This window comes from Mustela nigripes, chromosome 13 (assembly GCF_022355385.1).
Source record: "Mustela nigripes isolate SB6536 chromosome 13, MUSNIG.SB6536, whole genome shotgun sequence".
Taxonomy (NCBI): domain Eukaryota; kingdom Metazoa; phylum Chordata; class Mammalia; order Carnivora; family Mustelidae; genus Mustela; species Mustela nigripes.
In genome coordinates, this window is record NC_081569.1 from 43,590,171 (window position 1) to 43,734,349 (window position 144,179).

General features: G+C 47.1%; 2 protein-coding genes across 4 annotated transcripts in view; both read right to left on the minus strand.

Moving 5' to 3' along the window:
- Positions 1-2,214: 2,214 nt before the first annotated feature.
- Positions 2,215-119,900, minus strand: DAPK2 (death associated protein kinase 2). Of its 2 annotated transcripts, none has more exons than XM_059372225.1 (12): positions 119,828-119,900; positions 113,143-113,240; positions 53,415-53,636; positions 44,688-44,826; positions 28,114-28,243; positions 22,251-22,299; positions 21,434-21,460; positions 18,164-18,316; positions 17,032-17,077; positions 5,237-5,326; positions 5,058-5,141; positions 2,215-2,378 (listed from the first exon to the last, which is right to left on the minus strand). In XM_059372225.1, exons 1-12 carry the CDS (start codon positions 119,897-119,899, stop codon positions 2,298-2,300), a joined length of 1,191 nt encoding a protein of 396 aa, XP_059228208.1. In that variant the 5' UTR covers position 119,900; the 3' UTR covers positions 2,215-2,297. The 2 variants fall into 2 exon arrangements, with proteins under 2 accessions (XP_059228208.1, XP_059228209.1); XM_059372226.1 differs by lacking the exon at positions 119,828-119,900 and adding an exon at positions 119,332-119,434.
- Positions 119,901-140,468: 20,568 nt separating this feature from the next.
- CIAO2A (cytosolic iron-sulfur assembly component 2A) overlaps positions 140,469-144,179 on the minus strand; it is a 17,589-nt gene continuing 13,878 nt past the window's right edge. The window contains exons 4-5 of one of the 2 annotated variants that reach the window (XM_059372228.1): positions 142,936-142,981; positions 140,469-141,723 (exon numbers count right to left, since the gene is read on the minus strand). In XM_059372228.1, the coding sequence (XP_059228211.1) occupies positions 141,626-141,723; positions 142,936-142,981 (144 nt within the window). In that variant the 3' untranslated portion in view covers positions 140,469-141,625. The remainder of the gene's footprint in view (positions 141,724-142,935; positions 142,982-144,179) is intronic. The other variant, XM_059372229.1, reaches the window with a different exon arrangement.

The following is a 144,179-nucleotide window of genomic DNA, read 5'->3' on the forward strand; positions in this document are numbered from 1 at the left end:
TTCATCAGACATTTTCACAAATGTGCTGTGTGACACAGAACCAGTTACTTCCTCTCTCCAGGCTTTGGTTTCCTCTTCAGTTAAATGTAGCAGCTGGGCCACACAAACCCCAAAAGTTTAACTCTGTGCTCATGGTTGGAAACTCATGGCTAGGTTTGTCAACGCTGGTCACTGCTCTGCTTCCCAGCAAGAGGTCAGTCCCCTACCCTCTACCACACATTACTTCCTAGGACCTCCCACCAAGACCCTGTTCCGGAACATTCTCCACTGACAGATGTGCCCTGCCACAGCCCATCACAGGCCCTAGGGCCCTGGACCTGGTTCCCAGCCTCAGCTGTCCTCCAGAAGCTGCAGTGAGGCACAGAACTGGTTCCACCCGAGAATGGGGGACACCCAGGAACCACAGGCCAGCAGCAGAGCTTCCTCAACACACTGACAGCTCCATTCCCTTACTCCTGGAAGGTTCTCTGAAACTGGGCTGCCTTTCCATTCCCCTGGAGCCATTTTGCTCTGGATGCACGCACAGACTGAAGGCAGTGTGGCCCACTCCCTTGCAGAATGTGCTTCAAACCTGCTGCTGACTCAGCCTTTCTTCCGGACCTTTTCTTTTTGGCCCTTTTTCCTTTCGCCCTCTCTTCTTCCTGTCTCACTTTCCCCCTTCACTCACCTCCCAAAACTTCCCCTTTCTTCCCACCTCTTCCCACATACTTTCTCAGTCTCAATGCTTCACCCTGATCTCTGGCTTCTAAGGCCCTTCTCTCGGGCTTCTGGTCAGTGTCACCATTCTTTTGGCCTGGAAAGCAGGGCCCAGATTTCTACGACATTAAGGTTCCCTTACTTCCAGGATCCAGGTAACCCATCTCTTTCCCCTCTCCTTTCTCCCTGTGGGTCCTTCTTTGCCCTTCTCCATCCACATCTTTCAAAAAAAGTCCCCTGCCCTGGGCACCTGGGTGGCTCAGTTGGTTAAACGTCTGCCTTCAGCTCAGGTCATGATCTCAGGGTCCTGGAATCCAGCCCCATGTTGAGCTTCCTGCTCAATGGGGAGTCTGCTTCTCCCTCTCTCTCTGTTCCCCGCCCCCCAACTTGTGTTCTCTCTCTTATCTCAAATAAATAAATTATATCTTTAAAAAAAAAAAATTCCCCTTCCCCATCTTGGCTATAGTTGGCAGGTGTACTTAATTTCTAGGGCTGCCCTAACAAAGTAGTACAGATGGGTGGCTCAAACAACAGGAATTTATTTTCTCACAGCTCTTGAGGCCATTAGTCCGAGGTGTTGGCCTCTCTACTTACCTTGTAGATGGCTATCTTCTCTCTGTCTTCTCTCTATCTTCTTAGATGTCCTATCTCCTTGTCTTATAAGGAGACCAGCAAGTTGGATTGGGGGCCACCCCAATGACTTCATTTTAATTTAATTACCCTTTAAAGACCCTATCTCCATATATAGTCATATTCTGTGGTACTGGGGATTAGAAGACACAACGGAGCCCCTACCCACAGGGGCGATGGTAGTAGTGGTGGAGGGGGTACAGGCCTTATATGCTGTGTCTGTGATGATTGGGGGAAAGGGGTGGAAAATCTTTAGGGAAGGGTGTAGAAGGCAGGTGCCCTATGATCCAGAGGGAATGGTTCACTGTGGCCTTCTGAGGCACCGTCCCCTCAGCACCCCAACCCTGGGTGCTCCCCTAGAGTCAGGCACCTGAGCTAAAGGAAACCAGATGGGGATAGCCCTAAAAGAAGCCAAGCATCAGGCAAATCAGAAGTTTAATAAAAGTGAAAAAAATTATAATACAGTGGGCTGCTTTAGAAGGTCTAATATGTTGGTCAGCCCAACATACGGACTCCTTGTGGGTTCTGGGACGTCACGGGATTGGTCCCTCACACCCTAAGATTCACTCTTCTCACTTGTCTTGTTCCCACAGGGGAGGCCTCTGTCTTTCTGGTGTAATTTTTGACCAGGCTAGTTCTGAACTCCCTCATCCTGTGAGGAAACCTGCCGGAGTCTGACCTTTCCCCCCTGGTGATGATGTTCATTGACATTGTTTCCTCAAGTCCACACCTCATCCCAGGTTCTGAGGTTGGAAGACAGGTGAAAGCCTGTTTTATGGAGAATAAGAGCTTGGGGACGTTGGGGCCTCCTCCTTAGGAGACAGCCACTGCTCCCAGGGGCTCCTTGCTCCTCCCTAAAGTCTTCTGAATTCCGCAGGCCCATCTGTCTTGCAAAGTGTTCAGGGATACAGAATGCCTGGGCACTGGTAACGAGAGGGGACCCAGAGTCTGCGCAGAGAGAGCCGGGCCAGCTAGGAGGTACTGCTCCTCCTCCGGGAGTGGAGCGCTTTCCTCTTGGCGATGTCCTCCTCTGTGTCACTCTCACAATTCCTCTGGAAAAAGAAAAAAAAGAGGCCCAGGGCAAGGGGGTCATGAGAGGCTAGGGACAGGGTTGTGCTGGGCAGCCCGGCTGACACACCTGGGCCAGGGTCCTATAAACCAGGGAGGTGGATATTGAGGTGAAGGCTGTTGCTCTGTCTGGAGTCTTGAGGGGGATGGGGTGGGGGTGGGGAGGGACTTGAAATGGGGCCAGACCAATTGCCTGGAGGCCTCCTTCCCAGGAGGAAGGAAAGCAGGCAGCACGTCTAAGAGAAACCAGGCACCAGGAGAACCCAAATCATAACAACAATCAAGATAATATCTGGTGTTTGTTGTAGCTGCCACGTAACAGTTGACAGGTCTCCCAAACTCAGCCTGGAGAGAATGGGGGGCAGGGGTGAGCCACAGGGACCTCCCCAAGCTCTGATGGGCCGCTGCCCCACACCCACTCTGCTCTGACTGGCTCGGGCTGCTCTTCTGGCTTTTGTGCTCCATCTTTATGAAAGGGGAAAAAGAGTAAAGTGTATTCCATGGCTGAACCAGAGTCAAGGCAGCCATCCTAGAGATCACAGTGCCTTTTTTATTCAGGTCATATCAGTCTAATCAAAAAATTTTTGAAGATTTTATTTATTTATTGGTCAGAGAGAGAGCACACAAGCAGGGGGAGTAGCAGGTAGAGGAAGAAGCAGGCTCCCTGCTGAGCAAGAAGCCTGATGCAGGACCTGAGCCACACATGAGACCCCAGTCTAAACAAATTACTAAAATTTATTAAGAGAGGTACTAATCCAGAAAGACTTCAGTGTCTCATAAATACTCGGTTGTTAGATGTTCAATTTTAAGGGTGACTGAACAAAAGAACTTACCATTATCATCATTATTTAAAGGAAATTTCCTCTGAGAAAACTATGTAATAGATGTCTAGGACCCAAGCCTTCCTTTTCCACTTGTAGAATGAGGCATTGAGCTGATGGCACTGACTGTTTAAGTAAAAAAAGGCTATATTCAAAAATGTGTGCACAAGGACAAACATTAAGAAAGAAATTTACAGGGGTGCCTGGGTGGCTCAGTCGTTAAGCATCTGCCTTTGGCTAGGTTATGATCCCGAAGTCCTGGGATCGAGCCCTACATCTGGCTCCCTGATCCACGGGAAGCCTGCTTCTCCCTCTCCCACTCCCTCTGCTGTGTTCCCTCTCCTGCTGTATCTCTCTCTGTCAAACAAATAAATAAAATCTTTTTTAAAAATTAAGAAAGAAATTTACATTCTTTCAACGATTCTCTGGTCCTGTCTTCCCATGGCCTCCATCATATCAGAGCAACTCACTTGCCATGTGCCTTCCTGGAGCTTTCTCTCTCTCTCTCTCCTTCTCCTGGCCTAAGCCAGTTGGAAATCCAAGGTCAAGATTAACTTTAGCCAAGTACATCCTGGACCAAGCCTGGCTATAACAATAAAAATAACTCAAGCTCTGCTGAATAGCAATTTTTAAGCATGAGTCAGAGCCAAACAATGAAAAAGTAAGCTGAGGGAAAGTCTGCCTGTCATTAACAGGGGTTTTCAGAGGGAAAGTCCAGTCCCCTTGAACAACAGGTGAGGAGAGCCATCAGAGAAGGGACATGGCTTTGCCAAAGCCACACAGTTGCTTGGGGCCTCTTGTGCCACAAATCCTCAAATCAAGGGTAAGAACCAACAAGAGCTTCGGCTAACGAAAGTGGACCCCAGGACCTGGCGCAGAGGGAGGTCCCGGGATGCAGCCCGAGCACTGCATGTCCTGGGACTGTTTCAGGGCTGACGGCCCCATCCGTCTTAGGCAGCTGCCCTTCCTGTGCCATCCCAGACACTTCTGGGGTCTCCCCACTTTGATGAGCAACAAGGAGCATCCGTCCCGGGGACCTCTATGGCCGAAACACTAACTGCATTCAAAAGCACTTGGCACTGTATGTTAGACTACGGGGAGATTTTACACAATCACAACTGTGAATACACACTGAGCACTTCTAATGCCAGGCTCTAAGGATAGGTCCTCATTTAGACCTCATGACTACTCTACGAGGTAGGAACTGTTGTTAACCCCATTTTACACAGGATAGCATTTTGGCACAGAGAGGTTAAGTCATTTCCGCAAGGTCACACAGCTAATAAATGGCCAATATGAATTCTGAAAGTCTAGTTCCAGAGGCCATGCTTCTGATCAGAGTAAGTTCATTTTAAATGTACATGAATAGTTACAAGCTAGTCAAATATCATCTAAATATTGTTGTTGTTATTATTGATGGCAATCTAAAGCAAAACAGAAATGGACAAATTGAAAGACAAATATTAAGCTTCCATTCTACAACAGATCTTTGGATTGTGAGGAATATATTTTGGGTTGACTCTGGTAGTTGCGTTATTCAGAGCCCTCAAGGTCTCCAGCAGGCCACAAGTCCTCAGGGAAAGACTGGGGCAGTAAAGTCCCTTTGACGGTCCACTAGGCAAAGATTCAAGATCCTCCAGAAGCCCATGCTGCCCCCTTAGAGTGCTCCCCTCCCAGGATTGCCCCAGAAGTCCCCCTGAACATGCAGCCTCCGCCAATCGCACAGTGCAGAGGAGGACCGGACGAGCGGAACCGGTGGGAAATAGTTAGCACCCACCTGATCCCTTCCACCCCTGAGCTCCAGGCCACCCTGCCCAACAAGAGAACTCTGCATTTCCCTACCAGATCCTCATCTGGCTGCAGGTGCACCTTCTTCATCAGGGAGCGGGAGAGATGGTTGCACAAGGAGACGATGCTGAAGGAGAGCTGAGGGAGAGAGGAGGAGAGAGGGACTGCCAGTTGAGACTGTGCACAGAGACCCGCCGGGGTCCCCTGCTCCCCACCCCTTAACCCTGACACACCTTCCATCGCCTGCGGACATACTGCTTCTTGAAGTTCTCCAGGTTGACCACAGACTCCCTGCGGACCAGGGCTTGCTGGTTGTCCACCGGCTGGGAGACAAAGCAGAGTTTGGTGGCTGATGTTGGGCTTGGGTTGGCAGCCACCCCACTCTCCAAACCCCCAGTCACATAGCATCCTTAGCCTGACTCTGCCACCTCCCCCTAGGGCAGGGCATGCAGGGGGACATCGCATTGAGGCCAAAGGTTGCAGAGGTCTCAGCTGTTCCGGAGATGCCCCTGGGGCCCCTGAGCTATATTATAACACAGCCAACACACACTCTGGCTGGGCAGGAGCCGCGTCCCCCCAGAGCGGAAGAACGGGAGGCAGGGCCTTCAGGCATTGCTCACTTTGGGGAAGGGTCATCGGACAGCAGTCTAGGATGCCCACTGTGCACTGGGCTGCCACTGGGCTTAGTAAAATAGAGGGCAAATAGGACATCAGGACTCTGTTCACAAGTAAACTGAAGGAAACAGGGGCTTGGGTGGCAGGGGAGAGGAAATGGGATGTAGAGTTGCCTTTCACAGCTTGGCCGTTAAAGCTCAGCTTACATCCTGACTTCAACAACCCTGGCCTGGCTTTGCTAAGCCTCAGTTTTCTCATCTGTATTATGGAGATAGTAGCTTTATTAAGGTAGAGATGACATATTAAAAAAATTGGACATATTTAATGTGCACAATTTGATGAGTCCATTCCCCCTTGAATTCCTCCCTTCCTGTAAAACAAGGTTTTCCTAGATCAAAAGACAGCTTTCAGAGGTTCTATGAGCCTCCCAAAATGGTCTGCAAATTTTAGTGTGTAAACTTATACATGAATCTTGGGGGCAGCATTATTCATAATAGCCAAAAAGTAGACACAACTGAAATGTGCACCACCCGATGAGTGAACAAAATTCCATACAATGGAACATAATGCAGAAATATTATTCATAATATAGTTGACAACAATGCAGGGGTTAGGGCACTGAACCCTAAGACAGTCAAAAACCCACATATAACTTTTGACTCCCCCAAAACTTATCCACTAATAGCCTCTTGTTGACCAGAAACCTCCCTGATAACATAACAGTTGACTGACATGTTTTGTATGTTATATGTTTTATGTACTGTATTCTTAAAATAAAGCAAGCTTGAGAAAATTATAAGGATGAGAAAATACTTTACAGTGCTGTACTGTTTGGAAAAATAATGTGGACCCCTGCAGTTCAAACCTGGGTCCACTGTTCTGACAGATGCTACAATGTGGACGAATCTTGAAAATATTATGTTGAGGGAAGGAAGCAAGACACAAAAGGCCACACATATTGTATGATTCTATTTTCATAAAATGTTGTTGGTTTCCATCAGAATAGGCAAATTGATAGAGACAGAAATGAGATTGGTAGTGGCCAGGGTTGGAAAGAAGGGTTGCTGGAAGAGGATTCTGAGGGGGTATGAGGTTTCTTTTTGTTGTGACAAAATGTCCTGGAGTTGGATGGTGGTGATTTTTGCACAATCTTGTGAAGATACTAAAGACTACTGAATTGTATTGTTTTAAATGGGGAATTTTAGGGTATGTGAATTGTATCTCAATAAAAAATTTAATTTAATGGGTGTGTACAGGCAGGCAGTTCTTCCGAGGAGAGCGGATAGAATTCATCCATTCTCGGAGAACTCTGTGACCCCAAGGAAATGAACTGCTGGAGGTGATCCATAGGGGCCCATCCCCTGCGGATTTTTCTCTCTGCTCTGACAGCCTCCTCACAGCAATGCCTCATGTGGCTTCCCAGAGAATGCTGAGTGTCGCAGCTCGCGGGTTCCTGAGTGCTGGTCTTGTCTCTCATCCATAATGGAGCACTCCTCCATTCTTGATTTCTCATCATGGCCCTCCGCACTGGGGGAGCCGACGCATTAGGTCCCCACACAGCTGGGGACCTAAAATCCAGCAGGAGGCGCACTTTCCATGTCCACCCAATCCTGCCCTTGGAAAGCCCCCAGGTGTTTCAAAGCCCAGTTCAAACATGTCCATTCCCCAACACAGCTTCCGAAAAGCAATGCCTCCCTCCCCGCCATAACCGAAACACAGGTGGGCTCCCTCAGTATTTCTCCCCAACCTTGGCCAGCTCTGCAGTGGGGCCGTCTCCCTAGTGAAAAACAACTGGAGGGCACAGAAAGAATTTTCTTCATGGTTTTATCAGTGTCCTCTGCCCCACCTCCTCCCCACCCTGAGCATACACCGGTAGGTGCTCAACAGCTGTATCCTTAGTTTCCCCGAGTTGCTGAAGAGACACCTGACACCCGCTCACTGCTGCCAATGACAGGTGCAGGCGCCTGGATCAGCAGCCATGACACCATGGCTCCCCAGGGCTCTGCCTGGGAGTCAGCACAGCTCTGTGGGGGTCAGGGAGCAGGGAGGAAAGTGTGCATGCCCTTGACATTGGAGCGGGGATGAGAAAGCCAGGGGCTGTTCACTCTCCCGAATTAAAACACTCTTTGGGCCAAAGAGTGAGGAGGAATGAGGGGAGGGGCAGGAGGAAGATGGAGAGGGAAGAGATGAGAAGAGGATGAGGCCACGGAAGGGACCATGCGGCTGATCTCCCCTGGCTCTTTCCTTAATTGCCTCTCACCTCCTGTGCTGCACCGGCAAGCCCAGTCCTGGGTCTAGGTCTCACCTGAGGGCAGAGCCTGACTTTTCCCTGTATCAAAGCCTTCCAGTAGCTTCTTCCCTGCTCTCTTGATGGAAACCAACAAGCTCACCAAGATCCCCAAGGCCTGTACCATCTGGGTCCTTCTCCAACCTGATTTCCTCCCCTTCTCCTTTCTCTTGCTATGGCTCCTCCAGTCCACTTGCTGGCTCAGGAACCCAAAATCTCAGGGTCTTTGCCCTTGCTCCTTCATACATTCACTTTGTCACTTTGTTCAGTCTTTGCTCAAACGTCACTTCCTCAGGAAGCCTTCCTTGACTACTCTGTATCAAACAGCATCCCAACTGCCCCATACAATGCACTGTGCCCACACCCTACTTCTTCATAACAGGTCACACTACCTGACATTTTATTCTGTACTTATTTTTTTTTGTTGTTACTCTCTCTCTCTCTCCTGCACCTCCCAGCAACAAGTATCTCCTTTCCAGAGTGATTTCCTGCCTCCCCAACCCACAGAACATTTCCACCCCTAACTTCACTAATGTCTGCATTCATTTTTGAGCCTCAGGCCTGCCGGGAACCCTTGTACTTTACTTGGAGAGTCTGATGAGGGATCAGCAGATTCTGGGAGGGAAGGGACCTCTTCTTATCTACTTCCTGATCAGCACTCTTGTCAGAATAGAAATGCCCAAACCCCATGGCTGGAAGGTCAACATATAGTTGGGGGAATCCCTTTAATAGGCATCCTATCTTCCAACTGGTCCAGCAGTGCCAGCCATGGAGCAGAGGGGCCCAACTAAAATATGGGGTGGGGTGACCACTCCCAGGGGCCATTAATAGAAGGTGATGCAATTGCTTCTAGGGCCCAGTCTATGTGCTACACAAACAGCACGAACTCTGAGAAGAGGGCCAGCCAGGCATAAATCTGTCAGGCTGGCCTTTCCTGATCAAGGGGTTTCCTTGGTTGCTAAGAGGCTCATCACATGCTGACACTACCATCGAATCTTTGAAAGTCAGAGGCATAAATTCTGCAGTGAAATCTGTTCCCGGAAGGAATGTGGCACTTCTGATTCAGTGAGGGGTGTTGGGGGGATGGGGCTGTGTTTGGCTTCTCCTGGCCCTTCCCTCCCTGCGAACACACACTACACACTCAGGTCCTTTGGCTAGAGCATGGGCAATTCTGACCAGACTCCTAGGAGTATGTTTAGTGTCTCGGAAAAATGTCGGGAAAGGAAGCAAGAGGAGAGAACACTGTGGCTGAAGTCAGGTTTTATTTATGGAGACGCAAATGGCCTTGGAAAAGTCCAGCAGAGTCAGCACCAATGTCCACAGAGCAGAGAGATGATATAGCAACTATCCCCCAGGCACATAAAAGGAACTCTCTTTATAAGAAGAGACACTCCAGATTTTCTCTCAGTATAAGGCCTCCTCTAGAAACTGCAGACAGACTGCAACTTCTCAAACCTCCATCTGTGCCGTTTCTCCAGCTCCATCCTCCACAGAAAGTCAAGGACACCTGAGCACCCACTTCCCTTTCCAGCCTAGGTCTGTCTGTCTCCAACCCCACCAATCTCCCCGAATCCAGTCTCTCTATAGGTGGCACCTCCAACTCTCCCTTTTGGGTGCTAGAGCCCTACTGGTTCTCACCTCCCAGTCTTCCCAGGAAAGAAGAAGGTGAAGCTTCTGAGAGCCTGAGTGTCTGCCTCCTAATGCATGGATGGGGAGAGACTGTGTCTCCAAGGCCATCCTGTACTGAAGAAGCCAATGAAAAGCAGTAGGAATGCCCCCTTTCCTTGCCTGACCTGGTCTCACTTCTCTGAGTTAGGTCTCTGTACTTTTAATCCTCTTTCTAGGACCTTCAGTTTTCTGAGCAATTTTTGGTCCCCAGGAAACGCTTCCAAAGCTCTCCCCCCTGTACTCTTAGAGAAGACAGGAGACCTGAGAGATGTCACAGCCAAATGCTACACATGGACTGTGTTGAGATCCCAATTTGAACAAACCATGCACTGCAACAGGACAGCCTGGAGAAAAGTGGGGACATGGGAGTATAAAATATCTATTCGCACGATATCGAGGAATGATTCTTGCTTTTGTCAGGTGTGATAACGGTACAAGAGTAGCATTAAAAAGAAAGTGCTTAGAAATTCATGCTGAAGATGAGTGAAATAAATAAGTCTAAAGTTTGCTTTCAGATAGTGCAGAAACAGCAGAGTGCAGCAGAGAAACAGAGGGGAGATCCCTGGCCGTGACTAGCTCACTGCTGCAGCTGGGCAAGAGGTATCTGGAATTCACTGTGCCATTCTGGAGATTTGTGAAAATTTCCCATAACAAAAAGTTCAAAATGAAAACAGCCCCTCTGTTAAATCTCTGTAAATCTCCTCTTTTTTCTCCATTTTACAGGTCCAGGCTCCTGACCCCAATCTGAGCTCATGCCCATCCCCGCCCCCCCAATCCTACATGGCATCATCTCAGGCTATAGCTTGGGAAGGAGGTGTTGAGGGGGTGGGGTCCCTCCCTGAGAACACTTCTGTCCCCTGCTGCCCCTCTGACCCTTTCTCAGTCCAAATTCATCTCTACCATTTTCTGGAATACTGGGTACCTCTATTTATGACTCAGCATGGCCCTTCCCGTCTCCCAGCTCGGGGTGTGTGTGTGGGGGGGTGGTACCATGGTTCCCATCTGTCCCAGACTGAGTGCTTTATTCAGGGGTTGTCTTGTCCTTATCTGTCACCTCCTTCCAGAGCCAGAGCACAATCAGTTTTTGTCCCAATGAACTGGTTCCTTCTGTTCCTCAAATATGCCCACTGCTAGGTCTCCTCTACAGGGCAAAGAATCTTCTCCACGGGCCAAGAGTTTCGCAGACAAAGGAGAAAAGGCCACAGACATTTCCAGAGACAGACAGTGGGGTTGGAAGCAGGCACACAGCCTGCTATACTGTGTACCAGAAGCAGGCACACACGGGCCAGCTATACTGTGTACCAGAGTGAGGTGGGGGGCTACTGTCTTCATAATCACATGTAGGGGAGGCTGGGCAGTACGGGGAGAGGGCTCGTGGGGGAGACCAGCTTCTCCTGTCATTATCACTTCACTGCCACCTCCTGCTGCTGCAGTCTCACCGGTTGCCATGCTATCTCCACCTTTTCCAATGCAAAGCTGAGCTATCACATGCCATGCACATTGGCCTCAGCCCGGGGGCACAGGCTCCTGCCTTCCCCAGGTGCCGACTTTCCAGCTTCCTTGGGAGTCCGTAATCTGGAAGATGTCAGCCTCCACTCCCCAATAGCCCACGTGGCCTTTGCACAACCGCTCAATACCTGGTGAATGAAAACTCCTCCTTCACGGCTGATAATGGCCTAGCAGTGCTCCCCAGGCCCGCCTCCCTCTATGTACTAGTGAAACATTCCTTTCCCAACACCCCATCCAGCCACCGTCAGCCCTGTCCTGCCCTTGACTCCACTGTTAAAATGCCAGCTATGCCCAGGTGGCAGGGAACCCCGGGACTCCTCTGGCTGGGCGTTCCACCATACTCCTTGGCCTCTCCCCTTGGCATCAAGTTCTGATGCCAAAGGGCGATGGGAGTCAGACTGGCCAGGTGAGAGAGGAAGGTCACAGTCCCCTCTCATTTCCCTGAAAGACTTGGGGGCATTTCTCAGGTCATTTCGATTTGTGTTCACAAGCTCTTAGTCACAGAGAAGGGTCTGCTTATAAAACATCTAAATAATAAATAGCTACCAATGACCAGACATGAACCGAGAGAAGACAATTCCACGACTGTGAGGAAAACCACTTCTAGTTCTGACTCCAGCTCTGCGGATGACCAGCTGGCTGACTCCAGCCAGGTCTTGTCCTGTCAAATGCTGTGAAATGGGGATGTCTGGTGGTTGGCCGCTCAGTACCTCCCAGCACGAGCAGTGAGTGGCCGATGCCACGATTCTGGACTAACCACTTTTCCCTGCCTGTTCCCAGTCTTCTTCATTCAAATCAGCATCAACGCCTTACTCCTTCAGTGCATTTTATGTCGACCTTCACAAGGAAGTTTAACCTGAGTTACTCAACTAGGAACTTCCTTTCCTTAGCAAATCTGGTTGTATGAGGTCAAGTTCTATTGACACGGCCAAAGGGACCTTTTTATAGTTGCAGTGTCTTATCTTATGGCAAATGAGTGCATTACATCTCAAGACAGGGCAAATAAGTTCTTGGAGAGACTGGAGACAGGTCACTTGTACCCAGTCTCCCAGGCAAGGCACAGGAAACGGGGCTTTGCTATCTTCCACTGATTCCAAATAAACACTTTTGTGTCTCCGAAATCAGGATTTCTCTTCGAACCAATGGCATCATATCATTACTGTCGGTCCAAAGTGAAGGCAGCTGTTCCAGGAGATAACCACACCGCTTCTGCCAGACCTCAGGGGGCCCCCAACCTCAGACCATGTGACATCAGATTCTCTGCTTGAGGAACATTCAGATCACACTGATTGGGAAAATACAGAAAGTACACGTACGTGAGGACCACCCACCTGGGCTCCTCTTCTCTAGCATTAAGATGAAACACACAGGGGTGCCTGGGTGGCTCAGTGGGTTAAAGCCTCTGCCTTTGGCTCAGGTCATAATCTCAGGATCCTAGGATCAAGCCCAGCATCAGGCTCTCTGCTCAGCAGGGAGCCTGCTGACTCCTCTCTCTCTGCCTATCTCTCTGCCTACTTGCAATCTCTGTCTGTCAAATAAATAAATTTTTAAAAATCTTAAAAAAAAAAAAAAAAAGAATGAAACACGCATTTCCTTGCTTTTCCTTTTTGCATGATGGCTTTATTTCTGCTTGCCCTCTCAGGGAGGGTGTCCCGGCTTTGGTGGGGAGGTGAGGCGGTCTCCTATCACACCTGGCTTTTTTCTCTTATTTTTGGTATGTAAAATAACAATGCATTGTATATTTAACAAAAATATGGTTTCTTACATTTGATGGAAACTGTTTCTGTTACAAATATTATATGTGATATTTGAAATGATCTAGCATGATAATGGAAACAGAGGTAGGTTTGCATGTAGGTTCTCATGTCTCGCCCCAAACCACTTGCCCTCTGTGTCACTCATTGGCCATCCCCTCCCCCACCCAGCTCTGCAGGTGTTCACTAGCCTGGCATCCATCATGGCTCCCCAAGACTCTTGGGATGAAGGCAGAGCTCTTAAATTTGGCCAAGTACCACTGGTCATGCCTTCTCTCCAGCCACATCTACACCACCTACCCTTACCCTCTCCCTTCCAGCTTCCATGCCCTCTCCACCACCAAGCCCTGGCCCTGACAGCTCTGTTGTCAGGAACACTTCTTTCTCCCTGTTTTGCTCCCCAAACCTCGCCTCCAGCATCACTACCTCAGGGAGGCCTTCCCCGACTAGATCAAACCCCACTACTGGCTACACACATTTCTTTCATAGCATGTGTTCCACATGCACTCTTGCACTTGTAGAATGTTCTTGATTAATGTGGGAATCCTTTACCTGACTGTGAACTCCATGAAGGCAGGAGATGAGCCTGTTTTTACTCAACACTGTAACTCTAGTGCCAACCGAGTGCCTGGCAGTTGGCATGTGCTCAAACATTATTTGTCAATAGATGGTTGGGTGACCCTGGGCATCTCTGCTATGGAAGCAGAGAGTAAACTCCTGGAGTCAGGGGCGGTTCCCACTGATTGTGGCCTTGGGCAAGTCAATCTCTCTGTTTCCATATCTCCAAATTGGGAATAACACTTATCCTGCCTATCTGATAAGGGTGTTTTGTGAGTCTGTAAAGTCATTTTGAAATGATACCATCTGGTCCCTCACCCCCAAGCTTCTAGCCCAGTGCTGGGCCCACACTTCACCAACACTCTGTCCATATGAGCTGGCTGACTGGCTCCTCCAGGGAGATGACCTCACACAGTCCTCAGGGAGGGGTGCTCAAAGCCTGGGGTCAAGGGGGGACCCCTGAGCTTGTGCTTCCCAATCTTAAACTCTCATAGAGTTTCTCAGCCCTTTCAGGGCTCCAATGCCCTAAGTACATAAGAAAAGGGACCTTCTTGTCGATTCCTTTTGGTCTTCATTCCTAAAACAAGGTTGGGACCTTTGGCCAGAAGGGATAAAGGGAGGGGAAGGGGGAGATCCTGCCCCTTGCCTCCTGCTTGGCACACTGATCTGCAGACAGGGACAGGGCTGGATAGGAACAGCGAACAGCACCCTTCAGGACCCCTTCTTGCGACAATAATCTAAAGCTATGGGCCATTCTACTCTACCTGGCAGAATACATAAACTAGATGAAGTTGTTAACTTTACCTCTGGAGCTGAACATTACTGTGAAGGTGGACACTTAGAGCAAAGTCTCACTACTGCTTCCCATAGACTTCATCTGTATCAACCAGCTACGAAAGATCTTGAGGATGTCACTTTCCCTCTCTGTATCAATTTCCTCAACAGTTACGTGGAAACAGTAGTAACAACAATACTAATACCACCCACCTTCCTGTTCACAGAGTTCTTTTAAACATCAAAGACATAAGTGTTCCTAAGTGAAAAGTCAGTGCCAGTAAAAGGTAATATTTTCTCCATGCATTTTAAATCCCTCCTTACATAGCAGGAAAGCAGCACACTGGCTTATTGTTATTCCTAAATTAAGGCAAAGACTCCTCAAGGTCTGCAGTCCCTATGGCACAGAGGTGGGAAGTGAGATGCGAATGAATCCAAGATCACAAATCAATTCTCGAGCATCCCCCTAGGGCCAGCCACCCTCCCTCCCTCCGTTGTGGAGGGGTATTGACTCGCAATTGTTTCAACAGCCTGGCCTCTGCCAGCCACCCTCCCAGAAATCCAGGCTGGTGAGAGGAGGTGCAGAAGGAATAACTAGCTAGCACCTTCCTGGTTCTGGATCCTGTGAAGGGGGTGGAAGGCTCTGCTACAGACACACACCCCGTGGGCTAATTCTAGCTGACATCCTGGCAGGGTGCTCAGAAGCATGCTTCTGCAAATCCTTTGGGATGCATCACGGACTAGATTCTGGTACTCAGGGCTTCAAGCCGGCCAAGGCTTCCTTGCCGGCTGATCTGTCAAGCAGCTCCACTAGGGACTCCCTAGCATCCCTGTGGAACATGGAGCCCAGGCCATCTGTGTTCCTATCCTCCAGCTGGAAGCTGCCTGCCAGTTCCTGGATCCACTGTAGGTCTGCTGAGAGCTCCTGCCTTAAAGCTTCAAACTGTGTCTGCAGATGGTCCAATTTCCTGGCCATGCTTTCGAGGCCCGCTCCTGTGGCCTGGAGGTCTTCTCGAAGGAGCTTCTTCAAGGACTCCACTTTGCGGAACTCATACTTGAGCTGGGAGAGGTCGTGCCGGGCATTCTCGCTCTCCTCTCGGTACCAAGCTTCCTTCTCGTTGTATATGGAGACTAGGGCCTCCACGTCATCCTGGATGGTGTTGTGGGTCCCTGCCAGGGTACGGCAGCCCTGGTCGACCTGTGCCACATCCTCTACTACACGGGCGAAACGCTCGAAGTTGACGTATGTGTTATTAGGGGGCATGCTCGAGTGGCATTTAAGGGTGTACTCTCTCAGGCGCTTGGTCTTCAGCTGGGTGGGCTCTGTCTTCTGCTGTTCCTGGGCTCTGACTTCTCCTTTGGACTAGTGGGTATTTGGATAGAACAGCCAGAATTAAGTTGATGCCCGATCCAAAGGGCAGTTCAAGGTGCAGGCAGAAGACACACAAGCAGCCTTGTAGTCATTTGCTGCATGCATCAGGCCACAGGGAGGACCACAGTGCGATGAGCATCCCCACGGACGATGACAAAGATGCTTCCCACATGCTCACCTCAGGGCTGGAGGGCAAGGATCTATGGCCATTAGAGAAGGTCTCCACACGCATAGCATTGAGGGAGCTCACACAGACAAGCAGGCGATAGCCAGAACTCTGCAGGCATCTGCTCAAAGGCAGGAGCAGACAAGACCATGGCTGACTGAGGGAGGTTGAGGGACTGCTCTCCTTCAGGGCCGGCTGGCATGCTGGGCCTCAGCAACTTGGTACCCTAAGCCCGAGGAACTCCCTCACTCTGGGCTCAGGGCCCACTCCAAACCTAGAGGGCCCTTGGCCTTCCCCATCCTTTAATGGGCAGATGAACCTACTCCAAAGCATTCCAGCCCTCCCTGACCTCCATCTTCCACAGGCCCTATCCTTGCCTGTCTGCTCACTTAGATCATCCTAGCCTCTCCTTGAGATCCAGATGAATGGGACATCTGATGATGCCCAGGGAGTGCGCATCTCATCAGTCAGCAGAAGTAGGGCTGTAATCCTGGTCTCCTGATTTGCACCCCAACAAAGTGGGTTTTTTTTGTTTTGTTTGTTTGTTTGTTTGTTTGTTTTTATAAGTAATCTCTATACCCAATGTGGGGCTTCAAGGCTTGAACTCCCAAACCCAAGGTCAAGAGTCACATGCTCTATACCTGAGCCAGTCAGACACTCCTGGGCAAAGTGCTTTTAACTAGTATTTTACTGCAAGACCCTCCCCAGACTAGTGGCTGGAAGGCCAGTTACAACACAGGTTAGGTGGGGCGTCACCTTCGCGCCCCCACCTCCCCAGAGGGAACAGCCTTGCACTGAGGATGACTGCCTGTCCTCCACACTAGGCTGCCATCTTCGAGTCCTGTCCCCTAAGGTTTCAAGGCGCTGGAGAAAGCTGGCTGACTAGTCAGCGTGTCATCCTTTAGTCAGAGCCCCGAAAGTCAGAAAGAAAGAGGTTTGGTTACAGAATTGAGGTTTCTAATTGTCTTTGCTTTCTCTCTACAACTTGGGAGTCTTGATTTCTGCTTTGAGAATGACAGTGACATGTCCTCTGACAAAATACACTTTGTAAGACAGCCCCAAAGATAAAGTGTTTCAAGGGAGGTTTGTGAAGGCTTCATTTCATAAGTCACCCGAACCTGTGAAATATAAACTTAAACCTATGAACCTATTTGAGCAAACCCAGACCATTTGGCACCCCTGCCTGGCTTTCATCTATTTATGCCCAAGGGTGGGGGTTTCTAGCAAAGGTCTTCCTGTGGGCCCTCTGCATCTGGCCACCCCACCCAGCCCTGGCAATGGATTGTGGACCTCCTGCTCACTGGCACTCCACACCATGCCCTTACCGTGATCCACGGGTGTCGGAGAGCCTCTTGGATTGTGAGCCGTTTCCTGTAATGAGGATCAGAAAACAGTGATGATCCAGGGGGACAGAAGCTGAGAGCAATGGTCTCCATCTTCACTCTTTGTCAGACCTGCCCTGTGGCATTCTTTGACCACTGGATGGGGAACTGGCTGAACTCCCTGCATTCCAGACAAAGTGGTCCAGGCAGACCCCTCCGTAGAGTGACATTACATAAACCCTCATCTTTGGCTGCAAACCCAAAGGGCCTAACAACACACTCTATGAGACTTACAAGTGCTCTTATGAGCTGAGTTCTACACAGACTACTAAGCCTCTGTGCTATTCTATTTGCTTCCCAGATCCCTTCTCAGCCCTTCCCTGCTCTGGTAGGGATCTGACCTAGCATTGCCATTAGAAGGGGAAACCAGGACCCTACTCTTTTGAGGACCCCATTCTGGCTCTCTCTGAAGTCTGTGGGACCAAGAGGACATGGCCTTCTAGAATCTGTAGATCTCATTCCTGTCCCATCTAGTCCATGCTCTGGGCACCCAGCATCTTACCATTCCCTGCCTACCTCCTTCTTTGACTCTGTAGCCACAGGGCTCTCCCTAGGCCCTAAGAAGGGGTAGGATTCTCATGTCTCCTATTTCTCCACTTACTGACCCCTCTGAGTCTGCCTCCCCCCTCAACTCCCATCTGGATTGGTTTAGAAACTCTGCCACTTTCTTTTTCACAACGCAGAGTACTAACAACTACACGATCACGGCACCACTTTCTTTTTCAAATCCTAGTTCTAGGTGCCTTTGGAACAGACTGGAAAACATAATGTGCCCTAGAGAAATGCAGGCTTACTTCCAAACACGTGTGTGTATGTGCACGCGCGCGCGCGCACACACACACACACACACACACAGACTAATTTGTATTTTGGCAGGAAAGAAAGCAGAAAGACCTGAGCAAGCAAGATGAATGCCAAGTCTCAGCTAATCCACACTTCTTAGCACTTGTCCAGATTAGACAATGATGGTGAACATGGCAGCCCATGACAAAGTAGAGACAGACTGACATGTCTTCAGGAGAGGGGACAGGAGAAGGTCAGTACCTCAGAAACCCATGCCTTTCTCTTATCTTACCGGGTCTCTTTAACCAGAAGCTTCCGAATGAAGTCCTTGGCCAGCTCGCTGGTCTGGCTGAAGAATTCCTCGTCAAAGTCATAACTCACGGCTGTGATATTTGCTAGCGTTTCCTGCTTCGTGTCTCCCAGGAAAGGGGATGCTCCACTTAGGCTGAATACAGAGAGAGGGAATGTGTGACTGTAGGTGAGTAGAGGGAGTCAGGGCTGAGGGAGTCAGGGTACCCTGACTCGTACTATTGCATGGGGATGGGAAGCTGCTGGAGGCATCAGCTGCCCGCTCTGGGCAGCCAGTCAGCAGCTTTCTCGACTGAGTCCGGCTCAATCTGCTTCATGGAGCTCCCAGTAAGTACGTGATAGAAACTGTGTCCCAGGAACTTGGAAGAGGAGGGGAGAAAACATAGCGACAACTCTTCGTAATCTCAAACAGAATAAAACAGAATATAACAGAAGACCAGACGAAGGTCTGGGGGAGCACAGGACAGAGGGGACACCCAGTGCAGGCTCCACGGCAGAGCTAACATTAGTATCAGCTGTGTCTTGAAGAATGAAGAGGTTGTCAGCAGTCAGGGGAGATGAAGTCTTCTAGACTCAGGGGGCATCCTGAGCCAAGCCTGAGAGGTGTGGAAACAGATGGGCCATTAGGGCGGGAAGGGTATGTGAGGTTCCTCTGCAGGGTTTGTCAAGAATGTGTCATTTAGATAGTGACTCCCAAATCTACTGTTTCCTGACTCGTATTCCAGCTTATGGGATACCTCTCCCTAGATGTGTCATTGTCACTATGCCCTAACCTCCCTTTATGAGCTCCCTTGCCTTGTTGAATGATGTCACTCCACAGATGTCCCAAGCTAGAACACAGGGCTCACCTCTGACCCGTCCATCCCTTTCTTCACCACATCTAACCAGCCTCAAACTCTTGTTGGTTTTACCTACTAAATATCTCCTGAAGGCCATCCCCATCCCCACTGTCACTTTCTTGGCACAATGGCAGCAAGGTGCACTGGGAAAATTTTGCTATTCCAGACCTGGATTTGAATCTCAGCTCCTACTCAATAGCTGTGTGAACCTAGGTAAGTTACACAACCTCTCTATGCCGCAGTTTCCTTCTCCATAAAATGAAGAAATAAAAGCCTCCACCTCACACGATTGCTATAAAGAATAAATAATACGCTGGGGCACCTGGGTGGCTCAGTGGGTTAGGCTGCTGCCTTCAGCTTGGGTCATGATCTCGGGGTCCCGGGATCGAGCCCCGCATCGGGCTCTCTGCTGGGCAGGGAGCCTGCTTCCTCCTCTCTCTCTGCCTGCCTCTCTGCCTGCTTGTGATCTCTGTCAAATAAATAAATAAAATCTTAAAAAAAAACAAAAAGAATAAATAATATGCTGATAATGCTCCAGGCAGTCTTGCCCATACTAAGCACTCTGGAATCAGTGGCCATGATTTTTGTCTTTGAACACAAAAAACCTTCTATGACTCCCCATTTTCTACAGGATCACATCTAAACTCCTGAGAAGGACATCAGAAGTTAGTCCCTACCACCTCCTCAGTACACTTCACCACACTTACCAGGCACACTGTTTCCTTCCTCAGTAGACAGCCCTTCCCTCCCTTTCCACCTGGAGAATTAATCTCATTCTGTACAGCCCAGCTCAAATGAATTTCAGTCTCTCCCTCGCTAAATCTTCCATAGCCCCAGCAAACCAGTGCCTTTCCCAGCTATGTCTCACAGAGGCGTGTTCATACACCCAGCGTGACTTTGGTCCCCCGAGTACGACTTAGCTGGTGGTGTGTCTCCCGACACGGGGAGCTCCAGGCAAGCAGGGCAGACCTCCTTCATGGCAGCATCCTGACTGCCTGGCCCAGAGCCCACCATGGAGCAGGCACCCAAGAAACAAGAAACTGTGTGGGACTCAAATGAACTACAAGAAGGCTATGTGCCTGGTACACAAATTCCTCAATATTTCAATATGGAAATCACAGTTCTGAAAAAAAAAAAAATCAAGGTTTCAGAGCCATCACAGAATCTGGAAACATGGAGCAATGGATCCAGTTCTCCTCTGTGTCTAGTTCCTCTGGGACTTTTCAAAAATACTGATCCCCAGGGGCCCCTGGGTGGCTCAGTCCGTTAAGTGTCTGACTCTGGATTTCGGCTCAGGTCATGATCTCAGGGTCCTGGATGGAGCCTTGTGTGGGGCTCTGTGCTCAGCTGGGAGTCTGCTTGAGTCTCTCTCCTCCCCCTCTACCCTTTCCCCCACTTGTGCTCTCTCTGTCTCTCTCTAAAGAGAAATAAATAAACCTTAAAAAAAAAAACCTGATTAAAAAATACTGATGCCCAGACCCCATCCCTAGCAAGTCTGATGTAATAGCTCTGCAGGGGGTTGAGGGCAGTGGTAGGTATTACAAGGTCTAATGTGCAGCCAGGATCGCGACCCTCCACATTGTACAGAGCTCCCAGTCTGTGGACTGCTGGAAAAGTCAGAGAACTGGCAGACTGGGGTGCTGGGTGCTGACGCCCCCACATCACCTCTGGCAGCTGCTAGACTCTGACCCAGTGTGCCCTAAAAATTGCACGTCCCAGGTGCGTGGTCAGGGGCAAAGTGTGGGAAAGCCCCGCTGTAATGAAGACCTACTAATCAGCCAGAGCTGCCCAGGGAGTTTGCATGTGTCTGCTTCCTTAACCCGCACAGCACACCCGCGGGCAGGAAGTTTGAGATTCCTATTTTCCTGAGGAGGAAAACAGGCCCAGAGGTTAAGTATCTGCCCAAGGCCACACAGATCGAAAGTGGCAGGTTCCCTGCACGTGGGCTACACAGGAAATGACTGCTTGAGCAACTTCATACTTCGGGGCTGGGAATGAGGCTCTGGGGAGAAACGAGAGAGGCTATGAGAGCCGGGGAAGGCAGGGGAGACGGGGGAGAAAGACCCGGGGTCAGGGAAGGCATAGCTGCCGGAGGGCTGGACCAAGGCTTCTGGGTGAAAGCTGACTTTCTCACGGACATGCAGCCCGGGTGAGGCCGAGCGGGGGATGCCGGGCGGCAGTGGGGATAGGGACAAGGCTCAGCCAGCCTCCACGCTGGCTCCAAGCATCTGAACCGGAGCTGAGAGCACAGACCGCCAGGTGTGAGGTGGGGATCGAACACATCTGGCTCACAGTAAATGAGTAAATGGGGAAAATCAGTAAATTCAGTCTGCCTGTCTGCCTGCCCCTCTCTGAGTCCTCCCGGGTCCCCTTGATCCAAGTGAGGTCGGGGTCCCGGCATCAGGGATACTTACAGGATGTACGTGATGACGCCTATGCTCCTGCAAAACAAAGAACAGGCCAGTCAGAGCCACGCGGCTCTGACCCCAGCCCAGCAAGGGACTCCCCTGCACGGTCCCCAGGGGAAATGGTCACCTGCCCCTTCACAGCGGCCTAAAGATGCCATCTCAAGTCCATGGCCCTCTTGGTCCTACTCTTCAGCAGCAGCCTCGGATGTGTGTGGAGTCACTGAGCTCTGGACATTCAGGCTAAGGACCCAAGTTCAGACTCCTGCACTGGCAGGCTGTGACTGGGCCAAGTCCCTTATCATCTCTGAGCCTCTTTCTCCTCATAAAAGGAGTGTAATAATTACCTCACAAAACTGCTGGGAGGATTTTAGAAAACCAGGCAATGAAGGTACTCGGCCCCTATCAAGCACTGTTGAGTGAAATGAGTTCTGTCTGTGCAGAAAATTCTCTACAGTACCCCTGGGCCCCACACAGTGGTTAGAGCTTAAAAGGCTCTGGGCAGTTACTTGGTTGATTAACGGAATGAGCTATTGTTACTATTTCTTTATAATGACGGCGCCGGGCCTCAGGGCTGAGCCTGCACCTGCAGCCTCGCCTCTCCCCTTGTCCCTGCCTCGGCCATGTTCTAAGTGGTCTCAGGGCTGGGCCTGGCTGCCTCCAGCTGCCAGGGCCTTGGGTCCAGCCCACATGGAGCAGCCAGAGGCTCCGAATGTGGGGAGAAAGGGGTTTTCATGGTCGAGGGGGATGTCAGCCAGAGCTGGGGTCTGAGGCTTGCTGACCTTGAAAGGATCCCTAAGGCGCTGAGGTGGCCTGCACAACTTACCACATGTCAGCCTCCAGTCCCAGTGGCTCGTAGTTCACAATTTCTGGAGCTGAAAGAAGCCAGATTGAAGAATCAGCAGGAGAATGAAGATGAGAAGATAAGGCTAGAGAGAATTTTAGGATGTTTGGTGACAAATGTCTCCCTCCTGAATCCTCACTAAGGAAAAATCAGAGCAACAGATGGAGATAATTCTGGGTCTAAGAATCTTGAGAAATGAAGTTGCCTGTTATTCTGGTGGGAAGCTTTTACACAGAGGCCTTGATGGTGGGGGAGAGGAACACCCTGAAGAGGAAGCACAGGGTAGCATGAGGAAGATGCAGGAAGGGGAAATGGGGCCTAGCAACATGGCCTGCTTTAGAACTCTCTGGTGGAAACCAGGCAAGTCAGAACTGGAAGGTGATAATGAAGAAAAGAAGGCAGAAAGGGAACCCAAATCCCTGAGTCTGGTCTGAAAGAGGGGCACCGCCCTACTGAGGAGATTGAAGACATTCTGGGGCCGATGAGATGATGAGCCTGAGGTGCCCAAGGGGCATCCAGACAAAGATGTCCTGGAACAGGAGACGGAGACAGAGCCGTCAAATCTGAAGTCATTGTACAGGTGAAAACAGGAGATACGTGGATGATGTGGTGACCAGGAGTGGGTGTAGAGTCTAGGAAAGAAGATTCTACCCACCACAGAAAAGGGCCGAGTGCTGCGCGAAGGTCAAACACTCAAGCACTTGGAAAGTGAGTAGTGTCTAGAGAGTGACGGGATGGTAGATGTCGAGATAAGAGTGTAGATGACACCATAAAAAAAGCTTGGCCATGAAATGGAGGAGAAAGAGGTGAGTAGCTAGAGAAGAGAGAAGGGCTGAGCCTGTCTGATCATAATGGAAAAAAGGGAGAGAGCAGGAAAGGCTATGTTTGTTCATCTAGAATAATTGCAAACCCACAGCATCTATGGGGTGTGCCCACCTTCCCACCACTCTACTTCAAGACACAAGGAAACACTTTTCTGGCTCTGCTTATTTTTTAGCTTCTTAAAAATGATGTCTTACTGGATATGAGGTAGTCACCTGCCCCCCCCCAACCTAACATTATGCTTCTAGCATTCACTCAGGGCTTATCCGTGGTCTTTCTTTTTCACTGCTATGTAGTAGTCCACTGTGCGAACATATAGCATCTTCTCCTCAGTGATCATTTGGATGGTTTCCACTTCTTTTCTCATCAGAACAACATTGTTACGAACTTTTTGCACAAGTCTCCTCACAAACATGAAAGGCTTCCTCTCGGACAGTGATTCAAGGTGCGGTCTGAAGACAGTCACTGGTCCAGACACAGTGGTACAAAAATTGGGAGTAAGCATTTAGAAACCCACAGAGAAACTTGACATTGCCATGACATTCAAATTGTGATAATTTTTCTAGGGGTTTATTTTTCCAGTATCTTACTGAAAAAGCAGTCCCGGACAGATTGAAAACATTTTTTTTTTTCAGTCTTTCACCACAGAGAGTTTGAGAAATACAACTCAATTTCCAGGCTTGTCTGCTTGATATGCATATACACTCACTTACTCACTTCTGTCCTCTGTGTGCTTTTTTTTTTTTTAAAGATTTTATTTCTTTATTTGACAGAGAGAGAGATCACAAATAGGCAGAGAGACAGACAGAGAGATGAAGAGAAGCAGGCTCCCCGCTGAGCAGAGAGCCCCATGCGGGACTCGATCCCAGATCCCAGGCCCCTGGGATCATGACCTGAGCCGAAGGCAGAGGCCCAACCCACTGAGCCACCCAGGCGCCCCCCCTCTGTGTGCTTTTATTGGTCCATTTTCTTCTGTGCTTTTCTTCTTCTTTCTTTTTTTTTTCTTAGATAGTTTTTTAAATTAATTTTCCTATTGTTTCCCCCTCTACTTACATTTTTGTAATGGCCACCCTTGAAACTTTAGGATGGCTATCTAACAAATTCTAACATAAAGCAGTGTTTTGACCTTCTTCTAACAATACAAGAACCTTAAAACACTCATTTAAGCCCTCTGTCCTAACATCATTTTCTAACATTTTTAGTTCCTTTTTTAACCCCACAAACATCATCATCATTTTCATCATTATTTTAAACAGAAAATGTTTATATTTGTCCAATGTTTACTCATTTCTTTGCTCCTATTACTTCTTGCATTGAGACCTTCCCTCAAAAGGTCATTAATTCACAAACACATCTTTGGTAGTTCCATTAATACATGTTTGTTGGTGGTTAATTATTTCATGGTTTGTCTTTATTGTTCACTTTTTATTTTTTGTTTTTTGCTGTGTTTTGTCTGAATCATTTACCCTCTTTCTTGAAATATAACATTCCTGGGTATGCAGTTACGGGTCCTTTTTTTTTTTTTTTTTGAGTATGTAATTGACTCTATTAAGCAATTCATGAATCAATCAGCATCCCACCTAGCAAGTAAAGAGATGCTCCCCACTTACTGTTTTTTTTTTTAAATTTTCCTCAGTTCTTGGAAGATAATATTCTATTGGACATTGGTTTCCATTGTTGTTTTGAGAAGTATGCTGTCAGTCTAATTTTTTAAAATTTGTATAGATTGATTGATTGGTGATCTGTCTTTTCTCTCTGGCTGCTTTTAAGATCTCTTTGTCTTTGGTACCTTATAGTTTAACTGTAATGTCAACTATAGTATAACTATAATGGATTTAATTTTATTGTTTTCTGTTCGATATACATTGTTCTTTCTGTAACTGGGCGTGCATGATTTTATAACACTTCTGGAAATTCTCAGCCATTTTCTTCAAATGCTGCTCCTCTGTTGTCTTCATTCCCTCCTCTGGGATTCCAAACAGACCTGTTAGTTAAGCTTTCCATTTTTACCCTCTTACACTTGTGCTCTATTTCATATTTTCATGTCTTTTTCCTTCAGTGGTATTCTAGTTAATTATTTTTCAGCTCTGCCTTTCAATTCTTCAATTTTCTCTTCAGCAGTATAAAACCTTGTGTAACTCATTCACTGAATTTTAAATTTCTAGGAGTATATGTTAAATCTCTCAAATTTCTATCTGGTTCTTTCTAGAATTTGCCTGTTCATTTTTGACAGCCTCTTGTTGTTCATTCTTGTGTTTCTTTTATTTCTATATACATTCCATTTATTTTATAGTCAACCTATGATAATTTCTGTATCTTATGTCCTCAGATGTCTAAGTCTTGTTGGTCTCTCATTGAAATGCTGATACGCACACTTTGGGAGAGGTCCTCCTACTGAATTCCTTTGCTGCCCCCAGACCCAGCTCTAAGTTCATTTCACTGGCTTTGGAGGTGGGGTTAGTGGTGCTGAAGGAGTTACTACACTTAAACATTTCTCTTATTTGCAATGAGTCCAGAATTCCATTAAAAAGAATATTTTCCTCAAGAATCCAGTTTTGGGACGCCTGGGTGGCTCAGTTGGTTAAGCAGCTGCCTTCGGCTCAGGTCATGATCCTGGCGTCCTGGGATCGAGTCACACATCGGGCTCCTTGCTCCGCAGGGAGCCTGCTTCTCCCTCTGTCTCTGCCTGCCACTCTGCCTGTGCTCGCTCTTGCTCTCTCTCTCTCTCTCTCTCTCTCTGACAAATAAATAAATAAAATCTTAAAAAAAAAAAAAAGAATCCAGTTTTATAGCAGGAAGGCTTTTGGAAGACTGGATCCACTACACTCCTAGAAGCTGACAGTAGTTACTTTTCAACACTGTGTCTCAGGTTCAAATTTCAAAGGAATGATGGGAGTAGGACAAATTATTATAACCCTACTTCTCAGGAGTCCTGGGTAAAGAAAGTCATTCTAATTTGGACACGGACCTAGAAAAATCACCCTATGTATCTGTAAGGTACAAACAAAACCATTTCTGGGCTAGAGCTGGGTCATATGGGCTCATCTGAGTCAACTGTGGGCATCTCTTCCCAACTCTGAATTCAGTGACCAGTTAAAATTGGTAGCTTAAAATTGGCAAATGCTATGAATTAGGGTTGTGTTTTGTGTTCAGACCTAGTTGTTAGACATTTAACAGCATAGCAGTGGAAAAAACCCTCCACAGTTTGGCCTACTCGTCAATATCCCACTCACATGGCTAGTCTGATGGGAACTCCCTACTCCATCCAGAGTGGACAGTGAACCATACCCAATAAATGCACTAATTCTGGCCCTACCCCCTGCTATAAATGACTGAACCTGGGATATGCTCCTCCTCTACCCTGATTCTGTCCCCATCCCTCTTCAGATACTTCTCTCATCCATAACACCAGCCCTTTGTCTCTGTTTGACTCAAGGGCATGACTGATCCCACTGACTCTGCCAGAGTGGACATCTTATTTGAACAGGCTTCCAGAGAGATAACTCTTTATCATCATTCACTTTATAATTAATCATATGCTGTCTTGTGTCACTTCTTCCATTCTTGCCCTGAATTTCTAGCTGAACCATTTACTGTTGATTAACACTCGGTTTGAACTTAACTAAGTACATACACGCATTTTACCAAACACGTGAATAGTGGACAGCAACTGCTATCTTGGACAAAGTTCAAGAATAGATGTCTTGTGCCCCGGGTACAAGTTGGTTGTGTCACCAGCTCATTGTGTGACCTTGGATGTGTCATTCTGAGTGTGCCTCCTTGCCATCACTGTGTCCCCAGTACCTCACCAAACATCTGTCATAAAGTAGATGAAGAATAACCATTGGTCGACCACAACTGACATCCCATAGCCTTCCAATTCCACACTTGTTAAACTAGATGGATGACCCAAACAGAGCCTTCTAGCACTGTTACTTGGTGGTTTGATGTCTTATTTCAACATCTAAACTGCACGCCCCCTGGGGGCAAGATCTTTTTAGAAAGACAACCCAGTGTAACCAAAAGAGCACACAGGCTTTGATGTTAGATGTATCTACATTTGAATTTTAGCTTTTGTTGTTTTGCCGAGAACAAAACATTTGATAGAGAAAATAATTAAATCTGCTTTATGAGGTTGTTTGAAGATTAACTGAGATAATGTTTGTAGGACCCCCAGCATAGTGCCTGGCAGATAGCAATGTTCCCCTACCCTGGGGTCTTTGGGTCCTTGACAGCACCCTTCTAGAAGAGCCGTAGCACTGGCATGTGTGACCCGAAAATCCATCAGAAGGGATGATCTGACACATTCTGTTTTCCTTTTTGATTAGACTGTGGTCAGAAGTTTCCGCCTCCAGGTTTTGGGGAGACCATGCCCTCCCTCCATTTCCAAGAGCACTCCAACCCCCAAAGCAAAGAGAGACAGTGGTCCTCGATTCTCGTTCCTCTCCCCTCTTCAAGGCTGCCTCTCTAGGACCCCCAACCTGCACAGTCCCAGTCCCATGAGGGGGCCTCTGGGCCCTGAGCCAAGGCTGAGAGAACGAGAGGGAAGACACAGCTGCACGAATAAAGGCCAGGCACACAGGAGAGGTGAGTGGGTGGATCTGGCATTTGGCAGATGATTTCTCTTTTCCTTTTCAGGAAATCAAAAGCTGCTCCAGAGAAACTTGAGTTTATGGGAATGCCAGAGGGCAAGTTAATTTTAAATCTTCACAATAAATTCAATGAAAAGCGGGGGTTGGGGGTGGTGGGGCCAGCTCGCGGAGGGTTTGGCTCTGCAAAGGCCTGTAGCCTTTTCTGGCCTCCCCCTCCCACTGGGGGCTCAAAGCCGACACCCGGACCCTTACCCAGAAAACCAGCAGGACATTTCCTTCCCCACCCATTATATTTCTAAGGGGGAGAGTCTCCAAGGTACCCTCTCTCAGCCTAGAGACCACAGCCCTAGACACAGGGGGTTTGTTCCCAGACTTTCTCTATCTCTGGATCCCAGATGCTTAGGTGGGAGAGAAGCAGGCCTCAAACTCACCAACAAATTCTGGCGTCCCAAAAATGTTCTTAAATTCAACTCCATCTTCTATTTCATGAGCCAGGCCAAAGTCAATCAGCTTGATGTGTGGAATGGGAATATTCTTGTCTAACAACATAATGTTTTCTGGCTGGAGAACAAAAAAAGAAAAAAAAAAAAGTAAGGAAAGAAAGGAAGAAAAGACATTAATTAAAGCCCTGTTTTGTGTTTTCACTTTGGGGTTAGGGTGGGGTTTGGTGTTCTTTTTTAGGAAACTCAAACTCTTTCTTGGTTTTGTGTCTTGTCTTTTCCTATGAACTCAAAAACAGGCACAGTGCTGAGGGCAAGGCCTGGGTTGCGCCAAACCTGCTGTTCACAGCAGAAGTGGAGACCTTAACTTTGGTCCCATTTCTGTCTCTGAATGGCAGATCCCTTTAATGAAGTACCTCTGTTTCCCGATCTGTTAAATGGGGCCAGGTAGAAACTTGCAGTATTTCCTGTAAACAAAACCACTGCCCTGTGTGAGGATGGGAGGGGTGGGAGCTTCGCAGTCTAGCCTCGGTTTACACTTGGCTTATTAACCTCTGTCTTCCTGACCACCTCTTTTCCCCGGCTGGCCAGCTTCCTGTTGACAAACTCCCCTCCTCTGGACTAACTGTGTAGCTCACACTTCTCTATGTGTCTAACTAATTTTGGCCCTCGGCAGGACACAGGAAAAAAATGCACCTGATTTCCAGGGAAAATACCAGCTGCCTAGGCTATCCCCAGTGTCACAAACAGCTGTTAGATCGGATGCAACCTTGTGGGTACGTGTCAGTAGGGGGATGGTCCAGCCCTGGCCTCATGCGCTGCAGGCTCTCAGTGAGGACAGAACAGGAGCCTACCCTTCTCACTCCCACCCAGCTGCCCAGAGTTCACAGAGGGGGAGCAGGTCGCTCTGCTTCACCATGTCCCGTTCCACTCCCCACCATGATAGTCTTGGACTCCATTCCCATTGGAATGTCCTGAAAATAGACATCTGCACCAAAACATCAAATGTCACAGCCGCATATTCACATAATAGTCTCAAAGTGGAAACAAGACAAATGTCCATCAACTGGTGAATATGGTATATCCATGTATACTATTCCACCATAAAGAGGAATGAAGGCAAAGAAAAAATAAAAAGGAATGAAGTATTGATATTTCAGCAGGGATGAACCTTGCAAACATCCCACTGGGGCACCTGGGTGGCTCAGTCAGCTAAGGGTCTGCCTTCAGCTCAGGTCATGATCTCAGGGTGCTTGGATTGAGTCCCACATCTGGCTCCCTGCTGAACGTAGAGTCTGCTTCTCCCTCTCCCTTTGTCCCCCCCCCACCACCTTGTGCTATCTCTCTCTCTCTCAAAGAAAAAAATAAAATCTTTTAAAAAAGAAAAAGAAAACCTTAATGCCAAGTGACACAATCAGTCACAAAAGACCACGCATTGTAGGATTCCACTGTTACAAAATACCCTGACTAGGTAAATCCATAGAAACAGAAAGTGGATTAGTAGTTGCCTGGGACTGGGGGAAAGGGGAGCGACTGCTAATGGGTAACAGGACTTTATTTTTTTTGAGTGACAAAGATTTTCAAAAATTGATTTCGGTGTTAGTTGCACAATTTTGTAAACTGTACACTTTCCATGGGTGAGTGGTAAAGTATGTGACTTATCTCAATAAAGCAGTTTTAAATAAATAAAGGTAAATAAATAAATACAAGTTTAAGAAAATCAAGTGTCCCTGTTTCTTGAAGTCCTGAAGAATTTCCCACCTTGTACCTTTGTTCACATTATTTGAGCTACCTAGAAAGCCTTCTGCTTGATCTGCCCATCAAGATCCTAGTTGGGCTTCTAAGTCTAACTCAACTCAGCTAGTCTTTTTTTTTTTTTTTTTTTTAAGATTTTATTTATTTATTTGTCAGAGACAGAGGGAGAGAGAGCAAACCAGCACAGGCAGACAGAAAGGCAGGCAGAGGCAGAAGCAGTCTCCCTGTCGAGCAGGGAGCCCGATGTGGGACTCGACCCCAGGACCCTGGGATCATGACCTGAGCCGAAGGCAGCCGCTTAACCAACTGAGCCAGGTGTCCCTCAACTCAGCCAGTCTTAAAAGCTTTCCTCAAAGGGAGGAACTGTGTACTGCCTCCCACCCCCAACGAGACACACAGCCCAGAAATGAATTCTCCTCCCCAGTCCCCTTGGTACTTATTTTAACTTTTTGGTTATGACATTTGTCACACTCTCCTTTGCCCACAGTCCTTGCTGTCACTGTCCTAGCTCCTCTACTGGACCCTCAGCTGGAGGGAGGATTGGGACCTTTGCAGTGCAGAGCACAGAGACTGGCAGGCTGAGGGTGGTCCTAACTGTTAGCCGAACTGATTCTCAGTCTGGCTGGAAGACATTCCAGGTGCCCCATCCCAAACTTCCTGGCTCCTCAAAGTCTCTGAGACCTCATATCAGAGTGGCTGGAAACTTTCACTCGAGGAGGCTGGCTGAAGCCTCCCCTGACTTTGAAAATAAATAATACATTCCCTTTTGCTTTTTTTTAAAAGCTTGTTTATCCTTTTTCCCCTCTGGAGATTTCTCTGCACTTTATTTTGAAAATGTGTCAAAGTCCTTTCCCAAGGCAAAGCGTCTTTGGCCCTGCGGAAAGGAGAGTAGGGACAGGGGAGGTCAGGAAATAAGACCCGGAACAGATGGCCCCACTCCAGTACCCCCAATACAGCCCTCCAATGGCTGCCCATGGACTCCAAGTGTCCTGGAACCCCATTCAGGGAGCTGTGCCCTCTCCACTGTCCACCATCACCCCGGCAGGTGGGGGCGGGGAGCTTCTCCCCCTCCCATTCCACCATATTCTTTAGTCACATTATTGGCAACTTCCCCTTCTCTCCAAGCAATGGCCCTGAGGCTTGTCTCTGGGACTGAGGGTCAGGGCCCAAGGCTTCCTGATGAGCAGCGTGTTTGGGCCGCAGCCCATGCTACATGGGGACAGGAGCTGCAGCGGACAGATGCAGTCATGCCAGATCCCCAGAGATGACCCCCAGAATTATGGGGCAGCAGCAGCTGGGTGGGGAACATCACGGAAGAAGGAAGAACCATGTGAGGCTGAGTTCTCCCAGGCCCCACTGCTCTGAGAGGTGAGAAGCATCCTTCCCTTATGGCCTCTCACCTCTGCGACCCACAGTCCGGAGAAACAGCCTCTCCACCGGCTTGTGAAAACCTCAGGGCCAGGCCACGTTTTCTCACCCGAGTACTGCCTGGCCTCACAAGTTCTTGTCCACCCCGAGAACCTAACACACAGCAGGTGACTTCACCCTTACTTGGAACATTTTTCCTGCACAGTCCCAATCCCCAACCTGCTTTATTTCCTCTTCACATTTCAGTAAAAATAGTCTCTCCTCCAGAAGGCCGACACGTGGGCACACACATTCCACCCCCCCATCCCATAATACCCCGTGCCTCCCCAATTCCAGCGTCTCTTCCCCCATCTCAAGGTGACAGCTTACTTCTCTGTCTCCCCACACCAAGCTACAAGCTTCCTGAGAGTTTTGTTCCTCCCCTTGCTACAGAGCCTGGCATCCACCAGGTGCTCAGTAAATGTCCAGGGAGTGAGGACAGCTGTCATTTGGTTGCACTGTGCTAACCAAGCACATGACATACTTTACACCTCATCGAACCCTCCCCCCCATCTTACGCAGTGGATACCATCATTCCTCCGTTTCAGAAAGAGAAACCAAGACCGAAAGACTGACTTGTGAAGGCAAGGTTTAAACCTCTGCTGGACTGCAAAACTTCTGCTCCTATCAATAGAGGAAAGGATCTCCCTTCCCTGGAGCTCAAGTGTCCTGGGAATCTCTCCCAGGGAGAAGTGGGAATGCTGTTTGGGCCTCGCAACCTAGGGCAGCCTTGTACCCTGCTGGGTGGGCAGGCCCTGGACCCCCGTTCTGCCCTCCATCACTCACACCTTGGCCCATTTGGACCAAATGTACTTTTAGGTTCAGACCTGCCCTGACTGGGAGTAAACAGGAAAACGGCTCCTGTATCTGTAGCTCCTCTTGCTTTCGGAAGGGCTTCCTTCTCGCTATCCCAGCCCCCATGCACCCAACCCGATGCCACCCAGGAGGCAAGGCAGGGGCTGACATCGTCTGAACAATTTCCAAGGCTAGCAGCGTACATACAATGGCTCCACGTCATCTTTGCAACCGCTTGCAGGGGTAGGCACTGTCAACGTCCCCACTTCACAGATGACGAAACAGAGGCTCAGGGGGCTAAAGCACTGGCCCAAGGCCCAACACCTCATAATGGCAGAGTCTTGGGGTGGGTTTCCCAGGCTGTCCAGGCCCTGCTTGCCACCACATCACCCAGTTTGGTTAATTACCTTCAGTGGTCCCACTGACCAAGAGAGAAAGCGCAAATGCCCTGCCTGATATTTGAGGCAATGAGACTCTGCACTGAGGGTTCCATGCCACCTTCCCAGCCTCATCACCCCCCACTTCCTTGCACCTGCCCCCTCTCCCCTCCAGGTGGCTACTACTACACCCAAAGAGACAGCTCGGTTCCATCCTTTGCTCTGGCTTTTCCCCTTGCCTGGAATGCCTTTCCTACTCCTCTTCACACTTTCAGGGACTATGCCTCAACCCCGCCTCCTACTACTGCCTTACTTTTCAACGAAGCGGCCCTTGACCTTGGGCTCTAACCCCCTTGGCGCTGACAATGCTTATGAGCAAGTGGTCCTCAGTTGTAGGCTGTCTCTCGTCTTGGGACATCGCTGCTCTCCCAGGTGGTGGCCTCCCTGGGAAATTTCAGATCAGTGCTAAGTTTCTTGGCATCCCCTATGGTATCTTGTGTCCTGCACACGCCCCTGAAATATGCTAACAGGCACTGAAAGAAGTGGGAGTTAGCGGTCCTTCTCTTTCTGCCCTGTGGAAGTCCTCCACCACCCTTGGGGGGGTGCCCTAGGGCACTCCTCCCCACGGGCCGCTGTAGGGCTGGGTCAGGAGGGACCATGACTAAGGGAGGATCCCCAAGGGTAGCCTGAGGGCCAGCAAAGCAGCAGCTCCCCCAAGGGCTTTTTCTCAGCTTCTCTGCTTTCCCCTTTCCAAACAAGGTAGGGCACTAGAAAAGATCCCGGGCCTGCGTACTAGGAAATTCCGGGTTCACCTCCACCATACAAGGCCATGTGAACTGAAGCATGCCTCTTCCTCTCTCTGGGCCTCAGCACCCCCAGTTCTAAAATAGACACTGGATGAGTTCCAGAGCCCCTTCGAGCTCTAGCCTCTGTAGTTGGAAGGTGGCACAACATCCCGAGCTGGTTGGGCAAATTCCCACTCCTCTGGGCCCCAAGTAGGACATATGAAGGGCTCAGGTCTCCTGTCTCCAGGTCAGGAAGGAAGAACAGGCCACTGTGACCACAGACTGCTGGGTCCAAGCCAGGCTGCCCTCTGGAGTAGTATGATCCTATCCATCTGTCCTTCTCCAGCTTTATTTGCTTTGACCAAATACTACCCACACACTTGACATCACCTCCAAAGCATGGCTACAAGGAGGGATTCCTACAGGTGCCACCACTGCCCAGCACAGGGCTTGTGGAGTTGCTACCACGAGGCGAAACTGCCCTCACCTGTCAAAACAAACCCACCCAGCTCAGCCCACGAGGCAGGCAGCTGTGGGAGAGGCCAACATGCCCCACCGTGTCCCAGTGGATTTGATCAGAGGTGCCTGTTATGGTGCTAAACTGGAAGCTTGTCCTCCAGGCAGGACTCATGTGAGTGGGTGATTCCCCTCTCCCCCGTCCAGTACAGCGTGTCCAAGAGCCCCTGCAGGAGGAAGTCAACCTCAGGGGGCTATACAGTAAGGTGCAAAGGCTTGAGCTTAGAGTCAGGCAGGTCAAGGTTCAAATCTCAGCTCTGTCACTCACAGTGAAACCTGGTCAAAGTCAATGGACCTCTTGCAGCCTTGGTTTCCCATCTGTAAAATGGGGCAATACCTTCACGGCATAGGGCTGTTCTAAAGATCCAGAGAGATGGTCCATGGAAGGATCGATGCCCAGCAAGATTTCAAGTAATGGTGGCTATGTCCATTCGTTCCTCTCTGGGATGGAGCAAGGACAACAGTCATCCCCAGGAAACTTACTGAATCCCTGCTGAATCACCTGTGCACCACTGTAGAATATGCCCTCTCCCTGACCTGCCTCCTGTCCCATGCATCCTCACCCCCATGTCACCCATACACTGTTCACAGTGTTGAAGCTGAGATCATTAAGTCCTATCATGCTGCAGAGCAGCTCACAGAGGTCAAGAAACTGCCAAGGTCACTGAACGAGGAGGAGAGCCCAAGTCTGTTGACCTCCGCCCAGTGTCTTCTCCACGTGCCTGTCACTGGGCGAGGCTGCTTAGCTCAGCCAAGCGGGGTACCGGCCAGACACAGAAGCTGCTTATGAACCTTCATTGCAAATGTGGAGCATGGCCCCAGGAAGTGCTGGGCAACCTGAGCCAGGAAGGATGCCTGCTGCCAGACCTCTAGGGGCAGGTTTCCATGGAGATGCAGCAAACTCTTCCCCTGGCACCCTATAGATGAGCCCACAGGCAGCCCCTTCCCACAAGCCTCCAGTGTGGCACATGCACAAGGTCCCCTCCACCTGGCAGTCAAGGCTTTCCTACCTCTGGAAACTCACCCCTCCGCCACATCCTAACCAACCTCCTAATCACCCTTACACCACCCTACAGTTAGCTCTGCTGGAATGGCCTTCCTCACGAGCTTCTTCCCGTCCCCACTGCCAGCTCTGACACATTCATTCTGGAACAAGTTCCATGACCCCCTCCCCTCCAACACTTCCAACTAGTTGTTTCCCCCCAGCACCTGCCTGTTAACCTGACACACCTCTGGCGGCGAATCAACTGCACTATAATTCCTTGTGTGTCCTCTCCCCACTGTTCTGAAGCCCCAGGAGAAGGACAGGGGCCCTGCCTCTCATTTCTACCCCCTGCACCCAAGAGTGGCTGGCATCGCAATTCCTGGGTGCTCAGGAACTATTTCCTGCCCAAATGAACAACCAGCACAGTCACATATGCATCTCTTGGACCTTCTGCTTTTAGGGAATCAAAATAGATAATGGCTAAGAGCCTTGGAACCTGGGTTCCAATCCCAGTTTGGCCATTTACCAGTCTGACACTGGGAAAGTCACTTAGGTGGGCAGCTGCAGGTTGCTCACCCATTAATTAGTAATGATGATCCAACTACCTCACGAGGGTTACCAAGAGGATCAAACAGGACCTATAAAGTGACCCATAGCTGTTAGCATCCCCTCGACGAATATTTCCTTGGTCATGTCTCTTCTTCCCCAGAATGAGGGTCTTTATCATCTGCCTTCCTTCTCAGCCGAAATTCTGTCTCCCCCAGCAAGTTTCATCTAAATAGCCAGCCTAGTGCTCCTTCCTTCTCCCACCTTCACATGTGTGCAGCAACCTCACCCCACAGCCCCAGTCAAGGCCAAGAGCCTGTGTGTTCATCCCACCTTCCCGACCAGATCGCCCAATTGCAGAGAGCAGGCCTGTTTTGCATGCTCTGTGTTCCTAAAAGCACCCAGCCTAGGGTTTTGGTATAGCACAGCCTATAGCATTTAGTTTCCAAAGCATTCATACTCATTTGATTCTCACTGTCCAAGACAGGTACTATCATCAACCCCATTTTACAGATGAAGTAACTGAGGCTCACAGAGGTTAAGCGCTTGCTCAAGGTGCCTCAGTAATAAGTAGTACAGCTGAGGTTCAAGCTCTGGCAGACTCCAGATCCTGTGTGCTCTCTTGTCTCTTGTGTCACCTCCTTCCTCTAGTTGATGCAAGGGAGCCTGCTGGGGTCACCCCTGCCTGCTGCCCAAGTGGGCATGTCCACCTTGGCTCTGGTGCCTCAGCAGCTTCCTATCCCAGCTCCTTGTTATTTCCCAGAAAACCCACAGAAGTGGCTTCGGAAAGGACCCCAAATTCGATCGCATTTGGATTTGTATTTTTCTTTTTTTTAAGATTATTTATTTATTTATTTGACAGACAGGAGATCACAAGTAGGGAGAGAGGCAGGCAGAGAGAGAGGGAGGAGGAAGCAGGCTCTCCGCTGAGCAGAGAGCCCAATGTGGGGCTCGATCCCAGGACCCCAGGACCATGACCTGAGCCGAAGGCAGAGGCTTTAACCCACGGAGCCACCCAGGTGCCCCTCGCATTTGGATTTGTTAAACCACAGCTTCTGGCCACACACTCATGGCCTCCTTCTGACCTCCCATGCATCCTCACTCCCATGTCACCCCTACGCTGTTCACAGTGTTGAAGCTGCAAGGGCCCCCAGAGATCATTAAGTCCCAAGCTGCAGAGCAGCCTGTGAGCTGTGACCTGGTCAAGAAACTGCAAAGGCCACTGAGTGAGGAGCAGAGCCCAAACCTGTCTGGTAAAGCAAAACGGAAAACCTACTCTAGCTACCTACTCTTTCCCTAGGCTCTGTGACATGGAGAGAAATAAAAATTCACTTTTAAGGGCATTCCAGGACGACTGGCTTTGGGCCTTGGGCCAACTAGCAATGTTGGCCCTATGGTTTGTGCCAAACTAACATTTGGGGTGGGCTTTCCCCACACATCACCTTATTGGATCCTCACAGCCACCAAGCTGTGGATGCCTGGTGTCCTCATTTAACCAGTGAGGAAACTGGACCTCTCTGAGCCTTGGCCCCTGGTCTGCAAAACGGGAATATTACTGTGGTAAGGTTCTAGGAGCCCTCAAGTAACCTCTTCTTTCTATAAAATGGGCATGACAGCAGACCCTCCCTCACAGGTGGCTGCATGGATTAAATGGTAAACACATTCCCAGCACTCAGACAGGAGCCTTCATGTTTTCGAGGTGCCCAGTAACCACCAGCTCCCATTGTTGTTACTACACCACTGACAACAGTCAGCCTGCCTATAACACGATCCTGTTTACAAAGTGCTCTCATGTTGTGGGCAAAGGCTCAGAGAGCCAGGGAGCTGTTGGAGCTGGTGCCTATTGGCCCATGACAGCCCAGGAACTGTGTGAGCCAGCTGATAAAGAGAGCCACATTAACTATATTATTTTAATATTAAAATTAAATTTTATAAACTGATTTTTGAAATCAGTCAGATGAAAAACAATACTTAAAACTCATTGCTTCCTAATTTTAAAAATTGTGTTCTAGTATTCTCTGTGCTTTTGAGGTCATCTCTATCCCTTATCTCTGAACTGGGGAAATCCTAAATAAGGCTATGCTACTGCTCCCCTCTTCCAAACTCTGGTCAGTGGCACGTTGGTACCTTGAAATTGTGGGCCGGGCTTGGGGGGATATTGACACCATGGAAAGAGGCAGACACTACAGATCAGAACCTGATTTATTATCTTTTTGATTCTAGACTTAAGACGTGCTGGAGAAGATCACTTAATAATGTAGCTGAAACTTAAAAGGGTGCCGTGTATGTAGCTGTTGTTTTGTGAATAGCACAGAAACAGAGGACATATTTTTTTAGTATTTGGAAACTATTATCTAATCCAGCCAAGAAGTCATTCCAGTCATTGACAAATAAGCAAAGTTCTAACACATGTCTTCATTGTTTCATTTTTCACCCTACTTGTTAAACTTCGTAGACAAAAATATCAACCAACATTCTGGTCAGAATTACACTTGGGTGTCAACTGCATCCCTAGGTTGGCTCTTGATACAAAAGTTTGGCAGAACCCAAAGGAAATGTTGTATGAGAAAATTGGTTCTCTGGGATTTACCAAAGAAAGTATCATATATTTTTATTGTTTGTAGGTTGTGTTACAAACCTTTACATGATAAAATTCATGATATGTGTGTGTGTGTGTGTGTGTGTGTCCATACACTTGATTTCTGGAGATCTGGCTGTTACCAGAATACTACTGCACAGAACCTTAGGCTAGGAGATGCTCAACCCCCAATCTTCTCCTCTTTCTACTTCACCATGCGGCCCCCTGCTGTATCTCGTAAGAGTCACCTGGTTGGCTTAATGCTCCTGTTGCAAAGTATCTGTATTTCAACTCCTTCATTTTTGTTTTCTTTCTTTCTTTCTTTTTTTTTTTTTAAGATTTTATTTATTTATTTGACAGAGAGAGACACAGCGAGAGAGGGAACACAAGCAGGGGGAGTGAGAGAGGGAGAAGCAGGCCTCCTGCCAAGCAGGGAGCCTAATGCAGGGCTCTATCCCAGGACCCCAGGATCACGACCAGAGCCAAAGGCATCTAGATGCCTAAGGACTGAGCCACGCAGGCGCCCCTCATTTTTGTTTTCTTAAAGGTTTTCTTTCTTTCTTTCTTTCTTTTTTAAAAAGTAATCTCTTCCCCCAACGTAGGGCTTCAACTCACAAGCCTGATGTCAAGAGCTGCACGCTCCACCAACTGAGCCAGCCAGGTGCCCCTCAACTCTTTTAATTATGCCTCTCCGTACTTACTATTTGCCACATTTTGTACTTTCCCTCCACTATTTAGAAGTTCAGTTTCCTCAGCTCACTCCTTCCGGGGTTACCCTAAGGGGGCCTGGCAAGAGTGGAAAATACAGCCAGCATTTATTTCTAGGGCTCTAGGCTCAGTCTGATGCATGGGGTTGCACTGAAGGGGCCCAAGGGCTACACTCGGAGGCTGGGGCACAAGCTAAGATTGGCATCTGAGGAACAGGAAACAAGGTCTTCCCCTAAAAATGCACCGAGAAGGTAAGGCAATCAGGAAAGACTTGTATAAAAGTTTCTACAGTAAAGTAAAATACTTTAGAGCACATGTGGGCTCCTTGGGTTAAAATGTAAAGTAGAAAAAAAGCATAAGAGAAAATTATAAAAGTAGTATAGTTATAAGCATCCTAAAATGAACACATACGCACACCTGTTCAAAAAGCTGGAGAAAATAGACCAATTGTTAATGGTTGTTTTGGAGTAGAAAGTCTATGGGTAACTTCTTTGCAAGTTTCTGTGTCTTCTATGAGCTACTACTTTTTATGACAGCATAAAAGACCATCCTTCAGTTAAAAAATGCTAAGGGGTACCTTTGGGTCATCCCTTTCCCATGTTCTTGTCATTACTGGCCTACTCTCTCCCAGCTATCCTCTCTGCGCTGCCAGAATTATCTTTCAAAATCAGAAATAAAATCATGTGCATCCATTCATGAAAGGTCTTCTATTAATTTTCTTAAGTGTGATAATGGTGGTAGGTTGGTAGGAGCCTGACCTGAATCTTGGGAGATCCCTGTAGAAATACCGAGAGTGAAATGTCAGGATGGCTAGAATTTTCTTTCAAATTATACCAACGTTTTAAAGAATCACATATATTTTTTATTTTAATTTTTATTTAAAATGGTTTTAATTTTAAAAGTATACATGTACTATGTGTACATGTCTGTGTGTAGATACACATATATAAAAATACTTTTATATAAATATACATTTTTCTTTTTTAAAGAGAGAAGGAGGTAAAGCAAATGTGCCTACATGTCGAATCTAGGGGGAAGGTGTAATGGTGGCCATTATATTCTTCCAATTTTTCTGATATGTTTTCATAATAAAAAATTTTGAGGGAAAAAGCCTCCCATGGTCTGCTTTGACAGACCGTGGTCTGGCCTGCACCTTCACAATCTCACTGTACTTGATCCCGTCAGTTAAATCTCTGCCATGACTCGCCTTTGCTTCATGCTGCCAGGTTTTGGTATGGAAACAGCCTCCTTCTTATAAGTTCTACTTTCAAACACATGCACATTTTATAGCAACTAATAAAATATACATTTTTTAAAATATGAGGAATAACTTATTAGAAATAACGTAACCAGATGAGAAATTAACTGTGTGAAGGAGAAATGCATGGCATGGTACAGACCTTTGGATTGATAATATGTCAGAGGCATGGCCCAAGGAAGTAAGAAATTTATGCTGTTCAGAATCTGGGGAAAGAAAAGCTCGTGGCACCCAGATTGGCTTAGTGTTTCCTCATTGGCTGAGTTCAAGCCCCAGCTCTGTCACTTAATACCTGTGTGATCCTGGACAAGTTATTTAACCTCTCTGAATCTCAATTGCCTTGTGTGTAAAAAAAGGACAATACTTTGTACCTCCATGCATGGCCACAAGGATCAAATGAGAGAACAAATGTATAAGCATGCTATATTGTAGAAAGTGCCATAAACATTCAAAATATTATTAGTATCATTCCTATGAAAGCTTGACGAGCAGACCCCATCATGTCACGAATGTAAAAAATAGCTCAAAGGATAATCAGAGCATTGAGGAATTTGGATTTTGGGTACTTTGTTTACAAATTCAAAATTCACTTCTTAATGCTATTTATATAAACCAAAAGCCCCATGAGAGTTCTAGGTTCCTGGCTTGCATATAATTTCATTCAATCCTCATGGTGTGTGCTGAAAATACCAGTAAGACCTGAAGATGACCTTCCATTTTTGAATTCTCCAGCTGGTTTGGGGTGTAGGGGAGACACACCCATACTCAGAAGGGAAACTCCCAAATCTAAAATAAACACAAAACCACACAAACCTGCCCTCTATAAGACCTTCATTTGTGCTGGGATGGCATGCCAAGGTGAGGTTTCCGGGCAGTACTGAGGGTAAGCCACCATGCAGACGCCATGTCTGAAGGAACACCAGGTGCTAGGTGGTACTGAGGGGCAGTCAGCCCTAGGGTTCCTTCCATCCAGGCAAGCACAGGGCAACAGCATCTACCTTCACCACCTACAACCACCCACATCAATGGGCCTTTCTGGGGTATATTTACAACACACACTGGCATGGTATTCCCTCTGCTGAGTCAGAACACTTACCCCCTGGAAGTGAGATTTTGCTGGCGAGAGTCATGGTTAGCTTTCATTTCAGGTGGCCTCCCCACTGAGTCCCACCATGGCCACCTCCTAGTAGACAGTGGACCCTTGGAAAGCAGGTGCCCTATTGCACTGATGTTTGACACTCTATTCCTGGGCATATGACAGTCCCTCAATAAATGTTCACACCATGGGACTAAAACCTGCCTGTAGCCTCTTTTGCATTTTCCAGGTGACATGAAAGGGCCATGCACACATCTGGTCTTACCAAGGCATTCATCCCTTTCTTCATGTGCCAGCGATGGTGCTAGATATAAACAGCAGAAAGTGAGTGAGAGCAACAGATACTCCCAGCAGAAGGCTGTACAAAGGGCAACTGAATCAGAGAGGCAGGTTCATTCTAAGTTATGGTTTGGGAGGTAGCAGTGATGGGAAAGTCTTCCCAGAGGAAGTAGTGTTTCTGCTGGGCCTAGAAGGGCAAGCAGGAAGGAAGCCTATGGCCAGAGAAAAGGAGGAGCAGCAGCTTCCTGGATGGGAACAGCCTGAACAAAGGAGGAGAGAGGCCAGAATACAGATCTGTCATCTTGTTGCCTGGAGCTAGAGTTTTGGAGGGGGTGGGAGGGTGGGGAAGGTGGATGAGGTCAGAATCAGACCTGAATGTCATGCTGACAATGGGTTCCTTTATCCTACAGATGACAAGGACCGACCCATCACAAATTTCTGGGCAGCAGCCTGCCTTGATCTGTTTTCCCAAGACTGCTTATCATATGGTAATTGGTACATTTATTGTTCTCTGCCACAAGGCTGGGAGCATGTCAGTTTTGACATGGGGCCGGGGATGGAGCCTCACCTCTCCAGCCTCTCTAGCACTGTGACGGAACAAGAAGAGCTTATCGGCTAGCAGTCCCAGGAGAAGCCATTCGTATTCCAGAGAGCTGCTCCTCCTCCATCACCTGCCCCTTCAAGCTGGAAGGTGAGCATGGAGAACAGGTCACAGGTAGGGGCCTGGAGACAACAGGGTGGCTGTGTTCGTGGGACCACAAGACTAGCCTGACTCACTTGGTGAGGAGTACGAGAATACAAGTGTTGAGGAAAGCAGAGGCACCTCAAAGAGAATGAAAATCAGGAAGAAAAATATATCCATGAATAATGATTTTTAGATGGTGGGAAACAACATGGAACCACCCCACCCCCCACCCCAAGCTACCAGCTGGACTTTCTACATCATCCACTCTAGCTGGTGGAAAGTTCCAGCTGGGGGCACACATACCCACATTCTGGCTCCAGGGATGTCTACCCCATCATGAGGTAACACAGCTACTACTCATCACTTCCTGGAGTTGCTCAGCTGGGCCTGGGCCAAGGGACCACGGATGGGGGCGGAGGGGCCAGAAGGCTCAGCATTTGCACAGCTCTAAGGACAAGAGGCCAAGATAGGGGTTAGCAGCAGCCTCGCCCTGCGCACATTTGAGGCAACCCAGACTGTCTCCAGGTGGTGGAAAGCAGCCAGACTGAGCCCAGGAGCCAGACATGCCCCAGCAGCCATCAATCTCAACTCTCTGCTGGGCAGTTGAGAACTGCATTAGCAGGCCTGTTTTCCTAGTCTGATGGGCCCAAAATCCTGTAACAAGAGTTGTGTTTTCTTTTCCTCTCTGCTGGGAGGGGAAATAACAATGGCAGGTACTATTACAGAGTGCTACAGGGAGTCAGCTAATGCCGCTTCTCTTTAACCCCGGCAGCAACTGTGCCAGGTGGGGATTATTGCCTGTGTTGAAGCTGAACGACTAAGGCTCAGGGGTATCCCGGTATACAGCAGAGTGAAGACCAAACCCCTGGCCTGGCCGCCTCCAAGCCAACACTCCCCTCCCCACAGCAGCCACACAAGCAAGTTAAAGACTTCTTTTCTTCTTCTTCCTCTTCTCCTTCTTCTTCTTCTTTTATTTATTTATTTGACAGAGAGAGAGACAGTTAGCGAGGGAACATAAGCAGGGGGAGTGGGAGAGGGAGAAGCAGGCTTCCCGCTGAGCAGGAAGCCCCATGTGGGGGATCATGACCTGAGCCGAAGGCAGATGCTTAATGACTGAGCCACCCAGGAGCAAGTTATTAAACAGCATGAAGGGGCTACCGTCATGGTACCTATGGGATTACAATTCCTCCTACCTCTACCAGACCTGGTAGAGAAAAGACAAAGAGTGAGGCCAGGCTCCTGGAAGCAGTCAAGACACAGAAAACAACAAGTTAACTGTCCACAGTACTGTCAGGAGGGATACACAAGAGCAATTCAGGTAGACGGTTTCCCACTCAGAGTGTTACCACTCCGAAGGCCAAAGGCCGGCTCAGGCCACACCCTCACCAGATTAGGGTACTAGCCTCCCAGCTAGGCCCCAGCTAGCCTCCAGGTGTCCCCATTCTATCCAACCTTTCAGCCAGAGAGAGATCCTTCCGAAACACACATCCGCTCACCTCACCTCCATGTTCCCTCCCTACCCCACTCCCTACTCTGTAGCCCTCAGGGTCAAGTTCAACCTCTTTGGTTTAGCTCTCACACCCTTGTATGCCTTGTGCTCTCCTCCTGGCTTGTTCATTCTGTCATTCAGAACATCTACTCTTTGCTGGTACTTTCCTGAATACACTGTGCTCTTTCCAGACCATATACACTGCTAGCCTCTCTTCCTCAGAAGACCCTTCACCTTTGGTAACCCCTGCCAGTCCTTCTAAACTCAACTCAAATATCACCTCTTCCAGGAAGCCCTCTGGGATACCTCAGTCTGACTCAGATGCCCTCTCCTTTGAGCTCCCCAACTCCCCTATACTTCCTCCTATCGCAGCACTTAAGAGTTGTTAGGTTTCTTTCCTGTCTCCTGTACTAGGTTTCCTAGAAAAGAGGAACTGAGCCTAGACAGGGCCTTAGTTGGTTTGTATATCTGTAGAAATACCTAGGCACACGGCACAATGCTTGAAACACAATAGGACTTTCTGGATAGAAAACTGAACGGGGTTTTCCCCCCACACCCGCCCCTGGGTAAATAGGTCTCTCTGATCCCGGGTTAGAGGATCTTTATGCTTCAGGGGCCTGTAAAGGCTCATTAGTCCACTAAACTGAGCTCAGTTACTACGGGAACTGATCCTTCTACTTTGACCACATTCTTGCTTTCTGAGCTCCTATGTGGTTGCAGTGAACTTTCTCAACCCTGATTACCAGTTACCACAAATGATCAGTGCCCCTTGGAAGCAGCTTTGTGGCCACGTTAGGAGATGGGAACAGGGAGGGCAGCCAGCGGTCCCTAGGCTCCAAGACTGATGACCTCTGGGCCAGGGGCCCTGGAGGCTGTGCGGGGCCCAGACAGCCAGCAGACCCTGGCAGTGCTTGCCTGAATGCTAAGACTTCTGCCTCTTCCTGAGTTCGTTCTTGGTTACTGATGAGTCCAGCCTTGTGACATGTGCTTGGTTTCACGTTTCCTGTCAGTGGTCTACTATTTAAAAATGACACCCCACCTACTACTGTCTGAAAGAGATAAGGTACCTGTGGTCTGAAGAAGCAGCTTCTTGCAACCAGCCCCTCTGTGAAGAAAGCCTGATAATGCAAAATGAAACCGAGGGACGCCTCCTGAGGCATCATATTTTTCTTAGGAGCTCAGAGTTTTCCATGGCAAGATGAGGGAGGATGGCCAAAGGGGCGCTGATCCCTTCCTAGCAGTAATGTCAGAAGGGACAGGGCCCGTTCTTCCTACAATGATTCTTTTCCCACATCCCCTCACTGACCTTGAGATCAAAGTGAGCAATCTTCTTGGCATGAAGGTAGTTCACACCATCCAGGATTTGCTTGATGAAGCTGGTGGCCTCTTCCTCACTCAGCGACTCCTTCTGGGCCAGGAAGTCAAAGAGCTCTCCTCCCGACACTCTGCAAGATACCAGTGGTGGGGTGGGGGCCAGGCCGTGGGTGCAGCTCCTAACCAGGACCCCAACCATTTGGACATACAGCAGGATCCCCTCACCCATCTTTGGGGTTCTGTCCAACCAGCACCAGGAACCGACTTTGCTTCTATTTACTGCATTCTTCCCTTTGGATCATAAGGGCAGGAACTGCTCTTAGGGGGTCACCAGAAGGATCTCGGGTTACCCTTGGTATTACCTCTCCCCACCCCGTGACTGAGGGGACAGAGGATAGAAACAGTGCTGTGCAGTGACAAAGAGGAACATATGCTGGGCCAGAAACTGGAGGCTCAGGTTTTAGTCCAGCTCTGCCACTCACCTTGGGCAATTCCCTTTCCCCCTTCAGGCAGATCTTAGTTTCCTTACCTGCAGGATGAGCAGATTGAGAAAGATGGCTCCTGAGCCCTTTCTTTCATTTTACAAAAGATGGCCTCCTCAAAGCTCAAGGGAATCTAGACCCATTTAAAAACCTCACCCTCCCCTCTCTTGCACCTTATGGTAGATAGGGCAGGAATGGAGGCCCACAGAGCAAAAACAACCTCCCCTGTAAATACTAGTTTACAGGTTTTTTTTTTCTTCCCCACCCCCCACTCCTGCCTAGTTTACAGTTTTATCAGAATTAGGAATTTGGGGTTGCCAGATAAAATAGGGGATTCTTATTCACTAAATCTGATAGCCCTACTGGGTTTGTTTGTTCTCTGATGGATGCTAGGGTATCCAGCCAGGATGTGCTTCTCTGGGGCTGGGACAGAGCCAAGAGTCATCCCAGGGAAAGATATTAGGAAGAGATCTGGACCAAAGTGTCCAAGAACTCAGGATCACCTGAGGAACCTGCTTTAAATGCATATCCCAGGTCCTACCACAGACCCTAACAAATTAGATTCTCCAGCCCCTAAGCCTTGGAACCTATATTTTTACAATAAAAAAATAATACTAGTTAATTCATATTCATTGAATACTTACTCTGTGCATAATGTATACTTAAGGCATATTATCTCATTTAACCATCACAATACCTTACGAGCTAAGAGCTAGTATTGCCTACTTGAAAAAACAGAGGCTGTCTCTATGTTTGAAAAAACAGAGGCCCAAGGTCATGGAGCTAGTAAGTGGCATTCAGGATTCAAACCCAGGCAGGATGACTTTCAACCACTCTACATCATATCGAGTGTCCTCAGATGATTCTTAAATGGCCAGAATGGCTTCTGTCCCAATTTGGGGACTCACTTATACCCTACTGCCTAGTTCATCCTAAACAAAGAGCACCAAAATGTCCTTTTTCACTGTTCTTTAAAAATGTTCAGAAGCGGGACGCCTGGGTGGCTCAGTGGGTTAAGCCTCTGCCTTCGGCTCAGGTCATGATCCTGGGGTCCTGGGATAGAGCCCCGCATTGGGCTCTCTGCTCAGCAGGGAGTCTGCTTCCCTTCCTCTCTCTGCCTGCCTCTCGGCCTACTTGTGGTCTCTCTCTGTCAAATAAATAAATAAAAATCTTAAAAAAAAAAATGTTCAGAAGTACCCACGGAACCACTCTTCAATCTCAGTGTCATGAAAAACAGAACCCCTGGACATGATGGGGTACCAAGAACAAGCACACAGCAACACCCATGACGTTATCTCACACCCACCTCTGCTTCAGCCTCTCGCTCCGTGCTAGCTAACAGAACTTTCTGCCGTGATGGAAATGTGTTCTATGAACACTGTCCAATATAGCCACTAGTCACATGTGGCTACTGAGCATCGAGAGGAACTGAATTTTAAATTTTATTTCATTTGAAATCATTTTCATTCAAAAACTGAAGGGGTATAAAATAGTTTACTCCAAACACAACTTTATTGTTTTGATAGGATCATATTTCACGCTAACCATTACATGAGAATGAGCTAAATGTGCTGTAAGTGTAAAAAACACACTAAGTTTTGAAGATGGAATATGGAAAAAAGAATGTGAAATATCTCATTAACGATTTTGATATCGATTACATATTAAAATGATATATATATAGGAGTAAATAAAAATATGATAAAAATTAATTCACCTATTTCTTTTTACTTATTATTCAAGGTGGCTAATAGAAAATCTCAAATCACATATATGGTTCATATTCTATTTCTCTTGAACTGTGCCAATATGGAGGTTATCTCCTTTAGATCTAGCCATTAGGTTACAGGAAATGCAAGACATAGAGGAACGAGTTCACTAACAGCATGAGGAAGGAATAAGCCAAATCCAGGCTGTGAGACAATCAACAGGACAAATGACCAAGTTTTTCCAACAAATCAATAGCATCAAGGAAGAAGGGGAAAGAAAACTGGTACAGGAGAAATGAGACGGAAGAGACAAAAGAACCAGATTCAGTGTGCAGACCTCACTTGGATGCTAATTCAAATAAAACAACCATAAAAAGATATCTCTGGGTCAATCAGAGGAAACATCACTATGGACTGCAGCGTAGACAGCCTCGGTGGTCCCGAGGCCCAACTGGATAATTCTGTCATGGGATAGATACACGATGGCCACATTTTAAAAAACTGTCATCAATGAGAGATGCACACTAGAATGTTTATATGTAAAGTGACATTTTGTCTGAGAGTTGCTCTACAATATTCCAGCAAACAATCAGCTAGGGTAGGGGCAGGTGGGGGGAGTAGGAGTTTTAGATAAAACAAGACTGGCAAAACGTTGATCATTTGAAGCTGGGTGATGGGCATATGAGCATTCCTTACATTTTTCTCTCTACTTTTGTGTATTTGAAATCCACTATAATCAGAAGTTAGCAGTAAACTTCCACAGTGGGGGGTGGGGGCAGACTCTGGGATCTCCCTCAGCCGCCTTCCCACATTATGACCATCATCGCCTGGCAGTTCCTCCATAACAGATGAGGAAACCGAGGCCCACAGGAGGGAAGTGGCCATGCAAGGTCTCTCAGCAGGGGAGTGTGCGGTCAAGGCCATGTCCAGGCCCCCGCTGCTGTCCAACACTGTCTCCTCGGGCGAACATGTGACTGGGGAGGAGCTGCCCTAACCCTCTCAGCCATGCCTGTCAGGGACTGGGGGTAATGAGGATGTCTACATGCTCACCTCGTTCTGAAGAGCAAATGGGCTGGTGCTATAAGGAAGGCACTCAGCCCAGTGACCAGCATGTGTCAGCACTCCACCAGCAGGGCTTCCGCCATGAGGTATTGTTTGTCACATGTGGTTAGTGTGGGAGAAGGCGCTGGGGATGCAGTGAGGCTTGGGAAGGGCCTGGCCAGGGGAGTACGGGAAATGAGCAAAGGCCCAGAGACGGGCGGGAGTGGGGGGATGCGTATAGGGCATGTATGTGGCAGGAAATCCCTGGGCCTGGCCAGCCTTGGAGGTGAGGGGCAGGCCTGCTGGTGCACTGGTTCTGTGGCTGCCTAGCACATCACTCTCCACCTTAGTCTTCTCTCATCTGTCAAATGGGGTTAAAAATATCTCCTTCTGGCAGACAGATGAATGTCAGAAAGAAGACCCTGTTCCTGCTGGGGTGTGAGCTTCTCAAGGGCAGGAGTCATGATCAGGTCCTCATCTTTCTGGCTAGTGTCTGCCGCATAAGAGATGCTGAGTCAATATTTAGAGAAAGTGGGGGTGGTGGTAAAGGGGTGAAGAGAGCCTGAGAGAGGTGCCAGTGAGATGGCGCCTGAGAGCTTGTTGGCTGCTAGAGCCTCACTGTCCCTCTACTCCCTCAGCTGGGCACAGCCCGAGGTGGCTGCCTCAGTGTTGGGATGAGGCTGGTGCACTATTTCTCCATGTGTCTCGGGGGTGAGGCCATTCTCTGCCCTACCGCCTCCTGGGCAGGTGCTGGAAAGTGGAGCCTCCTGTTAGCTGCTGAAGGAGTAACCCTGAGTCCAGTCAAAGAACCAGGACGGTGGTCCCAATCCTTCCCTAACATAGATCCAACCTTCCCCTGAGGGTATGGCATGGGAGAATCCCTGGGCCTGGCTTTTCTTCTTGCAAAACAGGAATGAGGATGGGGTACCTGGGCAGCTCAGTGGGTTAAGCCTCTGCCTTCGGCTCAGGTCATGATCTTGGGGTCCTGGGATCGAGCCCTGCATTGGGCTCTCTGCTCAACAGGGAGGGAGCCTGCTTCCCCTTCTCTCTCTGCCTGCCTCTCTGCCTACTTGTGATTTCTCTCTCTCTCTCTCTGTCAAATGAATAAATAAAATATTTTTTAAAAAACAAATTTTTTAAAAAGAGTAAAAAAAAAAAACCCAGCCTATGGCCCCCGGGAGTGGGGAATCTTGCTGTAGGGTTGGACAAGTGCTATGAGACCCCTGATGAAGTCCTGGAAGTAAACACCACACACCATATCGTTGTCAGGTGTGCCGGTGGTGGAAGGGCATTTGACTCCAAGTCTACTCAAAGTTTGCCACCTGTGCTTCCCCTGAGCATTCTCTCCCTTGAAACTCACATCCCCCCAGAGGGGTAGATGGAACTTCTGTCCTGATTTTTCAAATGAGAAACAGAGGCCCGAAGAGAGTAAGACTTGCCCAACGTCACACAGTAAGTCACAGAACCAAAATTCAGAGCCGCATCTTCTCAGCCCCAGTCTACCATGTCTTTCTCACCACACTGTCTCCACATTATAAAGCCTGACTTAGTGCCATGAGGAAAGCTCAAAGCCTCCCCAAGTAGTGGGCAGTCCTCTGACATCCCTGTTCAGCCGCATTGGATCCCTCATATCACGCTATTGTTAGCTGTCTGTCTCTCTCCCCAGCTACGTTATGTTCACTTCCACAGCACCTTGTGTAACAAAGGCATTCAATAGAAGGTAGGTGGTTAAAAGAACAAAGGGGAAAAAGCATTAAAACTCTCAGCATGATATAGGATATTCCATATCATACAGAAGTGACACCGTGGCATCGGCAAGAGACCTGTCCGGAGCCCTGTGCCCATGTTCAAATCCACAGCGTCCCCTCTTGCTGGCCCTTGCTTTCCGTCCTTCCAGCCCCTGCTGGGTTCTGTGAGGCTGCTGCCTCAGGCATATCCTAGCCCTTCTTACCTTAAATAGAAAGCTCCCCAAGTGTGAAAGAATCTCGTGATAATGGGGATGTGTGTCCTGTCACCCAGAGCCACCGATGTGAAGGCCCAGGCTGGGTGAGGACTTTGGGAGACAGTCATCAGCCACTCCATTTGAAGGTGTGATCTGGGCAGGAGACCGGGTAACCCATGGTCTCCTTCGGATAAAGGAGGGAATAGCCACAGGAGTCCCCAGACTCTCCGCCGAGAGTCCTGGAAGCGTGGAAGACTGATGAGGTCACCACGGTAAATGTCCAAGTCTGGACACCCAGGCTGGGGACACTCACATCAGTGCCCTGGCAGCTCTCCTCAAGGTTTTATTCATTTTCCCCTTAACACAGCTTTTCCCAAGGGCTTCTCAGCCCCCAAACCTCTTTCCTGGAGCTTCCTGTCTCCTCCCAAAGGTCTCTCCTCTCACATCCCAAAGCTCTTTAGCTTAAAGATGAAAAGCAAAACCTAATAGTCTGAGCCTCTTGTCCTGTCCTCTCAGCATCCCCAGGATCAGTCCCTTCCGGGTCTGCTGATCTCCCTTCTTGCAGTTGTTCTGCCTGCTGGAAACACTTCCCTGACTGGTTTGTGAACGTGCGCTAAAACGATCTGCGTGGGCAGTGATTGAGGAAGGATGCTGCTAGAGCTGCTCAGGGCCAGGAAACAGCACTCAATCTGGGGCACTGGGAAGCACTGCCCACACGCTGGGGCGCTCTGCCGGGTCATTCTCTCCAATGCAACCGCCCGGGTCTTGCTTTCCATTCGCTGGGGATCCGGGAGGTACTAGAGCCATCGGGCTTGGATGGAGGGCCTGTCCAAACTCCTAGGGCTGACTTACATTTTCCAGAGCACACTCCACATATGACATGAGTTAATCTATTGAGATTTTGAAAATATTCTTTATGGTATACAGAAGTCAGCTTATATGGCAAAACCGAATCCTTCCCATCTTTGCCTTCAACAGTCCTGACTGGAGGCAGTTGCTGCTAAGGATGGATGGGGGAACAACTGCTAAAAGGGACTCAAATCGGGACTGGGCATGTCCTCTGAGAACCGGTCACTTTAATAGAAAGCAGAGTGTGCCAGGCACTGGACCGCAGTTGCCGAGAGGGGCAGTGGGATTGGGGTAGACCTATCCATAAAACCTGCCATTTCAACTGAACAGGCAGGCACTAATACTCATGTTCCAGCACTGGGCAAACCCACTGACCTATTAGGTTACCATGAGGACCGGGCTGCCAAAGGCTGCTGAACAGCCCAAGAGGGGTCACCAAGTCCAACCATCAAAAAGCCCACAAAAAGTCTTTCTCTGTCAGGAGATCCTCCCTCTCAGACCCCAGTGAGAGCAGTGAGACAGCTTGAAAGAAAAGAAGGAGACAGAGAAACTATAAGTACACAGAACGGAACAAGCATGGCAGCTTGCGCTGGTGACAACCAGTGGTATGGACAGTGACAGCTCACTAGAAGAGGGCACATAACTGTCACGGACCAGGAGCCTTGCTGGGAGAAACGGAGACATCTCAAGAGCATCCCAGACCCCAACTCCTAGGGTTTTACAAACAGAGAGAAGCAGGCGATTTCCCCTGCAATTAAAGAATAAAATTCTTTCATTTTATGAAAATGATCCCCTTCCTGGGGACTGATCCAAAAGGATTATTTCAAACAAACAAACAAACAAACAAAACGTGGGAAATTATGAGAAGAAAGCTGTTTCATGGCCATAAAATCTGTAATGGTTAAAAGCTGGGAAATAAAAACCAAATGTCTAACAATAAAGATACACGAGTATGTAATTCAATGAAACATGATACACTCAGTTAAAAGAAAAAACCCTTTTTGTGAAATTATGCTAACTGAGGGGGGAAAGCAGACCAAGAAATTGTACAAGTACAATGATTGTATACAAACAGATAAAGACTGAGAAGAATCACAGAAAAACATAAATAGCTATGTTTGGGTGGTAGGATTATGAATGTAATTTCTTTTCAGTTGCTGGAAAGTTTTTTAAAGCAGTGGCCTTGCTTTCCCAGCAGAGATGGGCTTCTCACTCTGCTGGGAACCGGTGTGCCAACTGCTCCCCCTGAGCCCCACAGGATGCCACACCTCGGGCTGTCCACATGGCTGACCACACCTGCAGGACACCCCGAGCCTTGCTGAGTCAGCAGAGGTATTTGCCAGCTAGTGTGACTTGTTGAGAAGACCACGGGAGAGACATGAAGGACGCTGGAGTGAGAAAGGAGTAGCACGAGTGATTTTATGCATTTAAACAGAGAGATGAATAATTTAAGCATCCAATGCAAGAGTATGCAAATGGCCATCTGCTATGTAAATCTATATCCTGGTAATACAAGGGTTTAGCTCTCAAACTAGAATTATTTCAAATGTCAGGTGATCCACCCAACCTGTAGGCAGGCGAAGGGTGGCTGCCACATTTATGGATGAGAGCTGAAGCTCAGAGGAGGGAGGTGACTGGCCCAAGGTCACAAAGTCAGGGATTACCAAAATAAATGCCACCACCCTTCTGTTAACCGGCAGATGCATAGATGCCTGTGAGGCTCAGAATATTCCCAACACGGGTCTTGCTGCTTGACTGGACACAGCCATTGTGCCACAGTCCAGCTCAAACTGTTGTCTGCCAGAGTCCCATCTCCACATTCCATGGCCACACCTCTGGAGGGACACCAGACTGTGACATCTCCCCCCACGAGGCTGGCTTAAGGCCATCCCACCTCACGCTCATCACTGTCCACACAAGCCTGTGGACTCAGGTCCTGGCCCCGCCTCTTTCTGGCTTTGGGACCAATAAGCAACCTGGCTTCTCAGTGTTCTTGTCTGTAAAATGGGAAGAATAAGAGCTTCTGTGTGCTAAGATTGTTAGGAAGATTAAGTAAGGTAACAGAAGTGCTCAGTACAGTGAAAACAAAGTAAGCCCTCCAGGTTAGTAGGACACTTCCCTCAAGAGTCTTTGTGAGGACTGAACAAGATGGCAAACATGAAGCACCTGACAAATAGTTGGCTTACCATGGGGGTGGGGCTTCTCAATAACAGCTATTATTAGGATAATGAAGGCATCAAACAGCACAAATGCAGAGATTTTTTTCTCAGGAAAGGGGTGGAGAAGGGCTCTCTGGAGCCTGGAGCATGACTGCTTCTCTCCTCCTCACAGAGAAGACCCCTCCCAGACTGCCTCTCCTTCCCTCCCACCACCTTCTTACACCCTATCCCCCACTGTCTCCCCCACCCCCACCGCCACGTCCTCCCCTGAGCTCTTCAGCCAGGAAATGACCCCAGCATCAGCCACTGCTTCCCTTTTATCCCCAGGGTCCAATGAAAGCCAGACCTAGACTCTAGCCCTGTCCCCACTACTCAGCAAACCCACCTACTTTGACCCAGATTGCAGGGGGCGGGGGCGGTAACCAAGGGAAACAACCCTCCGCTGATTTCATCTGCTTGCTACTGCCCTCTGGGACCTGTGGCTGCACCATCCAGCACCCTCCCCGCCCCCACCAGGGGTCCCGGGCACCCACTCACAGCTCCAGGATGAGCACCACGTCGGTGCGGTTCTCGAAGACGTCGTGCAGCGTGATGACGTTGGGATGCAGCACCTGCCGCAGGATGCTCACCTCCCGCTCGATTTCTTCCCGACTCACGCCCCTCCGGCTGGCCCGGCTCTGCCGCTTTTTTATGAACTTTGCCGCGTACTCCAGCCCTGTGCTTTTCTCTCGGCACTTCTTCACAATGGCAAACTGGCCGCTGTGGGGGACACAGACCGGCACAGTTGGGTTGTTACTATGTCCATCCAGGAAGTGACCTAGTTGCCAGCCCCCAGGCCACACTAATTCAGAGTCATGCTGCAAGGGTAGGACAAATCATGCTACCAGCCAGCATCCTCACCTGCCTGTTAACCGTGGCTGAGATGGGACAGGTCCTGGGCTTCCCTTTTGTTCATACAAATCCTTCACCTTTACTAGGAATGAATGTTAGTATTGTCATTCCCAGTGCACAGATGTGACCACTGAGGCCCTGGAAGGTTACTGATTTGATGAGGATGACACAGCCTCATCGTTCCTAAGTCTGTTAGAACCTGAGTCCAGTATCCACTAGATAAAACCACAGGGTCCAGAAGCTTGTATTATGTCATGTAAAGTTTAAAAAGGAAAAACATAAAGATCAGTTTGGCATGGTCAAAGTACTAATGGTAACAGTTACTTATTTCCATCCTTATCTGGATACAAGTACAAATCCATCGATTTATAACTGTGATATCTCCATATTCCCTATATTCTTATTCTACCTTTGTTCCGAACCTCCTCCCAACAAATAAAATCTCAATGACCTGACCAAAGCAGGTCTACAGTAAGAGAGCAGAGCCAAGATGAGGGTGATGCCCTTAAAGTAAGGGCAAGGCCAGAGGACATGGGTTGGTGGGATATTGGTGGAGGCCAGGTGGATGGAGGCAGTCTAACACTGTTAATAACAATAAGTGGGAGCTCGCCATGGTGAGAGGGCTAATGGGACCACAGAGTTGTAAAGTGTTAGAAAACTGATGTGTAGGAGAGGTCAAGAGACAAGTGTAAGGTCATCAAAGAGTCAATGGCCAAGCCAGGGGCCCAGCCCACTGTCCACAAAGCCACTAAGTAGTTATAGAAGTCAAGACCGTGCTTAGTGCCCCTCAAGTTTGAGCCTAGAAATGCTTCGCTCTGGCAACCAATACAGTTACCATGAAATGGTGTCCCTCCCAATGGCAGGTGGCCCTGAGCCAGCTTCTCTGAGTGCTCCAAGGACAGCCCACTCTACAGAGAAGGGCAGCAGCCTTCTGTTCTCCATCTCAGTTCAGATGGGCAAGGCAGGTGGGCAGCTCTAAGTCCCCGGAGACGACCCAGTGGTCGCCTCCTTCTGGGGTCCTCCCACTCTTCTTCCATCATTTTCCACAAGTGCCCCATGTTTTCTCACCCACAATACCCACTTCTTAAGATAGAACTCAGAAAGTGTTCAGGTTCAGTTTAATGGCTTAATAAGGGAGCACCATACTCCACAGGCAGAATGTACTCTCTTAGTGGCTCTGGGGTAAGAGTTATGCACAATGAAATTCTCCAGATATTTGCCTCAACCTCAGAAAATAGCTTCACATCTGAACCACTCCATTCCTAGAATAATTCTCAGGGAGAGAGCCTTCAAAATAAACCTAAGTGGAAAAAATAAAAAAGTCAAGTAGAGCAAGCAAGGAATAGATATGCCAACACTTAAATAGCATTCTATGGCAACCACCTTAGAGACGTCACCAGACGCATATTCCCGTAACTCTCCGTGCCCTCATCCTCCATTCACTCAGCACTGCCTGAGTGTCTGCTCTGTGCCAGGCCCTGTGCGACAGAATAAGGGGCAGGGACCAAAGGCACAGACAACAGGTACAGAGGAAGCTCTGGGGAAGGAGAGGGTCCTGGGAGCTGGTCTAGGCTGGGCAGGAATGGCTTTATGGAACCAAATTTATATTACACTGTCTACTAATTCTAAAGTTTCAGCTATTTATGCCCTGAATATTGGCTCCTAGCTGTCTACACACTAGGGGTTGATGCGGGTGGAGGGAAGCCAGGCCTCTCAAAGCCAGAGTGAACACAGTCAGTGAGATTTCTAACACAGCTGGTCCTCTGGAGCTACTTTGGGCCTCAGGGACACTGGGTCCCTCAGTCGGAGGCAGCAAACACCTGACAAAGCTTCCAGTCCCAGGCAACTGTAAGTCTCAATGTCAGGACAGCCATGTTCTTTTCTCTGACATCTCAGGGGCCTGGCGTCAGCAGCCCTCAGGGCAGACAGGGCTCACTCCTTCCCTCTGACTGATGGGGAAACCAAAGCTTAAGGATTTTAAGCATTTTGTTTAAGCTCATAGAACACAGATGTGGAGGCACAGAATCTTTGTAAAGCTGAGAGAAATATTTCTAAGTCACCTTGAGAAAGCTCCACCACTTTGACTTATGAGGGAAACAGAGGCATTTTTCTGTATGACATGACTTAAAAATTCCTCAGAGCCTCAAAAAAGCAAATGAGTGTTTGCTTTTCCTGGTTGAGTTTTCTCCTTGTTGAGAGCAACTATGGATGGCCATGAGAGGTGACTGGGGGGGTCAGTCCTAATATACAGGCCATTTCCTCCCACCAAAAGCAGGAATTTTGAGAGTGGGTGAATAATGAAGCCAAACACCAAAGAACACCACTCATCTCCCCTCTCTTCCTGGGGGAGGGGTCCTCCATTCAACCTGCCCTGGGGAGTCCAAGGGGAGCCCAAGGAGAGCTTAGGCCACTGATGACCTTCTTGGTGGACCATTACTGGGAAGAGGGGAGAATAGCTCCATGAGGGCCAGCACCTAGGCTGAGAGGTTTGGGCAGCAAAAGCAGCACTCCAGCACAGACAGGCCTGGACTCGGGAAACTTATGCTGTCCCCTGGGGCAAGTGGCTACCTGCTCTGAGCATCAGTTTCCTCATCTGCAAAATGGGAATCATGACTTCCTACTAGGGACTCGTGGTGACTGGAAACATCTGCAATGCTGGCCCACAGTCAGGTCTAATGGATGACAGCTATTCTAACTGTTACCAGTTTACCGCTCCTCTGAAGGTCAAGCTAGAGGCACCATGGAAGTCACTGATCTACATGGTGAGCAGTGTGTGGCCAGGGAGTCGGTGTCATTTTTAAAGTCCTCCTCATGATTCTAGTGCATAGCTAGATGCAGGGATATCTTTGTCCTAAGCAGTTAACCAATTCTCTTGCCCCTTCGAGGAGTGGTTCTCAACTGGCTGTACACGGGAATCACCCAGGGCACTCCAAAACTGGCTACCTGGGTCTCATCCCCAGAGATTCCCATCTCCTGGGTCTGGGTGGGCTACCGTCTGGGAACGGAGATATTTAAAAACCTCCCAGGTGACTGGTGCAGGCGGGGGCTGAGAAACCCACTTACCACAGTCTTCTGATTCTCTGCATTTTACGGAAGAAGAAACCGTACTGCTATTACTCATTTTATTCCTTGTCCTTTTCAGTATTCATTACCTTCTCCCTTGGTTCTTTGATCTGACATTCAAGGGAAGGAGGATGGGGAGTACGGGAGGGAGGGAGAGGAGTGCTGTCTCTCCCACTAGGGCCATTTCTGCCTGACAGGTCTGGTGTTGAACTGCTCCAAATCAAGACAGAAGATGACCCTAGGCTTTGGGGGTACCAGGAGTAGAAGTTTACATTCAGGCTCACCCTGGTCACTGTATCCACAGCAAATGCAAAAATCAGAGTAGAGGTGTAAAAAAAAAAAAAAAAAAAAAAAAATCAGAGCAGAGATGCCTCTCTGTTATGCCCTGTTGACTCATGGATGGGCCCTCATCTGTCCATTTGGATGTTCCAAAGCCAGGGGCTCAGGTCACACAGCACAGAAGTTGCCCAGCTAGGCTATGAGGGGAAAGGGTAGGCAGTGAGGGCCTCTCTAGGCCAGGTTAGGTTAGGACAGAGCCACCCGGGGTGCCATCCCGGGGTGCCATTACCCATATTAAATCAGAAATTCTGGGAATGCTGAAACATTGACACGCATGTGAAAAGCATGTATATTCCAATCCTCCTGCCTCCCCCTCCCCCACAACACTGCAGTCAATACCCAACCCATGGTCTCACCCTGCAAAGGGCCGGCAGTCTCCTGGTCCTGCCATCAGAGCCTCATGGGCTCAGGCAAGGCACTGCCTTCTTGGTTTGTGTTTCTCCACCTGCCCCCTGAGGTCTCACCTCAGAAAGCTTCAGTCAGAAAGCTCCAAAGAGCCCATGACAAACTGAACAGAAGTAAAGGCTTTCCCTTTATTCTCCACATGGGTTCTAGTCAGAGCCCTACCCCCGACCTGGGACAGTTCAACTCCCTGGGCTTCAGTTTCCTCCCTTGTCAAGCAGGGGTGAGAAACCTTGGCCTGGCCATGTCACAAGAGAAGTCATAAATGGTGCCTGAGAAAGGACTTTATCATCTAGCACTGTAGAAGGACAGGAGGCATGGGGCAGAGTGTGTGTTTGTGTGTGTGTGTGTGTGTGTGTGTGTGTGACTCTGAGCCTGGGGCTGGACTGAAGTCACGTAGCACGGTTTAGTGACGGACATGCAATCCACCAGACACAAACTAGCCTCCATAATTCTGCCAGCACACTCTCCTGTAATTAAGTCAGGAACACACCCCTCTTCCCAGCCAAAGGACTCAGCTCCTCACTCACTCATCACCCCAGGAAGATGGAGGAGCCTGCATAAAGAGCGAGACAGATAGGCCTCGTTCAGCAACTCAGCAGGGCCCAGGGTGGTACCCCACGAGGATGTCCTATTGTCTGCCCAGGAATTAGATGAAAAGGCATAAACCTAGAACAGTTTATGCTGAAAACCATGTTATCTCTCCAACACCAGCTTCTCAACTTCATGAAGAGCCTGGCTTGATCACCCCCAAATTCTTCACTCCCAAAGAAGAACATCCTGAATGTGACCCAGATCTCACACCATTTAGATTTTGTACAGCAATGTGGATACCACAACATTGATATCCAGCTTTTCTCTTTATAAGCTAATTTTATATTTATTCTCTCTCTTAATATTTGTAGGTCTCCTTCATAGTTCCATTTCACAGAAAAGGAAACAGAAGCTTGGGGAAGAAACTTGGTGTTTGGGCCAGGGAGCCAGCCCTGAAAGCTGGGCTAGGACACAAAACCACATCTACTGACTCTAGCTTCAGTAGTATACCAAGCAGTGGGGAGAGGGGCCCACTCCAGAAAGGAGGAGTATTTCATCACTGATATTATTTAGAATTGCACATGAACAGTGAAAATTAAAAAGCAGACTTTTTTTTTTTAATTTTATTGTTGGTGTTCATTTTCAAAAGAAAATACACCAATCATGACCTGCCTCCAAGAGACCAAATCCCCAGCCTACCCACCTCTATCTTCCATGGAAAGCAGCAGCCAACCAGACTTGCTCTGGCACGCTGCTAAACATGTTTTGTAAGGTCTAGGAACAGAGCGGACCTAACTCAGTTCCTTTCTCAGTCAATTGTAAAGTGTCCATGAGTTTAGTAATCTGACCCAAAGTCACCAGTGTATTAAGGTAGAGATGAGACAGGGCTCCCTAGAACGTAAATCCAGGGACTAGACGCCATGTGTGTGGAGTGGTAGTGAATGGGAAGTGTCCCAAGGCACAGGGATGTGGAGACCTGGTTCCTCCTCCTACTTCCCCCAAGGGTTCACTGTAGTTCCTCTTCCCACACTGCAGAACAATGAGCCACCATTCCTTTGGAATTACCCTGCAAGTTTTCAGGGTCAAAGAGCAGGTATAATGCTTAGATGCTTCCAGTCAAGACCTTCCCAAAGGCAGCCCAGCAGGTTGGGGAACAGGCCCTTGAGCTAACATATCTCCAAGGCATGGGCCATGGGGCATCTGGGGGGCTCAGTTGGCTAAGCATCTGACTCTTGATTTTGGCTCAGGTCATGATCTCAGGGTCCTGGCATCAAGCCCCACATCAGGCACTGCACTCAGCATGGAGTCTGCTTAAGGAATTTGCTTGAGGTTCTCTCTCTCCCTCTGCCCCTCCCCAGTATGTTCTCTCTCTCTCTCTCTCAAAATAAATAAATTAAAAAAACAACAACAAAAAAAGGCATGGGCCAGGAGCAGGTCAAATCTGTAGTCAGTAGGAACCAGATCAGCCTGATCCCAGAGGACACACACCCCATTCCCACAACAATAGCCTGCCTGGGGATGGTGTCATGGAGCCCACCACCTCCCCTGTCTGCCTGACCACCTTTGACTGTGGGGCCTCTGTGGCTGCCCCTGCCTCTTATCTCCCTCCCATTACCAACACATCTAACTCCTAGTCAGACCACTTCTAACTCCCATGAACAAGATCCTTCTCATTGCCTTGGCACTCACCCTATTCTTATCTCCTCTACCTAGCCCAGGATATAGAGTCCAAAGATCTGCATTCTACTTCTGCACATCCCTTGTGTGTAATATAGACATAAGAATGTCTCACCAGATTGTAACAAGAATGAAATGAGACTGTTTCTTTCCAGCCAATAGACTCTGGTCCCCACATTCCAACCCAGCCTATCCTTGAAACTGATTCAGCCCCAGTGAACTGGATCCTCAGATCCCAGCTTAAAAACAGATAATGCTGGGGAGGGCCATGGCAGATGGAAAGCAGGGTTCCTATGTAATGCCCGCATCCAGGAAGACAGAAGACACCTGGGACATAGTTACTCAAGGGCCAGGCAAGAAATTAGAGAGCCAGGAATCCAAAATAGGGCGAAGAAATATAAAGTTGCCAGAAATCAGAGCAGGAAGCAGGTCGGAATTCTGGGCCACAGAGATAAGGGTAAGGAGCAAAACTTTACCAAAGCCAGGTGGGCAGTGCATCAGGAACTAGGTGGACAAGCAAGGAGTACTAGGCACCCAGGAGCAGCCTCCAACCCAGTCTGAGGCGAGTGGAGACTCTGGAGTGGACAGAAACATCAGCACCAGAAATGCAAACACCAGAGCACCCAGAGCCCTTCAAATGGCCGTTTCTGCCAGCTGGCAAGACAAGCCTGCGGGCCGATGAACCCGTTTCTCCTCTCTGACCATGTTGCCAAAGTCTTCATAGTCTTCTGACATCGGTGCTTAATATTTATGTGAAGTGTGGAACCCTCTCTCCAATACATCTTGCCCAGAAGCCCAATATGTAAAAAAGATAAAAAGCAGTACTTCTTTTTGGGAGGAGGGACACTAGGAGCCCACAGACTCAGAGCCCACACCCTGATGCCTAACAGGCTTCGTAGAACCCCAAGAGCTCCAGGAAACACAACTGGAGAAGTACCCTGTACAACGTGAAAACATGCCCTTTGCTGGTCCCCAAACATTTCCAAACTGTAAGTGGGGAAAAAAAGAGAGTGAGCGAGAGATAAGCAGAAAACACTGAACGCTTCTCAAAATTATCTGGTCTTTCAAGAAGTCACTCCACCCAAGCCAAGCTCAGGGTCAACAGTAAGGAATACACAGAGGATAAGAATCAGGGACCAGGGGCGCCTGGGTGGCTCAGTGGGTTAAGCCGCTGCCTTCAGCTCGGGTAGTGATCTCAGGGTCCTGGGATCAAGTCCTGCATCAGGCTCTCTGCTCAGCAGGGAGCCTGCTTCCTCCTCTCTCTCTCTGCCTGCCTCTCTGCCTACTTGTAATCTTTCTCTGTCAAATAAATAAATAAAACCTTTAAAAAAAAAAAAAAAAAAGAATCAGTGATCAGATCAGGGAGCTGAGCCCTGACCTACCAGTGGCCTCCAGCCACAGAATCACAGGTGTCTGCTCATGCTGACCAATGGCAGCTGGGTTCACAGGTTAGCTCACTTGATTCCCTGCAGGCTAACTTCCTTCCTCTGGCCTGTTTTGTTTACTTTTTTTTTAAAATCCTGTCAGGGAAAAAAAACTCCTAAAGCATAAAAAGGAAGGAATTGTTGAGCACAGCCAAGTCAGGCTGAGGTACGATTTCTTTTCAGAATCTATTTTTAAGTATAACCACGTTTTGGTGGTGTTGTCAAATAAACCTGGCCCACAAGACCAAGACGTGAAGTAAGTGAGACCAGATTTAAGCTGGACTTGGCTATCCAGAGAACAGTTTTGACTGAAAATACAGCCCAGTGTCCTCTGTCATATCCCCTGGTGTAGAGCCTAGGCTCTGGATGCCGACATGATGTGGGTTACATAATGTAGTGTTAGGCTTGGAGCCTTCCACACACTCACCTCCTACCTCCCCAACCCCATTCCCCCCCACCATCCACCTGAGGGCCCATTCCTGTCTCCATCCCTTCTCTCATTCATTCCTCCATTCCTCACTTGTCAATCAGTGTCCTGAGTGCTCTAAGCGCTCTCCCCAGTCAACTGGGGAGATGAAACACACATTAAGGAAAAAAGAAACATAGCATGGGTGTGTGTAAGAGGAACATGTGTCATGGTCAAGTGAGTGGGCAAACAGAAGCTGCAGAGAACTACCACCTGACAGGGAGGGGGGTCAGGAAAAGCCTTGTGGAGCTGGCAGGATTTGAACCAGGCCTAGCAGAAAAAGCTGGATCCAGACAAGCAAAGGGGAAACAGTTCACCAAAGCTGGAAAAGCAGAGAGGGGGACACGAATGCTATATTCTGTGGCGGCCCCAAGTCACCACCTCTCTACCTCACTTCCTTGCTGGCGAGTGGCCACTTTGTCGAGAACATACATCAGAAGGCTATGCTTGCCCTTTCCTCTCCTCTGTGGGAGCGGAAGGAAGGCAAGAGTGAAAGGTCAGCAGGCAACGATGTTCACTTGGGCTGGGCCCCCTTCTCACCACCTGGTTCCTGACAATCAGATGTACATTTGGTTTGTGAAAGAACTTCCACAGAATGGGTCAGTTAGCTCGATCCTAGAAACGTCAGCCCATTGGCCTTCAGAGCCTGGCAAAGCCCAGACTGGACCATAAGAGATGAGAACTTAAGTGTGAGCTCACTGTGCAGAGCAAGAACAGCACTGCCAAGGAAGACAGAAAAATCCAAGATGGCTGAGGTTCTGCCATTCCTGTGGGAGTACAAATTCATCCTCAAGAAAGGGCAAAATAAGCCGTTTATCTTCTAGAATCCCCTCGAGTGCAGAGTTCTGTGCCTATCCTGTCTCCTGTGAATGTTCACCTCCCCGTGGCCCACATTGCTCTGGGATCCTTTCCATAACTCACAGAAAGGGTTCATCTGACCTCCTTCCAAAGTAACACATTCACATTTTAACAGCGTCCTTAACCAAGGGGGACTTTAGGACCATGGAGGGCAAGTGGAGAAATTCCTTGGAGATAAAAAGGTCTTTCCACTTTCCTAAAATTCACACCAAATAAGTGGCTCTACAGAGAACTGACTATGTGTGTCTGTGTATGTGTATGTGGGTGTGTGAACGAATCATGACCAGTTATTTCTTGCTGGTTCTCTTCTGTACCTCTGGATCCTAATTTTTTTTTTTTTTTTTTTTTTTTAGATTTTTAAAATTTATTTGAAAGAGAGAGAGAGAGAGAATGAGCAGGGAGGAGGGGCAGAGGGAGAGGGAAAAAAGCAGATTCCCTGCTGAGCAGGGAGCCCGAGGCGGGGCTCCATCCCAGGAACCTGAGATCATGACCTGAGCCAAAGGCAGACCCTTAACCAGCTGAGCTACGCAGGCGTCCCTGTCTCCCTGGATCTTAATGTCGTAGGAATTCTTGTTGGAACTTCTTCATTGATACACTCAGTTCCTTGCCATCCTCTGTTTCTCGGAATTTCGGTGAATTTTTTCTCCCAAAGTTTGTTTCCTTGCCATTACTTGACAATGGCCCAGATCACATCTCCCAAACACTCAGAGATGACTTGTGGGCAGAGCACAAGTTTGGGAGTCCTGGTTCTGTTACCAACTACCAAGTTCTCTTCTCTCTTGGGGCCTCAGTTTTCTTCTCTGAAAAATGAAGAGTTAGACCAGATGCCTCGTTCAGGTCCACAGGGATGGAGGTAGCTCCATCCCAGCTGGCTCTCTTAGGATTCTCTGATGCAGGTCAGTAAGTCACATGGATCTATCCTTTTGAGATATAGATGGTGACTTCTCAGTTTCCCACAACACAGGGCCCAGCCATGCACTGAGGCTACTGAGAATTATCAGTCCCGTGTTAACCAAATAAATTTCTAAAGAAAGAAGAGGATTAGGGTTTTGGGCAAGAAAACCAGATCTCAGGCACTCTTAGCAAGATGCCCCTACACCATCTTTATATCCAGCAAAATGCTGAACACACCAAAGGCCAAAGGTATGTCTATAGCAAATGATCTAGACCTTAGCCCTTCACGGCTAACCAGCCCCTAAGAACCTGGAGAGTAAGAACTCTCACAGACCCCACTCAGCACTCAGCAAACAGCAGGGAGGCAGCCAGGGCTTGCAGAAAGGAAAATTTTTTTCATTTAAAAAATTTTTCTATTTAAATTCCATTTAGTTAATATGTACCATATTATTAGTTTCAGGGACAGAACTTAGTGATTCATCAGTTGCATATAACACCCAGTGCTCATTACATCAAGTGCCCTCCTTAATGTCCATCACCCAGTTAGCCCAACCTGCACCCACCTTCCCTCCAGCAAGGGGGATTGTTTCCTATGGTTAAGAGTCTCTTATGGTTTCCCTCCCTCTCTGTTTTTGTCTAATTTTATTTTTCCTTCCCTTCCCCTATGTTCATCTGTTTTAGTTCTTAAATTTCACACAGAGTGAAATCATATGTATTTGTCTTTCTCTGACTTATTCCGCTTAGCATCATACCCTCCAGTTCTATCTACATCACTGCAAATGGTAAGGTATCATTAATTTTTGATGGCTGAGTAATAGTCCATCTTAGATATATACCACATCTTCCTTATCCATTTATCTGTCAATGTCATCTGGGTTTTTTCCGTATTTTGGCTATCATGGACATCGCTGCTATCAACTTTGGGGTGCATGTGCCCCTTTGAATCACTATGTTTGTATCCTGGATAAACACCTAGCAGTGCAATTACTGGGTCATGGGGTAGTTCTGTTTTGAACTTTCTGAGGAACCTCCATACTGTTTTCCAAGCTCCAAACGGGCTGCACCAGTTTGCGTTCCCACTAACAGTGTAAGAGCATTCCTCTCTCTCTTTGCATCCAAATGGCTAACAGACCCATGAAAAAAAGCTCAACATCACTTGGCATCAGGGAAACACAAACCAAAACCACAAGGGGATACCACCTCACACAATGACTAAAATTAACAACTCAGGAAACAACAGATGTCAGCGAGGATGCAGAGATTGGAGAAAGGAAGATTTAAATGGAGGCAGCAGGAAGTGTGGTGAAGTGATCACCCACAGCCAGCCCTCAATGTAGCAGAAGCATTACTGGCAGAGTCACTTAAAAAAGAACATGTTCCTGGTATTTTTTTTTTTTTTTAATTACAAAAGCAGCATGTTCATTATCTAAGAGAAAAGAAAGCAAACACAGAAAAGCACAAAGAGGAGGCTAAAAACTCCTTAATCACGCCTTCCTGAGACAATCATTGTTATTTGGTGTCTGCTCTCCGGATTTTTTTCAGTGCATCACATAGTATTTTCTATTGGTTTCTTAATTTTTTTTAACATAACGGGAATGATACCTTAAGTACTATTTTGGAACCTGCTTTTTTACATGCTTCACTTAACAATATATCCACTTCACATTTTCCTACATAATTAAAAACTTCTTGACTACCTGATTTTAAATGGCTACCTAATAACCCATTTTACGGATAAACTATGGTTTTAAAAGCAAATTCTTAATTTTGGACATCTATTTTACCTCCAACTGTTAATGTAATTAATAACACTGTTCTAAATGCCCTTACATATAAATCTTTGTATATGTCCCTGGTTTTCTTTCCTTAAGATAAATTCCAGGAAATAGAGTCCTTAGCCAAAGGTTATGTACATTTTTAAGGTTTTTCATGCTGACAAATTATTCTCCAAAAAGACTGTGCTACGAAGATTCCTAACAGCCATAAATATTGTCAACCCCTGCATTTCCCACTATATGCATCTCGCCAAATACCAGCTCATTACTTTTTTCAGCTTTACCATCTAGATACTCAAAAGATGAAATCGCATTTGTTGTTTTAACCTGAATGAAGTTAATTAACTTGTAAAAAGAAGGTAATTGACTTGTAACTGATTATTAGTGAGAATGAACATCTCTCCCATGTTTATGGGTGATCTGAACTGCATACTCACATATGTTTTGCTAATTTTTCTACTGGAGTGTTGGCCTTTCTCTTAGTGTTTACGAAAGCTCTTTATGTATTTGTGGTATTCATTTGTCACATACATTGCAAATATTTTCCCCAACTGATTGGATCGTCTACAGAGAAGTTTCAGGTCTTCCCAGCATCGGGTGGTGTTAACCAGTTTTTCCCCTTTACCTCTCCCTCCCCCTGTCACTTCAACCACCCAGATGCTGTGCTTTAGGGGCACCATGAAGGGAAGTGGCTTGAACCCTGGGGTGAAACTCTTCACTTGGTTGGTTACCTAGGGACCTGATTCAGGCTACACCTTCAGACTCACTGCGCAGGCCCAGAAGAACCACCACTATTTCTCATCCCCCACACGTCCTCCTTTCCTCAAAGTCACCTCACTTTTCCTCCTGGCGATGTCCCCTCCGTGTAGGGGAGGCTGTAGGAAGGCATGGCATCTCAGAGTGAGCAAGTCCTAATGCAGAGTGGGCCTGGTGCCCCCTAGAGGGGTCACAGCTGCGGAGTGGCTGGCACAACAGACCTTGAGGGACACAAAGCATCTCTCCTGCCCCCTAATTATCCATTATGTCATTTAGCATCCTTTGTCCCAGGATACACCTAATGGCTTTCTTTCAGAAATCAGCTCCATGAAGATGTGTGACTACCCTGAAAAACTGATATCCTTCTTCATTTCAGAAAATGAAAATAACATTACCTTATTTCCTTTTTGTTATCTTGGTGGGCAGTGATGACCACTGGGAGGGCCTAGATCTGGGGTGTATTTCCTTCCTCCTTCCTTCACACCAGTGCTTCTCAGACTTGGGCGTGTTTCAGAATTATCTGGGGAGCTAGTTTAAAATACAGATGCCCACTTGTGCTCTCACTCTGTCTATAAATAAATAAATATATATATATATAAATATAGAACTAGATAGATAGGTAAATAAATAAATAAAATCCTTTTTTTAAAAATGGGGAGCCTGGGTGGCTCAGTCAGTTCAGCGCCCAACTCTTGGTTTCGGCTCAGGTCATGACCTCATGGGTTGTGAGATCAAGTGCCCTGCCAGGCTCTGCACTCAGCATGAAGCCTACTTGGGATTCTCTCTCTCCCTCTGCCCCTCCCTCTGCTCTAAACAAACAAACAAATAAACAAATAAAGTCTTTCAAATGCAGATCCCCAGGCCTTACCACAGATTTGATAAATCATAATCTTTGGAGGGCATGTGGCTTTTGGATCTTCTACCTCCATTTTCCAATTCCATCTATGTGCCTCTTATCCTATGTTGTCTCAAACCCCAACACACATGAACAGGAAGAACTAACTGTAAGTGGTTCTGTGTCACCATCCCTCCAGCAAGAGAAAGACAGTGAGCTAGGGAGCACACCTGCAAAGACAGAACTCGGCCCGTTTCACAGCCTCCAAACTGTTAAAGGTCCAAGACAGAACCACCCAAATACTTAAGGTTCAACCCAACAGCCAAGATGATGGATCTCAGAGAAGGAGCCATTTCCCTCAGGAATAAAATGGTGACGCTTCCATCCCCCTTCTGTCCCCAGCTCTCAGGTGGCCCATCCTTTCTTCCCCACCCTCAAAGGGATTTGACTTTAGGTCCACACCCAGTCTCCCACAAGCCTGGAGGTAGGGTGGGGGTGGAGGAACAGGTCCAAGGCCTCTTGGAAACAGATTTCTCTCTCAACCCTCCTCCCTCCCCTCCCTGTCTCCTGAGCAGAAGCCAGAAAACTCTGCTGGGCAAGTGGCTCAGAGTTGCGGCTTTGCCACCTCCTGTCATCACCAACCCCAATTACCAGCTACCCGGCGCCCTCGAGGCTGCCACTCCTTCTCAATTCCTCTAACTCTTTTGGCTGCTCTAAGTCAGCCGGGCATGTTGCCTCTGAACCTAATTGTCAGAACACAGGAAGGGTACGGGTCACATCTAATGTGATTCATTTTTACCTCCGTCAAGCCAAACTGCAATCTAGAACAGTCCCCCAGCCCAAGGCCTCTTCCCTCTAAAAATCCACCTGCCAGGCCTCCCTCACCAGCTGTTTCAGTGCGCCCTTGTCCTTGCGCATGTGACCCATGCTGGAGTCACAGTGGGCCAGAGGTTAGCCAGCAGGGCTCTGAGGGAGCAGGGGGCTCAGATCCAGAAAGGACCCCCGGAGGACACCAGCCCGGTTCCGTTACTAGCTGGCTCTGAAGACTTGGGTGGTTTCTTAAGTTCTCTGTGCCTCTGTCTCTTCCTCAGTAAGATGTTATGACAGCCACCTCCCAGATAAGGATTACCCATATTGACAGATCTAAGGGCTCAGAACAGCTTGTGCTGTATGGTAAACATACAAACATTGAGGTCAGAACTATGACCTCAATTTTAGCTCTCTGGGCTTCAGTTTCCTCATCTGCAAAATGGAAAGAATACACTTAAGTTGCAAGACTGCTGAGAAATCTTAAGATTTCTTGTGCCAAGGAGCCTGGCATAACCTTTTTGCCCGGTGAACAGTTTCTGAGTGTGAAGGATGAATAAATCAGACAATGAATATCCTGATTCAAAGCAGATGTTTTCCCCCATGGTTGCAGGCTGCCCTTTCTTGCCCCCTTAGGATCTCATAAAATCACTTCTACTCTTAGGGAAATAGGCCAACAGAGCAGTCACCCGTCCCCACAAGGGCCCCACACGTGTCCCACATGGGCCACAGACTGGCCAGACGGGTACATTCTTGGCTTATCTTGAGAGCTGGCAGGTTCCAGCTTTCTCTTCAGAGTAAAGTGAGAAGCCAGGCCACGTCTAGACCCATCAGAACTCAGGAGAGCCAGGGGACAGATTGTCTCCCTTGGGTCTTCTGCCACTATACCATTTCCTGCAGGTCAGGGCTCTGAGGGGTATCCTGCTGGACGCTGGGTCTGGCTGGTGAGCTTTATTTACACAAAGAGGAGGGTCCCCGGATCACCAGAGCTCTCTACCTGGGTCCCTGGGTCCCTGGGTCTCTGTTGGGTGGCCCACCCCCAGAGAAGACCCTGGGGAATTGCCAGGGAGTACAGGCAAGAGGGCTGTGATTGTCATGACTGTGGCAACAGGTGCCCTCTATGTACCCAACGCAGCATTCAGCACAGTTCTTCCTGCCCTGGGCTAGTCTGATTGTCTCCTTTCCTAAATCCCACCTGCCATGCCTTACTCCCATTCTTCGGAAATATAAACTTCTAAGAGGCAGGGACAGCAGTGTCTTGCTCACTGTTGTGCTTCTGACATTTATCAATGCTCAGTGCATGTGAGTTGTGTAACTGAGTCTGGAGTGTAGGCACCAGGGACACCGAGAGGCAGCGGGAGCAAGAGGCAGGTCCTGACTCATGTAAGAACTACAACATATTCGAAGAAGGCACCCTCGCAAATCTCTTTTCTAAATATGCTGTGTGTCTCCTCTCCTGTACTCTCTGAGGATAGAGCTGTTTTGTCGAGCCCTTCTTTACCTCCAGGATGCCTAAGCTCACACAGGGTACACAGTAGGCGCCTCTTTGACACACACTAAACTCAGCTCAGAAGCATTTCATGTATACTCTGCTGACAACCCACCCAGTCCCTCTCTGTTCTGTAAGGAACTTTCTCATGATCCCAGCAGCAAGTAAGATGGAAAGTAATTTGGTCAATTCCCGTTCCCCTCCAGCCGAGGAATTATCTGACCAGGCTGGGACCAGGGTCCAGGTCAATCCACAGGCCAGGTGTCAGACCCCACCCTGGCCAGGGCACAGCTAGGGAGTGGGAGGGACCATCCTAGTCCCACAGCTGCCAACAGCTGCTTCTCACGAACTGCAGGGTCAAACCATGGGGGAGAGGAAGGGCCCATCTGACAGTTGAGGAAACACTCAGAGCTTGTCCAAGGTCACAGAGCAATTCACACAGGAGCAGCCTGAGACCCTGGGCCTCTCAACACCTGTTCGGTGACTTTTTAGGATGGCAAGGATTTCCAAACTTTTTCTGGTAGCAGAGCTCTTTTTCTTTTCATTCTTTCTTTCTTAAATTTGTAGCAAAGTAAGACCCATGACTGTGGCTAAATAAAAAAGAAATTGCACACAAGGCCTTAGAGTAGAATCACACACACACACACACACACACACACACACACACACACACACGAAAGCCCCATAAGATTCAGCGGGAAACCACACACCATACCCTCTACAGCAAACTTCCCTTACAACGCAGCCTCCTGCTTTTCGCTACAGAGGCAGAGAGAACTTCGCTCCTTGTACCTGCAACCAGGTATGCCTGAGTTTTGTCCCCATGGCTCCTCCCATACTCAGACTCCTGAGGTATCAATATCCATAGTGAAAGAGACCTCTACAAAGCCCTAGGCTTTCCTTTGGTTGCGGCTCTGGTGGGACAGAAGTAGGAGTCCACCTGCGTCACAGCTTGTAAAACCATAAGTAACTAATGGCTAGTTTGCTTAGCAGTCATGCAGGCCTAAATTAGTTGAATTAGATTACTTTCCTACCAACTGGCAGAATTCAGCCCTGCTGGGGAAGAAAAAGGAAATTTTGATGCAAACAAGAAGAAGGGGTGAACTGTGAGTGGGGAGAATTGGGGTACCCAAGAGAAAGCAGGATAAGATGGGCCCAGCAGTGGAGGTGTTTGGGGTGCCAGAGGTCAGCATGAGGGCACCCAGCTGGGACTAGAGGGTGACAAAATGTGTCATAGGGATGCAGAAAGAAGTGGGGGGAGTGTCCCTATTGCTTACTCCTCGGTCCTTCCCTTCTCCAAAACGCTTTAAGTTCACATTCTTCAACCACCTCCAGGACTGGCAAAGTTAAAAGCTCTGGTCTGCATTACATTATGATTCTGCTGTTGACCTTTGGATGCTGAAGGTGGGAACTGGCTCATTCTGCTCTCTCTAGATCACTGCCCAGCCATGAGGAAATGCAGCTCGTCACCTAGATAGGACAGTTACCCTCTGAGATGGTGCAATCTCCTTCCTTCCTCCTCCTTCCCCCAAGCATTCATAAGGCACATTTTCTTCCTCCAAAACGCAGAGCAAAGACACAGCCCAGGAAGATAACAGCCTGTTCCAGATGGGGATAGGAAGGAAAGAGGGGCAGACAGTTGTAATCACAGCTCTCAACACAACCTTCCTGGAAATCTCCCTCCCAGGGCCCTGGGCTGCACTTCCTCTCCTTTGCTCACCACTGAACCCTGTACCCCCAAGAACATTGCTCCTCATAGTGAGAACTTTGGACCAGCAGCATTAACTTCACCCGGAGGTGGTTAGAAAAGCAGAATTTCTGACCGTACGCCAGCACTACTGAATTAAAATCCGCATGTCAATATGACCTCCCATGTGAGTCACCCACATATTAAAGTTTGAGAAGCAGGACTTTAGAAAAGCTTACAGCAAGTCCCCAGTCTACTACTTAATGGAATCCTGGGTACCCCAAAATTCATTTCATCGAGAAGGTTCTGGACCAAGTTCTTGCTGGAAATCCAGACCTAGGAGACTGTTTCATACTTTGGTAAAGGCAGAATGGTGAGCAAACAAATTAATAAATATCCGTTGAATGACTTCTTTCTTGAATGATAATCATAAATGAGAAAGAGTAGCATTATGATTTACAAAATGGTTTTATGTGTCTTCTCTTATTTCATATTCACCAAATCCCTAAGAAGACCCTGGGGACAGGTATTTCTGACTCCGATTTACAGACGAGGAGCCACACCCGGGGGTCTTGAAGAGAATGACACCGATAGTCTCCAATGTCACACTTAGGAGCCAGATCTGGTGGAAAGATCACAGCTCAGCACAGACTAACCATACATAGTGTTTGGAGGAAAGGATGACCTGATTTTAAAAAATGTTTTAGTAACAAAGTTCATCAGAAATTCCTTTTTTATTTGGGCACTCTTGTTGAGAATATGAACCAGCTTTACCTTCCCTGGTAATGAATAAGATTCTGTGTATATATATATGTGTGTGCTTTGATCAAATATGTTTTTAAAGATTAACAGATCTTGAAAGGTCTTCAAGTTCTCCCACTGTCATGTCTTCAATAGCATCTATGACAGTAATCTGTATGTAACTGTCAGCAAATGTTTTGAATGAATGAATGGTAGATATATAGATGTGGCAAATTTGTCAGAACATATCTTTTCATTTGTCATTGGAGAAGGCTGTAAACTGACCTATAGGTGTGAGAAACTGGGGCCTTACCCCTAAAATATGTACTAGATTCCTGATACCATCTTGTTTTCTTTTAATCTGCCTATTTAAAAGGTCACACATATACACATGCTCATAATTGCACTTGGCAAAGGATTCTAGTTAAAAGAAGTTTCATAGAATGCGACCATAATGTGTCCGATTGTCTCATAAGGTTTGCAGTCTGTCACAGAAGGCAATTTCCAGGAAGGAGCTTCAGGACTATTTTCAGAATTGACAGCATCCTTGGAAGATTCTCCAGTTTATTTAAAAACAACAACAACAACTGATCGTTCATTATTTTGTAGTTATATCTTGCTCTATTTACAAAGACTTTTCACTCTTTTTAACACATAACAGCTATCATTTATTTCCTGCCATTTTTTTTTCAGGAAAAACTCATTTTTATGAAGATTTTATTTATCTATTTGACAGAGAGATCACAAATAGGCAGAAGGCAGGCAGAGAGAGATTGCGGGGGTGGGGGGAGCAGGCTCAGCAGAGAGCCTGATGTGGGGCTCAATCCCAGGACCCTGAGATCACGACCTGAGCTGAAGGCAGAGGCTTAACTCACTGAGCCACCCAGGCACCCCTCTTGGTATATTCTAAGCACCATTCTAGAATGTATTAACTCACTGGGTCCTCTTAGTGATCCCATCAGGGAGGTATCATAATTGTCTCACTTACAGATAAGGCAGCTCCTGGAGCTCAGAGAAGGGAAGCAATTTCCCAGTCACACAGCTAGGAAGGGGCAAAGCCAGAATTTAAACCCAAAAGAACTGGCTCCAGAGCCTTACTCCTGACCTTGATGACCTCATCTTGAGTTGGTGGGAAACTGGTAAAAAATGGAGTCAGCAGCCTGGGGAGAGATGATGAGACAGGAGGCCAGGATCTTGACCACTTTGAAAACCAAGCAGGACTGGTTTGATCCATCCTTGAACACCACCAGAGTGTGCTGGGAACTTCGCCATGACAGAGCTTTCAACCCAAGTTTTCACTTACTTGTTCCACAGAAACAAAAGTCACCAGTGGACCCCTGAACCCGAATTCTTCCTTCTACCTCAGTCACAGGTGACTATAGACTTTTAGGCCAGGCCAGCGGAAGCAGAGCACCCATCCGAGACCTGACAGCCACTTGTCTACAGCCGGGATGTGGGATCCCAGGAATCAGGTGGCCTGGGATCTGGTAGCCACTCCCTTGAGAGAGCTGTCATTCTCGGGATAAGTCATAAACTCTCTGAGCCTCTGCTTCCTCTTCTGTAAAATGAGGATAACCCCTGCCTACAGGAGGCCGCTGTGAGGCTCACACATGAAGATGGAAGCAAACACACTTTGTAAACTGCAAAAGGCCACGCAGACTCACAGACCAGCTCCCTGGGTCTCACGCACAGGCAGTAAGCCGCCACTGGTAAGAGTTCGGGCACCTCTGCCCCCACAGTGCATTTCTTTAAAGTAGTATTCCTTACAGTTCTGGAGCTTTTTAACAGAGAATCATCCAGCTAATGAAATGGAGCAGAGGATGTGTGTTGGGGTGTGTGTGTGTGTGTGTGTTGTGTGTGTGTGCGCGCGCGCGCGCATGCGCGCGCACATGCCTATTGCTGGAGGTGGTGAGGTGGTGGGGTAGGGTTATAGCCAAATCCCTTATTAACTCATCCAAAGCAGGAATTCGTAAGAGTGGGACCTAGGCTGGGAGGCCAAGGAGGGCAGGGATGAATGCAGGGAGGTGAGATGGGGAGGAACTGTCCTTGGGAGAGAAGACTGGGCCTTCCTGCTTTAGGGATACAGACAAACCCTGCTGGCTCTCCTTGGCTCCCCCCAGGTGACATACCCAGATTCTGTCACTCTTCAGTGACTGAGTGTTAAAGCTCAGAAGACCAATACCGCCAAAGAGTGTGAAATCAACCCAAATTCATGAAAATGTTTAGTGACTGTGCCCCACTATAGCCAGAGCCATTGCTGGCAGAGACCTAGATATACGTTGTAGACTGCAAGGTAAGGTCCTTACAGGACATCCAGCATGGAACTCCTGAGGGAGTTCCACAACCCGGGTTTAATCTATGTGATGGAGAGTAAATCAATCATCCTCTCTGGACCTTAGTTGCCTCGTTTCGGTTTTTGTTTTTTAAATTTATTTATTTAGTTAAAGAGAGTAAGAGAGTGAGCATGGTGGGGAGGAACAGAGGGAGAAAGAGAATCTCAAGCAGACTCCCCGTTGAGTGCAGAGCCCAATATGGGGCTTGATCCCACAACCCTGAGATCAAGACCTGAGCTGAAATCAAGGGCTGAATGCTTAATCGATAGAGCCACCCAGGCACCACTAGTTGTCTCATTTTAAATGAGATGACTGACATAGATCCAGTCTTCAAACTTCTCAACTAGTAAAGCCCAACATGTAAAACCAATGGAAACAGAAATTCTAGGTGTGGAGAAGCCACATGCTCAATCCCCCATTCCCTTTCCCCTGTGGTGGCCCTGGGCGGTGGGCAGGGAGAGCCATGGCTCTAAGGAGCACAGCTTGAAAATCTCTAGGTCAGATGGACTCTACGTTCCCATCTCTCTCTAGCCTATGGGACTCCGTGATTTATCCTGGGAGCTGGTGACAAATGTCAGGGTGAACTAGGAGCCAAAGTGATTCTTATGGTCAATTCTAGCAACCAGGCTACACAGGAAATTGGTCAAGCTTGGAGCTGGGGGATTCACAAAGTTAAACAGACACGGCTTGTGGTGGCCCATGGAGAATTCATCCCTTGGGTGAGCTAGCTTGCCACTCTGCCAGTTCCCTAATCTTTAAAATAAGGTTATCCATCTTCCTTACAGAAGAACCCCAAATAATATAGAGAGATACTCCCCTGCCCATGAGACAGAGCCAAATTCCCTTCCCCTTGAGTGTGGGCCAGACTCAGTGACTCACGAACAGAGCATGGAAAGGGAAAAACAGTGACCTTCCGGTGGAGAAACCTGGCTGACACCATCTTAACGGAGTCATCAAGATTAACAACACCAGTGATAAGTCATGCTGAGGCCAGGTACCCCCTACTAGCTCCTACTAGCAGGTGATAAGAAGGGCACTTCACCTTTGTGGCATTCTTCCCTCCCACCCCCAGTCCAGAATGTCATGAGGAAAACACCAGACAAACCGAAACTGAGAGAAATTCTGCAAATACCTGATCAGTACTCCTCTAGCTCCTCAAGATCATGAAAAACAAAGACAGAAATAGTCACAGACCAGAGTTTCTTTGTCCCCTCCTGTAAGTTAGTAGTTGGGTAGAGGTTTGCTTAGATTCAGGTTTGAATTTCCAGCAGAACTCCATAGGTGATTCTGTGTCTAAGGAGACATGACAGCTAATGCACAGTGAAATCATAGAGGAGACCTTGGAATGGAAAAAAGAACCTAACTGAAAGACTAGTGAAAGCCACAGGAAGTCTAGAGTGTACTTAATAATAACGTGCCAATGCTGGTTCCTTACTTTTGAAAAATATACCAGGGGTATGCAGGATGTCATTAAAATTAGATGGAATTGGGTGAGAGGTATCCAGGAACTCTCTGTGCTTATCTTTATAACTTTTTTGTAAATCCTAATCTGTAATCTAAAAAAATTTCAGAATAATAGGATCTACCTTATAGAGTTGTGATGATCCAATGAACAAAGGACATAGAACAGCATGTAATACACAGTAGAACCTCTACCGATATTAATTACTCTTATTATCACTACTACTTTGTGCCAACCCAGAAAATCGTCCTATTCTATTTCATGTTCTATTATACTGGAGTTCATTTGATTTACAAATATTTAGTAACACCTGTGACACCAAGACTTTGTGGCACATCTTCTGAATAAGGTTTCTGAATCAACTTGGGGGTTAAGCAGTCCCATAAAAGTTTTTTTCCAATCTCATTAAAACCAAATTTTTCTAATTTCCACAATTATCAGTTCATAGCCATCTCATTTCATGCCTACCTACCCTCCACTCTGCTGGAGTATCTCAAAGCAAATCCCAGATATAATTTTATGTCATCTGTAAATATTTCAGTATGTGTGTCTCTAAGGCAAAAGCTCTTTTTAAAGAAATATAGCCACAGTACCTATCACACTTTTTTTTAAAGATTTTATTTATTTATTTGACAAGCAGAGATCACAAGTAGGCAGAGAGGCAGGCAGAGAGAGGGAGGAGGAAGCAAGCCCCCTGCTGAGCAGAGAGCCCGATTCGGGCCTCGATCCCAGGACCCTGTGATGATGACCTGAGCTGAAGGCAGAGGCTTTAACCCACTAAGCCACCCAGGCACCCCCCCCATCACACTTTTTAAAATAACAATAATTCTTAAATATCATCAATATCTTGTTGATGCCAATATTTCCCCTATGGTGTCATAAGGATTTTTCAAAGTTTGTTTCATCAAATCAAAAATCCAAATAAGGTCCATACATTGCAACTGATTGAAAATGTCCTTAAATCTTTTAATCTATAGGTCTCCTTCTCTCCTCCCCATTCCCTACTTTACACACACACACTTCTCTCTTTCCATCTCTTTCTTTTTCTTAAAATACATTTGCTGAAAATACTAGGTCTTGTGCCTGGCAGAGTTTTCCAGTTCTGGATTTTGCTGACCATAGTGTTGCTGAACACGTTCCTCTGTCTCCTATATTTCCTACAAAGTAGAAGCTGGGTCTAGATGTTTGATTAGATTGAGGTTTGAGTTTCTGGCAAAACTGCATAGGTGCTTCCATCAGGAGGTATATACATGCATGGCTGTCTCTCTCTCTGTAACATCAGCAACTTTTGATGACCAACACTTAGAGCCATTCATTCAAAGTGGGGGAGGGAAGTCATTTTCTAAAAAATTATCATCACTGGGGCACGTGGATGGCTCAGTTGGTTGAGAGTCCAGCTCTTGATTTCAGCTCAGGTCATGCTCTCAGGGCTATGAGATCATGGCCTGCATCAGCCTCTGCACTGGGAATGAAGCCTGTTTAAGATTCATTCATTCTGTGTGGAATGAAGCCTGTTTAAGATTCATTCATTCTACATTGGGCTCTTTGCTCAGCAGGTAGCCTTCTTTCTCCCTCTGCCTGTCGCTCCCCCACTTGTGCGTACTCTATCTCTGACAAATAAATAAAATCTTTAAAGATTTTCTCTCTCTCCTTCTGACACTCTTGCCCTCTGGGGGAAAAAAAAAAAAATCATTCTCATGCCATGATTGGTCTCATGCTGATACCTTTGCTTGGATGAGACAGCTTTTTAGACCAGTACAATGTTCTGAGGGTTTGGAGCTCCTTAGTGCGGTATAGGCTTTCAAAGCTGTTACTGCCCCATTGGCATGGGGTCAAAGTCAGAGTCTCTACTGACTTCGTTTGGTGGGGTCTTCCCCTCAGCTTTGATCAAAACAATCACATGGTAGGCTCCAAGGTTCAGCACAGGCTCTGGGAGTGCGTACAGGCTCTTTTTCACAGGGTCTCATAAATGCACTGGGCATGGGCAGAAGTGCCTCCCGCACCAGCCAAGGCACAACCCAAGACATAACTCTGAAAGCCACACCCTCCCTTTCAGCAGCCACAAGTTTTTTGACCTCACATTCTTGGCTTCAGGGCCAAAATAATGATGACTTCTCTTTCCTTCCTTTGAAACATTAATTCCTTCTACTCCCATAACTCCTCGTAGATGAGGGTTTCAAGAGCTTTCAAAACACTTTCTTACCTAATCCTCCCACCACTTAAGTGTGTGAGGAAGGTGACGAGCAGAGAGCTCCACTCCCCAGGCAGAGAAGCCCAAAGAGTTTGGCTGGACTTTTTGCTGTCCTGCTCTGGCCTAAGGCCTGCGCTTCAGATCTTGTCTACACCAAGAAAAAGACATGTCTTCGGCGTAAGTCCAATACCCACCCCCAAGGGATCTTCCTACCTGTGGTACTGGAGGAGCTAAGAGGCTCTCAGCAAGACGGGTTCCAGTCAGCTCACAGCAAATTATCCAGCTAGATTTCCCCCAAAGAGCAGCAATTGCAAGCATTTGTCCTACTCTCAGGCTGTGTGTGTGATGCCATGTGTTTTGATCAGGGGTTTAGTAAACACAGTCACCACAGATATTGGAAACAAGAGCAGAAACATTATCCTCCCTTGACCTAAATCCCAGCTGCCAGTCCAGAAATACCACATGCAGCTCAGGAAAGCTATGCAGGTGCTGCAGAAAATGGAGAAAGGGATGCCCGAAACAGCCCAGGAGGCAGGAGGACAGCCACGTGCCCTCCCACGAAGGGAACGGGCTTGTACCGATCTGCCCAGAGTCCCTCATGCTTGAGGCCAACAGCAAACACTGGGAGACAGATGGCCAAGGCAGAGGCGGGAGGGGGGGAAAAAACAAGAAATTATCTTGCCCACAAAGGAAGGGAAGTGAACACAAGGACTGGATCCAGGAGTAGAACCAGACCCAGCCCACGTAAATCTCTGCAGTGTGGGCAAAACCAACCTGCCCAACATGGCTCTGCCTGCGCCCTCTCCTGGCATCCCAACAAGAGGGCTTCAGCACCAACTTACACTGGGAGATCCCAGCCCACCATGCGGGTCCACCTGGCTCCCCCCAGCCAGCCCTGACCCCTCTGTTACCATAGCAGCACCTGCCACCAAGGTCTGTACCAACCCGAATTAGACCCATAGAGCTTTTGCCAGTTTACTGAAAACAGACCAGGGTCAGAAAATCAGCTCTTAGCAGCAGAGGCCCCAGGCTTTCAGGGTGACTGATCAGGGAGCAGGAAGACACCAATACACTTCTCTCCTCATATCATGTCCTGGTTTATACAATACATGTCAGCCCTGACACTCCCTAGCTGAGGATGTGCCGTCCCTATGTCAGGACCCTCAAAGGAAGCCACAAACCCCCCAAAGCAGGACAGAGCCAACCAAGGAAATTGTCCGCAATCTCCCCGTGCTCAATAAAACTGGCAACCTCATGGAGCCATGGAAATAAAGGGAGCTTCTCACCATCACCCTTTACTTTACAGATGGGGCCACCAAGGCCCAGCAGAGGAAATGGCCTTGCCCAAGTCTCCTGTTCTCCCAGGCAGTGACAGATCCCGGACCAGACAGGTCTCCTGACCAGCATCCCAGGTCTCTCTCATCTCCAGCATGCCTCAGGTTTCAGACAGCCCAGACCTGGCGCCTGCATGGGGAAGGCCAGGCAGCTGGGAGAGGAGAAGGCCAAATCTAGATTACATCAATCTCGCAGGTTGCCAAGAAGGAAGTGGAGACTATTCTTCCTTCCCACCCACACGGAGCCCAGTGCAAACTAGTAGCCTGGCTCCAGGTAGCCACTGAAAAGGCAGGAGGCTCAAAAGCTGAAAACCAGGGGTGGGCCCATCCCTACTTCCTCATGCTCATCATCACACGACCCTTTCTCACATATCCCCCAGATGAAGGGAAGGCATAAGATCCCTTCAGCTTACCATGTGGCCAACCCAATGCCCCCAAGTTCTCCCTCAGCAGTCCTATCATGGCAACCTGTCTCCTGCGTATACCTGTCCAAGAGGTCCGCCTCCTCCTAGTTCCAGCCAGAGCTTTCTATCCCTCTTTAAGGGATAGAAAGTTGGCAGCCCCCTCCTCCAGGCAGCCTTCTCTGTCTCCTGAAGCCCTTCCCCTGATCTCCCAGCCCTGGATAAATTTGGTGCTAGGAAGGAAGGCAGAGTTATCATCCTAGAAACCGTGTGTTTACTTTGTCTGGGATTCCTCCTAACTCCCTGGTACAGTTCTCTGATGGGTCTATTAACAGTTACCTAATTTCAGTGGCTTGCTGTTAATGTTGAAAAGTGTCCAAGAGTAAGACCAAGAGGGCGCCTGGGTGGCTCAGTGGGTTAAGCCTCTGCCTTCGGCTCAAGTCATGATCTCGGGGTCCTGGGATGGAGTCCCACACTGGGCTCTCTACTTGGCAGGGAGCCTGCTTCTTTCTCTCTCTCTGCCTGCCTCTCTGCCTACTTGTGATTTCTCTGTCAAATAAATTTTAAAAATCTTTAAAAAAAAAAAAAAGGACCAAGAGTCCTACTTCCTGGCACATCCAAAAGCTTGGGACATGCAGGAGTGTTTGATAAATGCCATTTAGCACTGTATATCTGGTAGAACCTAAATGACCATCAGTTGGATAAATAAAATGTGTTATATTCATATAATGGAATATTATTTGGCAATTAAAAGGAATGAGGTTTTTGATGCATGCTAAACATGGATGAGTCTTTTTTTTTTAAGATTTTATTTATCTATTTGGGGCGCCTGGGTGGCTCAGTGGGTTAAAGCCTCTGCCTTCGGCTCAGGTCATGATCCCAGGGTCCTGGGATCGAGCCCCACATCGGGCTCTCTGCTCAGCAAGGAGCCTGCTTCCTCTCTCTCTCTCTGCCTGCCTCTCTGCCTACTCGTGATCTCTCTCTGTCAAATAAATAAATAAAACCTTAAAAAAAAAAAAAGATTTTATTTATCTATTTGACAGATTGAGACACAGCGAGAGAGGGAACATAAGCAGGGGAGCGGGAAAGGGAGAAGCAGGCTGCCCCCTGAGCAGGGAGCCGGATTCAGGGCTCGATCCCAGGAACCTGGGATCATGACCTAAGCCAAAGGCAGACGCTTAATAACTGAGCCACCCAGGTGCCCAACGTGTACCAGGTGCCAAGACAATGAGTCTTAAAAAACATTATGAGAAGTAAAAGAAGCCAGTCATAAAACACCACATATTGTATGGTTCCATTATATAAGATGATCAGAATAGGCAAATCCATAGAGACAAAATTAGATTCATGGTTGTCTAGGGCTAGCGGAATGGGGAGACTTGAGAGGAGTGATTCTTAATAGGAACAGGGTTTCTATTTCAGGGTGATAAAATGTTCTAAAATCGATAGTAGTGATGCTGTAACTCTAAATATACTAAAAGCCATTAACTTGTGTAACTTTAGCTGTTGAATTGTAGGTAGGTGAATTATATTACTTAAAGGGATTGAAAAAAACAGAGGAACCATAAAAATACTCACATTACTTTACGGGGTGATGTCAATTAAAGAAGTAGGTATTTATGAAACACTTCCACACACATCTGTCCTGAGTCCTATCTCAGCACCCTGTACAATCACTATTCTCACCATCTTACAGATCAGGAAGTTGAGGCTCAAGTTGTTGAGGTCCCATTGCTAACTAGCGACAGACCTGGAACCAAAAAATCAGATGATCTGAGTCCAGGTAAAATTTTCTCTAGGAGGGCACCTGGGTGGCTCAGTGGGTTAAGCCGCTGCCTTCAGCTCAGGTCATGATCTCGGGGTCCTGGGATCGAGTCCCGCATCAGGCTCTCTGCTCAGCAGGAGCCTGCTTCCTCCTCTCTCTCTCTCTGCCTGCCTCTCTGCCTACTCGTGATATCTCTCTGTCAAATAAATAAATAAAATCTTAAAAAAAAAAAAAATTTTCTCTAGGAATGCCAGGTATGAAGAGACTTTGAAAGAAAAAACACAGCTTCACACACCAGGAAAAGCTGAAAATAAACAAAACATCTTCCGGAGGCACCTTGGTGGCTCAGTCAGTTAAGTGTCTGCCTTCAGCTCAAGTCATGATCGCCAGAGTCCTGGGATTGAGCCCCACATCAGGCTTCCTGCTCAGTGGGGAGTTTGGTTCTCCCTCTCCCACTTCCCTTGCTTGTGTGTTCTCCCTCTCTGTCAAATAAATAAATAAATCTTTGGGGGAAAAAAAACCCTCCTCCGCTAAGGAACTGCAGTGGCCCCAAGTTGTCCCGGATGCAATGGAAGAGTACACACCAACATTAACATGATAAACAGGAGGCTGATGTGTTATAAAATAATGTCAAGTAAACATGTGTAAGTGGTATGTCAGTTTGGTTATCATTTTTTGTTTTGTTTGAAATACCCTTGTGTGGCCAAAACACAGTAGAGAACACGGATGCAAAAATGTGCTGGGGTGGGGCGCCTGGGTGGCTCAGTGGGTTGAGCCACTGCCTTCGGCTCAGGTCATGATCCCAGGGTCCTGGGATCGAGCCCCACATTGGGATCTCTGCTCAGCAGGGAGCCTGCTTCCTCCCCTCTCTCTGCCTGCCTCTCTGCCTGCTTGTCATCTCTCTCTGTCAAATAAATAAATATAAAATCTTTAAAAAAAAAAAAAATGTGCTGGGGTGATGAATAGTTCAGTGAAAACTTTCCTTTAAAAATTTCCTGTGTTGTTTTAACAGTAAAAAAGAGAGAGAGAGAGAGAGAGAAAATAAACACTTGAATGGACACCCCCAACCAGCATAGCAGAGCACGGTAATTATCCAAACAGGGGTGAACTCCCTGAGGGTCGGCACAGGCCACTGAACCGCAGGGTCACCAAGGGCCTTCCAGGCAACAGGGAGGAGAGGGCAGGACCCCTTTTTTAGTCTGCAAACATCAGCTCAAAAGGAACACAGGGAAGTCAGCCAGAATGTACTCTGTCACTAGAGCTCTTTCCTTCAGAATGTTCCTTGTGTCCTGAACAGGGGATGTTCTCCTGTCTTCATCTCCGGAGCATACCTCCTCATGGCATTCAGCACATTTTACTGGAATTTTCTCTTTATATATTCTTCTCCAACAAGAGACTGCAAGGTCCTCAGGCAGAGCCAGTCATCACTCATCCTTGTACCCTCAGGCACCTGATAGAGCGCTGGACACACAGTAGGTCTACAGTACACATTTTCTGAATGGAATTGTCTAGACTCTCTTCATACCCACCACCCTCCTGAGCTAGACTTTTACACACAAATATACTGAACACCACCTCCCGATCGGCATTCCTGCCTGCCGTCCTCCACCCACACATCCCCACATCCGCCTTCCAGAAATGCTGATATCATCCCATTCTTCCCTGCTCAAGACCTGTTTCCCCCTTCCCATCAAGCCTGGGTGCCTTGGCCAGGCCCCAGGGCCCTTTCATCACCTGGCCCCATGCTACCTGGCTTCCCAGCAGGCACAGCCCAACACACTCATTCCCACCTCCGGGCTTCCACTAGCCCTCTTTGTCTATCCTGAGATAACTTCTACCTCCTCAGCTCCCACCTCTGCTGAAATTCAAGTTCCAACTCCTCCTGAGGCCTTCCCTGACCATGCCAACCCCTGGGGATCTTCGCCTCTGAATGTGTCAGCTCCAAAGCTGAGTACACTTAATAATCTTTTTGTGCCCTTTTCTTTCCGTGTTTGTCTTTTTCCCACCCTCGAACTAGATTAATCTTCTTAAGGGCAGGGCAAGGTTACACTTCATCAGTATGACCCACCACACCCAGTGTAAGACAGACACATTCTAGAAGCTCAACCTTTACTGGTGGTTACATCTCAAAATCGGAAACACAGCCTCAGTTAGTAATGACAATAGTGTTTTTTCTTCCGGGTGGTACAGAGGCTTGTTCTAGGCAACCATGCAACGTGGGGCATGGGTAGGAGGAACTTCACAAGAGGGGTTTAGAAACTTCAATCTATGCCACCAAGAAACAAGGGGAGTCCTGTCTAGCCCCTGATGGCATCCAGACCAGGAGCTTCCTCATCACCTGGAAACTTGTGAGAAATGCAGATTCTCGGGCCCTAACCCAAACCGCCTGAATCAGGAACTCTGGGGGTCGGGTCCAGCCTCTGTGGTTTAACAAGCCCTCCAGGGGATTCCAACGTCCACTAACATTTGAGAACCACTGGTTCAAACACTTAAGAGGAATATCCTGATACATCAGAAAGAACAATTCCTTCCATCTCTAAAGACTGCCTATGGATGTAATTTTTAGCTCATGTCTTCCTGTTTACGATTACCCCTACTGCTCCTAAAATCAACAACTATAGTTGGCAAAATAGAGCATACGAGCAGTTGATAACTATTATTACTAGTCAGTACTACTACCAGCAGTAATAGTGACAGCAATATCACTATTACTAACTACCAATACCAGCAATAACACCACTTACTGACTGACCCTCTGTCAATTTTCCCAGCTAAACAGTAGTTTCCAGGAGTGAGAGGTTGAGCAGAGGATAAAAATCTATGAGGCATGGGGTATATGCATTTGTGACCCTTTCAGGATGACCATGTTCCCCATTTGTTTCTCAGTTTTAACCAGTGGTTACTCATCACTCCCTAACCCCAGAGGACAAATGAAGACCAAGGCGGAATTGGCTGCCTTCTCAATCATCTTGACTTGCAGTTTGAACTCTTTGAAAACAAAACAAAACAAAAAAAAAAGATTTCATTTATTTATTGGAGAGAGAGAGAACACAAGCAGGCAGAGTATCAGGCAGAGAGAGAAGCAGGCTTCCTGCTGAACAGGGAGCCCAATGCAGGGCTTGATCCCAGGACCCTGGGATCATGACCTGAGCTGAAGGCAGATGCTTAACTGACTGAGCCAACCAGGTGCCCCAGCAGTTTGCACTTTAATCGTTCTAAGTCCCTACAGAAGACTTTGGTCTCTAATTGGGATGCTTGCCCCCATATGTGAAATCACTGGGTCAGTTTGCTAACATCTCCAGTCGGACCCCATCCATGAGGACAAACTGTACAAGTTCTCATTCTTCAGCACCCGTCCATCCCAGGGCAGATTGCTGGGTGGGGTGGGCTTGTGCGCACAGCAGTGGCCCAGCTTCCTGTAATCTTGTTTATAAACTGTGGATGCTTGTCCTGACCTCGTCAAAAGAGGTTCAAGAGGAGGCCTGCAGTCTGGGGGGAGAATCTGCAGGGAACAGCATTGCCTTGCAGAGGTGGCTGGCTTACTCCGTGGTCTCCCGGTCTTGGGAACAGAGCGAGAACACAGACCTGGGGCTACTTGGCAGAAGGCACCTAATCTGGGCCCTTTGGTTCAGCCAGGGGTCAGGGCAAGGGAACAGATGAAGCCAAAAGCAAAGGGGTGGGGGGGTCCTCAGGAAAAATGGGGCAGGTTGGAGGGGAGGAAACACAGGAAGAGGGCTGGCTCTCGCTATAGCTTTGCACATCCAGCTGTGTGACTGTGGACAGCCAATCTCTCCCCATCTGTGAGCCTCCTTGTCCCTACCTATACAGCTGGAAAATGAAAACCATCTCAAAAATTCCTCCCCCAGATATCCAAGCTGATGCTACAGCCTTATTGATACTCTAAGCCAGCGCCGCAGATGATGGAATGTTCTGTAACTGCACTGTCCGAAGGGCTAGGCGCTAGCCACGTGGGCCTACCGAGTGCCTGAAATGCTGCCTGAGGAACTTAGTTGTAGTTTTATTTCATTTTAATTACTTTTCATTTGAATTTAAATCGTCACGTGTGGCTGGTGGCCCCTGCACCGCACAGCACAGCACAAACGGAATTCATGAACCACAAGTCCTTTAAAACTCTATCACCAGATTGTAAGTGACAAGAAAAAAGCTAACTTAAGCTGCCAGTTTTAAAATGCTGTAATTGATTTTTTTAAAAAAAAGAAAGTTTTTATTTTAAAGTCATCTCTATACCCAACATGGGCTTGAACTCACAACCCTGAGATCAAGAGTCACAGGCCCCATTGACTGGGCCAGCCAGGTGCTCCAAAGATGGTTTAACTTAAAGAGCAGAAAGTCTGAGTGCTCCCTTAAGAAGTCCCAGAAAGCAGAGCCCCTCTTCCTGGGTCCTCATCCCAGCCTTGTCCCCAGCCAGCTCTGTGGGGAGCTGGGAGTCCCATGATCAACCTTGGTTTCAGTCTTATCCCTCTGTGCCCCAGTTCCTTCTGTGAAATGCACACCAGTCCATCTGAGTCTCCTACACAAGCTGTGAGGACACACTGCAAAGCTGTACCCTAAGGAATCTTAAAAGTGCTAGCAAACACATTACAGTCACCACTCACTACCCATGAATGCTATCACGACCTTCCAGAAGCCTCACTAAATGGCCCTTCAGCCACTGGGAGGCTGGGGAGAGGATGATGATAATGTGGCCAGGGGCCGGGGGGAGGGGGTAGAGATGGGGGTGGGTGGAGAGAGAGTATCAGGCAGCCACTGATTTATCAAACATTCAACAAATTACAGGCACACCTCAGAGATAATGCAGATTCAATTCTAAGAGCACTGCAATAAAGCGAATCAAATCACTTTTTCAATTTCCCAGTGCACGTAAAAGTTATATTTACACCACACTGTAGTCTACTCACTGAACAACAGCATTATGTCTTAAAAAACAACATATATACCTTAATGAAAAATGCTTTATTGGGGTGCCTGGGTGGCTCAGCGGGTTAAGCCTCTGCCTTTGGCTCAGATCATGGTCTCAAGGTTCTGAGATCGAGCTCTGCATCGGGCTCTCTGCTTAGCAGGGAGCCTGCTTCCCCCCTTTCTCTGCGGGCCTCTCTGTCTACTTGTGATTGCTCTCTCTCTGTTAAATAAATAAATAAAATAGAGTCTTAAAAAAAAAGATTGTTAAAAAAAATGCTTTATTGCTAAAAAATGTTAACCATCACTTGACCTTGCAGTAAAAGTAGTAATCACTGACCACAGATCAGCATAACAGGTATAAGGATAATGAAACAGTTTGAAATATTGCAAGAATTACCAACATGTGACACAGAGACATGAAATGAGCAGATGGTGTTGGAAAAATGGTGCCAACAGACTTGGTTGAGGCAGGGTAGCTACAGACCTTCAATTTGTAAAAACAAAGCATCCTAAAGCCAAGCACGATAAAAGAAGGTATGCCTATATTCCATGTGGCTTATATGCACTCAGTAAACGGAGTAAGTCAATCGGCCAACAACTCTACTTTGAATTTATCTGACAGTTATCCGGTATGAGTGTGGCACAAGAATCTGTCCTGTTGACTGCGGAATCTCAGTGCCTGAAACCATACTTGGCAGTTAGAAGGTGAATAAATGAAATAGGCAGATATGCAGATGTCCAAGGATGCTCATTGTGGTAGCAACTCCAATGTCTACCAACAAGGGCACTGAAGTCATTACGGTCCATCCATAATAGGCAGTACAAGTAGCTGTGAAGAGGAACGTCTCTTTCTCTCTGTCACACACATACACACAAACACACAGAGATCTGGGAAAATGCACAAAACAAAAAAGCAAATTGCAGAACCACCTTCTGATCCCACCTATATGTACAGTCTCATGCCAACTACATTCTAAAAACTACAAAATGTGCAGACATATGCTTGTCTATGCATAGATAATTTCTGGAAGGATACATAGAAACTGAACAGTGGTCACCTCTGAGGAGGGGCTAGAGAGGTTCAGGAGGAGGGGGGCAGGAAATTTCCAACACATTGATTTTTCTTTTTTATGGATAGTTTTCTTTTTCAACTATAAAAGTTAAACATGCTCATGTTAGAAATCATATCTGCAATGTCACACAGCATATATATGTATATGTTGAGAAAAAAATGTTTACATCATAATGTAATTGGGGAAAATGGGATATAAATTGTGTCTTGGGTATGATTCTAACGTCAAATAGACAAAAAAGAACAACACACAGAAGCAAAACCATCACACAGCCGCTTACGGTCTAGACCTCGAAGGACAGAGGCTCCTGCCATCCCCACCCCTAGCCGATCCACAAGGTGGCAACGAAATCAGTAAGGAGCCTCTCCCTCCACAACCAGAGCACGGGAGGCAGTCACGGTAACATTACAAATGTCCTGCGAAGTGACGCAGATCCAGTTCCTGCACTCCGAGGGAATACGGAGGTGGAGCAAGGATTGAGTGGACATTCCCCATGAGCTGAGACTTTGTTCTTCGTTACTGAGATTTTAGGCTAGAAGCTTCAAGTTGGAAGACCTTAAGCAAATCTGTGTTATTGTAAAAGACCAGAAACTAGCTGCTTAAACTACACTAGGTGCCTTTGAGAGTTAGTGATTGGCAGGAAAATGAAGCCAGGCGCAAGGCTTCCAAGCAGCTGGGATGTCTCTGATTACCGCCAGCAGCCCTATGGAAGCAAATACCTTAGGAAAACAGAAGGGTTTGCTTCAGGAAGGGGCAAGAATTTAAAAGTAAGGAACCTAAGGGGTGGAAGGCCCAGAGATACTATCTAGCCCAATCCTACATTGCCAGAGAAGGAATGGAGGCCAGATAAGAATGCATTCCTTCTAAAATGACTGCAGACCCAGGAAAGTGCCCCAATTGCAGGCATCCTGGCAGTGACTGGGCAAGCAGTCTAGATTTGAGAAATTACCCTTTCTGGAAAAATACAATTGGCTGCATATCACATGGAAGCCACAGGAAACAAGGGCCCAGTCCCCCCACAAGTGTTCCAGGCTCACATGAATAAATCATGATGCCATCGCGAGCAGATAGAAATCTCCAGCTTCAGGACTAATTAGTCATTTTACAAAGTAAATCCCAGCCTCCTTAGGGTGTGGCTGGCAGCTTCCCCAGAAAGAAACACCTTCCAGGTAGGGTTCTGGGCTGGGCTCACAGTCCTCGTGGTGTTGCAGTGACATAAATCACATACATGTTTGGTTACCTCGTTTTCCTCTCACTGGGCTCTAGAATAGTCTTTCTTGGTCCTAGAGAACCAGATCCTAGGGAAGTGGGGTTCTCACAAAGACTCCTTGGAGAGAAAAGCATGCATGGCCCCTCCTGGAGTTTGTTTTTTCAGGGGTACTACCTGAGGAGGTGGAGGTGAAGGAATGGTGTCTCTACCAACCCCACCCAGGCACAGGGAGAACTTTCCCGTCAGTCCAGGGCCTGCCATTAACAGACGTGATCCCTCAGAGACCTGGGGACTGCTGGGCCATCACACAACGTTCAACCTGAAAGGAACCTTCCACAGTTGTTAACAGCCCAACACTCTGGTTTTCCAGAGGACAAAGGGAGGACTGAGGAAGTGAGTGTCTTGTGCACAGCCATCCGATAATTTAGGAACAAGTCACCCACTTCCTGGGCTTTTGTTTCTTCCTACAGCCCTCAGGCCTCTGAAGGAGAGAGACCTCAGGTCCCAGATGAAGCCTGGAGCCAACACCTTCCTATGCCGAATGAGCAGCCAATGGGCCACCAACAGCTATTCATCAAAGACACAGGCAAAGTATCACAGGGAGCTCACTCTACTTGAAATATAGACCTGATCCCTCAGAAAAGTTAGTGCCATTAAATAAAAACAAGACTTGCCACCATGGAGGAAGGAGAGAGAATGACCAGACAAGCAAGAGGCATGGAGGAAGGAGGAATTCTAAGAAGAGGCAGCCAGAAAGTATAAGGAGATCTGGGCAGAGGAGGAGAGCAGATGTTTGGGGGGTGATCAGTTGGGAGGAGGCAGCATGAGAGGGTATCATATGGTCAAGGGCGTTGCCAGCTGCCGTCGGGCAGGAAACAAACAGGCTGGCTGCCCCCTGGAGCCCTCTCATTCCAAGGATATCCCCTCTCCTGCCTACGCTGTACGCAACAAGGACAGCACGCTCCAGGTGGGAATTACTCTTCTGAAGTTCAAAAGCAGCTAACACCAGGGCTCTATACATTTTATACAAAATCTCCCCATTGCCACTCTATGGGGGGCCAAGGCCCACTCAACCATAAGGCCCAAACATAAGGCTTCTTGGGGAGGAGAGGCAAGTGCGTGGGCAAAAGGCCAAGCCTGCAGTGAGAGCACTGACCCCAAAGGTCTCAGACAACCCCAAGAGGAAAAAGGGGTGGCAGGCATAGTAGGCTTAACAGTGGACCCTAAAAAGATAGTCCACGTCCTAACCTCCAAAATATATGCATGTGACCTCATTTGGAAAAAAGATCCTTGAAGATGTAACTAATTGAAGGATCTTGAGATGAGATCACCCTGAATTACCAGTGTGGGCCCTAAATCCAGCGACAGGTGTCCTGATAAGAATGAGGCAGAAGGAGACCAGACAGAAGAGGAGGACATATGGAGACACCCAGGGGAAAAGGTCAGGTGAAGACAGAGGCAGAGTGACGTGGCTGCAAGCCAAGGAATGCTAAGGGTTACCAACAGCTGCTGGAAGCTAGGTGAGGGGCATGGAAACCTCTCTCAGAGCCTCCAGAAGGAACCAACCTTGCCAGCACCTTGATTTTGGACTTCTGGTCTCCACAACTGTAAGAAGATAAACATCTGTTGTTTTAAATCACCAGTTTCTGGTGACTTGTTATGGCAGCCCCAGAAAACTAATATAGCAGGGCAGAGGGTGGGGAAGCAGGCTGGGGAGTCTCAGGAGTTCTGCGAGATGAAGTCACTCATGTTTGTGACTTCTGAGTCACTGGCTCCTGAGGACTTCAGGCTGGCTGGATACAGGGCCGACAAACAGAAACCTGCCCAGCTCTCTCATCATGCACTGCTACCAGAGGGGTTCACTGCATTTTGTGGTCTCTCCAGAGCTGTGGTCCAGTCTACCCAATCCAAAATTTCCACACTGGATCCATGAGCCCCCCCAAAACTAACTGGCACCATCCTTGTCCAATGAGTTTCTCAGAGTCCATTATCATAGACAGGGAATATAATTTAGTGGAAAGTGTTCTGGCTTTGGAGTCAAACAGACCTGGGTTTGGGGTTTTTTAAAAAGCCTATTATTATTATTCTGTAATCTTTACACCCACCGTGAGACTCGAGGTCACAAGCCCAGGATCAAGAGTTGCATGCTGTTCTGAGTGGCCAGGCAGGTGCCCCAAACAGACCTGGGCTTTAATCCCAGGGTGACTTGGGATATGAGTGACTGACCTCTCTGAGCCTCAGTGTTCTCATCTGTAAAGTGGAGTAAGTACTCACTACCTCACAGGGCTACTATGACAACTAGAAATAGCCATGTAAGATGCCCAGCTCACGGTCTGGTAGGTAATAGGAGCGCAATAAATGGTAACAATAATCATCATTATTTACATGAATAATGAAGTTCTTCTGGAACATTGGCCTGAGCCCCCCTTGTTCCCATTGCTGTGGTGAATACAAAGAGAACCACAACCTGGGGCTCTCCTCAAGGGCTCCCACTCAGCAGAGCTGGTGAGCACCTACCGTGTTCCCTCTTCTTAGTCCTTCCTTCCCCAGTCACTGGCTATGACCCCAGTCCCTTATGTACCTCAAAGAGGCACCCAACACATACTTGTTTTGCTAATAACCAAAAAAAAAAAAAAAAAAAAGACATTGAGCGAATCACCCAACCTCTGAAAACGTTGTTTTTATCATCTGTAAAATGGGGCTTATAGCATCTAATTACTCTGCCGCCTCATAGGGCAAATGTAAAGACCAAACAGAGACAGCAGCCATAGAAGGCCACAGAAGCAAAGCTCCCTGCTGTGCCTGGAAGCCTACAGAGGTTGGTTCTGCTGGGCCTGCAACTGTCACAGCGAATCTGCATTTTGGGACAATGGCAGGGTCACATCTTAAACTGGGTGTAAACCTCCCCACGTTTTCTGATCTGGAGTCAGAAAACCTGGACTCTACTTCTGACCCTCCGAGCCTCAGTTTTCTGTAAAAGAGGGTTTCTTGCCCCTGCCGAGCTAGAAATGTAGCCACGAGAACCTAATGCGATTGTGTATGTGAATGTGTTTTATAAACTTTTAGGCGATATACAAACACAGGTGATTATCATTATCATGTCAGAAGCAGGCCCTCCACACTGCTGTGAGCCTCGGAGGAACACACACTCGTGGGCCACAGGGAGGAAAGCACAGTTTCTGCTTTCAACCACTCCGTTCAGTTTGGGCAACTTTGAAACTGTCTCCATCAGATTTCAAGGTTCTCTATGGCTTTACCAGGAAACCCAAAATATTCTAGCCACAACCCTGGAGAGCCACAAAATAAGCCATTTCTATAATAGGTGCTGCTGGGCTTCAAACAACTCGGCTGCTTAGGACTCAAAAAAAAAAAAAAAAAAAGTTTTGTTTTGTTTTTTTTTAAACACCACATACCACAATTCAGCCTCTCCCCGCAAAATACACATCTTTTCTCCTAAGAAAATAAAACAAGTAGAAACCAACTTTAACAGATGAAGTCCAACTCCGAGACATTCATTCTCGGAAGGCAGGCCTTCCTGGGTGAGGGGGGGGCAGACAGAGCTTTCTCCAGTTATAGTTTGTAGGCAGAGAGATTCCCAGGGGAAGTGGGTGAGGAAGTGGGGTTCCTGGCCAGTCCTAAGGGCTGTGGGGACTGGATCTATGAGCCCAAAGAGACCATCGCTGCCTCAGAGTCAGAAATTAGCTCTACTAACCCAATAAAGAGCTAAACAGCCATAAGACTCCTTTAGTGGTTATTTTCATTCACAGGGCTTAAAGAAGACCCAGAAACCAATTTCTCCTCACCCACAGGCCTTGATGCCACAACCCTGAGTTCCAGCTCCTTTCTCCTCAACAATTCCCCCTGCCTCCCATCTCACAGCAGTCCGCAGACAAAAGGCCCTCTTGACTGGCCAGAAGTAATCTCAAAGGAGGTCTACCTCCTCTTGGTTCTCATGGCCTTATCAGCCCCTTTGGGTCACCCCAGGGCTGAGGAGGGCAGACACACCCAGTCCTGGGGTCAGGGCTGACGCACCAGGATCCTGCCTGTAGCTACTAGTCCATGTTTACACTTGGGGCTGCCTCTCCCTTCCAAGACCCTCAGTCCTGGGTGAAGGCTGCCTGCCTCTTGTTTGTTAGCTCATGTACCCTGTGGAAGTTTCTGTTCTCTAGTTCAAAACCCTAAATCGCTTGATAGGCATGGTGGAAAGAGCACATGCGAGGCAGCCAGGCAGACGTGGGTTTGAATCCAGGCCCACCACTGACTGGCTCTGGAGCTTTGGAAAGGTGACTGTCCTGGGCCTGGTTTCCTCATCCCTAAAGGGTAGCTAGCTAATGTCTATCACACAGTTTTGCAAGGATTTGTACTCAGACATGGGAAGCTCCTGGAATATGATTGGTGCTGAATGACCAGTGGTTATTATAATAATGGCATTGTCATCGCCTCCCCACCCCACCAAACTCTAAGGCCTCGTCCCTCCAGACCTGGATCTTGCCACTTCCAGCTCCCACGTAATCATTTAGCAGTGTCCTGTGCTCGGACCTTCCAGTTCTGAGCCAAGCCAGGCCTCACCACTATGGTACACAGAGCTGGCAAACAGAAAGCACTCAGAGCAAGTAAGTGTTTGTTTACTTAGAAAAAAAAATCCTGAAATCTCAAATGACTGGAATTTTTCCCACCACATTCTGCTTTCATGCACACAAATCAATAAGGAAACAAACTTAGATCAGGGTTTATTCAGAAAAAGTAACTTCTCCCTGACAGACTTTTCTCTTGATGACACAATGTTCAGCAGGCAAAACACAAAGGTCTAAGGTCCTTGGGAGAGTCAGAAATTTTCTTCCGACTCATCACAGAAAGATAGTTTATTTCTAATACGTTGCCCTTTTATAATTATAAAAGCAATATGGAATCCTTGCAGGCGGTGTGGAAAATGGGAAAAGTATATGAAAAATCCAAACAAGGAACAATTTATAGAATTTATAGACAATCTATAGAATGTCGTGGGGGATGTTTTGATGTTTTTCTTTGCATTGTCTTCTCTATAGGCCTCAAGCATGTAAGTATCCATTTATTTAAAAGTGAACAGATGATAATCTCAGGAAACAAACTGAAGGTTGCTGGGGGGTAGAGGGGAAGGGAGAGGGTGGTTGGGTGATGGACATTGGGGAGGGTATGTGCTCTGGTGAGTGCTGCGAAAAGTGTAAGTCTGATGATTCACAGACCTGTACCCCTGAAGCAAATATAGATTATATGTTAATTTTTTTAAAAAGTGAACAGATGAATATGTAGTCTAGCCAGAGGCCTCAGGAAAGCAGCGGGAAACTGCCCATGAAGGCTTCCTCGTCCTGTTTTCCCTTCTCCCTACCCCTAAACAACTGATTTGTTAATGACACACCTCCACATTGCAAAACTACATTTCATCTTATCAGGACCTGGTGAACTCTGACCCTCTTGGGGGTGTTAAAGTAGTCATCTCCGCTTTCCATTTTCGTGTCACAGGGTCAATATTAACTAGCTGTGTTGCTAAAACAGGCCCTGGGCATGGCCTCGGTGCCAAACATCACTGTCTAATCTCAGCAGCAGCAGTCCCAGTGGTACCAGATGCCTTCCCGTGCCACGGGCCCTAGCGCCAAGTCAGCGACTCCTGCCCCGACTGAGCATGTGGCCTCCAGCCTGGCAAGGTTGTCTCATATAATCATAGTCCAAGAGGCTAGTGCCAGGTGACACACAGATGTTAGATATGGGGGGAGGGGTGCCTGGGTGGCATAGGGGTTCAATGTCCAACTCTTGGTTTTGGCTCAGATCGTGGTCTCGGGGACTTGGGATTGAGCCTTGCACTGGGCTCCCTGCTCAGCATGGACTCTGCTTGGGATTCTCTCTCCTCTTCCCTCTCCCCTCCTGCTGTGCATGCATGCGCGCTCTCTCTCTCTCAAATCAATAACTAAATCTTAAAAAAAATATTAGAGATGGGGAAATTGAGGTCATGAGGACTTGCCTAAACACAGGCAGCCTGGACCCATCCACTCCACACCAGCACTCTCTCTCACTGTCCTTTCGTCGACTGCCTCGACATGGAGAAACAGCAGAGACAGAGATGGCAGGTGTGCACAGACCCTCTTTTATCAGGCCTCTCCTTGCCAGGTAGAGGTGTTGCTCTGAGATGGTCCCTTTCACAGGGCTGGGGGAGGAGGGGTGTCTTCCCAAGAGTGGCCTGGTCTCTTACAGTGACGATTAAGGCTACACCACGGCATCATCAACTCTCCTGTCTCCTGCTGGGTCGCATGTTCCCGCCTCCTCTGGGAAGGATCTCCCTGTAGCTGTTGAAGAACACAGAATGTCCGGTAGCCCCAAGGGAGTCAGAGGCTTAAAAGGAAATACCTATAGGAAGGAAATGTGGGAGAATTATGGAATTATGTCAGGGGTAGATCCCTGACAGCACATCTCTGGAAGAAAGCCCCTATTCTTGAGAATACCTCCAGTACTGAAAGGAGTAAGTGTTTCTGTGCAGTAGTAGAGAGAGCAAAGGACCTGGAGTGGAAAGACTTGCATTCAGGTTCCTGTCGCACCACCAACATGCTCCATGGCCCAGACAGGAACACGGTCTTGCCCAGGGCACAACATCTTATTGGCCCAAGTGGGACTTGCATCAAGTTTTCTACTTCAAGTGCAGGGCTATTGGCTCGGATGCCACAAATGAGGCTTTCTGCTCCTCTTAACCTCAGCCCCAAGAATGCCCCAACCCCGTTCTGGAACTTCCACAGCAACAGGACTCCTCATCGTCTCCTCAGCTGAGATTGATACCTGCATAAGGGGAAGTGCCTACACTTTCCCTCCCTGGAATCAGATACCGGGCTTGGCCTCAGAGAAGCAGGCTGCACCACTTCCCTGAGAAGCAGGAATAGGACAGAGGCCACCAGGCTAACCCCAGTGCAGGAAGAAGCTGTGCTGTGGGGCCGTTCTGACCCACGACAGGGAGAACAAGCGAGCATTCTCTACAGCTGCTGTCAGACAGCTCTGCACGCTTGGCCTGCTCCCCTGCTCCGCCCCCTCCAGGCAAGAAAACAAAGAGGGTCGTGTGAGCAGGACTGTGAGGCAAATGATGCTGCATTTCTACCTTCTCTTGGGCTTGTAGACACAAACAAGCCCTTGGGGCTCAGCACGGATTATGGTTGTCCCAGCCCCCGTGTTTGTTGACTGTCTCCTGTGGACCCGCCCCTGCTACAGATCCTGGGAACACTAAGAAAGATACACCTTGGCCCTGGTCCTCAAAGGGTTCACAGTCTGGCTTGGGATACAGAATGAACTTCCAGATAGCCTTCTGCTTTAGAGCAATTATGTGCGAGGCACAGACTCTAAGGGCTATGGTTCCTCGAAGCTGGAGAGATGGATGAGGCTGGGGGAGGTACCATGAAAGGCTGCAGTAATAGGAGGCATTTTCACTGGATTTGAGGACTCAGGAGAACGAGGGGAAGAAAGGAAGGGAGATGAGAGAGAAGGTGATCCAGAAGGAAAAAAAAATCTCATTAAGAGGCTTGGATATGGGGACGCCTGGGAGTCTCAGTTGGTTAAGTGTCTGACCCTTGGTTTCAGCTCAGGTTGTGATCTCAGAGTCATGGGATCAAGCCCCAAATAGGGCTTCACACTCAGTGGGGAGTCTGCTTGAGATTCTCACTCTGTCCCTCCCCCGTTCTCTCTCTCTCTCCCTAAAATAAATAAAAATTTTTAATCTTTTAAAATTTTTTAAAAACTTGGGGGGAAAAGGCTTGGACACAAGAAACAACAAGTGTTAGCAAAGATGCAGAGAAAAAGAAACATTCATGCATTGTTGGTAGGAATGCAAACTCAGACAGTCACTCTTGAAAACAGTATAGAGGTTCCTCAAAAAGTTAAAAACAGAAATACCCTACACCCAGCCATCGCACTACTGGGTATGTAGCCCCAAAATACAAAAACACTAATTCAAAAGTATACAGGCACCCCGATGTTTACAGAAGCATTATCTACAATAGCCAAGATACAGAAGCAGCCCAAGTGTCCATCAATGGATGAATGAATAGATGTGGCATCTATATACAATGAAATACTACTCAGCCATAAAAAAGAATGAATTCTTGCCATTTGCAGGGACATGGATAGAGCCAGAGAGTATAAAGCTAAGTGAAGTAAGTCAGTCAGAGAAAAACAAATACCACATGATTTCACCCATATGTGGAATTTAAGAAACAAACAAACGAACAAACAAAAATGAGCAAAGGGGAAAAAGAGAGAAAGAGAGACAAATCAAGAAATGGGCTCTCAGGGCACCTGGGTGGCTGTTGTTAAGCGTCTGCCTTTCAGCTCAGGTCATGATCCCAGGGTCTGGGGATTGAGCTCTGTGCTGGGCTCCCTGCTCAGCGGAGAGCCTGTTTCCCCCTCTCCCACTCCCCCTGCTTGTGTTCCCTCTCTCTCACTGTCTCTCTCTCCATCAAATAAATAAATAAATAAATCTTTTAGAAGGAAGGAAGGAAGGAAAGAAGAAAGAAAGAGTTCTCAATTATAGAGAACACACTGATGGTTACCAGAGAAGAGGGGGTGGGGAGATGGGTGAAACGGGACGGGGATTAAGGAGGGCACTTGTGATGAGCACTGGGTGATATATAGAATTGCTGAATTACTATATTGTACACTGAAACCAATATCACACTGTGTGTTAACTAACTGGAATTAAAAGTTTCAAAAAATGTAAAAAATAAAAGGCTCGGACAGGGGAGCATAGCAGCTAGAGTACAGAAAATATGGGAAGTATTGAGACTTTATTTATTTATTTGAGAGAGAAAGAGCATGAGAAAGAGAGCACAAGTGGAGGGGAGGGAGAGGGAGAGAGAGAAGCAGGCTCCCACTGAGCAGGGAGCCCGATTTGGGGCTTGATCCCAGGACCCTGAGATCATGATCTGAGCAGAAGGCAGACACCTAACCGACTAAGCCACCCACGCACCCTACATCCTTCAGTTTAATCAACCAGGCACTTATTCCTGACTCTGTGTCTAACAGGTGATAGGGAAGACATAGCTTGGACATAGTCCTGAATCACTTTCCCTGCAAAGAGGACACGAAAGCAGCAGCGAAAAGCTAAGGCAAATAAGTCAGAGCCAATATACCTGCAGGCACAGAGTAATCACCCAAGTCCCAGTTAACATCTGGCTATGGGGCAATCTCACATCAACAACAGAAAAGGCCCAACACTGTCATCAGTAAATGAGCGCCTGCTGCCATTAACAGTTTAAGTTCTACTCTCAGTTAACGGCCGTGTTCCTCAAAGTCCTCCGCAAAGTTTTCCCAGACTTATTTTGGGAAGCTCTTGTTCAGAAAGAGCTTCCTAAAGCCAGCATTAGTGAGAATTACGACTTGAGCTAGAATACATACAGGTATGTGTCACTTCACCTAATAGACAGGATCCCTAGAGCGAACTTTGCCTGACTCCCATGCCTCCTTCTCCATCCAGGTCCCATGAACCTTTTTTCTAGCTTAAAACCAGCAAAAAGTCCAAACATCGGAGCATGAAATACTTAAAAAGCAATATATAACATAAGAAGTACATGTTGAATGTTTTTTTCGAAGATACAGAAAAGTATAAATAAAAAACTGTTGCGGGGCGCCTGGATGGCTCAGTGGGTTGGGCCTCTGCCTTCGGCTTGGGTCATGGTCTCAGGGTCCTGGGACTGAGCCCCACATTGGGCTCTCTGCTCAGCGGGGAGCCTGCTTCCCTCTCTCTCTGCCTAGTTGTGATCTCTTTCTGCTAAATAAATAAATAAAATCTTTAAAAAAAAAACAAAACAACTGTTGAATCATCCACAATCCTACCCTCCCCTCCTTCCCCGCCCTCGCCAGCCCTGTAACCAATACCATTACATCGGCTAGCTTAGATTTTTGTCCATCCTGTGTTTGCTATCCTGGACTTTCCCATGGCTTGCCAGCCAGAACCAGTCATCTAGCTTCCAAGGGACCCACCCCTTGCAAACATACCTTGCATGCTCCTGTCCCTTTGGGAAGCTCTTTACTTACTGATATCTGGAATGCCCACCCTCCCAATCAACCTATCTGAATTTCAACCACCCTTCAGTGCCCCACTTTTTTCCTACCTCCCAAAATCTTCATCGGCTATGCCAGGTCATGGAGGTAGCCATGTTCTAAACTGGAAAAAGGGAACTGCGGACCAGAGAAGAGGAGAAATGTGACCACGGTCATGGCGCAAAACCAGAAGGGAGACTACAGAGTGGAGCCAACTGAAATCAAACTCATCTGAACACTTATGCTGCATCTACCTCACGTGGATCACCGTGTGAGGCAGTAGGAAGTAAAACAGAGCGGCCTCCAGACCCTGTGATCAGAAAACTCACCGGACTGTGACCTGGTTTGGGACAGCTTTTCATCAAGGGGTAGCACAAAACTCAGTGAAAGCTGACTTGAGGGCAAATAATGACAAGGGTGGCCGCATGTGTTGTGTGACTGTAGCCACTTCCAACCCAGCCCACAGTCAGCAGTCAATGCGCAGGCAATTCTCTGGGTGGGCCTCTAAGAGGAAGCAGCTGGAGCAAGGCTCCATGCTCGGGTGAGAGTGGATAACACAGGGAAAGCCTGCTACTCGAGTTCTGTGAAGGAAAGGTAGTCACTGGAAGGATCCACGCAGGAATGGGAAGTGAGCCTAGAGGCCACAAAGGCATTAGCTCATGGAATCAGGCCTCCTCAGTGGCCACTCCATTCCCTCCTCACCCTCCGAGTCAAGTTTCAGAGAGAGGCCATTTAATTGGCTTTTAGCTAAGTTATCATGGCTCCTAGTAGGCAGAGCTGTTTAAGGCCCCCCCATAGGATACTAGCTAGCCAATGATGGGTAGCTTGGGGTCAATCGGGAGCTACCCCTGCACAAGGACCAGCCCAGTTCCACTCTACCGGGAAGGGGGCAGTGAGGGACATGGGGTAGGGGAGAGGGAAGAGAGTAGTTCTAGCAAGAAAGGAATGTTGAGTATGGTAGACACCACGCACAAGCAGGGGTGGGGAGGTCAGGGGGGAGGAGGTGGGGGTGCATGGCATCTCAGCAGGGGTCTAGTGTGAGCAAAGGCAAAGAGGTAAGATGAACATAGTCAGGAGAGGATAATATGGAGATTTGCTCCTTCAGGAGTCTCATGATCAAATGAGGTAACAGAGAAGCTGCCCTACCCAGTTCCTCCCCATAAGGCCTTCAAAACAACTGACTACCAGGCTTTTAGCAAAATGGATGAACATATTGTGACCATTTGCTGGACACTTCCCAAATGCCAGGCCATGCCCTTACATCTATGGCAGGAATGGGGAAAGTGGTTTTTTTTTTTTTTAAGATTTTATTTATTTATTTGACAGAGAGAGATCACAAGTAGGCAGAGAGAGAGAAGGAAGCAGGCTCCCTGCCAAGCAGAGAGCCCGAGGCAGGACTCAATCCCAGGACCCTGAGATCATGACCTGAGCTGAAGGCAGAGGCTTCACCCACTGAGCCACCCAGGCACCCGGAAAGTGGTATTTTGAAAGCTGCTCCAAGCTGTTACCATGGAGAGAGAAGACTTCATCATGGGGGCCAGGTGGGTACAGGTCAGAGATAGCTTTTGTATGGGAAAAACTTTAAAGGGCCTTTGATTTAGGATAAAAAAACAAAAACAAAAACAAAAACAAAACATGGTCCACTCAGGGACAGGTTGTCACAACAAGGAGCTAACCTGGCAGCATCTAAAGGAAAAACGGGTCTCCATTGGTTAGTAAGTATGAAGGACAGTAGCAGATTTGGGCCCCAGAGAGGAGTGCTAGAAGGCCCCAGCATCACGGCAGAGGTCAGGTATCAAAGGAGCAGAGGGGTCTGCTACCACCCTTTAAGCCATCTCTGTGGAGAAATTCCTCTCATTACCCCCAAGCCTTGTGTGAAACTCAGCATACTCTGCAACCAATCTTGGTGGTGGGGGAGGCCCTCAGAAATGGGCCCGAGTCCATGTGTGCGACAAGGTCACAGAGGGAGCCCAGCCTTGTCTCCAAGAAGGAAGGGGCCCCTGAGCCCAAGGCCCTGAGACATGGAGGAGGATGTGAGTCCTCCCTGGGGAGAGCCTGAAACACTAATGAGGAGGAGGACTTCCTGTTACCCAGGAATGGAATGCTCATTATTCTTATTTGGACATTAAAGAATGGGACTCCAGAAGGCCGGAAAACATGGAGAGACTCAGACTCTACCATGTGGTATTTCAACAATCCTGTGAGACAGGGACCATCTTAGGACGAGGAAACAGAGCCTACAAGAGTGCACCTGCCTGAGGTCTAAAAGCTCACAGTGGCAGAGTCAAAGTCAAACCTGGGCCTGGTGGCTCTCACACCCAGAAGGGTCCTTGCCAGGTTAGGGCTCGTCAGTCTCCTGCCCTGAGCCTGTCCTTCTGTCGACACCCCTCAGCTGCCCTTCTTCCCCTCTGCCCTGTCTTCTCAGCTGGGAGAGAAGTGGGGCTCTCCTCCAAAAGACTGGTAGGAATGCTTTGCCTTCTAGAACCGCACTGTAGCTAACCTTGCCTCTTTAGCTTGTGGGTCCTTCTCAGGGTGCCAAATTAGCCTCACCCCGAGAAAAGAAGGACATTTCATCATCACCCTCCAGGCTCTGTGGCCAGGCCACCAGGGGCCAGTAGCTCAGGATTCAAGATTAGGGTCCTCAGGGTTAGATGCTGGCCACCAAGGGCCAGGGATGAGCAGGGTGGCAGTGCCAGCCCTAGAGACACACCAGATGCAGGACAACTGGGCTCTCAGCAGCTCTCCTCTAATAGCCCACAAAGAGTAGGAAACAACTGTCTAGACCTCCCTCCCTGTCCTCTGGAGTGGGCCTGAGGGTCTCAGGCAGAAAGAAAATTCTGGGCAACTTGGTACCTCAAAGGGAGCACCAGACCAGGAGTCAGAGTCATGGGCTTAAATCCCAGCTCTGACACTTACCATGGCAAGTCAGCCAAGCTCACTAAACTCCAGCTTCCTCATCTGCAAAATGGGAGAAAGACCTATCACCCCATAGGCAGCAAGAGGATTAATCCAGGTAATGAACCCCTGTGTCTAGTGCAGGATCAGATTTAGAGGAGACACTCAATTCCTAATGCCCAGAGTGCCTTTCCCTTCTTCCCACTCCCACTTCTCACTCTCTGAGAAGGACAGGATTAACTTAGTCAGTGACTCTGAAACTTTCTCAGAGGTTCCTCACAAGCTCTGAGAGGGAGGGCAGGGAAGAGGGACAGGTAGACCTCTGCTTACCCCTTCTCCCTTCTTTTCCATAATGGCCCTTTCAGACTTTGATCGGTTTACAGCCTGTCCCCCACCCCATAATAATCCACTTTTTAAAAGTCTTGTTGTGGGGTACCTAGGTGGCTCAGTGGGTTAAGCCTCTGCCTTCAGCTCCGGTCATGATCTCAGGGTCCTGGGATCAAGCCCTGCATCGGGCTCTCTGCTCCGTGGAGAGCCTGCTTCCTCCTCTCTGTCTGCCTTCCTCTCTGCCTACTTGTGATCTCTCTCTGTCAAATAAATAAATAAAATGTTAAAAAAAAAAAAAAGTCTTGTTGCTTAAATAGTAAACTCTACTGAAATAAATCAGGAGTAGTCAATTTTTTCACAAAAAGCCAGATAGTAAATAGCTCCTGCACTGTGCACCAAGAAGCAAAATCAAGGTATGTGTATAATGAGGAAGAAAACAACATCTACACAAATTTTCAGTTGATGAAATTTAAAATATAATAAGGAGTTTTATTTTATTTTCATTTTGTGTGGTTTTGGTAGAACAGATCTTCCAAGGAGAAGAATGGAATATTTTGGGGGGAGGAACAATATTTTGTTTATCTGGGGTCCAAAGTCAATGTTTCCTCTCATCAAATCTGTTGGAACTCTTCATCTGTAAAACCTGTTCATAGTTCCAAGGCCACTCAAACAGGTGGCAGACCAGGTATAGCTTCAGGGCTCTAGTTTTCCGTCCCCTGGTCTAGACAATGTAGGAGCCCTTGCAGATTGGAGTTCTTAGGCTCTAAAGGCTGGTGAAGACTGCTTGGGAGTCTGGGGCAATCCCCCAGAGAGTCACTGAAGGCCACAGCCATCACCCCTATGGGAAAATCTAGAAGTTTCAGTGTCTCCCACGACCTCCCACCTGCACTGCCAGAGGCTGGGTTGGTTTACTGCAGCTAAGGGAATGAGTACCTCAGGACCAGATTCCTACCACTAGCCTTGCCTCTTCTCCTTCATGTGGGTTTCCTCAGCAAGAAGTACAGGGAAATAACACTCTCTTCTCCTCTGCCCTCAAAAGCAGTCCCCTCCCCAGGAAACTGCTCTGCCAGAGCTCTCAAAAAGCTTTCTTAGAGACCCCTTCCAGCCAGTTTCTATAAGTATGGACAAAGGCACGGAACCTTCTACTAGAGTTCTGTGGTCTGAAGACCAGTGTCACCTCTGCCTCTGAGGGGAGGGAGGCCACAGGGAAGAGCTCTCTACCTCTGGTCCTGGCAAGGCTGGGTCACATACCTTCCCCAAGCCTCACCGGCATCATTTATAAAATGGGAATGATTATATTTGCCTTACCTGCCTTGTGTTGCTCTCAAAACTTCAAATTATCCAATGACTGGAAATATAATGAAATATAAACACCATGAAGGAGAGCAAAGTCACATAAAGAAACCAAGTTTGGAACTGAGGGAGAAGCACAGAAGACCTGACCCCTTTAAATTAACCCCACTGTGAAAACACAAATGTTCCTTTACGAAACTCTCTAAGTACCAAAAGCACACAAAAACAATGAAAGCCTATCGACAAAGCCACATAGAAATAAGCACCTCCTGGTGACCTGGTAAACTGATTGAGTATCTAGTTTCAACCATTACACAAATCAGTCATAACCTTCGACCCGGTATTCCACCGCTGGGCATACGCCCAGCAGAAATAAGGCAGAGAGGAAAGTAAGCAAATGCGTCCACAGAAACATTTATTTTTAGTAGTGAGAAACAACAGGGGGAACTTAAGCACACTGGCAATGTCTCTACAGCAGAATGCTATGAAGTTAACAGATGTATATGGACTGTACTGTGTCTGTTTATTTTTTTAAGGCTAGCATTCTTCAAAAATGTCAGAGTCATGATGGCCCTAAGGTACCGTTCCAGATTCAAGGAGACTAGAGGGACACCTGGGTGGCTCAGTTGGTTAAGCAGCTGCCTTCGGCTCAGGTCATGATCCCAGCGTCCTGGGATTGAGTCCCACATTGGACTCCTTGCTCGGCAGGGAGCCTGCTTCTCTCTCTGCCTCTGTTGCCACTCTGCCTGCCTGTGCTCACTCTCTCTCTCTCTCTCTCTCTCTCTCTGACAAATAAATAAATAAAATCTTTTTTTTTTTTTTTTTAAAGATTTTATTTATTTATTTGACAGAGAGAAATCACAAGTAGATGGAGAGGCAGGCAGAGAGAGAGAGAGGGAAGCAGGCTCCCTGCTGAGCAGAGAGCCCGATGCGGGACTCGATCCCAGGACCCTGAGATCATGACCTGAGCCGAAGGCAGCTTAACCCACTGAGCCACCCAGGCGTCCCAAATAAATAAAATCTTTAAAAAAATAAAATAAAATAAAGGAGACTAGAGATATGGCAACAAAACACAGTGTATGGTCTGCACTGGATCTTGTTGTGCAGGGAGAAAATGGCCATAGAGAACACTAATGGAGGGGCGCCTGGGTAGCTCAATGCGTTAAGCGTCTGCCTTTGGCTGAAGTCATGATCCTGGAGTCCCGGGATCGAGTCCCGCATTGAGCTCCCTGCTCAGTGGTGAGTCTGCTTCTCCCTCTCCCTCCGTCCACCCCTCTGCTTGTGCTCTCTCTCAAATAAGTAAATAAAATCTTTAAAAACAAACAAAAAATAACACTAATGGAACCATTGACAAAACTGGAATGAGGTTGACAGTGTAGATAAAAATATTATATCAGAGTTAAGTGTCCCGAAGCTGAAAACTGTTCTGTAGATATGGAAAAAGAGCAGTCACGCCCTTAGGAGATCCATAATCAAGTCGTAGGGGATAAAGAGGCATCATGTCGGCAAAGTGCTTTCAAATGGTTCAGAAGCAATAACAGATGGTCAGATAGACAGAAAGGAAGGGGAGAGGAGGGAGAGGAGGGGGAGAGGGGGAGGGAAGGAGGGACGAAGGGACAAAATGTTAAAAATCAGTGCATCTGAATAAAGGATATGTGGGATTTCTGTTATTCTGATAACTTTTTAATTAAATTTGAAATTATTTTGAAGCAAAAAATGCTTAAGTTATATGGACTCGGGATACATGGAACGGTGTATATAAAACAGGGTTGAGTGGAAAACAGCACAACACAAATATCCATGCTGGTGGTGAAGTGGAAAAGAGAGTATACACGGTAGATATAGGTATATAATGGTTTCAGTGATACCCCCCACCAGCTCTTAGAGTTTTCCTAATGCAAACTGAGCTCAATGACACCTACCCCTCAGGGCTAGCGATTTGTCCCATGTGCCAGCTTCTGACAGAAGCGTGGGCAATGCAGCCACTTTGTTCGAGTGGCTCTGTGCTTTGTTTTCCTAACAATGGGTGATGAAAGCGCCTCCCTCCTTCTTCCATGGCCTCTGGCACCCAGGGCCCTCTGCTGTCGCCTGTCCTTCCCACAGCCCCACCCTTCAACCCCCACCATGTGTTCTTCTTGCCCAAGCCCAGGCCTGCTGCTCCCCAGTCCCTGGCAGAGCCCTAATCTTAGAGTGGTTACCTGCTGCCTCCTGGACTAGACTGTGAGGAGCTGTCCTGCGCAAGTGATAACCTCCTCCTCTGAACAACTGGCACATGTTTTTAGGGTCCCCCTATTAGCTTATGTCCTGTTCCATCTCATTTCATTTGAGGACAGCACCCCTGTGCCCCAACTGAGCCTAAGCTCTTCTGGGGCAAGGCCTGAGCCCCAAGTGTCCTGTATCCATCATGGTGCCCATCGCCAGTGGGTGCCAGGAGGGATCATTGGACTGTGATAATGACCTAGAGTATGTACATGAACGTACGCATCCACACACCCCACTCATCTTTCAGAAACACTGGCTTGGTCAGGGCATAGCTACGGCCCAAAGGCTACCTTGCCACTAACACCAAGCTGAGAGCTTCCTGGGCCTAAAGAAGACAAGCTTGGTGCTAGTGGCCAGGAATGAGGGACAGAGTACCCTGTAGAAGTTCTCTGAGCCTCAGTTTCTTCATCTGTGAAGTGGAAATGTGATCCAGCTCATACTGTTCTAGAACAATAGGAACTACCCGGCACAGACATTGATGTGAGCACAGAAGATTCTTACCACATGTCAGCCACGTTCACCTTCCCAGCAACAGGAAATATAAGCATGTATGTGATCAGAAAGGCACAAAAATCCCAGCCCAGGGCAGCAGATAGGGCTCTGACCAACAAAGTTCCTGGCTTTTATTTCTGTCTTTCTCTGAGTTTTGCTGTGTTGCACAAAATGTAATTTCCCAGTTGACTTCTCCTTCATACGGTAGATCTTAATTTCTTGAGGCAGGTACCTAACATTTTGGAGACCGAGTCTCTCCACCTATAAAATGGAGCAATAACTACTTCACAGGATATGACAAGGATTAAATATAATAATGTGTGTCCATGAAATGGGGGTAATTATTGCATTTTGTTTTCTGCTTGGTGTTTGCGAAATCCTGGACGTTTATGGATTTCAAGACCGGTGGTACTAGGACACGTGGCTGAGATTTTTCTGCCTCAGATTTAACTCAGGGGAGGTTCCAGACAGCGCTGCTGCTCAGTGAAAGGTATCTGGGGGAGGGGAGCACTTCTCAAGTGTAAAAGGCCTGCTCTGGACACTACAGAGGGGAGCCCAGTGGGGAGGAAACCTCGGTGGGGAGACGGCTACGGGAATCCTTTCAGGTAACACGAAGTATGATGACCTGAGCACTTAATAGGGATGTGGGTCCAGAATAAGAGGTAATTAAATACCCCTTATTAATTAAGGGGATATTAACTATTAATTAAGGGGATAGAGTAGGTTCGGGTGGGTCAGACAGCTTTTCTGGGGAGACAGCATTTGACCTAGACCTTGAAGGAAAGAGCAAGGAGACATCACAGAAGTTGTTGGACTCTCTGGCCTCCATCTCAGTGCTACAGTGATACTCGAAATAAGAACCTGGGTGGGAAGGAGAGAGGCGATGGGGCTTAAGGAGAGCGTTTGTCATGGTAAGACCTAGGGGTTGCATGGAGGTGTTGAATCACTCTATGGTATACAGGAAACTAGTATTACATTCCCTGTTAACTAACTGGAATTTAAATACAAATGTAAACAAACAGAAAACAAAATAAGAGAACCTGCCTTCAAAGAGCGGACAGCCTGGTACACACAAATGTGAGAGAGGCCTCACCTAGGCAGTCCCAGGGCCATGAATGCTACCCTGCTCTCCACGGCCTCCCCAGCCTGACCAGTAGCCCAGCACCGGAGGGAATGTTAACTCTGAACATATGTGCCTCAAGCAGACACAAAAGAGGAGGGGCTGTGTGGGCATGAGAAGTAGCCCTGGAAAAATAAGAAGGTAGAACTCAGAAATAAAAATAGTTGCTGAGTTGGGGCACCTGGGTGGCTCAGTGGGTTAAGCCGCTGCCTTCGGCTCAGGTCATGATCCCAGGGTCCTGGGATCGAGTCCCCCATCCGGCTCTCTGCTCAGCGGGGAGCCTGCTTCCTCCTCTCTCTCTCTCTGCCTGCCTCTCTGCCTACTTGTGATCTCTCTCTGTCAAATAAATAAATAAATAAATAAATAAATAAATAAATAGTTGCTGAGTTAAGGCTGCTAATCTCTCATTGGCTTAACTTGCCTTCTTCAGTTCTTTATGTTAAAAAAAAAACTTTCATCCAAAATAAGTCTCATAGATCTCTAAATAGTGCTATAAGAAGATAGTCAATGTATTTCATTAAGCGAAAAAACAAAGTAGTAGATTGCTATGGTCATGTGATCCCATCTGGGTCCCTGTATACACTTGCTTTACTTAGAAAAGTTCTGAAAGGGGACAGAAGAAAAATTATCATCAGAGTCCAGCTGTGGGCATGAGACAAGGCAGGAGGGTGGAGGGAGGTGACTTTTTACTTGAATTCTTTGCCATGCATTGCTTCTATAATTTAAAAAGGAAAATTTTAATTTAAAAAGAAATAATAAGAGCTCCTTTACTTCAGAGGTCACCTCAGAAACCTTTTCCCAAGGACTGAGACAGGTTAACCTAAACACCTGCTATTGTAGTTTCCTATAGTGCTTTGTGGCTAGACTGGGCCATAGAACCCAGCCTGGGTTTTACACATTCCTGCAGGTCTTGTTTCTCTCCCAAAAGAGGTTGCCCTGGCTAAGCTGAGTATGTGATCTTAACCACAGGGAACCCCATCAGGTAACTCGGGTCTGGCAGGCAGCCCTATCAATATGGATGTCACAGGGAATTCCTTAGTGCTGCTTAGGGAGGGCGAGGCTGGAGAACAGTGACTCCTTCCCTGGCCCAAGGCTCCTGTCCCCCTACGAAAGGGGATTCTGTATGTTACATGCCTCGCAGGGCACCTTGCACACATAAGCCTCCTGTAAGTAACAGGGCTTGTGGCTGGTGTCTTCGCCAGCAAAGAGGAGACGGGGTGAGGGGTACATGTGGGGTCATGGTGGGGTAGGCTCTTGGACAGAGCTGGAGCTGCAGAAAAAAGTTGAATGAACATATTGGTAAATATTTGTCTGTTTATTGAAGCCAGTACAGTGTAGTTGAAAAGCTTCTTTAAGCTCCACCTTCTATGTTGCTTAGTCTGTGACCTTGGACAAAATCACCCCCCACTTCATCAGCCTCACTTTCCTTGTCTATAAAATTGAGATTGGGACTAACTTCTTGTTGAGATCCAGTTCAGCATAATGTTTTACGATTTTATGTTAATATAACAGTCTAAGTAAAGGAAAGTAATATAAGCACAAGGAAAGAAGAAAGTGCTGATTATTATAGGACAGACATCAAATACGTTAAAATAGTTTCTATTCTTGGGCGTACTTTCCCAGAGGGAGGGCTTATCTACCAGTGCCCTTCCTCTGAGGAACACCACTCCTTCCCAAATGCTCACCTTCCTGACCCTGACACTGCTACCCTACCCTCAGGGTCAAACAGCAAAGACCACCCGGACATATATTCTCCCCACTCACCAGAAACATTTAAATGAGAGCCAAAATGAGTTTGTGCTTTGTGAGTTCTTAGGGTGTGTCAGAACTTAGGGTGTCAATTCTTAGGGTGTGTCAGAACTCTTCAGAAGAGTCAGACCACCTGTCCCCACCCCTGAGTGACCTTGGACAAGACACTTCCCCTCTCTGGTCCTAGCCTTAACTGAAAAGAAGGAGTTGGGTGGGTTTTTCTTTGTAAGTCCTGCTCTCCCTCCCCTATTCCCCTGCTCTACCTAGCCCCAGGTACCAAGGCTGGGAGAAGCCAGAATCTACAAGCCAGCATTACTCCAAGCATTCCCAGAAATAGAAGATGATCTCCAGCATCCCCAGCAGGCTGGTCCCAAAATGGGAGCACAGCCAAGTGTCTGTACTCGGCACCGTGAGCCAGAAATCAGGCAAGATGCAAGAGCTCAAATGGGGCCACAACCCAGGACCCTCCAGTGTACCCTCCAGGCACGCTGTCCTGATCCAAAGGCGGATTCTGCAGCTTTTCTCACAGATGTCCTCTTACTTGTAGGGTCAAGACATATAAGGCCTCCGAAGGAATAAAAAACTTGTGCTTTGGGCACCAGACCAGGACCAGGAGGAGAGTGAAAGATTCCTTGTTGGATAATGCATGGTTTTAATTAAGGTTTCACACGCCTACAGGAAGATGGACCTAAACATGTATGACTTGATATAATTCCATGAAAAGAATGCATCAGTGAAACAAGCACCCAGGTGAAGAAACAGAACGATACCCATCCCCCCCGGAAACCTTCCTCGTGCCCCCTTCCAGTCACTGGTTCTTCAAGAATAAGCACTATTTGGCTTTTAGCAACACTGATTGATTTTGCCTGTTTTTGAACTTTACACAAACGGACTTAACGCAGCGTGGACTCATTTGAGTCTGGCTTCCTTTGTTCAACATTGGGTTTGTGAGCATGGAAACCAGTGTCAGTCATGTTCACTTGTGCACAGTAAGGACTTGAATGAGGAGTTAAAATCAGTAAGACATCCATGGGTCTAGCCTAAGGTGCTCACCGAGAGCTGAGGAAGCCAGGTTTATGCTCTTCCCAAAATAAGAATGACTCAACCCCATTCTTCCTGCAGACTCCCTCCGAGGGGGCTGCAGAGGTGAGAGGCAGGGCCTCAGTGCCCCAAACGGACTTCAAAGGCCAGAAGCTCTTGTTCATTGAACACTTACCCCATGCCTGGCCCTGTGAGGGGCACCAGAGACTTAGCAGCTCACTTAACCCCACAATCATGGGCTACATACTGTTGTTATTCCTCTCTAATGAGTACAAGAACAGAGTCCCAGAGAGGTTGAGTAAGTTGTCCTAAGGTTGCACAGCTAGGAAGGGGACACAAATTCCCATCTGTGTTGACCCCTAAGGCCTAACATGGCCACCACTCTGTGCTGACAGGAGGCTCACTGGCTGGCTCTGGCCTCCACCCTTGTCTCCAACCCCACGTACTGCTGCTTGCCCACAGCTCATATTTCAGCAGGCTCTACCCCACCTTTGAACCTGTGTCCATGCTGTTGCCTTTGCTTACATGTTTACCTCTCAGCTTTTAAATGAACAGTCACTTCCTCTGAGCAGCAGTCCCTGACCAGTTGGTCTCAAACTTGTGCCCTATACTCTCACAGTCCCTCCCGCTCTCCCCTTGCACAGCTCTTAACACATGTTTTAAAAAAAGTTATCCCTTTGGGTCCCCTGTTCATGGGGTTATTGCCTTTCTTCACCAATGGATCACAAGCTTTAAAAGGACAGGGATGTGTCTGTCTGTTCACCACTGCCTTGGATAGTAGCCGGCACACAGTAGCTCCTCAATGGCAAGTTAAGTGAAGAAAAGGAGAGGAGGGGATAAAAATAGGACTGTCTCTTCTGAATCGGAGCACTCATCTGCAGACAGCTCTAGCTCCAGCCTACTTGTTGCTCCCAGCAAGACCTTCCCTCCTCCCTGAGCCCTGGTCTCCTCAGTTTTCAGATGAAGAACGTAGAAGAAAGGATCTCTAAAGGCCTTCTAGCTCATCTGGCCTCCTGACCACAAACCCTAGGAGGTCAAGCCATTCCAAAGGCCTGGGGGTTCTGCAGCCTCTTACCCATACCATGTCAGAGGCGGGGTTGGCAGGGTGGGGGGGATCCAAAGCTCCCAGGCTGTGAGGTACGGACCCACTCACCCTGTGTGGTACAGACCCACCCACCGGAGAACAAGAGGCCGCTTCCAGCTCTAACAGCCCTGATACACAAAGGTGCGGAGACACAGGACTAAGAAGGAATAATAGGTGAATTCCCTAAAAACCGGCCTCGACTTCCTTCTTCAGAGCCCCCCACCCCAAAAAGGTCCCTTCCAACTCTGCTCTTGGCATGTGCATGGCTGCACCCACTACCAGGCCGGAGCTCCAGGAGGGCAGAAACTCTCTATGTTTTGCTCATCTTTGTGCCCAGAGCACTTGGCACAGACCCCTCCATGTAGGATGTGGCTGAGGTGAGGCTACTGAATCAAACGCCATGGGCAGGACCTGCCAGGGTCTGCTGCTAGGCTTGCCATCTTCTCCCCCTGGGAAGGACCTGGGAGCACCATGTCAGGAGAAGCACGTGGCTTCCCATTCAGAGGTGGACTCCCACTGACCACCTCCCCACCTCTGGCCCTGTCTTCTTCCTATACCTTCTCCAGGCCCTGGATTGTCAGTGGCAGTCAGCTCAGACAGAAGGCTAAGGACTCGTGCCCCTCCTGGGTCTCTGCAGGCCTTCACTCCCCAACCCAGCCAGTCAGCCAGGACAAGTGCTCCCTGGGCTTGAAGTAATGTACCCTCTTCATGAAGTAAGCCTCCTCTGGCTTTGAAGCTCTTTCTGTTTTGTCTTTAAAAATAAAAGTAAGAGGGGCACCTGGGTGGCTCAGTGGGTTAAAGCCTCTGCCTTCGGCTCAGGTCATGATCTCAGGGTCCTGGGATTGAGCCCCGCATCGGGCTCTCCGCTCAGCGGGGAGCCTGCTTCCTCCTCTCTCTCTGCCTGCCTCTCTGCCTGCTTGTGATCTCTCTCTGTCAAATAAATAAATAAAATTAAAAAAAATAAAATAAAAGTAAGAGATGGAGCACCTGGGTGGCTCTGTCAGTTGAGAATACAACTCTGGATCTCAGCTCAGGTCATAATCTCGGGGTTTTGGGATCAAGCCTTGCATCAGGTGCCACACTCAGGTGTGGTCAGCCTGAAGATTCTCTCTCTTCCTCTCCCTCACCCCCCTCCCCCACACATTCTCTCTTTCTCTCTCTCAAATAAATAAATTTTTTAAAATAATAAAAATTTTAGGGGCACCTGGGTGGCTCAGTGAGTTAACCCTCTGCCTTCGGCTCAGGTCATGATCTCAGGGTCCTGGGATCGAGCCCCACATTAGGCTCTCTGCTCAGCAGGGAGCCTGTTTCCCCCTTTCTCTCTGCCTGCTCTCTGCCTACTTGTGATCCCTCTCTCTCTGTCAAATAAATAAATTAAAAATCTTTTTAAAAATAAATACATACACATTTTAAAATAAAATAAATAAATAAAAGTAAGAGAATATTGGGCCTGAATCCAAGAGTTCTATAAAGAGGGAAGGCCTCCTGTTCGCGTCATGGATATAGTGACGGCCTTCAACCCCCACATTTTTATTCTGCTAGGGATGTGAGGGGCTGAGGCTGGGTGTACTGGTGGGCTCACAGGAGTATGCAAGTGCTGTACTTATTGGAAAAGGCATAACAGGTGTGCAGGTACAAACTGGACTGGCCAGACCTTGGCCATGTCACTCTCCAGCTGGGCAACTTTGGGCAATTTGCTTAAACTCTCTGGACCAGCTTCCTTACATGAAAAATGAGAGTGAAATTCAGACTCTAGTGCTGGTGTTCTGTAATCACTGAAGAGCCATTTAAATATTAGCAGATTCTTGGGGCGCCTGGGTGGCTCAGTGGGTTAAGCCGCTGCCTTCAGCTCAGGTCATGATCTCAGGGTCCTGCGATCCAGCCCCAATCAGGCTCTCTGCTCAGTAGGGAGTCTGCTTCCCGCCTCCCCCCTTTGCCTGCCTCTCTGCCTACTTGTAATCTCTGTCAAATAAATGGATAAAATCTTTTAAAAAAAAAGAGAAGCAGAAGAAGAAGCAGCAGCAGCAGCAGAAGAAGAAGAAGAAGAAAGCCTCGGATCATCTTCATTTCTTTCCACACAGTAATTACTTTCAGAACTCAGAATTCATCCCTGGCTGCATTTGGGACTTAGCCAAGCTAAAAATGCAACCGATAACTCAGATCCTAGGAACCTTCCTGACGAGGCTTGAGTGGCCTCTTACTCAAGACAAATCCATTTTCAGGAGGATTACTTCACCTCCATTCAGGCACTGGGCTTATGAAACAAAATCCCAAGAGCCATGGAGAATCCCAAGTGGGACTCAGAGAAGAAAACCAACAGGCCAGGTGTGGGTCCAGAGTCTGGGGAGGGCTTCGTGAGCAAAGGAACAGATGAAACAAGAATCCTTAAGATTTGCCCTTACTGTCAGCCAGGCAATTCGGAAACCACAGGGCCCAAGAATTGTAGTCCCTTCCACTGGCAAGTCGTTATTTCCACAGAGACTGCTATTTGCAAAGCCACACCTGAAGATGAATTCCTCAGGATTGTTTTTAAAGCTTCCCAGGAATCGCATGACAAGCCCGTGCTTACCTGATCAAGCAAACACTGCCCCAGGAGAGGCGTCCCCTCCACCTCTCCCAGCCTCTTACCTGCCCAGCTCCTCTCCGATGTCATAAAAGTCCTCCACCTTCTGCTGTTTGAACGTCTCCATGTTTGGGCTCCTCATTGAGGCCTGGAGCATACAGCCCTGAAACCAGAGGAAACCCGAGGTCAGGACAGCCGGGAATATCGGCACAGGCCTAAGAGTCTGGGCCTAAAAGTAATCGGCTGCACAAGAGCTCATAATTTAAAGATAATCCACAGCCCTAGTTCCTCAAGGACTAGCCTGCCCAAGCCTATTCTCACCAGTGACTGACAATGTATGGTTCTTACTGATTTCTATCAATCTGAACCTGTTACGGAGACAGGAAAGGAGGCCTCCTCACTTATTTAGATCTGCTCCAAACAAGTTCAGAGAAACAGCCCCATGGCCAGCTTCAGTGATTTGTTCTCATGAAATTCAGGCTGGCTGAGAAAAAGAGGCAGCCACAAGGCAGGAGAGAGAGTGCTCATCTTTGAGTCAGAAGTTCTGGGTTCGAGTCCCAATTGCCTGAGTCATTTAAACTGCCACACTTAGCTTCCCCATCTGCTAAACAGGTTTATCCTGTTAAAAACCTGCAAATCATGAAATTACTTTGTAAACTCTAAAATGCAGTGGAAATGTAAGGGATTATCATGACCTCAGCTCCTGGAGGGGCTGCGCCACCCAGCTGTGAGTCTAAACTGATTTGTAAACTCTCACTCATCACTCCAAGGGAAAGAGGGACAGGAGTGGTGGAGCAAATTATAGGAGGCACCAGCAGTCAGGGGCTGGAGGTTCTGATTCCAATGCAGCCCACAACTAGCTCTGTGACCTCATCTCTTGTCAGAGAGCCTCAGAGTCCTCATCTATAAAATGGACCAACTACCTGCCCAGAGCCCCTCAGTAAGAGCCAGAGGACAATCCTGAGCCATGGAGAGCGTTCACCACCCCACCAGAAGAAGACTGTTTGCATCCTCCCCTGGGATCTCCCTGCCCCAAAAAGCTCACCCATTCCTGGGACAGCCCCATGCCACCCTGGACAGCACCCCAAGGGAAGGACCCAGGGCACAGTCTGAAAATGACAATGTTACAACCAGCTGCCTGTGGCTGTGTGTCTCAAGAGTCATTAGCACAGGCCTCTCCAAGCTCATTTTGGCTAGCATTGGCAACTTTTCTTCTGCCTGGCAATCAGATACCAACCACACCCAGGGCCCCATGAGCCCCAAAAGACTGTTTTCACCAGGCTGGGTGGAGGCAGCCTCACACAAGGGTGCGTCTCATCGATGCCAAGTGGCTGAAGCTGTTCCAGCTCCCAGATAATGTATACATTTCACACTCGTTCCTCCGGCGCTGCCCCCTGCACACCGTAGCTCTATTACCATGATGCTGCCTACCTCCCTCCTTCCCATGGGCTGCACATCCCTGAAGTCCCCCAGGCAGAGCCAGCCTGGCTCCAGAGCCTAACTCCCGGTCACTTGCCAAATTACTGCCTGTTGATGCCCATGGTCCATCAGGCAGCCTCCCTCCTGCTCGGTCTTCACCCAGTGCTAGCCTGAGCCCAGCAAACATGGGCTACAAAAAAGAGCAGGTTCCCAGGGCCCCAGTTCTAGACTACCCTGGGTATGTAGCTGTCTAACCCACACAGGCTGGCACCCTCTGGGCCTCAGTCCCCTCATCTGTAAACGTATATTTCACACAGCCGTGTGTGGATCCATTTGTGATTGGGGCATAAACTCATAAGCAAATAAGAAAGGTGATTATTACTGTTAATACATGACTCATCCTAGGCTAGTCTTAGTGTTTCTGCTTCCCACAGCAATGGAGAAAAGTGGAGAAAAGCATTTCAATTCCCTTCTAGAGAAAAGGTTTTGGGATCATCCTAGAAAGTCTGGCTTGACCAAAATCTGAAGCTATACCCTCTCACTAACACACACACCAAACCCCCATCCTGGAAAATTTCCCGAGACTAGCCCAGAGGGTGGCAAAGGACAGCTATCTACCACCTTCTTTGGGGTCAGGCAGGTCCTAAGGGGGGGGGGGGGTGGTGCTCATTTCACACACCTAGAGGGAAGCAGAAAATTCCAAAAAATTCTTCTGACAGATACCCTGAGACCAGTCCCTAGAACAGCAAAGACCCTCCCCAGAGTAGCTAAGATCCTCCATTAGGAAACAGGCCAGCTCCATTTGCTCTCGGGAGCTGAGCTGGATTCAAAGCAGCCCCCACTCCCAGCAAAATGATGAGCCCCTGCATTGAGCTCCAGGTGTAGCCAGGGGCTAGGGGACAAGGGAGCACCCTGAGGACAAACTAGGACCACCAGTTTGGTCCCAACTAAACTTTCCAGCCTTAGCCCCCTCCCCCCACATATCCTAGCCAAATGAGACCATATTCCAGCCAAATGAGACCTTTCCCATTCCCTCAAAACTTTCACCCCTGCCATGCATCAGCTCAAGCTGGGCCCTTTCCATGAAAGGCCCACCTGGAGAGCCCTCCCAGCAAAACCATTTCCTTCGCACAAGACCTGGCTCAAATGCCACCAACTCCGTGAGGCTCCATAACTCTATTTCTCATCAAAACAGATTAAATTCCCCCTCCCCCTTTAAATTCCCAGAGCGGTCTCTTCATACATTTTTAGGGTTAGAGCTTTCATATTTTGGCTCATAATTGTCTGTGTCTAACCCCAAAGGAGAAGGCACAGACCCTACAGGCACACAGGACTGAGCTGGAATCTCAGCTCTATCACTTCTGCACATACTGAGCACAGGACAATTTTTCGGAGCTTCAAAACACTGACATGGAAAATAAGTCTGGACAGTGCCTGTTGGTCACTGTTGGTGACTATGTGGAGCAGACAGAACTCTCAGACACTGCCAGGAGAAGCATATTCTGGGACAACCACTTTAGAAATCTGTTGGGCAGTTTCTATGGACATACCCAAGAGAAATGCATGTAGATGTTTTCCAGGATGGTCCATGGTAGAATGTTCACAGCAGCACTATTAGTAATAGCTACAAATTGGAAACAACCCAAGGGCCATCAGTAGAAGAATAGATAAGTAAATTGAGCTATACCCATACAACGGAATTATTCTATAACAATAATAAACTACCACTACATGTAACCAAATGGATAAAATTCACAAGCTGAAAGAATCCAGACACAAAAGACCACATACTTAAGACCACAACAGACCACTTAGACAAAACTCATCTATGGTGCTAAAAGTCAGAATAGTGGTTTATCCCTGGGTGAGGGGTTATGTCTGGGAAACGGGAGTTTCCGGGTGCTGGCAATGAATACTGTTTCTTGCTCTGGGTCGTGGTTACATGGATATGTGAAATGTGCACTTATTTTGTATGCAATCAAAATTTTACATAATAAAAAATGAGACTAAGATCTACATTATGACAAATGAGATAAACCTGTAAAATGACCTGCATAGTGTTTGGATGGTTCCAACAAATATGAATTCCTTCCTTCCTGCCTCCTGTCTTGGAGCCCCATGAGGGCAGTGGTTGTCACATTCTCACCTATGTCCCTCTGTCACTGCTGGTATATAATAGGCACTCCCTAAATATTTGTTGATTTAAATGTAGGGCCCAGCCTCCCTTCTCTGCTCAGCCGCTTCATCAGGTAAAAACAACTAATAACAACTTAAAGCATTTTCCTAATTATCTCTCCCCAAGAGGAATTTGCATTTTATCAATTTATCAATTCTATCAATTTAGGGACATAAAACTAAAGGGGAGAAATTCCAAGGTGAAATTATAGTCACCAGTTAGGACCCAGAGAAGGCCCCAGGGCACAGGTACCTTTCTGGCCCTGAGAAGATGAAACAACATGGCTGAGGGGAGGGACACAGCTACAGCTTTTGGTCAGAAGCACAGGATGTCTGCTCCAGACATTCCAAGGGTGAAACCCACCTTCATGCCCACATTTCTCTTAATGGAATCACTAGGACTCATAATCCTGCCCTCAACCCTCATAATAGGCAACCCTTCTGAAGTTTAACACAGATTTCCTAGAACCTCACAAAAGGGAACCTCAAAGGTTATCCAGGGGCTTTTTAGACACCAGCATGAGGAAGGACAGACAGAGCATCTCCCCCTTTATCCATACAATAAGTTGGGGCTCTGGGTAAGAATTCACTGGTGGCAGGAGGAGCTTGACAAACCACTGCTATCTGGTCTATTATCCACTTGTTGTTGGTTTTTTAAAAAATTTTTTTAAGATTTTATTTATTTATTTGACAGACAGAGATCACAAGTAGGCAGAGAGTCAGAGCAGAGAGAGAGGGAAGAAAGCAGGCTCCCCACTGAAGAGAAAGCCCAATGCGGGGCTCGATCCCAGGACTCCAGGATCATGACCTGAGCCAAAGGCAGAGACTTTAACCCACTGAGCCACCCAGTCACCCCTATAATCCACTAGTTTGACAAAAGAAGGAAATTGAGGTCCAGACAGGGGATCCCACAGCTAGCCCACTCCAGCTGTTCTTGTCTGGGCTTCTGAGGACAGCCCCCTCAACCCTCCAGTATAGCACCGGGGTTGGGGAAGCCAGTGGCCTCCGGAGGGACAACTTAGGAGGAAGCCTCCAAGGCTAGAGGATCACCCTGCAGGGAACCCTCTACCCTACTAAATCCTCTCACTCACTGACCCCATCTCACTCTCCTGGTCATTTGGAGATCCTCATCCCACCTCACCCAGTGTCAGTCAGTGAAATGGGACCATTGCAAGGGGGCAGGCAAGCTTGTCCTCTTATACCTTCCCCCACATTAGGAATCATCACACTCAGGCTGTATGGAGACTGCCCACAGAAGGGAAGGAGCTCCGGCATTACAGAGCCCCTCCATGCAGTCAAGCCTCTGACCAGCCCCAATCAAACTCTGATGAGGAAGCTCGGGCCCAGAGATCAGCGATTTGCCTAAGCTGACATGAGAAAACCCATTTTTCTAACGAAGGTCCAGCTCCACTAGACAGCCTGCTCGTTCACCCTCATGTCTAATAAGGAGGGAAACCTCAGGGGGGTGGTCAGGGTCAGCTCAGGTCTCATTCCTGCCGGCTGAAAACTTGCTCCAGACCAGCACACACTCACCCCCAACCATACACACCCTGCACCCCCTGTCCAAGCCTCTTCCAAAGCAGCTGAATTATCAGTGGGGTCACTTTACCGTTAAATTGCAACTTGGGAGAAGAACAGGACTCTGAAAGTACTGGTGAAGAGGCCAAGGCACCAGCTCCCCTTAGTCACCAGGAGTCTCCCAGAAATAACTTACATGGAGGCAGCTGGGAAACAGAGATGAAAACCACAGCAGCAGCCCCCAGCTGCCCTCCACTGGATTCTAGAGTACAAGGTGCCAGGGGCTGTTCTCTCCACCTGGCCCCAGGGACCTTCCCACCTGCTTCTGAGGCAACCAGCTAGGGCTCCCTCTCTCCCAGGGTGCACCCCCAACCTACCACTACCTGCATGGCCTCCATGCTCACCTTTCTGGAACTCATTTTCTCACTCCTAAAGTGAGAACACTAATCACCACCTCGCAAAGTTATGGTGAGGACCAGCCAGATCCACACATGCCAGGAGACAGTCCACAATGCCTGGCCCAGAGTCAGGGTCAACTACTGACAACGCCCTCCTATGCCCTTCTATCCCAGCCTGCTGCAAACTTACTGGCTACCCTCATTGCCTCCCTAGTGGCCCCGGGCCCATGACGACGGGGACCACAGATTCATTCTGCCACAAGCAAGCTGACTGTGTGTGGAGCAGCCTTCTGGAATCACGTCCTTGTGCAAATGGGAGAGGAGGTGTTGGAGGTGGCTGCAGAGAAGACTAGCCCCTCTCCTCCCGGAAATCTGTAGTGCTCTCCCCTTCATGGGGGCCCTAAATTGATGAAAATCTGTTTCCTATCTCCCACCCCTCCCCCGGTCCAGCCCTGGGTGCCAAGCCTCGGCCAGTCGCTCCCACCCCGTCCCTCGTCCCTAGGGTCAAAGTGCCAGGCTTCAGAGCGCGCCCGAGAGCACAGCGGACAGGCCGGGGACCGGCCACAGCTCCCGAGGGCAAGGCCGGCCAAACCCCCCAGACGGGGGTGGAGGGGGTACGGTGTGAGGGACCCGGGCGGCGGGCTCGGGGAACCCGAGAGCGCACCCCGGGGCAACCTGCCCCCGCCAGCCCCAGCCCCGCGCGCCCTGTCGCGCCCGTCGAGCCCGCAGATGGGCGCTACTCACGGCGAGAGGCTGCGCTGGACGGGCACGGCGGACGCGACGGGGTGCGCGCCGCACGGCTCTGCTCTGCTCCCGGCCGGCTGCCCGCCCGCGGAGCCGCGGAGCAGCCGAGAGGGCGGAGCGGCGGCCCCGTCCCAGGCGCCGGCTGGAGGCGCGCCCGGCGTCCTGGGACCGGGGCTCGGGGCGCCCCCTGCTGGGAGCCCCCTCTGGACTGCCCTGAGGTGAGCGTCGAGAGCCTCCTGCCAGGTCCCCAGACACCTCCAGGAGTCGTGGGGAGAGCCAGCAGCGAGACTCGGCCCGCGTCCTTAGCGTTCTGCCCCTCACAGACTGTGTGGCCTTGGACAAGTCAACTAACCTCTCCAAGTCTGATCTGGAAATTGCTTTAAATGATTCGATGATAATCTGCTATATCTTGGCACAATCGCTCAGAAAATGGTATTTCCTTGTCCTCTCACTCCCGATCCCTTGCCCACCCCTCCACCCCCCACAACGCACACACCGTGAGAGAGGAAGTCCCACGAGGGAATAGGCGGTTTCCTCCCTCCCAGCCGGGATGCTCTTCTGGGAACATCACCACTGGCTTTCACAGCTGGGTGGGGGCTGAGATGGAGAAGGACACTCCCCTTGTCCCCACCAACCCCCAGCTTGGGAGTGGCCTAACCTCGGGTGCCCTCTATGTCCCCTCCCCCCAGCCTCTGCAGGGTTGGTGAGTGAAGCCCCAACATCACCGTCAAGCCTTCCTTAATAAAGGACTTGGCAGTGGATTCCTCCTCTCTGTCTTCTGCCAAAAATCCCAGGGGAAAAAAAAAGGGGGGGGGAATGAGAGTGGAGCGGGTGATGGGAAGAAGGAAGCGGAAACAGAATCACAGCCAAGACAGAACTTATTTGAAGACAAGAGACAGTTTAGCGAAAGGAAATGGAGGCCCCTTCCTAGAGTTTCCCATCCCTAAGTCACCAACAGGGCTCCTCAAGGGGTCCTAGAGGAAAAGGTGTTTGATTTGGAGTTCTGCTCCTTGGTTCAAAGCCCTGCTCTGCCATTCCCCATGTATATAGTCTTGGGCATGGCACCTGAACTTCTCCTTCAAAGTCAGTAAAGTGGGGCAAACACCGCCCCCCTTCTTATAGTTTCTAATGGAGCTACTATGGGACTGAAATGAAACATGTGTAAGGGATGCCTGGGTGGCTCAGTTGGTTAAGCATTTGCCTTCAGCTCAGGTCATGATCCCAGAGTGCAGGGATCCATTCTCACACTGGACTCCTTGCTCACTGGGGAGCACGCTTCTCCCTCTGCTTGCTGTTCCCCCTGCTTGCTCTCTCTCTCTCTCTCTCTGACGAATAAATAAAGTCTTTAACAACAACAAAGTCAGTGATAGAGGAGGCCACCCACAGAAGTTTCACCAGTGTAGGGAGACCCTTTATCCTCAGACTACCCTCAAAACACACACACACACTTCCAGTTATCTATTGCTATGTAAGAAGACACCTCAGCCTTGGTGGCCTGAAACAGCAATATTGCCAGGCTCACAAATTCTGAGGTTCAAGAATTCAGACAGTGCACAGGATGGCTGAGCTCTGCTCTGCAATGTCCAGGGCCTCAACTAGGAAGATCTGAGTGGTGGGGAATAATTTGCATGGCTGGGAGATAGAATATTCTGGAGGTTTCTTCATTCACATCATAGCCTGGGCTATGATGAAGCCAAGCTGGAATCAGCCAACACTGCCAGAATACCTACATGTCACCTCTCCATCACTTCCCCAGTGAGCCTCATGCTTAACACCTAATTTGCAAAAACAACATCCCCTCACATGAGGCAAAACTGACATTCTTAGGTTTGATACTTGGCAAATTAGTCGAAGAACATCACAGCAGGAAGGGTCATTTTCAGTCATCCCATCCAGCCTGTCATTTTCAGACAAGGAAACGGAGGCTCAGAAAAGAAAAAATGACTTGTCCAAAGTCACACAGCCGGTGAGAGGCAGAGCTAGGATTAGAACCAGGACTCTGCCAGATTCTGTCTGGTGCTCCCTGCACTGTTCTTGCCAAATGCAATTGCCTAGGGAGGTACCATCTGGAAATGCATTTTTTGTTTAAGGTTGAGTGAACGTATCAGACCTTCACCTGAGAGCAGCAACAGGACACTGAGCACTGCACATGGGACCAAGGAGGCAGTGGGCAGAGAAGGAAAGACCCCGAGGGTAATAGCAAGAAGTGCATCTATTCCAGAATGAAACCAGAGGAGGGGCTGGGTATGAAGAGCTAAGAGCGTGATTCTGCTCCAACTCCTGCATGCTTCCCATGGCTGGCAAAATAGCACAAATGCCTCACTCTGGCAATTAAGGCTCCAACCTGCAGTTCCCAGGCCCACACATACACCCTTTTCCCTTGTATGCCTGCACAGCCAGCGCTCTTGCCAGGTTGGATTATTGGCTGTTCCTGCCTCCATGCTTTTGTTTAAGTCACTCCACCCTCCCCCAGTCCCATCCTACAAAATCATAGGGCTCTTGAAGGATGGGTATCCTTATCTTCCACGGACACCATCTCCCTTCCTCTCCAGATGGCTTTCTCCCCAGAGCCCCACCACTCTTGGTTTGTACCAAATTGGCATTCTCCTTCCCCTATTTTAGTTATCATCAGTGTCCACTTCCCTTTGCCTTTAGGGCAAGGACAATGTCTCGTTCATCTCTGTACCCAGGCAATGGCTGATAGCCCAAACCTGATAAAGTTTGTTGGATTGGATTGCTAGAATGTAAATAGCCCAAGACGACTGTCTTGTTTTCTGTTGTCTCCCAAGGATATCCAAGTCCCTAGCCCTTAGAAATTTTACGTTGGATGGAGAGACATATAAATAATTTTAATAGCTGCCACATACAGCATTTCTTCCAGCAAGTACCTTCTCCATACCAGGAACTTTACTTCGGGGTGGATGCAACGATCCCTTTCTATAGATGATGTAGCTGAGGTTTGGGAATGTTGACTTGCCCAAGTTCCCCTAACTTGTAAGTAGCTGAGCTCCGCTGTGAATCTGTCCTGCCCACCTCCAAAGACCAGGATCTTTCTGCTCCCCTGACCCACCTACACACTGTCTTCTCTCAGTGGAAATTTCCAAAGATTCCAAAATGGTGTTAATACAGGGGTTCTCAGCCCAGGCTGCACATCAGAATTGCCTGAGGGTGTTTAATGATCCCCGCGCTCAGACCACACCCCTCACCAATGACATAGCAACCTCTGGGCATGATGTCTGGGCATCAGTAGTGGTTAAAACTCCCAAGTGATTCCAGTGGGCAGGTTGAGAACCACTTTGCTCATGTCACAAAGATCTGGGGAAATGAAACCACCCTCCATCAACCCAATAAACTGTAAACACATCTGAGCACCTGCTTCGTTCAACACACTCCAAGGGACCGTGAGATGGGTGAGTCACAAGAGCTTGAAGCTTCCACAGAGAACAAGTCCACCGGGAAAGAGGTGACCGTGGCAGGCAGCAAAGGGCAATGAAAGTGGTGATATCCTAAAGCACAGTTTGGTTGCCCGGCAAGTATACAGAGCCTAACAACCTGTGGACAAGGAGACAGGGCAGGGATTAAGATGATGCATGTGTTGGCTGGGGCAGCTGGCCCTGGGGTCAGCCCAGAGGGTGCATAGTGTGAGGACAAATGATGCCAGGTCCCTGCATGCAGTTTACTTACTGTGTGATCTAGGGCAAGCTTCTTTTTTTTTTTTTTTTTTTTTTTTTTTTTAAGATTTATTTATTTATTTGACAGAGAGAGAGATCACAAGCAGGCAGAGAGGCAGGCAGAGAGAGAGGAAGGGAAGCAGGCTCCCTGCTGAGCAGAGAGCCCGATGTGGGACTCGATCCCAGGACCCTGAGATCATGACCTGAGCCGAAGGCAGCGGCTTAACCCACTGAGCCACCCAGGCGCCCTAGGGCAAGCTTCTTGATTTCTCTGTGCCTCCTTATCCTCAGTGGTCAAGTGGAGCTAAGATTTGTCTCCTAGGCTGTTGTGAATGTTCAGTTCATCAAGGATCCATGCAAAGGACTGTGGCCTGACTTCTCAGCCCTTCCCGGTACCTGGTACATGGCAAAGTGCTCAATGAGTCTTAGCTCTTTTAATTTTTCCTTAAATGTCTGCTGTGAGCTTCCTTAGAGGAGGAAATGGAACTTAGCCATCTTTTCACCCCACCCACCTACAGCCTGGCCCAGAGCACGTTCTTAGCAAGTGTCAAATGAAGTCTGGAATGCAGGCTTCTTGACAGTGGGCCCAGTGTGGACTCTTAGGCTATCAGAGCAAGCCAGGAGAGGGCACAGGTGGTTCCTCCCTGGCTGGCTTGCCTCCGGGCTGGAAGGCAGGCCGGAGGCCTCCTCCTCCCAAAGGTGGCCCTGTGGCCTGACTTTTCAGCCCTTCCCAGTCCTGCCTACCCTTCCCTGTGCCCTCAGCTCTCCCACACCCAGCTAGGCAGGGCCAGGGCGTGTGGAAAGGGCCCAGAAGCCCTTCCTGTTTCCTCCCTCAGAAGGCCCACTGGCTTCTGCAGTCAGAGGTGACTGCTTCGAACTTTAGCCTTACTGGACTCAGCAAGGCCTTGACTCCACCAAGAAAGGAGCTGGGCCATGAAAGGCCTTGCCTTTTCCTGGAAGCCTAGAGAATGGGGATTTGCTGAGCATATAAGCACACCCATTCACTCTGCAAATATTGGAGGACACCTCCTGGGGCTGGGTTCCATTAAGGGTAAGCATAGAATCAATGCCCAGATGTTTATAGCAGCAATGTCCACAACAGCCAAACTATGGGAAAAACCTAGATGTCCATCAACATATGAATGGATAAAGAAGATGTGTTGGGTGTATATAAAATACACACACACACACACAATCGAATACTATACAGCCATCAAAAAAAACCCAAAATCTTGCCATTATGGAACTAGAAGGTATTATGCTAAACAAAATAAGTCAATCATAGAAAGGCAATTATCAAATCATATCTCTCTGATATGAGGAATTTGAGAGGCAGGGCAAGGGGTCGTGGGGTGTAGTGAGGGAAAAAATGAAACAAGATGGGATCAGGAGGGAGATAAACCATAAGATACTCTTAATCTCAGGAAACAAACTGAGGGTTGCTGGAGGGTGGGGGGATATGGAGAGGTTGGTTGGGTTATGGACATTGGGGAGGGTATGTCATATGTTGAGTGCTGTGAAATGTGTAAGCCTGATGATTCACAGACCTGTACCCCTGGGGCAAATAATACATTATATGTTAATATTAAAAAAAAAAAGAAGAATCAATGCCCAGAAGGGTCAGTCTACTCCAGCAGGCATCACGAGGGGTTTAAGGGGAAGGAGAGGCTTGGAAGAAGAGGACCAGGTGAGTAGGAGGTGGCAGGGAGGGGAGCACATCAGATGGGAGCAGCTGTGTGCACAAAGGGATGGGGGTAAGCAACCTCTTGCCATTTACCGTCCCAACCCCCACCTGAGTCAGCATGGGGGTCACACTGTCAGATCATGACCCAGGCATTCGCCATTGCCTTCAGTTTGGGGCAGAGTCATGGGCATGGAGTTCTTAGAGATGCCCCCCAAGACTGTGCCTACCTTTAGGGCTACAAATTTCACCTACCTGTGTCTCTAGCTTGAGGAGTCAGGTAGGCCTATTTATAGTCCGATTCAGCCACTATTTTGGAAAGTCACCTTTCCTTCTCTGAGATTTAGTTGCCTCATCTGTAAAATGGGAATATCACACTTTTCCCTCAGAATTGATGTGAGGACCAGAAAAAAATATTTGAAAAAGAATTGGGTACAAATTTCACCTTCCCTCCCAAAACTGATGTGTCCCTCTCTAAAGATAGTCTGTCACTTGTGCTGTATCTCTCTAACCATGTTGTTACCACAACTGTCCCTGAGATATTTTCTTCTTTTCACCTTCATTTATCCAAGACTTAGCTCAATTCTAGCCTCCTTTACTGTTCAGATATTTCCTGGTGCCATGGGCCAGGCTCTGGGCTGGGCCCTGAGAGAAATGAGACATAGGCTCTGCCCTTCAGGATCTCCACGCCAAGCAGAGAAGCTATCCTGGAAACGAAGGTCCAGAACCCCGTGGTCTGGGGCCAGGCAAGAGGCTGGGCAGAGACCCAGAGGAGCCCAGAGGTGGGAGGGATGGTCCCTGAGCGCTGAGCACAGTAGCAGGAAGGCTGCTCTGAGGAGAGAGCCTTTCCTCAACAGTCACAATCATATCTGCTGAACTGAAGATAAGATTGCACCTTCCCCTGTTTGTTAATGGGTCCTTTGAGTCACTCCTGCCATCTTTCCCACACTTTGCTGGTGGTGTGGTTAAACCCACCATCAGAGGCCTTGGGTGTTTCCATGAGGGAAGGATAGGGAGGACAGAGTACAGTCCTCCCCATCCCAAGAGGAACTTCAGGGCCAAACTTGGTCCCAGTCTGCTCCAACTCCTTCCACACCCCTGGCTGATCCCCGACCTCTGTGTAGGCTTGCCCTCCCACTCAGGACTCGTGCCCTGCCCTCCCTGGTCTGTATCTTCCTCTCACTTGAGCCCAGGTCCCAACCCAATTACAAGCAGCTGCATCCGGGAAAACAAACGCAGAAAAGGCCAAGTCCAGCCATCTATAGTGGCCTCCGTCCCAAACAGAACTGGGCCTCCATCCTCACCAGAACTGCTCCCTAGGGTAAAGAACCCCGGGACCCTCAGCTCTTTCCTTCTAGGTTTTTCCAACCTCTCATGTCATGTTTGGTTTCTGTCACTGTCTCCACACAGATTATGCTCATCCCTCTGCTTAGATCAAACCAACATCTATAGAGAATCTATCTGAGCCAGGCACTGTACTAAGCATTTCCTATTATTTCATTTAAATGCCACGAAACATTGTATTATTACAATCTCCATTTTACAGATGAGACTTAGTGAGACTCACAGAGTTAATATGTAGCAGAGACAGGGCTTACACTCTGCACCAGTTATGCCACACCACCGATCTCCCTGTTCTGCACTGAACATTAGGAAGAGCAGAAGTTGGGGGGCTGGGTATGGTGTGACAGAATCACTCATGAATTCCACACCAGGCACAGCAGTGCCAGTAGGCTCCTCCCTTACTCTTCCACCTCCCCACTGGCCAGAGGATACAGCTTTGGATTTGAGATAAATCCGGAATAAGAATAACTCTGTGAAGGGCACCTGGGTGGCTCAGTCGGTTAAACGTCTTCCTTCAGCTCAGGTCATGATCTCAGTGTCCAAGGATCAAGCCCCACCTCTGGCTCCCTGCTCAGGGAGGACTCTCCTTCTCCCTCTGCCCCTCCCCTACTTGTACTCTCTCTCTGACAAATAAATGAATAAAATCTTAAAAAAAAAAAAAAAAAAGAACTGTGAAAAAGAGAACAACCCATCCAGGAAAGCCTCCTGACAGGGCTGTGGAGACCCTCAGGAGAAGTGGAGCAGAGGTAAGTTTGGTTCTCTATGAGGGACAGAGGGCTGAAATGATAGCTTTATCTAGAAGTGAAATACACCTCAGCGTGCCATGCTCGGGGATAAGCGAAAGAAAGAAAGAAAGAAAGAAAGAAAGAAAGAAAGAAAGACAGACTTTTTTGGCAGTTTGTCCCCAACCTTGTGTTCCAAATGCAGTCCCCAACAAGAAGGCTAGACTAACAACTCATCCAACCCACTTGCACAGTTTGTAAACTCGAAAATAAAGAAGTTAAAAAAAAAAAAAAGAAAGAAAGAAAAGAAAAGAAATCTCCCAGAACAAAACAAAAGGACAAGAAGGTGGATAATATGAAGAAATGTTCAGAGGCATAGAGAATAGATTGAGGGAGTCCAACATTTGTCTAAAATGAGTATTAAGAGAGAATTAAAAGGAAGAAATAATAAAAGATATACTTAAAGAAAATTACCTTTGCTTTTTTTTTTAAAAAAGGTAAAAATCTTCAGATTAAAGGAACCCACCAAGAGCCAAGTAGGGTTAATTGAAAAAAATATCTATACCAGGGCAAATCAGGGTGAAATTTTAGAACGCTAAGAATAAAGAAAAACCCTAAAATAATTCAGAGGAGAAAAGCATCTTGCCTCAAGAATACAAAGGAGAGTGAGAGCTGTGAAGTGTGTAAACCTGGCGATTCACAGACCTGTACCCCTGGGGATAAAAATATATGTTTATTTAAAAAAAAAAAGAATACAAAGGAGACTAGCAACAGATTTCTCTTTGAAATCTGTGGTTTCAAACCAAACTGTGAATGTGAGAATAAAATGAAGCAACGTTTTGCAAAATGGCTCAGAAATCTTACCACATGCATCTGAGATGAAAAAAAGAATCACTCTGGAAAATGTAAAAAAAAAAAAAAAAAAAATGCCTGAGCACCTGGGTGGCTCAGTTGGTTAAGCAACTGCCTTCGGCTCAGGTCATGATCCTGAAGTCCCAGGATCAAGTCCCACATCAGGCTCCCTAATAAGCAGGGAGTCTGCTTCTCCCACTAACCTCTCTCCTCTCATGCTCTCTCTCTCTCTCATTCTCTCTCTCTCTCAAATAAATAAATAAAATCTTTTAAAAAAATGTTTAAAGGATCCAAAAAAGTGGATGATATGAGATACAAGCAGTAGCTTGTGCTGAGTGGGACCCAGAAGAATGGAACACAGCTAGAAAGAAAACAAAAGAATTCTTAAAGGGCTGACATTTGAAGGATTCTCAGTTGACATGGGTTTATATTTCCTTCTTTATCCAGTCAGTACTACTTCACAAGGTCTTAGAATCACCAGACACCTTAAATGAATTGATTCAGAACTTCTGGGGGTGGGGCTGAGGAATGTGCATCTTCAACAGGCCCTTTTAGGAGATTTCATATCTACACTAAAATTTGACACCCAATGTGTATTTGTTTCTAAAGAGAATTATATATGTTCATAAAGTATATCTCATTTATTGGCTTTTAATTTTTAGAAACAATGCTTAAGCCAAGAATGAACTAGTTTAACTGTAGTACTGATTAAGATGTAATGCTATAGATCTTGGCAGCACAAAAAGTATATATAGCTATAAAAAAATCTTTAAAAAAAAAAAAAAAAGGGGGCGCCTGGGTGGCTCAGTGGGTTAAGCCGCTGCCTTCGGCTCAGGTCATGATCTCAGGGTCCTGGGATCGAGTCCCACGTCGGGCTCTCTGCTCAGCAGGGAGCCTGCTTCCTTCTCTCACTCTCTATCTGCCTGTCTCTCTGCCTACTTGTGATCTCTGTCTGTCAAATAAATTTAAAAAATCTTAAAAAAAAAAAGTATATATAGCTAACAAATTTGGGAAGTAGAAAGGGTAGAAGGAGAGGCATTTGCTCTAGTTTATATTATATTATTTTTTCATCATAACGGAAGGCTCCTAACGGAAATGGCTGATACCAGGGTTGGGGCAGGGATAGTACAAGGATGAGAGCACAAGGCAGGGAAAGGAAAAGATGTTTTACAACCTAGAACACCTTGTTCCAGAAAGTAAGGAAGTGCTCAAAAATGGATGGTAACAAATGTGTTGGGGACAAGGGAGCCAGCTTGAAGGGGCTCCCACTGATCCAATTTGGAATAATTTGATTATTGAAATAAATAATGATAGAAACAGGTTTTAATATGTTGATATAACATAGTGAAAAAAATTTTTTAATCCATGTGTCCTAATCTGATATTTAAAAATAAAAATTAAGGAGCAACTGGGTGCCTCAGTTGGTTAAAGGTCTAACTCTTAATTTCAGCTCAGGTCATGATCTCAGAGTTGCGAGATTAAGCCCCTTGTTGGGCTCCACGCTAGGCATGCAGTCTGCTTAGGATTCTCTCTCTCCATCTCCCTCTGCCTCTCCCCTTTCCCTCTCTAAAAAAATAAATTATTAAATAAATTAAAATGAAAATTAAGGGGTCCCTGGCTAGCTCAGTCAGCAGAGTACAAGACTCTTGATATCCTGGGTTCAAGCCCTACATTGGGGATAGAATTTACTTAAAAATAAGTAAATAAAAACTTTTTAAAAAAGTTATACCTGGGGCTTCCTGGGTGGTTCAGTGGGTTAAGCCTCTGCCTTCGGCTCAGGTCATGATCTCAGGGTCCTGAGGTCGAGTCCCGAATCGGGCTTTCTGCTAGACGGGGAGCCTGCTTCCTCCTCCTCCTCTCTCTCTCTCTCTCTCTCTCTACTTGTGATCTCTCTCTGTCAAATAAATAAAAATCTAAAAAAAAAAAAAAGTTACACCTGTTAACCTCACAGAGATTTAAAATTTTTATTTTAAAAATTAAAATTAAAGCAAAGGGAGGATAAGAAAGGAAAGCAATTATTTATTTGTTTATTTATTTTCAAAGATTTATTTATTTTAGAGAGAGAGAGAGAGCACGTGCATAAGCGGGAAGGGCAGAGGGAGACAGAATCAGACTCCCTGCTGAGTGTGGAGCCCAACTCAGGGCTCGATCTCACAACCCTGAAATCACAACCTAAGCCGAAACCACGAGTTGGTTGCCTAACCAATGCGCCCCCCAGGCGCCCCTGGAGAGCAATTTAAAAAAAAAATTATTTATTTGACAGAGATCACAAGTAGGCAGAGAGAGAGGTGGAAGCAGGCTCTCCACTGAGCAGAGAGCCCGATGTGGGGCTCTATCCCAGGACCCTGGGATCATGACCTGAGCCAAAGGCAGAGGCTTTAATCCACTGAGCCACCCAAGTGCCCCTGGAGAGCGATTTTTTAAAGGAAAATGACAACTCATAAACGAAGACTTGATGGAATTAGAAAAATCACCACTTCCCCAACGCAGAGCAATGAGTGTTCAGGCAAGAAAGACTTATCACTGGATATTAAAACCGCTGAGTGAAAGATGGTCAGAAAACAAGATATTCCCATGGTTTCTAACTACCAAGCCACAGACTACTCATTACTGACGAAGAGAAAGGGGTCCTTTTACAATGAAGGAATGTGGCAGATACCACTTCAATAAAGTGTCCAAACTGAAACCTCAGTAATAATGGGACAAGCTGACATCATGTGTTGTGCTGGGAAAGAACATCACCCATGTAGTATTTCTGCCAAAAATGTGGATGCTGAATCTGGTCAAGAGGAAGCAATCAGACAAATCCACATCCTGTGGGACAACCGACCTGTACTCTTTAAAAATATCAATGTCATGAAAAAAGACGACTTCTCTACATTAGAGAGACCGAAGAGATGACAAGTCTGTGCAATGTGTGACCAGTGAGAGGATCCTGGATTTAAAAAAGAAGTTAAAAGGGACATTATTGAACAATTATGGAAATGTGAATATGGACACTTCATTATGTAATCTATCAATGCTACATCTTCCGAGTGGAGAATTACATTGTGGTTATGGAAGAGGATGGCCTTATTCTTGGGGCATGCATGTTGGAGTATTTGGAGGAGAAATGGCAGTAAGTCTACAGCTGCTCCACAAATGGTTCAGCAAAAAGGAGAATGTGTTTTTGTAGAGTATGAGAAAGCTAACCATGGCAAGCTATTAGCAACTGATAAATCTAGATGAATTCTTCTCGCAACTTCTTTGTAAGTCTGAGGTTTTCAAACCCAAAAGTTGGAGAAAGTAAAACATAACATTTATTATGGTGATTGGCAGAAAAACTAAAAATACAAATTGTTGAAGCTGGTTGTCTTTGGGGAGTGGGCAGAAAGGGACACTTTTAGTTTTCATTTTATACTTTCTGAACGTTTTTTGCTAAGCTTCGATATTACTCTTGTGATGAAAGAAAACTAGTAATTAATTAATAAAACAAATATGTACAACAGAAGTTGCTCTGAGGATGTAAGCTTGTATCTGTAGAGGCTTCTTCATTCCAAAAAAGAATTAATAAATATCGTGTTTAGTGCCATTAATGTTCATTAAGCTTGTAGACCTATTAATGGTCACTGAGGTTCTTAGAGCTCCATCTTGCTTCCTCAGCCTCGTTTCTGCTCAATAACAGCACTCATTAAAGGGCTTGCATTATTTTACTAAACCTTACAAAGAGGAAAAAATATTGCTAAGAATATTAAATATCACTAATGTGAAGACCTAGTAGGATGTAAATATCTTTCAGAAACTGATGAAAATGAAAGAATGAATTGAATCATATCTTGTTTCTCATGTCCTATTACGTCCTTTTTTTTTTTTTAACCAGGGGAATCCTTTGTCAATATACTTAGCCCATATTTTTTTTTTAAAGATTTTATTTTTTATTTGACAGAGAGATTACAAGGAGGCAGAGAGAGAGGGGAAAGCAGGCTCCCCGCCGAGCACCCAGGCACCCTACTTAGCCCATATTTTAGTCTACGAAATAATTAAATAATCTAGAAAGTTTCACATTTTATTATTTTAATTCACTTTAATCTGTGCAGCAAAATGACTTGCCCAAATCATGCTGATTATCAGCAAATCCTCGGTTGGAATCCAGACCTCTTTCCATACATCCAGGGCCCACAGTCTTGACTCTGAGTTTTCCATGCTGTGTGAGTGTGGATAGGTCACTCAACACCTTCCCACTATTTTTTCACCTAGAAAATCAAGTAGTAGGATTAGAGTTCCCACGCTCGCCAATTGTAACCATGTATTTCACTTGGGGAAATGAAGGTCCAGCAATCCTCCGCAACTTGGTAAATTTCACCCTGCAAGGCAACCTTGAGCTTGGCATACGTATTCATTGTATATTCTGACTCATCTGAGCAGATTTCACCTTGACGTAGCCACAGAACACTGATATGACAGCCTCAGGAATCCAGTGACAAGGAGACTCAGATGATGTGACCCAATTTAGCTTAATTAGCTATATCAAAACAGAAATAACAACATCCACCCCCCCACCACCATCACCAAAGAAGCACACACTCCTTAAAGGCAACAACAAACAATAAACTTTGCTATATAAATCACTCTTTGATATATAAATCATTCTTTGCTATATAAATCATTCTCAGGGCACCTGGGTGGCTCAATGGGTTAAAGCCTCTGCCTTTGGCTCAGGTCATGATCTAAGGGTCCTGGGATGGAGCCCCTCTTGGGGCTCTCTGCTCAATGGGGAGCCTGCTTTCCGAACCCCGCCCTCTGCCTGCCTCTCTGCCTACTTGTGATCTCTCTCTCTCTGTCAAATAAATAAATAAATAAAGTCTTTAAAAAAAATTATTCTCAATTCTGTAAAAATCAACAGATTCACAACTGTGGACCAGGCCCAACATTAATCATGTCTGTGGTTGTTAAGGATGTTAATAAATCCTTGGAAGCCTCAGAGAGCCAGAACCCACTATGGCTTCTAATAGGTAGAAATTTAAACCGAAAGGAACCTTAGGGACTAGCTAACACTTTCATTTTATAGAAGGAAGAAGGAAACCCAAAGCAAGGGAAGTGACTTTTATCCGAGTTCATTTCTGTCTGGGCAGAACCAGGATTAAAGGTCAGGTCTCACCCATCATTCAATGGACATCCCTTCTGTGAAATACCAAAGGCTGAAACCCTGTGTGAAGCTGAAACCCTTCATTATGACCAAGGTGAACCTGAAGTAATTCACCAAGGAAACACTGTACCAAGAGCTGTGGGAGACTTAGGGGGCACCTAAGAAGATAAGAAATAAAAAAACAGGCTCAGGATAACCAAGAAAATGAGCAGTGTGATACAGTACTAGGCCCTAGAAGTTTGGATAGAATCAAAGGAAATTTCTCCAAGGGGGGAAATAACATTTTATTTTACTTACCTCCCACCTTAAAAATACACTTTTTAAAAATGGTTTTATGAAGGAGACACATGCCATAAGATGTGTGTGTGTATGTTTAGTAACATTTATTAGGGGTTATCGTATTATTAAAAGAAAATATATTCATTTCAAATAAATTGTTTTGAGGCAGAGACAATTACTCTTAAATTTTTAATATATTTGCTTCTAGCCATTTTTATATGTAAATGCACTCCTTTGTTTTTAATTGGAATCATTTGGCATAGATTATTTTATATTTTGTTTTTCTCTCTTATCTTGAGAATTCTCCAATGGAATGAACAAGTCTTTGAAAACACTGAATCCATTAAAAGAATGTAGTATTATTTAGTTAATACTTTACCTATTGTTAGACATTAAGTTTTACATTTCTCATTATAAAAATTAATGTGACCAGGGATGCCTAGGTGGCTCAATCAGTTAAGTGTCTGCCTTTGGCTCAAGTCATGATCCCAAGGTCCTGGGATTACCTCACTTCAGGCTCCCAGGTTAGTGGGGAGCCTACTTTTCCCTCTGTGTGCCCCTCCCCCCTCCGTCATGCTCTCTCTCTCTCTCTCTTTCTCAAATAAATAGATAAAATCTTTTTAAAAAGTAATAGGATTACATGGTTCATAAAGTAAGATTTGGAAATAACGGCCATGGATAAGATGGACCGTTCAACAAAGGGTGCCAAGACAATAATTAGTCATGTGGATAAAAAGAGAATTGGGTCCATTCCTTATGTATATCAGTATAAATCCCAAATGGCTCAAAGACTGAAATACTAAAAATTAAAATCATTAAAGTATTAAAAATGAACATAGGAAAAATGTTTTATAACCTTGGAGAGAAGACAATCTTTCTAATTATGACCCAAAATCCAGGATACATAAAATTAAAGATTGATAAATTCAATCACATAAAAATAAAACAAAACAAGAACCACACGAAGAAGAAAGCACTAAAAAAAAAAAAAAGAAAAAGAAAAATATTCATGGCAATAAAAAATGAGAAAAATCAAAAGTCAGTAACAAACTGGAAAAAAAACTTGCAACATCTATCACTAATTTGTGAAGATCTCCTACAAATCATTAGGAAAAAGATTAACCAGAAAAATGGACAAATGTAGTAAACGGTTCACATCAAAGAAAATATCTCTAACTCATTTCATAAAGAAAATATCTCTAACTCATATAAAAATGGTGCATAACCTCACTCCTGCTAAGGAAAATACTAACTAAAATTCCACTGAGATAAAATTTTTCACCTGTCAGTTTAACAAAAATCTACAAGTTGGAAAATGCCCCATTTGGCTACCGTGCAATGCAATGACGACTTTCATCCATTGGAGTGCAAACTGGCACAATCGCTACTGAGGGCAATTTGTCAGTATCTATATAATGTCAATGCATAGATCCTTTATCCAACAATCCCATTTTCAAAAATTTATCCTAGAGATCTACTTGTAAATGTATGATATGAGGTATATAAATGGTGGTTCATTATAGCCTGGTCTGTAATAGCCATATAACAGAAATAATCTAAATGTCTATCAATAGGAGCCTTGCTAAATAAAATATGATACATATAATGGAACCCTGTAACACAGTGAAGAATGAGGAAGTTCTCTGTAGATTGTTATGGTTATATCTCAAAGATACACTGTTAAGTAAAAAAAAAAAGCAAGGCATAAAATAGTGTGTCTGGCAAGATGTATGCTACAAATTGTGCCCAAAAGGGTGTGTGTGTGTATATATATATATATGTACATATATATCTCTGTGTGTATATATGTATACATTTATATACATATTGTATATGTATATATGTGCATATATATACATACATATATGCACATATATATGTATATATACACACAGATATATATGTACATATATATATACACACAGATATATATATATCTATATTGGCTGTTATAGGCATAAAAACTGAGTGGAGCAACAAGAGATTAATAACCACAAAACCTGGGCACCTGGGTGGCTCAGTGGGTTAAGCTGCTGCCTTCGGCTCAGGTCATGATCTCAGGGTCCTGGGATCGAGTCCTGCATCGGGCTCTCTACTCAGCAGGGAGCCTGCTTCCTCCTTTCTCTCTGCCTGCCTCTCTGCCTACTTGTGATCTCTCTCTGTCAAATAAAAAAATAAAATCTTTTTTAAAAATAAATAAATAAACAAAATAACCATGAAACCTATTGGGGAAGGGTAAAGACCGGTAGACAGGGTTGTGAAGGAATCTTTTCACCATATACTTCAGACCATGTTTTTTGATGTTTAAACCACCTGAGGGTGTTACTCATTCAAAAACTAATTCATTCTATTTATTAATATGTTAGTTTAGTTTACATTAGTTAGTAGACATTAACTGAACATTCCTATGCAACCAAAAATCTGGGAAACATATTTGCAGTATTATGACAGAAAATGCTAAAACCCATACTGTATAGGTTTTTTTGTTTGTTTGTTTTAAGTGAACATCTCAGGGGCACCTGGTTGATTAAGCATCTGCCTTTGGCTCAGGTTATGATCCAGGTACCAGGGATCAAGGTCCACCTGGGGCTCCCTGATCAGTGGCAAGTCTGCTTCTCCCTCCGCACTCCCCGTGCTCCTGCTCTCTCCCTCTCTCTCTCAAATAAATACATAAAATCTTTTAAAATAAAAATAAATAAAAAGTGAACATGTCAATAGGAAAATGGGCAAAGGATATAAATGGGAAATTTTTTTAAAATCCCAATAAAAATATTTTTGAATGTTTAACTTTAGCAAAAAAAAAAAAATGTGAATGGAAAAAAAGGTAGCATTTAAAAATCTTCCACCTAGGGCTAAGATTTTTTTTTAAATAATACCCTCCCCCGAATAAATAAAGTAACAATGCCCAATATTAATGTGCGACAGAGACACAAACCCCCATTCTTGATAGGATGTCGATAGTACAATTCAGTGGGCAATTCAGCAATATATCAAAAGCCTCAAAATTACTCATAACCTCTGGCAAGGTAATTCCACATCTAAGAAGTCCTCCGTGATAATCACCCCAGTCAGAATTAAGGCAAAGCGCCCAGTATGGTGTAGCATTTAGCGCAGCCGGGTGGCGAGGGCGCCCTGGGGTGGGGGGTAGCGGGGAGCGCTGCTGGGCAGGTGCTGCGACCCCCGTGGTCTGCTGAAACTCAGCAAGCCGTGCTCTGTCTTGCTCCTAACTGATCGGCTGGAAACCTGAAAACTGACACTAAGGAGTCATGCTTTGCTGCCACCTAGTGCTCGCCAAGGTGATTGCACCCAGCTGGCGACGAAAATGGTCCCTCCGTTAAGTAACTTAGCCACCAAGGGGCCCTATTTTCGTTTAGTATACACTATAATAAAGCATTTACTATGTTCCAGGCATTGTGTTCAGCACTGCCTACTAATCCTCTTAACAGCCCTCTCAAAACCTAACTTTACAGATGAGAGAACTAAGGTACAGAGAGGTTAGGTAACTTGCCTAAGGTCACACAGCCACCCAAGTGGCTAAGACCAGAATTAGAGCAAGGTGGCCTGTTGGGACCACGGTCTGTGCTCTGAACCACCTCCTTTGCGAGGGGCAAAGGTCTGTGTGATAATAGTACTCGAAGAGAACCTCACACCCCGTACAGCAACTGCTACCCCTTCCCTTAGTACATCTGGCCCAAATAAGTTAGCGAGTGGACTGAGTTGGCCTCTGCCAGATAGGCAGTCTAACCTGAGTCAGGGACAACCTATGGCCCAGGCCAAATCCAGTGGATTTACCAAAAAAAAAAAAAAAAAAAAAAAAAAAAAAAATTGAAATACTTCCTATAGACAAAAAATAGATAAGGAATAACATAATAAATATTCAGGACCCACCAGCAGCATTTAAAAAATTGTGTCTCCAGTAGCAATGCATCAGTGATGTGTTTCAACCCTTGGTGCACTGGCTTGTTTTCTGCCACTGTATTAACACACAAGGGGCACCAAGTGGGCTCTCGGTGCAATGCAGTTTTTATAGCAATCCTTCGCCTTCCTAAAAACAGTCCTCCCCAGTTACAGCTAATATCCTGCTGGAGACATCTGATGCATCCTGCTGGAGACATCTGCAGTTTGGGTAACAAAGCAGTTGCTTTGTGGTAGAGCTAAGAAAGCTTCTCGATTATTTGCTATGATCTAACAAGGTAGTGGCTCCCAGTCACAGCTGTGAAGCCCAGGGCTTTGAGGAATTATTGAAAGAACAGGAAGCCCAAATGCTAAGGCAACATTACTTGCAGACCAGAGTTATAAACCTGACCTCCCCTAAACTCCTTAGCAAATCCATACAGTCCTGAAGTCACACACCAAGTATCATGTGAGTACTTTTTTCCTTTCGGAAAAGGAAAAGGATCAGTTCCCTACCTTTTATCAGATTCTCAAAGAGGTCAGAGACCTTCCAAAAAGGTTATGAATCATTCCTCCAGATCCGGGGAGGCGCCAGCAAATGGCCCACAGGCCAAATTCTTCCTGATACTTGCTTTTGTACAAGCCTCCAGCTGAGAATGGTTCTTTTTGGTTTGGGTTTTGGCTTTTGAGAATGGTTTTTATATTTTTAAGTGGTTGGAAAAAAACAAAAGAGTAGTACTTCATGATACACAGAATTAAATGACATTCAGATTTGCATCCATAAAAAAAATCTTACTGGAACACAACAACAGTCACTCATTTACATCTTGCTATGGCTGCCTTTGCGGGACGAGAGAAGAGCCAAAAAGCTGTAACAGAGACACAAAACCTAACTATGTACCATCTGGACCTTTCCCGAGCAAAGTTTGCTGACCCAGCCAGAGATGGGACTAGATAATACATCTTGCAAATGTATGTGCCTCTGCTTTGCACTTGTGTGTAGATGCTGTTGTGATTAAGTACAAACTCATCTAAGTATATTACTAATGTAGGGGACATTAGTCAGTGGTACCTCTTAATGAATCTGGGGAGCTCCCTCCCACCACATGAGGCCAGCCACTCCTTTCTCCCACCTCCCTGGCACTCAGGGCATACACGAAGCCTTTGGCATTAGAGACCTCATCTAGGGCTCTGAAGTTGGAGTGAGTCACACGGAACAGCAGGGAGAAGAGAGATTGTTCTGGCAGCAGCAGAGACATGGCAGTCACATCTAACTTCCAAGAGCAGCAGGACCAGCAGGATGGGAGCCCTACAGCAACGACCCATTTCTGGCTGCATGTCAGAGGTCTCCTCATTCAACAGTCCTTAAGGAATGACTTTGTCTTTGCTTCTAGCTGTCTAGCCTGTGTGTCTACCCGGTTAAGCCAAGCTCAGGCACTAGAAGAGACCAGCATCATGGGCCAGCATCATTCATTGCCTGCAGCAGAGGGGCTAAAGGCTGAGGTTGGTTAAGTACAAGCTTCAAGGGGACAGAGAATAGCCAGTCCATCTTTGTACCCTCAGCGCCTGAGAGTGCTGAGTACTAAGAGGGCTCACTGAGGTATCTGTTGATGAGAGCACCAGGGAGTAAGTGTGTGAGTTGGAGAGAGCATACACTAGGGATCTCGACTCCATTAGATTCCAGCCACCTGAAACTGGCAACGAGCTTTTCATGTAACAGCGTCTCTTAAGAAGGGACTAGAAAGACAGCCCTCCTCCTCTAACCCTAGCTATGGTTTCCTGGGTTTCCCAGACCATCAAGGCTCTAGTGATGAGAGATGGTCAAAATTGAGGACTGCTGTGAATTTGACCCTGGGCTATTAGTCTCAGAGCTTCTTCTCTCTCTTGCACTCTGATGATACCTACCCTATCTTTCAGAAGCAGATAGCCGGTCAAAAAGCACCTGTAAATACGCAAGTGTGCGCTGCCTGGGAGAACGTGAGACAGGGTACACATCAGGTACACTTCGCTCTGGCCCTGGCCTTTGCCTGCAGACGGTCATGAAGCAAGCAACTGGGTGTTGGTGCTCAGACCAACTCTGGTGGATTGATAATTCAGGAGGAAGTGATTACAGTGATGACTAAAATCAGCAACACTCCATTACTTGTGGATCTATTTATGTAGGCTAGGGGGACAGATGTCTAATGACCTGGAAAAAAGCGAGAAGCCAATGAGAACTTTCATAGCGAAAGATCAGGGATCAATAGTGACATTTCCACAAAGCTAGTGCTCTGATCCCACAACATTTAATTTTCCAGATAGCAGCATTTTTCGTCATCTCAAGGGAGAGGGAGAACGTGGGGCAAAAGCTGGGCTGAGGCAGTGCAGACTTAGCAGAAACCGAGACGGTTTCCACAGGACTTCTAGAACCAGTATGTTATAGAAGAATTCGTTCTATTTTTGTCCCCTACTATCCTTTGACACTTTGTTGAAAGTGTGATCTTCCTCTGCCCAGTGGTGAAGATCTGGGCAGACAGATGATTTCTGTCAGACGAAGTCTTCCTGTCACCTTCAATCATAAAATCTCACTGCATTAAAGAATCTGGTCACATCTCATAGTCAAAACTACAAACTTGGCATTATCTCTTTGGATAATTTGGGTCCTGCTTCAGGCTTGAGACCTGTATCAGAGCAATGGGATACAGTCCATTCCTCCTCCCCAGTCCCTCTGCTTGCTAGTTAGTCTACCACTGCCTTAGAGGCTGATAAGGGAACATTCCAGATAGGAGAGTTCTTACTTAGCTGGTTGACTTTGTGCTCTCTGGGCCTGCCTGGAGATTAGGGCTGGCTCTCTCTCTTAGGTCGGTACCTTCATGAGCTTACCAGAGGGTCCTGCTGCACCCCTTGACCCTGGCAAATGCATCTGCCCCCACTTTGCTGTTCACTTGCTGTCCTCTCTCCTCAGTTCCTGGGCACCAGGCAGGACATGTTCAGACCCTTTCTGTGGAGGTCTCCTCATCTCTGCTGATGGCCAATTGGACAATGTCAAATACGACCCCAAAGCACAGTCCATGAGAAACAGTCATGCATACCTTGTCCTGAGGACTCTGTCATCAGAGTCATTGACTTTGCCTCTCTCTTGCACTCTAGACTTCCCAGGCAGGAAATCAGCCTGCCTTTGGTCCAGCCTTCAGTCCACTTTCACCTTTTTCCTCGGGCCCGAGTCAAGCACCAGTTTACTGGATTCCCCCAACTGCAAGGAATACATTTCCAAACTCTCTAAGTTGTCCCCTTGGAATTCCCCTCAGCAGGCAGTGGTAGAAGTTGTCCCTTCCCTACTCCTCCACCAAAATGGGGGCTGGAACTCAACACGGCAACAGTTTTATCCAAAAAAACCTCTTCATTAATCTTCTTATAAAAACCACTGTTCTTTCAAAACATATACTCTCGAAGTGGATAAAGGGGTTCAAGAGCCAAGGAAGAAGTTCTCCCATTTTCCCCTTTGTATCCTCAATTAAATTTGAGGCAGAAGAATTCCATTCTAAAAACCTATTTGTTACTTAATGCTATATAACAAATTACCCCCAAACTTAGTGGTATAAACAATAAACATTTATTATTGCTCACAGCTTCTCTGGGTCAGGAATTTGGGGGGCTTAGCTAGACAGTTCTGGCTCAGGGTCTTGTGGAGTTCCAGTCAAGATATCAGCTTGACTGAGGCTGCAGTATCACTTCTAATACGGTTCACTCACATGGTTTGTAAATTGGTGCTGGTTGTTGGTGCAAGGCCTGAATTCCTCCCTTGTGGAATTCTCCACAGAGTTGCTCGTGTGTTCTCATGATATGGTAGCCGGATGCCCACAGAGTGAGAGATTCGAGAAATCAAGATGAATGCAACAACACCTGTTATGATCAGCCTCAGAAGTCACACACTGTCCCCTCTGACTCTTGAGTAGCCACACCTACCAGCTCTGATTCAATCTGGAAGGAAACTATATAGGGGCATGGAGACCAGGAACGGAAGATCATTGGGGAACACTCGGAGGCCGCCTTCCACAACCTGTTATATCTCAAATGATAATCAGCCCCCAAATGAACAAAGTTCAAATAAAGAAGAAACCATAAATTTAGTTTGGTTTAACCCAAACTTCTTTAGGGGATTTCTTGATCTTCAAAATTATGTATATTATCTGGCCAGCTCCACATTCAATCCTTATCTACAGATGGGTCCAGGACTCCCTGAAGCAAGGCAGAGCCTACGCCAGCTTTTAAGCGTTCTTCCTGGTTCTCAGATTTCTGATTATTATGTAGATACCTTTTAGAGTTGACATTTACCTAAGATTTACAATTCAACGTAAACATTCTAAGGTACATCATTACAAGAATCATGTCTATTTTATTTATTCTACAGTAATGATTTAAATTGAATACATCTGGGCACAGTAAATATTTGACATGAAAAGTAGTTGTATCAGAAGAGGCGTCAAAAAATTGCAAGTCATCTGACACATAATTACTAGAAAATATTTTTCTGTCTGATCATTTAAGTGTTACAAATCCTGAGAATGTTATCCACTAAACAAACTAGGTACTGCTTATAATTATATCTTGCTTGCAAATCATCCGTTAAAAAAAAATGCCTTGAGGTACAAATCACCTATGTATTAAACATGAGTCTTTTACATTTTACATAGAATTTAAACAAATATATCAAACAATTAAAGGTAAGTGGCTCTTAGAACAGATATTAGTCGGGTTCCAGAACACACTGTTCCACAATTTCCCGTAAGTTGGGGTTTTCCATTGCAGCTGCCACTCGCTCTTTGTCATTTATCTGCTTGTTGACTGCAAAACACAGACAAAAGTTAGCAGAGGGACTGTGTCAACATATAGTGACAGACAAAAATTTCATTAGCCCTTTAAGTAAAATTGAACTCCTTGATAACTTAAAGCTGGCTCACTTTTTTAAGTTCTAGAAGGGAGACTTACAGAGGAAAAATACCCCCTAAATCCTTACTACTCTAACACAACTATTTTCATTTCTTTCTTTCTAGTCTTTGTCCATATACACTATTCCCATATAGAGCAAAGAGTAGATACAATTTTGAAAACTGTTATTTTCCCCTGTTAAGCCTATTTTTTCAAACTACAGGGTTATTTAACACAGCCAAAATCTCAAGCCTTCTAAATTAATTATGAAGACTATGCTACATGGAGCACCCTTATATATATAGACTTCTTTTTGGAAAGATTCTTAAAAGTGGCATTATTAGATCAAGGGGTCTGAATATTTTTTTATGGTTTGATTCTTATCACTGAATTACTTCCCAACATTTTTTACCAACAATACATGAGCTATCAGTTTGCAAAAAACAACTAGTACTATTAATAAAAACAAACATACACACATATAAAACAGTAGGTGAAAAACAGCTCATTATTATAATTTGCATATTTTATCAATTTGCATATTTTATACTTTTATCATATATTGATAAATAGTGAGAGGACATTTCCCCATGTTTATCTATTAGTTATTCTGTGAATTTTCTGTCCATCTCTGTTAATCTACTGCGTGTTTTATTTTTTAATGAGTTTGCATGGCTCTTGATATAATAAAGGTATTGGCCCATAATATCTGTCTATAATTTGCTAAAAGCACTCTCAACATAAGAGTTCAAAAGAGAAATGTCCATATTCTTTTCTAGATCTTCAATTTCAATTTCAAGTACATAGCTCTCTACCCTGCACCAAAGAAAAAAATCAAGCCCTCTTTAGAATTTGTAAGTCAAGGTCCCTAAAGCTGGATATCTTTTAGAGAGGTGCAGCTACTCGTCAAAACCAGCCAATACTCACAGGGCCTGCCTCTGGTTCACCTAGAGTCCTACTGAAAAATTATTTTCTTGAAAAACCTATGCTTCCCCACCTCATAGAAGAGCTAATAACTAATTCTTCACTTTTTTGCAAATGACCCAAAGATACTTGGATAGCTGAATACCAGTATCCAAAGTGAAGTACTATCTGAAGTTGTTTTTTAATGGGTCAAGATTGACTTACTGTCTTCCTCTGTTGAGTGGGTTCCTTCAGAAATGTAGATTTCCAACTAGGAAGAAAAAAAATATTAAAACCAAAATACTTAGAACACTCTAAGGTGACAAGTAAAGTGGAATGCACAGTAGACTAAAGAGTCTAGGAATGAAAGCCCATATAGTTTTCTTAACACTAATGACTTAGTGACAAATCCCTCCAAAACAGGGACTGAAATTAGTAGATTTTTTTTTTTTTAAAGATTTTATTCATTTGTTCATGAGAGACACACACACAGAGAGAGAGAGAGAGAGAGAGACAGAGACAGAGAGAGACAGAGGAGAAGCAGGCCAGGACCCTGGGATCACTACCTGAGCTGAAGGTAGACACTTAACCGACTGAGCCACCCAGGCATCCTGAAATTAGTAAATTTTTAATTTTGGTCACCCGCGGAAGGCCTGCAGGGGGTATTCCCATTAATCACCTTCTTTAATGAATACACACAAATAAAATTTTACACAAATGAGATCTCATACATATTTTACTCATGGAATGGATCCATCTACTCTACACTCTATCTCTTCCTCCCAAATCAGTACCTAAAATATCTAAACTTCCTCTCTGCCCCAAGCACCAAGAAAAGCCATACTAATAATCTAGTTTCTTCCATATTTTTCTCCATACTTACATAATGGAATACAGATTTTATACACCCCAAAGTTGTAAGTTTCTTTTCTTTGCTTATTTTACAAAAATGGGATCACAATATAGTTTTCAGTATCCTCCTTTTCTCATTAAACTATTATCTTGCTAAATTTAATTTCAAGTATAATATTGGTTAAGCTAAACCTCCTGGCCCTGCTTCATTCCCCCAGATTAGCTAACTTCCAAGAACTAGACCTTCTGAGACAAACCCACAAAATCCTGTGACAAATAAAGCATGCTATATGATAAAGGCATGTCTACTCCCCAGAGAACACTGGAGTGTATGAACTAATTCTTATACAATTATTTTGCTACTTTCAAGAGTGAAAAAAAAAATCTTACTTTATTATGGCTAAGAGACCCTAGAGGTCATATAGAATAGACTTAAAAAAAAAAAAAAACACCTTGGGGCACCTGGGTGGCTCCCCAGCTCTTGAGTTCGGCCCAGGTCATGGTCTCAGGATTGTGAGATTTAGCTCAACGCCGAGCTCCTTGCTATTATGGAGCCTGCTTAAGATTCTTTTGCTCAGGGCACCTGGGTGGCTCAGTGGGTTAAAGCCTCTGCCTTA

Excerpts from the sequence above, each read along its gene's own strand:
- DAPK2 (XM_059372225.1), bottom strand. The coding sequence starts at position 119,899 with ATGTTCCCAGAAGAGCATCCCGGCTGGGAGGGAGGAAACCGCCTATTC. Across the intron at positions 22,300-28,113 it reads TGGGACGCCAGAATTTGTTG|CTCCAGAAATTGTGAACTAC; the intron begins GTGAGTTTGAGG and ends GGCTTCTTTCAG. Across the intron at positions 18,317-21,433 it reads GGCGTCATCACGTACATCCT|CCTAAGTGGAGCATCCCCTT; the intron begins GTAAGTATCCCT and ends CTCTGTATTCAG.